We start from the raw sequence: 144,179 nt of genomic DNA, 5'->3' as shown, positions 1-144,179 counted from the left end.
AGGGACGAAAGATACTAAATGGACAGTCAAACTCATAAATCTAAAATAAACTGACAAAGTGAGACTCACAAGAACTTAATTCCATGGATTCTGCACTTTAACTTTGTACTTGTTTTGTCCTTCTAACTATTTGATCTGAGGGTATCAAATTATAAGTCTGGTACCTTCGATAACTATTATTGCATTTGTTTGGTCCAGCACATAACTTTTGTACTCTTGACAAAAGAGGGACGAAAGATACCAAAGGGACAGTCAAACTCATAAATCTAAAACAAACTGACAACGTCATGGCAACGTCATGGCTAAAAATGAAAAAGACAAACAGAAAAAACAATAGTACACATGACACATTATAGAAAACTAAAGAATAAACAACACGAAGCCCACCAAAAACTAGGGGTGATCTCAGGTGCTCCGGAAGGTAAGCAGATCATGCTCCACATGCGGCACCCGTCGTGTTGCTTATGTGATTACAAATCCGGTAAATAGTCTAATTCGGTAGGTCAAATTCATGAAAGGGAAGGGAATTGTAGTTACGACGTAAGGAACATATCCGATATCATTTGTGAAACGGTTATTCCATAACGGTCAACCAACTCGTGATGGCGTCCGTAAAATTTACGAAGGGATGATTTCAACTTCACCATTTGGAACTCTTGGTTTAATAGCTGACAAACTGATGCATCTTCACAAAACGGTGTTTCGCTTGTCTTGTGTCGTTTACTTTTGACTTCTATGTCTAAATATTTATTTTCATGACTATATAAAAAAAGACGATGTGGTATGACTGCCAATGAGACAAATATCCACAAAAGACCAAAATTAACAACTAACATTAACAACTATAGGTCACCGTACGGCCTTCAACAATGATCAAAGCCCATACCGCATAGTCAGCTGTGACAGGCCCTGATAAGACAATGTAAAACAATTCAAAGGAGAAAACTAACGGCCTTATTCATGTTAAACAATTAACGAAAAACAAATGTGTAACACATAAACAAACGACAACCACATAAACAAACGACAACACACAATATTTGTCTTGTTTGTCAATCCAAAATTTAAATGAGTTAACGTCTTGTTCCAGGGGATATTCAAAGCCCCTTATAATATATATATCCTAGCAAATACAAAGTCTAAATAAAACTCACAACCCATTTGTTTATCTCTGTTTTTGATATAGAAAAGTATCGTATCGTAAATTCGTTATTAGGCAATTAGTGTCTTAGAATTGTACAATGCGATCAACCAATCCTTGTTTTGATGAACATTATATTTTTGTTTTCTTAAATGATCAGGACTGTTTCATTTACAAAACCTGAGATCATCATAACATTAGATGAATAAAAACAATTGGAATATCAATGAATGTATAAACATGCAACTAAATGAATTAATACAATATGATTGATTGCAGAAACATATACAGAATTGTTCTTCACATGACTTTTATTACTTTACAAAATTAAAGCGTAGTTCAAAAATAGTATTTTCACTTTGGACTTTGTACATGTATAATTAAACTTTATCCGACTCCGAAATATGAACACCTACAGAATGATTTATATCGTACAGATACAAATTCGTACTCTCGCGGGTTCTGTAAACTGTTCACCAAAACCTCTGTAAACCCAAACTCCTGCGTACATTTACCACGATTGTATTTACCACATGGTGATAAATTCCTAAAATATGAAAGCATATCTTATATAAACTCTCAAAAGTTGACACATAGTAAAACTAAAATTTAGTAAATTTTTTAAAATTAGAATTGAGTTATGTACACAAAAATATCTTTAGGTATATACTAGTACTTAATTTATTCCAAAACTTTCGAAAATGTCGAATTTTACAAGAAATAGGTTTGCAAAAAGTAGTAAATTCGACAGAACGGTTTCGTTAAGCTTCTTTAACCTGTCTCGAGACAAAGACGAAGAGAAATCCATTTCTCAAGATTAAATAAACATTCTAACTATAATATGTTATCATATACTTACATACATTCACCTTCAACCCGAAACTGTTCATTTGTTATCAAACCTCCACCAAACATTGAACTTATCACAGGGGTTCTTGTTACCCCATTATGTGTGAAAGGTTCGTTATCAGCAACGATTTTTATATTTCTGAAACGAAAACAGAAAAGGGAAACTTAAGTACTATATTTATATATATCGGCAGCGATTTTTTTATTTCTAAAACGAAAGTTGAAAAAGGTATTATTTAACAGGTTTTTTTTTCGATTTCAAAGCAACGATATAATGAGTGATATCTGACAGGTTTTGACTTACGTTTCACAACAACGAATATTAGGTCGACCTTTAGATGATTCATTCGAGCCTGCTCCTAACTCATCGAATCCAGTCGTATCAGTGATTTGATCATTAGATTTTTCGCAGTCCATCTTATGTTCCGTTGGATTGCTGAATAAGCCTTTATAATTTCTGTTAAGTAGCCTTTCTTGTCTGTCAATATCACATTTATCACTATAGCAATCACAATAGAGACACGATTCGACAGTTCCTACAGGATAGGTGCGTGGTCGTATATAGCAATCACAATAGAGACACGATTCGACAGTTCCTACAGGACAGGTGCGTGGTCGTATATAGCAATCACAATAGAGACACGATTCGACAGTTCCTACAGGACAGGTGCGTGGTCGTATATAGCAATCACAATAGAGACACGATTCGACAGTTCCTACAGGACAGGTGCGTGGTCGTATATAGCAATCACAATAGAGACACGATTCGACAGTTCCGACAGGACAGGTGCGTGGTCGTATATTCTGTGGTATATAGTCTCCACTTATATGTCCATCAAAACCATAAAATTGTCCAGTGTGTCCATGAACAGATTCAAATGTCATAATAAAAAATAAATTAATGGCATTGACAATCATTTGCATTCTCCTTTTTATTTATGAAAGTAGATAAATTTGCACATTCAAAATTTTACATTATTTTTTGTAAATATGGTACAGTCCTAATGTATACAAAAATCATAGACTCTTGTTATGCGGGAAGATCATTCTATAAAATATTAACTAAGTGTACTTTAATGACTAAAGGTCCCAGCTGTCCGGGGATTTTATATCCGAAATATTAATATCATTATCTATACATCTTTAAATGAATTATTTGTGTTTACCAATATGCATTTAGAGATGTTTGGTATGCTATCTTAATCTCTGTTGATAAATAATAAGAAATCTTCTTAGAAAGTATTGTATAGCTATAACGTTCATTTATAGATCATCTTACCCAAACTTAATCGTGAAATGATTGATTCGTGTCACCAGCAGCATTGTCGCATCTGGTATGGTAAGTTCCAATCAATTTCGAATTAGACATTATACAAGTTTATATTATTCCGTTGACGCTATAATTCTCCGACTTTTCTAAATAAAATACATATACTTGTACAGTATTTGGGCAAAGATATGGTATCGTATTTGTAGTCTAATGTTTGTTATATTTTCCCGAAGAATATGTATTCGTTCAACATATGAAAGCTAATTGAATGACTAAGGATGTAATGTTGTATACACTTGGTAATAATACATGAAAAGTTTAACTATATGAACGGATATTTTGTGTGTGGACGAATGCTGGTTAAATTTTCTACATGTTATATTTAACTGGTATAATAATTTAACCAAACAAAAAGGATCTTATGTAATGCTGTTCTAGTTGCCCTAAAACTCTGGCAGCAAACTGACAGCATATAAACTTGTTATACAGGTTTTTATATATGAGTCACACTTTTCAGCGTCTAATTTGTTATTTGATTTTGCCATGTGATTATGGACTTTCCGTATTGATTTTCCTCTGAGTTCAGTATTTTTGTGATTTTACTTTCTACACATTATATTATTATATTAAAATAAATTCAGTAACTTATCATGTTTCATACAAAACAGGCTTTCCGTGATTATATTTCTGTTATTAGTTGAAGATTAGCATATATTCTAGTAAAGGTTTTTGACCTACATATTTCCATACATATCTTGTACTTTACCGGGATATTTCTTAGATGAAATAAACACAGAAAATGCTAAAAAGGACGGAAATACGTAATATAATAATGGTTTATATTTTACTGGAGCAAGCATCCTGTCAAACACTAGGTTTTGGAGAAAACAAACTTCACCAGGAATTACATAAAAGTACACGCGTTCGTGTACGTTCGTGTCGTTCGGTGTCGTCTGCCAAATGTCAATATTGTGATTGCTATGGTGACTATTGCTCAGCTAACAAAGTAGAAAGAACGATAGAACATTTCTACGGGGGAATATTTGTGAACAAGAATGAATTTCGAAAAATGTTAAACTTAGGATCAAGCCATGAAAAGGTTGGCAGAATAAAGACATTTAAGACTGCTGCTTCTTCCAGGAGTTGTAAACACAAATTTAGAGATGACGGCTGTTGTGAAACGTGAGTTTTTGTGCCCTTTATTAATTTTTGGTTTCGTCTTTTTTACACAAAAAAAATCAATGTGTTCAGCCATTAATGTTTATATTTCATCACTGTAACGATTTCTGTCCATCTGATGTTATGTGCGAGGCTTGTCGAGAATTTTAAATATTTAAATTTAACTGTTGTGAATATGAAATATCGTAGTACACGAGTTATAATTATTATGGTGGAATATGTTTCTCTTATGATTTTTATTCTTCCTTTTCAAAGATCTGCAGAAAGTTGTGTTCTTTATCCGTATCTTGATCGCGCATGGTCGCCTTTTTCATGACTTCACAATAGGAAATTTAGAAGAATTCAGAAAATATTTAACGTCGTAATTAAAATTCGACACATCATTTGATGAGAGCAGATATTTCACTTGTGAGTACAAATATTTTTTGCACTCCGCTCGAGAATTGCGAAAATAGCACAAACACTTTTTCAGACTTAATTTGGTAAAAAAAAAATGCGGCCTCATTTAAAAGCACTTTTATCATTTTTAATGCAAATTTGTACATGTGGTATATAATATATTCAGATATATTTCCTTTTTAGATAATATGCATTGAACATTCTAAATATCATATCCACATCATAATTACCATTTACATTCGTGGTACATTTATCAAATATCATCTTCACATAGGAATCCCAATATCCTAAATCTCATCAGATTCAAATGTTGTTGGTACAAACCCAGTTAAAGTATTTTATAACTCAACATATGAACTCAAACAATGAGAATGAATACCATTTGGAACATACCGAACATAATTTATTTATAAACGGAATTAAGAGAAAAACACACGAGCAGGGCCGATAAAATTAAAAAAAAATATACACATGAAAAACTCTATACATTGATTTTACTCATTCAAACTCCAATCCAACATACTGATACCACAAATTAAAGACCGTGTACTATTTTCTCATGCAAAGTTATATTGGAACCTATATTTTGTAGAGTTATTACACATATTGAGCCTTTGCAAATTGAGTTATATGGTGTAATAAGGACAGTTGTAAGAGCTGATGGTAACACACATCTTATATCAAATCAAACTATTGAAACTGGCAAATGTCGCAGGTAAGAATAGGAATACTCGTGGTGGTCTTCTATTCTAAATAACAAAAATGACAGTAGATTTATAAAACATATTCAAAAATCAATTAAAAACAAATAGAGGTTACATCTGAAACTACATTGATATTAATGTTTATCGATTAACAATTATAAATAGTATATTTACAAGTACATAGATAATGCAAAATCCCAAAAAAAGTGGTATGTAAACATCCGTTGAGGCTACATCAAGACGCATTCTTATTTACCATAGCCAGAGGGAACTTTCTGTGTGTGATATATGAGTACATAGATGCTACTAGTGAAATTATCCCAATATAGTTTAAGGAGAAGCCTATACGCTTTTCAATTTTTACCATAACTTGTTTAAGGGTCAATAGAATTTTCTTTTTTGAATGGCAAAATTCAAAATTGTATTTCTTTTAACAAAGCTGCAATATTAGTGTTGCGTTGTACGCATCCTAAAACTGTAAGACAATACTTAGTTACCGTACTGGTAGCAGGGTTTCCGTTGGCGGATTCTCCTCCTTCTTTTAATGACAATCCAGAAAAGAAAACTGATGTCATGAGGGAAAATGTGCAAAAGCAAGAAAGGTCTCTTATTTAAAACTTTATCATTTAACTTTTATAAAGATAATTGATTTAAGTGGGTACTTTATTAAAAAGTCGTTTCTGTGACACACTTGTTTCAAGCATATAGTTTAACTTATTTACGATTGTCTAGAAAAGAAAACTGTCGTTATGAAGAAATCTATTCAAAAGGTTGGCATGAGAGTAACCCTTCAATGTAATGACTACACCTTCCACAAAGTTTCAGTTTCAAGTGATAAAATATGTTGTTTCGTTGTATAAACCACTTCTTATTTAGGGGAAAGGGGGGGGGGAGGGGTTGCTGAAAAAAGGAAATTTTTTAAAAGAAAAATATATTTGTGTTACTTGGCGAAAAAAATAATATAGTGGCGAAAAATATATTGTTTTGGCGACAAGGTGGCGAAAAAATAATTGACCCAGGGGAAACCCTGACTGGTAGTATTGATAATGAAATAACGATCCATCGACGTCCTAATGACGTAGATAGTGGCAAATACATGTCGCCGTACGGTCTCAACCAATGAGGGCATCTTATAACACATAGATATATCAAAATATAAGAGTTCAGACAAAGGCAAATGTAAAACAATCTAGAAATGAAAAAAACAAAACTAGATATTTTAATTCGCAAAATTGTTTTTCTTTTTCGGTCAATACATGAACATTATTATTTTCCAAATAGATGTTCAGGAGGTGTTTGTCGATGTGGAACAAACAACGAAAGCAGGTGTATGGAAGAAAAGTTTATTACTCATATTCTTGTCTTTGCAGAAAATAACAATTTTGAATACGAGTTTATTTTTTATGAATATAGTAGATTCTGCAGGTGCATTCATACATGAATAGCCTGTACAGAACAATTAGCATAGGTGTTGTGTTTTAGTTTCATTGTGAACATATGTATTGATACCATATTTTGTAGAACTATCTTATATTGTTACTTTATTGTCAATAAATCCTTGTTTTAATTTGAAATGTACAAACTGTAATATAGTTAACATGCCATTAAAATGTGCATTGAGTTTAGTACTTTTAATTATATTCAATTGTTTAGTTACTTGTAACAAGATAATAAACCCCCACTAGAACTTTTTTGCACAATATACTGTGTATGTACGTAATAAATGAGAGCATTTATATTGTCTCAACCATGATAAGGATTTCGGATTGATCATATTGGCACTAGACAAAAATATAAAAAAACTTTGAATGTGGTTTTTTTTATCCGAACCTCAGTCATGGCAATTTGACTTGAACTTTTGGTCCTACTCGGTTCACATGTTGCAAAGTTTGTTATTAGTTGAGAGAACAGAAGTTTACATTTTTTTAAATCTCACAAATCGATGATATTATATAAGACTCTTGTATTAGGCAGAGTATGCAAATCCTGTTCTGTGTGCACCACCCGCCATGTATATCATGTTCACACGCAGTCAAATATATGAACGGATAATAGTATTTATTCAGCAGTTGTACTACCGTTTGTCCATCTCATTTCTTAACTTTGGCTCATGGTGTAATTATCTAATCGAAACCTTACATAGGCTACATGCGTTACTAAATCAGTTTTAGAGGCCCACTCAAGTCAGTCATGATTAACATGCAGGTATATTATCAGTTAAATATCTCATTGCCTTTATTGTTTATTGATTGAATGTTTTGAAAAGTTTACATGTCAGAGTATTACCATTTTAATTTCAGCAATTACATTTTTACAACACTTAACATATAGGCTTTTTTGGATGAGTTGAATCTTCCAATTGGTATTTTATCGTGTGTTTTTCTATGTTATGATGTTATACTATTGTTTCAGAAAAGAAAGAAGGGTTGGTAACATTAATATGCTTAATCCCGCTGCAAGTGTTTGCACCTGTCCTAAGTCAGTAATCTGATGAACAGAAGTTGTTATTTGTTTATGTTATTTATACATGTTTCTCGTTTCTCGTTTTTTATATAGATTAGAACGTTGGTTTTCCCGCTTGAATGGTTTTACACTAGCAAATTTGGGACCCTTTATCGCTTGATGTTTGGTGTAATCCAAGGCTCCGTGTTGCAGGCCGTATATTGAACTATAATGGTTTACTTTTGTAAATTGTTATTGGGATTGAGAGTTTTCTCATTGGCACTCATACCACCACATCTTCCTAAAATTTTTTTTAACATTATGGCTTCGTTCACAATACAATAGATTATTGTCTTGGAATATATTACTGCCACGCAATTTATTTGGCACTGCACATACAATCATAGTCATTGACTGACTGTATTGAATAGTTGGCATGGGATTGCCTTACTATTTTCGACTTATATCACCTTGATAGGTTTTGTATCTCATTTGTCTCTCTTTTGCTCTCACTATGTTATTAAGGGTTTAACTTGAAAGACACTTTATGAACATTGATAGTTTTGTCAACTAAACTTCAGGAAAATGCTTTTATGATACCAAGGTTTATTTGCCAGATTATCAAGAAAAACCATGGCTAAAACTGAAAGAGATACATTGTGTCTTGTGTACTATTATTTGACTGTTTGTCTTGTTTCATTTTTAGCAATGGCGTTGTCAGTTTGTTTCCAATCTGTGAGTTTGACTGTCCATCTGGTATCTTTTGTCCGTCCCCCCTTTTTTAAACATACCTCAGATTATGCATTTAGAACACAAAACAACCATTAATCTAAAAATGCATTTGGTTTACACTCAAACTTAACATTCAATCTGGACTAAGAGAAATGGCCTAAAAAATTGAAGAACACAGAAATTAATACAATTTAGACACTCATGAATATATTTACACCTAATGGCTTAATGCGTCCCGAAAAAATTGACGACATGAAAAAATGGCGCATAAAATAGTGACTTTGATATTAAGTTGATTCATAGTTACAATGTCACCTGTTTTCGAGTACATTGTCGCAGATTCTTAAAAAGTGAAGAGGCCTTTTAAAGTATCATTCATATCCGCGCGCGTATGGATTTTAACTAATTGATGTCTAATCTACGACTACGTCTGAACGGTATTTAGATGTTAGCGTAGATGCATTGTTTTGCTCTCTGTTAGTTCAGGAACTCTTGTTACACCTGTGTGATCTATAATGCTTGTAAGATGCAAACAGTGTACCCTTACCAAAGTGCCCTTGTTTTCCAGTGACAGAAAATAGTGTATTTGTTTTCAACCTGAAAAAGCATGCAATTGTTATAGTAGATATCCAATCAATGACTTTACGAAAGTATATACGTTTTATAGGTTGCACTTTGAAAATACCACTGTTGCATAAACCATATCTCTTTTGGGGAGATATATAATATTCATAGATATTTTGTTTTGTTTACGTACTGGTTACAGGATATGATCCCTATGTTTCACCTCATAGACATTACCGGAGAATGTTACCAGTAAATGCACATGATAGCCGTTGGAATTGAATTTCAAGTAAGGCATGAAGTGAATAGAGGGCCAGTGCAGAATTGTAGTATAATTTTTAACAAAACTAAACAAAATACTGCACAGCACTATGTTTTGACCTTTGAATAAAAATTAGTACAGATCAACTTTCCATTCTAGAATATATAATTTCAAATGAAACTTCAAAGTAAGAGTGGCTGTTTTAGTCTTAAAGGGAGTTCTTATGTGAAATTGCATTGTCCATATTAACAGAAATGCAACCCGAAAACAAAAACAAAAAAAATACAAAAAGGAAAAGATATATATTTGAAACGTGAGGTTAAATTCGTATGTTAGTGCATAATTATGAAATGCCTTGAAAAGATTATTCCACCACAGCATCAATATACAAATATATCTTCGATTTTACTAACTAGGTTAAGCTTGAAGTAACATCTGTGTTTAACATAAAGCAAAGCCGGTAACAAGTGATGGAATTTATTTATTTCACATAACCAAATGTTAACAACTGTTTGAAGCCTGTACTGCCAAATAGTTATCAAAGGTACCAGGGTTATAATTTATTAAGCTTGACGACGCACGTTTCGTCTACATAAGACTCATCAGTGACGATCAGAAAAGTAATATAATATCAAAGTTGAAAAGCATTAATGACCCAAAATTCCAAAAACTTGTGCCAAATACGGCTGAGGTAATCTATTCCTGGGATAAGAAAGTCCTTAGTTCTGGTTTCCAAAATATTCAAAGATTTGTAACAGAAATTTAGAAAAACGACCACATAATTTATATTTATATCAACACCGAGGAGTGACTACTGGGCTGGTGATACCCTCTAGAACGAAACGTCCACCAGTATTGGCATCCACCCAGAGGAGTACATAGTTATCAAAGGTAGCAGGATTATAATTTAATACGCCAGACGCGAGTGTCGTCTACACAAGACTTATCAGTGACGCTCAGATAAAAAAAAAGTTATAAAGCCAAACAAGTATAGGAAATTTATAAAAAAGAATACTTATAATTGATATTCATGTCCAGACAGAAGTGCTGACTACTGGGATGGTGATACCCTCGGGGACGAAAAGTCCACCAACAGTGGCTCCAAAATGTAACGCTTAACCTTAGAAAATATACATTTTAATTAACTACTTGTAGATATTAGTTCTTTCTTTGTGGCGAGTGCGTTACGATATTTCTGTACACAAGAAAATTAATCTGCGATTTTCATCATTTAAACACTAGGAGGTGGTTGCTGATGATACATAACACAAAGGTAAACTAAGGCTATTCTACCGCCGGAATAGATTACCTCAGCAGTTTTCAGCAAAGTTTACAGGAATTTATGGTTCTCAATGCTCTTCAACTTCGTGCATTATTGGCCCGACGGGTTTATCATTATATGTTTTCTATATGATATTTTGTAATGAATGAGCAGCACGAACCCCATAAAATCGGTTATCGAAAATCAATTAATTTCAAACGATTATTTTTATCAGGGACTTTCAGTTTTAAACTGTCCAAGGAGTTTATCTTTTTGTTATTATACTATTATGCTCAATACGAGTAAGTAAAACTCAATGTATATGTATCTGCAGCGAACGATATGCAAAACATAATTGGGAATTATAAACAGAACAATTATGTTAAGTAAACAGTCAAATTAACAGCTTACACTAAAATGTAAGATTAATGGACAAACTCTACCACCGTAAAAGTAACTTAATTTAGACGTGTTGGCAGTTCCTGCTCCAGTTCAGAAAACAAGCTTTTTAATCCATAAGTGTTGAAAACATCATATGAATGTGACTGTAAATTACATCATTAGACGTTGTCTGTTGTCCTATCTTTGTGTGAGTGGAAAAAGTAAAATCACAAAAATACTGAACTTAGAGGAAAAATAATAACATTGATTCAAAATCTTTGTAAGTCTAAGTTAAAGAAAACATATCATTCGTTTCGGGTGTAGTTAATTAATGTTGGACATAGTTCAAATATTCAAATACTGTAGAAAATTTTGCAATAATTATAACTCGTATTCAAATATCTTATAAATAGATCATAATATAGATTTTCCATTAATCGCCATCCTCAGTCTTGCATTCTTAAAAAATCACAATAGTACGTGAACGCATTATTTACTGAAATTACCTACATAACCTGTCGATCAGTTTTGTCTCATCGATGAATAATCATTAAGGTTTTTTTAACTAATAGCTGAATCCGGTATTTCAAATAACAATTTTGTAAATTGTATAATTTTTACGTTATGAATATGCTTTTGAAGAGAAAAATGTGTGAATATCCAAACTACAACTTTATATGAATAACCATTGTAATGAACTGATGACATGCATGTCCAATAAAATCTGTACAAATAGAATTAAATTTCTTAAGACTAGTTATGCATGTTTAATATAGAATAATACAAGCTTCCCAATGCCTGAGTTTTATTTCTTGTTTTATAACAATAGTTAATTAACATTATATTTTGTAATATTTTTCTTCAATGGTGTTTATATACTTTTGCGCTCTTTCGTTTATCATCTATTCAAAGTGTTAATGTGTTTAGGGTTGACATATCGCTCAGGCAACACAGCAGAGACATATTAGTGTATTCCACATGCGCATTTATTGCACTTAGTTCAATGAAACTCGTACAGTTAATGTTCTTATAAGTTAACCAAAACCATCCTAACATTTCATTTGGTAAAAACTCTATCCTGAACAAAGTTAAAAAAAGATAAAATTAAATGAGAAATTTTTACTTATAATAAAATATAACAAAATATTGGTAGCATGCAATTGACATGGAATATCTGACTGATCTCTGCGTCAAATATTGCATGTATACGTCCTTCTTTTCAGTTGATCACTTCGAAAATGACATACCTTAAATCGCTTTTGTCACTGGCCGAATTGTCTTAGAAGACCATCTACAGCTTTTTTTTATTGAATTTCTGATGATCCAAATAGTATGTGCTTTCAACAGTTCGAGCGTCAATCGTACCTTACTTTTACAAATGAATTTGACAAACCCTTTAGTATATTGCAATTTTGTAAGCAGATCATACTCCACATGTGTCTTAGACTTGTCGACTGTGGCATAATTTGAAATGTAAATATGAAATTCAATGGGAATCATATGAACATAAGGAATCTGATGTTTGGTCAGTGTTTGTCGTCTGTTTACGTGATTCATAAGTATTTCTCGCTTCTCGTCTTTTTTATATAGCTTAATTAAAAGTAAAATCACAAAAATATTGAACTCCGAAGAAATCTCAAAACGGAAAGTATCGTGGTTTTCCCGTTTAAATGGTTTTACACTTGTAATTTTTGGGCCCTTTATTGATTGCTATTCGGTATAAGCTAATGCTCCGTGTCGAAAGCCGCACCTTGACATGTAATGGTTTACTTTTATCAATTGTTTATACTTGGATGGAGGGTTGTCTCATTGGCACTCATACCACATCTTCCTATATCTATGGATAAATATATGCCAACTGTTTCTCAATGCGGTTTGATAACATTATTCTCAATTACAGATAAACTAAAGGTTAAATCGCAAAAATATGGAACTCAAAGAAAAATTCAAAACGAAAAGTCCCAAATCAAATGGCAAAATCAAAAACTAAAAAAACCCAAACGAATGGACAACAACTGTCATAATTCCGACTAGTCACGTCTTCAACATTTTCTTGATCTAAACAAACCAACGTGATTTTAATTTAGACCAAATTTTGCATTTCTGAAATGGAATAAAAACGCTTTTCAAGAATTCAAAATTTTTAATGGAAATAGAATAAACACCAATAATAATAATATTTAGATACAATATAATTACATATATGTAAATTGTATAAATATAATCAATCTTAATAAATCATTTACAGGCTCAGACTAAGCACAATTTGTATAGTGATAGAAGAGTTTCTGGAATATTCCTCAGAGTTTTTGTTCATACTAAGTCAATCTCGACAATCAAATACCGTAATTTTACGTTTATCAACGGTATAAAGTCTAATCAAAATCAAAGTGAATAACCCAAAACTCATTTTGTTAATTGTTTTAATAAACGTCTTAAATATCTTTCTATGTTAAGAATCTACAAGTAGAAACAAAGAATGACATCTGTATTCACAAACGAAAACAATGTCCATAAATTTGTTCCTTTTTAAGGAATAGGTTCAAATATTTTATGTAAGAACATATCGACTGAAAACACTGCTATTGTTTTGACTTAAGGGAGCTCGCGGGTCTAAATCATTTTTTTTCAATTTAATATAGGATTTCGCTATATATTTCTATAAATGAACTTTATCTTATACTTAGTAGAACCAGATGCTCCGCAGGGCGCAGCTTTATACGACCGCAGAGGTTGAACCCTGAACGGCTGGGACAAGTATGGACACATAAAACAATGATTCCAGTTGATTCAACTACTATTCTGGACAAAGAAAGATAACTCCAAAGAAAATTTCTTGCTATGTCACAATATTGTGCAATAAGATATTTCTTGCTATTGTGCAATACTGTGCAATTGAAAATACTTGCTATTGCTTGCACAATACTGTGCAATTGAAGATTTCTTGCTATTGAACAATACTGTGCAATTGAAAATTTCTTGCTATTGCACAATACTGTACAATTGAAGATTTCTTGCTATTGATGAATACAGTGCAATTAAAAATTTCTTGCTATTGCACAATACTTAATATAATAATTTTGAATCCTGATTTGGACCAACTTGAAAACTGGGCCTATAATCAACAATATAAGTACATGTTTAGATTCAGCATATCAAAGAAGCCCAAGAATTTAATTTTTGTTAAAATCAAACTTAATTTTGGACCCTTTGGACCTTAATGTGAACAATTTGAAAACGGGATAAAAAAAAAAAGAATCTACATACACAGTTAGATTTGGCATATCAAAGAACCCCAATTATTCATTTTTTGAAGAAATCATACAAAGTTTAGTTTTGGACCCTTTGGGCCCCTTATTCCCAAACTTTTGGTACCAAAACTCCAAAAATCAATCCCAACCTTCCTTTTCTATTTACTTATACTAAAGTTATGGTGCGAAAACCAAGAAAAATGCTTATTTGGGCCCCTTTTTTACCCCCTAATTCCTAATCTGTAGGGATCTCAACTCCCAAATTCAATCCCAACATTTCTTTTGTGTTCATTAACCTTGTTTTTAAATTTCATTGATTTCTATTCACTTATACTAAAGTTATTGTGCAAAACCCAAGAATAATGCTTATTTGGGCCCTTTTTTGCCCTTAATTCCTAAACAGTACGAACCAAAACTCCTAAAATCAATCTCAACCTGCCTTTTGTGGTCATAAACCTTGTGTCAAAGTTGCATAGATTTCTATTTACTTAAACTAAAGTTATAGTGCGAAAACCAAGAAAATGCTTATTAGTGCCCCTTTTTGACCCCTAATTACTAACCTGTTGGGACCTCAACTCCCAAAATCAATACCAACCTTCCTGATGTGTTTATGAACCTTGTATTTAAATTTCATTGATTTCTTTTCACTTATACTAAAGTTATTGTGCAAAACCCAAGAATAATGCTTATTTGGGCCCTTTTTTGCCCTTAATTCCTAAACAGTACGAACCAAAACTCCTAAAATCAATCTCAACCTGCCTTTTGTGGTCATAAACCTTGTGTCAAAGTTGCATAGATTTCTATTTACTTAAACTAAAGTTATAGTGCGAAAACCAAGAAAATGCTTATTAGTGCCCCTTTTTGACCCCTAATTACTAACCTGTTGGGACCTCAACTCCCAAAATCAATACCAACCTTCCTGATGTGTTTATGAACCTTGTATTTAAATTTCATTGATTTCTTTTCACTTATACTAAAGTTATTGTGCAGAAACCAAGAATAATGCTTATTTGGGCCCTTTTCTGACCCCTTATTCTGAAACAGTTAGAACAAAAACTCCCAAAATCAATCCCAACCTGCCTTTTGTGGTCATAAACCTTGTGTCAAAATTGCATAGTATTATATTTACTTAAACTAAAGTTATAGTGCGAAAACCAAGAAAATGCTTATTTGTGCCCCTGTGTGGCCCCTAATTACTAAACAGTTGGGACCTCAACTCCCAAAATCAATCCCAACCTTCCTTATGTGTTTATAAACCTTGTATTTAAATTTCACGGATTTCTATTCACTTATACTAAAGGTATTGTGCAAAACCCAAGAATAATGATTATGTGGGCCCTTTTCTGACCCCTTATTCCTAAAAAGTTCAAAACAAAAACTCCCAAAATCAATCCCAACCTGCCTTTTGTGGTCATAAACCTTGTGTCAAAAAAGCATAGTATTCTATTTACTTAAATTAAAGTTATAGTGCGAAAACCAAGAAAATGCTTATTTATGCCCCTTTATGGCCCCTTATTACTAAACTGTTGGGACCTCAACTCCCAAAATCAATCCCAACCTTCTTTATGTGTTTATAAACCTTGTATTTAAATTTCATAGATTTCTGTTTACTCAAACAAAATTTATAGTGCGAAAACCAAGAAAATGCTTATTTGGGCCCTTTTTGGGCCCTAATTCCTAAATTGTTGGGACCAAAACTCACAAAATCAATCCCAACCTTCCTTTTATGGTCATAAACCTTGTGTTTAAATTTCATAGATTTCTATTTACTGAAACTAAAGTTATAGTGTAAAAACCAAAAGTATTCGGACGACGACGACGACGCAGACGACGACGTCAACGTGATACCAATATACGACCGAAAAAATAAAACAAAATTGCGGTCATAAAAAAATTAAATAAAAAAATCGATCATCATTCATTTACGCTGCTTTCGAATGAAGCGTACATTTTTGTTCATGTCCTTTTTTTCTGTTCAACTAATAGGCGAAATAGCGGTAATATCGAAATAAAAATTCGTAAGGGTTCCGCGGAACCCAGTGTCTCGCCTACTTTTGCTGTTAATCACAGGCTCAACAAAAATGAGGAAAAAAATCAATAAAATTATTCCTGTTGATACTATCTTTTGATCGTAAAAAGCTTCTGTCCAGGTTTGGTAAAAATCCAAGATAGTTTATGAATCTAATAAATGTTTTATAAACTTTAATTGCAGACTGTATGTAATGTTAACTGGAAGAAAAACTAAGTCCATTTATAAGTAGAATACAGATACACAGGTACAAAGTTTTAACAAAATTTCCTTCTCGATACTAGCTTTTGATCATAAAAAAGCTTCTGTCCAAGTTTGGTACAAATCCAAAATGGTAGCGGAAAGTAGAAAGTTATTAAATTTTTTTTAAACTTTAACCACAGAGTGAATGTGTTGTTTCCTGGCAGAAAATCTAAGACCATTTAAAAGTAAAATACTGAAAAAATTGAAATTTATTTTTACAAAATTTATTTCTGGATACTATCTTATGATCATAAACAAGCATCTGTCCAAGTTTGGTAGAAATCAAGTACAGTTTAAAAAAGTTATTAAAATTTAAACCATAGAGTAAAATTGAGAATGGAAATGGGGAATGTGTCAAAGAGACAACAACCCGACCAAATAAAAAACAACAACAGAAGGTCACCAACAGGTCTTCAATGTAGCGAGAAATTCCCGCACCCGGAGGCGTTCTTCAGCTGGCCCCTTAACAAATATATACGAGTCCAGTGGTAATGAACGCCATACTAATTTCCAAATTGTACACAAGAAACTAAAATTAAAATAATACAAGACTAACAAAGGCCAGAGGCTCCTGACTTGGGACAGGCGCAAAAATGCGGCGGGGTTAAACATGTTTGTGATCCATAATCTAGTATATTATAAGAGCATAAACCTGAAGTACGGGGAGGCACTCTACTGTATAGTGAATGTAATGATTCCCAGCAGAAAACATAAGTCCATTTATAAGTAAAAAATTTTAAACTTTAACCACAGAGTGAATGTGTTGTTTCCTGGCAAAATATCTAAGTTCATTTATAAGTAAAATTCAGAAAAATGGAAATTTATTTTTACAAAATTTACTTCTGGATACTATCTTATGATCATAAACAAGCTTCTGTCCAAGTTTTGTACAAACTCAGGATAGTTTACGAAAGTTATTCAAATTTTAAAAACTTTAACCAAAGAGTGAATGTAATGTTTCCCGGCAGAAAAACTAAGGAAATAAGGAAAAATTAAATTTTATTTTTACAAAATTTACCTCTGGATACTATCTTATGATCATTAACAAGTTTCTGTCCAAGTTTGGTAGAAATCCAGTATAGTTTAAAAAAGTTATTACAATTTTTAAAACTTTAACCACAGAGTGAATATTTGTGGACGCCGCCGACGACACCGACGCCGACGGAATGTAGAATCGCTATGTCTCGCTTTTTCAACTAAAGCCGTAGGCTCGACTCAAAAGAACTAAATTACAGAAATCGCTTAAATTTTTCAATTATTTAATTATTTAATATGTACAGCATATTTGAAAACAACAATAAAAATTTGGGTCACCGATGAGTTAAAATAGATCTTTCAATTTTAATGCCAAACAAGAGTGCACACACTGAAATGTTTCGCCTTTTTTTACTAATCATTGATATTATGTTGATAGTCCTAAATATAAATATTTATTACAACTGTCACATAATTTCAATATTAACCAAGAAAACTAAACATTGATCAATGAACCATGACAATGAGGTCAAGGTCAAATGAACCATACCCAGCAGACATGTACAGCTAACAATAATTCCATATAAGAAATATAGTTGACATATTGCTTATAAATTAAGAAAAAGAGACCAAAACACAAATACTTAACACTGACGCAATGAACCGTGAAAATAAGGTCAAGGTCAAATAAATTCTGCATGACTGACATTTAGATCATAAAATATTTCCATACACCAAATATGGTTGACCTATTGCATGTAGTATTACAAAATTAAACCATAACTCAAAAACTTAATTTTGAACACTGAACCATGAAAATGAGGTCAAGGTCAGATGACACCTGTCAGCTAGACATGTACACCTTACAATCATTTCATACACCAAATATAGTAGACCTATTGCATATAGTATAAGAAAAACAGATCAAAACACAAAAACTTAAACTATAACCACTGAACCATTAAAATGAGGTCAAGGTCAAATGACGCCTACCAGTTGGGCATGTAGACCTTACATTCCTTCCATACATCAAATATACTAGACCTATTGCTTATAGTATCTGAGATATGGACTTGACCACCAAAACGTAACCTTGTTCACTGATCCATGAAATGAGGTCGAGGTCAAGTGAAAACTGTCTGACGGGTATGAGGACCTTGCAAGGTACGCACATACCAAATATAGTTATTCTATTACCTATAATAAGAGAGAATTTAACATTACAAAAAAATCGTATTTTTTTTTCAAGTAGTCACTGAACCATGATAATGAGGTCAAGGACATTGGATCACTATCCTTTGTCGAGCTTTCTGCAACAAAAGTTGCAGGCTCGACAAAAATGGGATGTTTACACCAAAGGGAGATTATTTGAAGCTTTTTCAATAATATCTACATTTTAAAAGTCACCTGGGGCCAACACGTATTAATTTTTTGAAATGAGTTTTGTACCATATGATAAAATAACAACTACTAAAGGTTATTAATAAAATTTGTAATGAAAAATAAATCTTTAATTTTTTACTGAAAATCTTATACCCGCGAGTCTCCTTAACGCGAATATTTTCTACTGATAGTGGATGGTCGAAAAAGGCTTAGGGTTCGAAAAAAAAAATGAAAAAAAATAATTCCGTCTTCAAATTATAATGGCTTGACTGTAAATTTAATAAACAATTCAAATTTTATTATTTGTGCTTAGATATTCGTATTAACAGTGTAGATACTTTTCTGTACGCTATCCGGAAGTCGCGATTTTCGAAGCGAGAACTTTTTGGATCACATTTTAAATTTGATGGATACACTGTTTCAAACGGAAAGATATACTGTTTAAAACGGAAAGTTGATCATCTATACATTGCTTAATGATTAAATCAGCTAAGATCGATATTCTCAGATGGTTTAGAATTAAATTAAGCACATTCATTATTCGTATCTTTGCCTTAATCAAGAGATTTTCAAGTGCATCACTAAGGAAAATCAGTCGGTGAACCTAAACAAATCTTTTACACCCTGTAAAAATTAACGTAAAAACCAGATTTAATTAACTAAATGAAGTATATTTCAAGTGGTGGTAAAAGTTTCAACCAGATCTTTGAAGCCAGAAATTTAAAAAATATACTTGTTTGAATTTCTCACGGTACGACCAGTCTCGCTTGTATATTTTGAAACACAAGTTGCCACGCAATAAACAAATGCAATCAGTACAATGACGTATATGGATTGACCCAGAAATCGCTTTTACTAAACTGATAAAATCCTTTTCATTTTAATTTCATTCGTTATTGATACAGCTAATGATTTCTGTAAACTTACCCAAATTATATCACATGAATTATCCCTCTACACAAAGCTTTCTTTATTCTTTTTTTGTAATTTTAAAAGAGACAAGCTTGATTTATGATATCATCAATTGGTCACTGGCGGACGGTGTAAATAGTCTTTAAAAATGTAATATCTAAACAGATAGATGCAACGATAGACTATTTTAAAGTCAACAAGCGAATCATGTATTGAGTTTTAGCCATTTGATTTTAAATAAGACTAACGGAACAAAATTACAATTATTTTGCCGTCTACAAAAATCATCAGAAATATATTTTTATTGTCTGATGAAAGAAATTACACGTTTTAGTTCCCTGGACAGTTCATAATATCACATAGACACGTATATACCTTCAAATTGCCGTTGGTTTTTTTTCTTTCAAAATCACGACTGGTCATACAGTCAAGAAATATGAAATCGCTTCTAGTATACAGTCAGTTTTAGACTGATCGTACAGTAATTTATTTTGGGATCCTCAGGGAAAACATATTTTTTTTATGGGAAATACGAATATTCTACTAAAATACGAATAGATTGAAACAGTATATATTTAACTGTGTACTGATGCAAATATTTGCAATAAAAGATTATTTGCTTGTAATACGAGAGCAAAATTGTCCATCGATTTAACTTTTTTCTATCAAGTTGGTGTGATGCATACGTATATTTCATATTCAAATGCATGATTTTTGTTCCAGTTACGCATATTCATGATTATATACATACCTTGAAGATGTTCAAAGCACTTTATAGATGTAGGAGTAAACAAATGATGAGAAAATTCACCGTAGGCAAAACCGTCCTGTAAGCCAGTTAAAAATCATCTCTTCGATAATCGCGACTTCCGGGTAGCGTACAGAATAGTATCTACACTGTGGTATTTATTACCAACATTTAAAGCGTCTTGCAATTTTTCTTAGGCCAATTACTAATTTGTTACGGAGCTGCTTACTCATTACAATGTAAACTATGAAGTTTAGAGAAAATCCGAAAATAAGACTTATTTCAGTATATGGTCTCACTAACGAGTAAATATTATAAAGGATCCTATAGTTAGATTTGTCAAAAAGATAAAGCATGTATGTGAAATCGGTAATAATAAGTGCCGACTCAGATAATAAAAAAATTATACAAATAGACATAACCGTAATTGCAGATATACGGTTTCTTTTCTGAACAACAGGGCTATCGATCCATGGTAAATTTCTTCTCAGACATGTCAATTGGCATATTATATAAATAGTACATATAGTCACTACCAAACAAGATACAAAGTAACAAGCGTTCATTAAACTGAAATGGTAATTGAATGTATCAGCAGAAAAAGTTGAACAGCATTTGCCGTTGAAATTCTCAATGCTGATAAGACTTTCTGAGAGTTTTGGTAAATGTATGCAAATGCTTATAAAAAAAGCTAAACCAGAAAATGTAACACTGGCTCGGCTATTCAAACATCGTTTGCTCCATATTGGCAAAAGCAGAGCTGCGGTTTTCTGGAGACATAAAAGTACAGTTACAAGAACTGAAGTAAAATGAAAGATATATTTTAACTCAAGTATAAGTTCATAAATAACACATTCTGGAAAGTCAAAAAACCGAATTGACGATCTTTCAGGGTGATTAATATGTCCTTCATAGAACATAGCAACAGTCATTAACAGTCAGGGTGATTAATATGTCCTTCATAGAACATAGCAACAGTCATTAACAGTCAGGGTGATTAATATGTCCTTCATAGAACATAGCAACAGTCATTAACAGTCAGGGTGATTAATATGTCCTTCATAGAACATAGCAACAGTCATTAACAGTCAGGGTGATTAATATGTCCTTCATAGAACATAGCAACAGTCATTAACAGTCAGGGTGATTAATATGTCCTTCATAGAACATAGCAACAGTCATTAACAGTCAGGGTGATTAATATGTCCTTCATAGAACATAGCAACAGTCATTAACAGTCAGGGTGATTAATATGTCCTTCATAGAACATAGCAACAGTCATTAACAGTCAGGGTGATTAATATGTCCTTCATAGAACATAGCAACAGTCATTAACAGTCAGGGTGATTAATATGTCCTTCATAGAACATAGCAACAGTCATTAACAGTCAGGGTGATTAATATGTCCTTCATAGAACATAGCAACAGTCATTAACAGTCAGGGTGATTAATATGTCCTTCATAGAACATAGCAACAGTCATTAACAGCACAGTAGTAGTATCAGAAACAGCCAAAACCGAAAGAAGAATTATGACAGGAGTTCGGTTCTCTTTTTGCAGATATATAAATAGAAAAACGCTATTTACTATTGTTATTTCAACTGCCATTGCAATTTTTATATATGATGTTTTAGAATATGGTAAATTAACATACACATCAAATAATGGAAAAGGGCACGGAAAGCGAACATCCAAACAATTATGTTCAAGAGTGAAGGCATTAATCTCATCAATACTGAACAAAGCTCTACCATCAAACAGTGTCACGTTCCGATAAGCGTAATGATAAAATAGTTCCCTACATGATCGGTGTATCAGTATGAACCAAAAGAGTGTCGAAAAATTTCGATGAGAATGTATAGAACCAGATATGACCCTTCCGCTACCATTTCTTATGTTGTTCAATGATACGTCAATGATTATTTGGTTAGTAAAGAAAGCATATTGCCAGCATTTTGAACTATTAGTAAGAAAATAATTAACGTGTACATTTGATAAAACGCTGTTTTTTGATTTGATGAATTTGCTAAAAAGTTCAGTGCAGTTGTTTATTCCATCAGCAAAGAAGATACCCACATCAGAAAAGTAGGGTACAATACCATTGACTAAACTGATATTGTATGTCAAGAAGGGGTTGCATAATAACCTTTGAATAACTGTTCTATTTCGGCAGTCTTGTAAAAGTTCTTGTAAGTCGCTCCCACTGACATATATATATGGTTCTGGCATAAGGTTGGTACAATTCTTGCTGAGAGTAACTGAAATATAGTTTGAGTCATCAAACCATATCCAAAACATACGACTGGACTTTTCAACATGGTGTACTCTACCCCTGGCAGAAGGTGAAACGCTATTGGTAATATTGATAATGTCACATGTTATCTGTCTTCCAATGTCTAAAACAAGAAAGTAATAAAAGACAAAATGTAGATAATATCTTTTTTAAAACGTATTGGTTATTTTGCGAATGTTGGTGCAAGTCAGCTTCTTTTTTTTTTGGACTGGAATCTTTAAAATTTGATAAGCATGCACGAAGAGAATGCAAAAATCATAATAAAAATAGGAATCATTAATTTCCTCTTGTTCTCGATTTATGACAGTTGTTCATCTTCATCTGTCCGATATTCCAGATAGCAGGCATTTTGTTGAATTTTTATTTTAGTATTTGTATCTGAAACTTTTGTTTGTTTTGTGATTTTTTCATTATCAAGCTGAATGTACAGTTTCCTATATATATGTAAGGCGAAGTATTATTTGTTTGTTTTTTTTTTATTTTCATTATAGCGGGAAATGAATTGAAGGAAAATGCTATCTTATATAAGTTCTTCTTACAAATGACCTGCATATAGTTCCCCTAAACTAAATAAAAGAAAGATTGTGAAAAAAGAGGAACAAAATAAGTTCCAATGACAGTTCTAATGATTGTTACAAGTAATACTCTCCTATCGTAATAATGGATTTGATAAACAAACGTCATAATATGTCAATTGCTGTAAACAAAGGTTTATTACTACACTTTAGAAAAAAATAAACTAACAATTAACAAAACACAAACACAAACAACAGTCTACAAAACACGAAAAATGACAAATACTAGTAACTAAAAACAACAGTTTACAACACACAACATAGAAAACTTTCAAAAGACACGAACTTCATAAAAAAAAACGTGGGATGGGTTGATCTCATGTGATCCAAAAGCATAAGCATGTCCTGTGTTATACTTTGATACTATTATACAAACGAATTCACGCATTATTTAACGCATCATGTAAATGTAACGGAATTTGATGAGACTGTTATTAAAGTGAGAGGGTTAGCGCTATAGAACCAGGTTTAATCCACCATTTTCTACATTTGAAAATGCCTGTACCAAGTCAGAAATATGACAGTTCTTGTCCATTCGTTTTTGATGCGTTTTGTTTTTTGATTTTGCCATGTGATTATGGACTTTCCAAATTGATTTTCCTCTGAGTTCAGTATTTTTGTGATTTTACTTTTCACATGTGAGTATGATTCAAACTGGCGGTGATATAAATCTGTAGTAGTCTAAAACAACAAATATATAGAGAGTTTTTACGTAAATAATATAAAAACGAGATATAGGAGGAAATGCGTTTGATCTGTGTTTTTTGAAAAATATTTCTTTACTCACATTCTTTTTAATCCACACTTCTCCGTGTGCTCATTACATTTCGTATCTAATATATATACCCTTCACGGTTCATGAGTAAGACATTTAAAAGTAAAAGTGAAATGTAACCTCCCGTTTAGATTATGGGAACCCATTACTGTATGGACTCCCAGCAACATCTATTCAAAGGTTACAACGAGTACAAAACACAGCAGCTAGGGTCATTACAAGGAAGAGGAAGTACGACCATATAACACCAATCCTCAAGTCTCTCCATTGGCTGCCTGTAACATACCGATGTCAGTATAAACTTCTTGTGTATGTGTTCAAGGCTTTGCACGAGGAGGCACCGGTCTACCTACAAGAACTCGTTCAAATATACAAACCAATGCGAGCACTAAGATCTGAAAATTCCATGATTTTAATACGCCGCGTGTAAGAACTAAAACATATGGGGACAGAAGATTCGACAAAGCAGCAGCCGTTCTGTGGAATGATTTACCATGTGATCTACGAAACATCCATTGTGTGAACGTTTTTAAGAAAAGTTTGAAAACTCATCTATTCAGACATGCTTTTAATAGTTCTTAAAATATTTCTACATCGTTGTAATTTTTTAATTTTTCAAGCTACTACTTTTTTTTCGAATTTTTAACTAAGTATACTTTTATTGGTTATTTTAGATTTTGTTTTAGCAAATATTTTGAAGTTTTACCTTAATTTTATTGGTACCAATTCAATATCTCCTTAATTTTATCATAGATATAGGAAGATGTGGTGTGAGTGCCAATGAGATAACTCTCCATCCAAATAACAATTTAAAAATTAAACCATTATAGGTTAAAGTACGGCCTTCAACACGGAGCCTTGGCACACATCGAACAACAAGCTATAAAGGGCCCAAAAATTACTAGTGTAAAACCATTCAAACGGGAAAACCAACATGCCCATTTTATATAAATTTTATTCTTTTATCAATGCTAATTTTTCATATCTTTTTGTTTTAATTGTTATTAAAAGTACCAGGATTATTTAAAAGTTTTAAACATGGGCTTTTTATATTTTATTGTTAATACTTATATATGTATATGGAAATATATTGTAAAGCGCTTAGGGTAATTTTAATATTATATAATGCGCTGTTATAAATACTGTATAATAATAAAATAATAATAAATGTATAGATATTAAACTATTTGGAACAACTCACAAAGGAGCAAACAATACAATATTATTGCGGCAAATTTATCATGATTCTAACCACATTTTAAAATACCAAATGACATAGTTTACACCAAATAGATATAACTGTTATAACATTTCATTCCGCAAAATTGCAATTAAATTAATGATCTTCTTTCATACTTAAAATCGAAATAAACACTAGTATTTTCAATTGTTTCGTTAGAAAGATTTTTGACTATGTCAAATATTTTAAAAGGATTAAGATAAGTTGTTACGATCTTAATTAATTTTGCCATTTTTGGTAATTGACAGTTAGGAACTATAGAACAACAAATAGGCATGCAAAATAAGGCATTTACTAATAACACATATTGACGATAGGTAGTTTGGTGAGGTACCTTTTCTGTAAATACTCACCTGTTTTCTTCTGAGGGTCTACACTTAAATCTGGCTCTGTTGTAAAAGCATTATCATACAAATGTTCTGTGGTCCAATCTAAATATACACCATAACCATATTTTGAGGTGCTGAATACCTTGGGATATACACTATGGTCATAATTGTAACTTGTGGTCCTCTCTAGTAACACACTATCGTCAAATATTGGTGTTGTGGTTTGTAATGGATAGACGCCATAACCAGGCATAAATCTTTTGGTTCGTTTATTATGTACACCAAAAGCAGTCGACTTGTTTATTGTGGTTCGCTCTAAAACATCAATGTTATATCTGTATAGTTTTATATAAAAACAAGAAACTTTAACCTCAGAAAACAAAAGAGTAACTCATCTACGGCAGACAATGAAAAATGTCTTCTGGAGGATTTACGCATTTATTAAGGTATCTTGGTATTATTTCTTTTAGAACACTGATCGCGAATTTAAAGAAATTTTGTTAAAAATAATATTTATGTCAATCTTGAATCAATAAACAGATATTTATCGAAATGTCAAAAATACAAATATTCCAAACTGCAATTAATGAAACGCTAACAATATGGAACTGAATCGATCTCAGAATAGTATCAGAAAATTTAGTTTAAAAAAAATTTGCCCCTTTTCCTTGCACAGAAAAATAACATTGTTATAAGGGTAAAATATCAGTTTAAAAACAATCATTTCTTTAGAAATTTTATCAGATAATCAGATGGAAGAATTTACGTTGTTTCATTTATATTAGCCGAGCATATAACTGTAACAAAATGTTTAACTATATTAAAGAAAAAAGTATTGATGGATCAATCTCTTATTTTACCAGTTGAAAATGTAATAACAATAAATGGTTGAACAATAATGTATAAAATAAGAAGCATTGAAACAATTTACCAGAATTTGATGTTAGAGTCCGCTCTGGATATACATCATCGTCATACGTGTTTGCCGCTGTTTGTCCTGAATATACCAAGTGGTCCGAATTGGATGATATATTCCGCTCTGAATATAAACTATCGTCAGGCGTGTTTGTTTCTGAATGTTCTGAAGATATCACGTGGTCAGAGTTTAATCTTGTAGTCCGCTCTGGATATAAACCATCGTCATACATATTTGCTTCTGTTTGTCCTGAAGGTACATTAATATTCTTATTAAGGGAATCTTCAAAACTGAAAATTGTACAAGCTGAATAGTGTTTCTGCTAAAAAGAGGGACGAAAGATACCAAAGGGACACTTACAATAAGTTTTTCAGACATTAATAAATCGGTAAGTATAGATAAGATAAACGCCAGTAGTTTACTGATAGATGAATTCAGTCTTTTAAGGTTTAAAGTTTTTTAAGGAACAGTTGGCAAAAATATAAAAAAAAAATAATATGCAATTGTTGATGTAATTTAACACCTTGCACCAATCTTAATTCAATTTTGTTTAAAGATACCAAATACAACAACGCTTATTTTAGTTTAACAAACTATTTGACTCCGGTTTAGCTGTTTTGAAATTAAATATTGAAAATAAGTTCACGGTTGGTCAATTTCTGCGTCATGTTCCAATTGAAAGAGCTTAATGGGAATACAAATTTAATTATTTCTGATAGATTTTTATGCCAAGCAAGAACTTGAAAACAGTTTCAGATTATACAAGTTGCATTATTTAGCTATGTACACCATTAAGGAGTTAGACAAATAATTTCAACAAACCCTGATGAATTGTTACCAAATATGGACAGAAAGGAGTTGGTTCAGTAAGACCCCTTTTCGGCCCCAAAATATAGCAGTTTTACAAAATTTGTGAAAATGTAATCTTTAAGCTATGTTTTGGAAAATAAAATGCTTCTGTGACATAAATATGTGCTGTTTTTGACAATACAATGCACAAATATCGCGTACTAGCATCATTAAGTCATGCTAAATTACGGAAATCTTCACAATTTTAGGATTTTAGTTAAATTTTAGACTGTTTCCGTCTAAAATGAAAGTGGCCGCATTCGTGTTCATCCATTATATTGAAATGAAAGTTGTATTTGATGATAATCCAAAACATATATAAAGGTTGAGGATGAACACGGATGCGGCCACTTTAACTTTTGACAAAAACCATCTGAAAAATGACATTATTTGGTATATTTGATAGATTTGTCATATTTAGGCTTGAATGCGAGCGTTTGTAATGACTAAATCAGTTAAAATCTTTCACATAAACTAATTGAATCTATTGAAATAGACACTTAATTGTTTAAAAAGTGTCCAAAAAATTTCGTTAGATGAACATGAAATTTGAGACCAAAATCGGCACTTACCGGACCTACTCCTTTGTTTACTGATTTTAGATGAAACATCTGAAGCAAAATACGTTGACTGTTTATAACTTACAAATATACTTATTAAATTAGTTAAACGTTACATTAATTTGTCAAACCTGCATGTGACGAAATCAGGACAAAAGTTTCTGCACGATCAAAATTGAGATACAGAGTTGATTTTCATGTTGCTATAGTTGATTTATACTTGGTATATTTTTTGAAAACCAATAATATCATTACAGTGATAGCAGCAGAAACAACATGTTTTGTAAAAGTGTCTACAAGGTGTTTTTTTTTTTTTTTTATCAAATCTAGATATTATGTTACAAAGGATCTTATATCAATTCTAGCCAAACAAATATCGCTGCTGTAGATAACGTGATCTTAACATCTTAACAAATTCGTAGAACGGCTTACATTAAGCATCTACCATTTTCCTTTTGGGGTTATGATACAAACAATGTTCCATTAACGTCCTTTTTTTCATTTACATTTTGTTAAATCAATATTGAACCCCCTACTTTCTAAAGGTATCAAACTACTTTTGCACTTCTCTTTTGAGACAAATGCATTGTGAAGTAGTTAATAGATGAAATAAGTGTATGCAATAATTGAATGATTTTTATAAATTACGTGTACTTGTGAATATTTCTTATATTCAGGTAATTATTCAGAAACAATCATCTGAGAATCAAAATTATAAAATAGACTGGTAATCAAAACAAACTGTTTATAGATATAAGAAGATATGGAATGAATGCTAATGAGAAAACTCACCCTGAAAGTCAGAATTTGTAAAAGGTTAACCATTATAGGTTCCATAGCTGTACAGTAGATATTGAAAAGAAGAACAATTTATACACGGGAATTATCTAAGTGATGTAAATGGGAAAACATTAATTTGAAAAACATCAAACAGATATAAATGATAACAAGACTAGAAATGCAAACAAGCTGTCTCTATATCTAAATCAAACATGATCTGCTGCATTATAGTAGATGATACATAATGAAACTTTCTATAAACAGGAAAATATTCAAAAGATATATAGAAATAAAGGCAACAGTTAATACCGCTGTTGAATAGGAATAGAAAAATATGTCAGTAATGCAACAGCTGTTTTCATATTCAAAAACCTTTCCCGCGGAATTGCAGTTGATAAAGAACAGTAAAACATATAAAAAAGGGAAAATATTCAAATAGCATTCACGAAAAAATAGTGCAACAAGCTGTATTTAGTCCGTAGCATTGCAGTCGATAATATACAATAACACGATCTAAATATGGAATATGGATATTCAAGCAGATATAGAAGCCAGTCGTCAAAAGGAACTTATCGCTACCTTGTGGAACAGATCTCTCAACGAAAGAAAACAATCTTTTTGGAACATGATGAGATGCAAATATATTTCTATGATCTACCAAGAATGGAGATCGAAGGAAAATCCTATATTACCGGAGAAATTTCTTATTCGCGAAATCGAAGGTGAATGCCAACAAGAGACGGAAATCCGTGCAAACCTAGCATTATCACGATTGGATGCAGAAATTTCACTTTTACAGACCAGAATGCAGAGATACGAGGAGAAATTTAATTATATTGACACTGCTATGATTACTGAAATATCAGAGAGAACTAGTGGACAAATAGAAGAAAAACTTCAAGGGTTATGGAAACAAGCGACAAAGCGAGAAGAAGAAAAATCCGCTACCATATGGCTGAAACAAGACGAATGGTTTCAAAATTATGAAGCCTCATATGGTGACAAATCCATCCTCAAACTAAAGCCAAAACATCAAACAAAGGACAAAGAACAAGGAAAAGCAGACAAAAGTCCTTTGATATATGATAAAAGAAACGCGTCGAAGAACCGCTCACAACCGAAAAAAACTGAAATTTACGCAACAGCAGTTACTGGTTACAGAGGAAAAGAACAAAATACAAAATCTGTAAAAAATTCGAAACAAACGAATGCAAAACGGAATACCTCTAAGCCGGTCGAATCCCTGCAAAATCGCGATAGATCACCAAGTTATCCTGAAAACGATATATGGGATAATGAAGAGTGGACACAAATTCGTGGACAAAGAAACAGGAAAACGAGAGGACGCGGACGAAACACAGATAATATTGAAACTGTAAGTGGTGGAGGCAACAGAGGACGTGGTCAACGAAGAGAAGACTCTAACAGGAGGACCGCATCTCCAGGCCGGGGCACATTCAATTCTTTTTTAGGAAGAGGCCGGAACAAACAACCGCCAAACCTAAATGCTCCAGCGAACTGAATAAAACTACAAATCGAATTGACTCGAAGGTGATTAACTTATCATCTACAAAACTTGACAATTCGCAAATAGACTTATTAATTAAAGGTTTTAAATTTACACCTACACCTACTCCAAACACAACTATCTTAAAATCGGATATTCAACAATTCTCAAGACGACTCCGCCTACGGGAATATTTCGGAAACGGCAAATTCGACGATGGATCTCTTGTAAGGAACAAATCTACTTTCACTCCTAACACAGGAAGAGACGAGTATTTAGATTCCTTCATAGACACTATCTCGAAACTTCCGATCAATTATCATAATACAAAACAGAATCTCTCAAGACGGGAGAAAAAAGCACTAGAAGAATTAAAGAATAATCCGTCAATTATTTTAAAAGAAGCCGATAAAGGAGGAGGAATAGTTATAATGGACAAAACTTTTTATAGGGAGAAAGTTTTAGAACAGCTAAATGACAACGAATATTACACCAAGCTTCGTAAAAACAATGATAAAAGTACAATCAGAAAAATTAAAAGATTGGTGAAAGAATACTCAGAATCACTCACGAATAATGAAATTGCTTATTTGTGTGACTTTACTCCGAAAGAAGCTAACTTCTATGGGTTACCAAAAATACACAAAAGTAATACAATCCAAACAGCTGTAAAACACCAGAATAAAAAGTACATTGAATCTCCCAACCCTAACTATCTTAAACTGAGACCAATAGTTGCTGGCCCTGAATCAACAACTCAAAGAATGAGTCACTTTTTGGATCTAATATTAAAAAAGTTATGTCCGCTAATACCAAGTTACGTCAGAGATGATATAGACTTTTTGAGGTATATACCTGAAACAGTTCCGAAAAATACACTCCTTACAACATTTGATGTTACCAGCTTGTATACAAATATACCGCACGATCTAGGAACAACGGCAATAAAATATTGGGTTGAAATAAACCGAGAAATTGTCGACGGCAGATTCGATACGGAATTCATTGTAAAAGCTTTGAAAATCATCCTTGAGGGAAATATTTTTTATTTCGATGGTGAATACTACAAACAAATTAAAGGAACTGCAATGGGAACAAAAGTTGCGCCTACCTATGCCAATTTAGTTATGGCTTACTTAGAAAAAATACTATACGAAAAAGTTGGCCAGATTTTTGGACAGGAATTCAAAACTTATGTTTATGAACAGTGGAAAAGATTTCTAGACGATTGTTTTATATTATGGAGTAAATCAACAGACGACTTAGAAAAATTCCATGAAATACTTAACTCATTGCATCCGTCAATAAAATTCACTATTGAAAGTAGTAACTTGGAACTCCCATTTCTAGACATTCTGATTAAACTCTCAAACAATAAAATCATTACGGATATTTATTACAAGAAGACAGATACACACCAGTACTTAAATTTTGAATCATGCCACCCATCACATACAAAAAGAAACATTCCATATTGTATGGCAAGACGAGTATGTTCAATTGTATTAGATAAAACTCTTCGCAAAAGAAGGTTAGAAGAACTGAAGATGTACCTCTTACAGCAGAAATATCCATTAAAACTTATAGATGACAGTATCGAGAGGACAAACAATATGTCTACAAATAAACTAAGGACACCGAAGGAACAGACAACTGATGATGATATCCTCCCGTTTGTGACTACTCATGATTCGTCATTACCAAATGCCTTCAAGTTTATAAAATCGAATTTTCCGATTTTACATCAAAGTGAAACAATGAAAAATTTGGTAACAGAAGAATCGATCATTTATAGTAGAAGACAACCGAAAAATTTGAAACGCCAACTTACTAAAGCGCGATTTGATATAGTTAAAAAGATATCATCCGTACAAATTTGTGGCGATTCACGCTGTGGAGTATGTTCCAGAGACAATTATATTTACTTAGAAATCGGCAGTACGAAATATTTCAAAAACGGTAAGAAATTTACAGTAAACGCAAATATGACTTGCAAATCAGAAAATGTAATCTATTGCATAACATGTGTCAACTGTAAAGAAAACTACATTGGTCAAACAGGAAATAGTGTGTGTGAACGGGTCAGGATCCATAAACAGCAAATACGGCAACCCGAATACAGACAAATTCCGTTGAGCGAACATTTAGACATTTGTGCGGGAGGAAAATTCAAATTTTTCCCGTTCTTTAAATGTACGGAACCAACAGAAGAATACCGTAAAGAACTAGAAAGAAAATTTATAAAAGTGTTTGACGCCAAGCTTAATGCTTAATAGTTACATGAACAATAACGTTGCGTCATACTACTAATATTTTACGAACAATGACGTTACGTCATAATACTAATGTGTTCCCCATAACGACGTTCATAACGACGTTCATAGTCTTGAAAAGTCCCAAGATGGATGAAAGCGCTAGACAATGCTGCTTTTAAAACTCTTTTTGTGTATTTAATTTTTAATATATATATGTATATATAAAAGATATAAATGGAAAAAAGATCAGTTACGCCAGATTAAACTATTGTAATGATTAAATACTCACGTGTCTTCTTCTTAGAATGTGCATCTTTCACCGGTTCTGATATTATTGTATTACCAAACTTATAAGTTTGGGTATTCTCTGAATATACCCTATAGTCAAACTTATATGTAGTGGTACCCTCTGGAGGCAAGCCATTTCCATACTTTGATGGTGTAGTGCGCTCTGGATTAACATAGTCATCATAAATGTTTTCAAAGTTCCCAAAACCCAAAGATCTATAGCTACATATTGCAATTATCACAAAAACAAAAACTGAACCCATCTTCTTCATGACTAATAATGTAATACATAACTGATATTTTAGAAGTTATGCTATATGGTAGATCTAACATTTATGTCAGTTCTGTCATAAATTGATTAGGATCTTATCAAATCACATCTTTTTTTTTTTATTAATGTCAACAAATATTGATACTATAACAAGCACCAAGTTAACATTTATAGTATGCAACTGTTTTCCGAAGCAAAATAAAATACATATTTTAGATTTTTGATATGCATGGTCTTTAAGGTAATGCATAGATCCATAAATCCAGGGCGCACTACACCATCAACGTATGGAAATGGCTTGCCTCATAAGACTCATCAGTGACGCTCATATCAAAACATTTATAAAGCCAAACAAGTACAATGTGTTTGATGTCATTTATCATAACGCATCTACCTTTAAACAATTTTAATTCATTCAATTAAACATATATGAAAATCTTGATTCCGGAATTTATTGGAATGACATTTATAGTCCTTTTTTAAAACTAAATTATAGTGCCAATATACCATCTGTTAGCCTGTTTTTGTTTTGTACTTGTTTGGCTTTATAAATGTTTTGATATGAGCGTCACTGATGAGTCTTATGTAGACGAAACGCGCGTCAGGCGTACTAAATTATAATCCTGGTACCTTTGATAACTGTTTATTACGAGTAGATACAATCATTTATCAGAATATTTTGATTTCCCTTCCATTAATGTTATCTAATTCAGGAAATTAATAATCAAAGAATTCCCATGCTAGGGTTCGTCTAAAACTTGCAGAGAGGTGTGAATCGTTTTGCTACATGTTGAATTTCTCACTGTGTTTTGAGATGAAGAATAGCAATATAAACGATGTTCCTTTGCAAATGGTTACCCCTTATACTTCCCTTTTCTATTAGACTACACATTTTTATTTGAAACTCAATATCATCTTTTCCCCTTATTTTTTATTGATACAATAGAAACAGGCGATTTTTGTTGATTTCCCTTCCATACAATTTATCTAATCCAAGAAATTAAGAACCAAACAATTCAGGCAAAAATCATCACCTGCATGCCTTTCCCTCACTGCCATAAAAGATGAATGGGCGATGCCTTATTAGGCCGTGCGATTTCACTCTTGAGAACTGATTTTTAGCATGTATCAATTTATAACAAAACTTTCATTATTTCCTTTGATAACTACCGCGACTAATTTCACTTTTAGTGTTATATGTAAATTTGAATTTTTTTAAACATTTTTTGTGAAAAAGAAAACTAAAGATATAAATGGCTTAGTGGTAAAAACTATTTAGCTCCCTTAAAAATTATTCAAGCTAGATAGCAATAGATCTAAAGAAAACTGGGTGTGATGTGAATGAAAATGTGCTATGATTTTAATGGAACATTACATTAAATTCAGATCCTCAATGCTTTTCAACTTTATACTTGTTTGGCTTCATAACCATTCTGATATGATCATCACTTATGAGTCTTATGTAGACGAGCGTCTTGTGTACTTAATTATAATCCTGGTTACTTTTGATAACCAATAAGTATTACAAAACAGAAATTTTAAACAGAATAAATAATCATCAAAACAAGTTTACTAATGAGTCAGAGTGCCTTTGAATTTTCACCCAATCTTGTGTTTTTGTGCAAACACAATATATGGTCATATAAAAAGCCCGGTCAGGGAGATTGATTGGTTTAGGAATCAAATTGTTGAAACAGCTTAAGGTGCAAAGGAACCTGAAAGGCCTGCAACATGGGTTGGAGCGTTTTTGCATTGCTGTATCATTACAATTTAATAGATAACAAATAAAATATATATTTTAGCTGCTTGAATATTTTTTAACACATAAATTGCTTTAATTTTATAGTGATATATGGTTTTGTTGAAGATTGAAGTCTAACAACTTCCTAGTGTCATATTTGTGTAAAATATTGCAGCCAGAAGATAATTCATTAGTGCAATATTGGTGTCGATATTGTACTAAGAGAAGATAACTACAACATTTCATATATTTTTAATATGACAAGTAATGTAACAATTGATTACAACAACAATAAATTATTGTTCAGATATTACAAATTCATACAACATACAAAGCTTCAGAAAAGGAAGAAATAGTATCAGTCAAGGTCAGTTTCTGTGTTGGTCATGTCGGACAGACATACATGGACATTTAAAGTCTTTTATTTCATTTTTTTATTCTTTTTTAAAGTCTGATGCATTTTCCTGAACATTGATTTTGTTCTTGTATAAAATGTAGAAATCATTCAGGAATACAAAAAAAAAAACATCATTTTTGGAATTCATTAATTTAAGTAAATTCAAATTTTGTGAATAAGTTAAGACAGACTATCAAATTCCAGACCAGTTAATCTTCTGGCTGGAGTCAAACTATCCCAGTTTGCAGGCCCTATTCTGTCGATGGGGATCTAAATAAAAATCCTTCACTTTTTTTTTCTTTTTTTTTAAATCAAAGCTACTTTATGACTGAGTGATGATTGAATTGATGCTGTTGAAACTAGCACATGATCATTAAAGACATATGAAAAAGTGTTCAAAATTGTCTACTTTATCATGTTTGTTTTCCTTTAAACTTTGTTTATTTATAAAAGTCAAATTTCATGCAAAGCTATTTAATAGAGTTTTCTTAAAACCATTTGCACAATCTATGCACATACATAATATAATATATTCAAAATCATTGATGACATATGTATCTCTCTAAATACTTTAAATGCAGTTGTATATCAAATTTATATAGAAGTTTATTTCATCCATTTGGGCATCATCTTCATATTTTAATAATAGTAGCATCAATGTCTTTATAAAGACAACAACAGTGTCATACTGATGATAAGGTGGTTGTCTCATAGAATATGCATCAGATCTCATTTTTAAGACGAACTTTAAAGTTAAGTTTATTATGAAGAAGACAAGTTTGTGAAATCTACTTTACCACAAAAAGTATACACCAAAATACATGTAACATTGTGACGTTAACTACAAATTGTAGATTGTGTTCAATTAATATTTTTTTTATTATTTTCAATTAACTTGACCTTTTAGGAATAAATATTTGAAAAATTCATATATTTTGTTTTCATTTTTAGATATGTATAAAACTGCAGGAGTTCAAATATATGGAGTCTTTGTGAATTTTACAATATCTTATGTTAAAGTTCTACATTTATCTTGTTTTAGAGAATATGTTAAAATAATGTGCATTGGTCCTGATATAATCTTTAAATTACAAAAAATGGAAAATGTATAATTTAATAGAAAAAAATTAACACAGAAAAACAACAATAATAATGTTGATAAAAATCTTTTAGTTATCAGGCAAATTGTCCTGCTGAAATGATAAAAATCTTCTAGTTATCAGGCAAATTGTCCTGCTGAAATGATAAAAATCTTCTAGTTATCAGGCAAATTGTCCTGCTGAAATGATAAAAATCTTTTAGTTATCAGGCAAATTGTCCTGCTGAAATGATAAAAATCTTCTAGTTATCAGGCAAATTGTCCTGCTGAAATGATAAAAATCTTCTAGTTATCAGGCAAATTGTCCTGGTGAAATGATACAAATCTCCAGTTGTACAGAGAGAACTCTGTAACAGATCACCAATTTACCAATATAATGCTTATGCAAAACATCTTTTGTAAATGAAATATATTCAAATTGTAAGGATTTTTTTTTATCATTTATTTAATTATAAATAGAACACTTTACAATAACTGCATGTTAGAAAAAAACATCTGAACAGGCTATTATTTGGACTTGGAATTATTTTTAATTATGGAATTTGCATAATTTCTTGTGTTTAAAATTTTTAATAAATTTCATGTTTATTTAGTATTATAATGTTTTGAGCGGTTAATAACACTTTCCGTACAATGTATTTTGGTAAGATAGTGTTGTGCGCAGCACAGTACATTCTATTGAAAATATACTATTTTCTTTGTAATAGAAAGTGTTGTGCGCAGCACAGAACATTTCAGTACAGAATGAACATGGAATTTATTAAAAATTTCAATAACAAGAAATCAAGCAAATTCCATAATTAAAAATAATTCCAAGTTCAAATAATAGCCTGTTCAGATGTTTTTTTCTAACATGCAGTTATTGTAAAGTGTTCTATTTATAATAAAACAATTTGGAGCACTGAAATCATTCAATAGCCCAACAATAATTTTTGTGCCTATTTCATCACTATAACATATAAAATGGTGCAGTTGAACTATTGAAAATTTACAATTTTACTTGTGTAATCATCTAATATAAATTGAAATTTCTAAATTTTTGTACATTAAAATAACAAACAAATTAGTTTGAAAAAGAAAATCATTTTATAAATTTTAGAATACCTCTAAATTGTATTATATAAATGTAAAACAATTAATTGATGATACAAAAATGATTAAATTTACATTATATTGAATATTATAACAAATATATATGTGTACTGGCCATAAATAAAAACACATACAACACAGATAGCAAAAGAAGATTTTCTTACAACATTTTCTATTTTTATGAAAAATTTGTTTCTCTTCACACATATATGTAGGGGACAGTATTTTCTGTCTATCTTCTTCGTAATTCTTAGTAAATATTCAAAACAAACACCTTTGAAATACTTCTAAAACAAAAACAATTCTTGGAACAATCTAAATACATGAATCTTATTAGAAATTCAAGTGGCCGGCAGTGGTGTTTGTTTTTGTGTATTTTTACATTTATTTTTCTAAATATATATTAGACATGAGGAATGCAGACATGACATGATTAGTCATACCATGTTTTCAAATGCTATATGTGTCATATATATTAAAAAGATACTTAAACTTTTGAGTTTCTACATGCTGCTTCAATCATGCAATACTTAAAAATATTGGAATTCTGACTAAAAAAAGTTTAAGAAAGTTGTAACACTGTAACAAAAGGCTGATAATCTTATGAATCACAGGTGAAATTTTACATTTGTGTCGTTTTTAGAAAAAAAAGCTATGAAATTTCAGAAATTTAAATTAGAAAAAGAAACTTTATGCATACTATATACGAAAAGTTTAAGGAGAAAATTCTTAAAAAATATTATTTTTTTAAATACTTTTCAAATTGACTTATGTACAAATAATGACATTTGACTGTATGTTTCATACAAATAAAATAGAAAAAAGACCCAAAAGTCTTCAAAATCAATGTGTGCTAATAATTTTAGAACTATTCTTTGTAACAACTTAAAACTTCCCTTTTCATTCAGGACAAAAATTTAAAAAAACATTGTACATTGTTACGAAATACTGAGAACAAGCGACAGTTCATTGAAACCAGGTCAAAGGTTAAGAAGCAGTTGCAAACAAACAAACATATAAACACATCACAAAACACTTTCCCTTCACAAATAGATGTCAAAAACATAAATTGTCCCTTATTTAGTCTTTTTTCAGAAACAGTAGGAATCTACATTCTTCATTTCTATTTTTAATATATTTCCAAAATATTCATAGAAAACACGCAAGTAAATGCTGAGTTCTTAATGATAGTATAAATAATTATGTGAATCCAATAACAAAACATCAACTGCACCGTACATCCATATTGTAATTGTAAAATAGTAAAACATTCCACATACATTTGTATAATGAAAAATAATTTTGGACAGATCAAAAGATTCATCTACTTTTCACATCAGTGTTTATTTTGTTCTGTAGAATTATACATTCTCACTTGTAACACAATATGATTAATATAATTTATATGTTTACATATTTATATACTGATCTAATTAGTTATACTTTCGTCTATTAAAATTATTCTAGAAAATTACAGTTTATTTTGTGTCATTCTATGCACAGGTTACCATGGTTACTGGTTATAATTAGGATTGAGTGTTAAAGGTGTATTATATTGAAATGAGTAAACAAAATTAAGAATTTAGTCAAAATTGATGTCTATGTTTAGGCTAACAAGTTTTCATAACAAACATATTTAATGGCACTGTACATTTTACACCAGTAAGAAACAGCCTGCAACATTGTGTTTCTAATGATGTTTGAAAAAAAACCCAAGTCATTTTAAATACTATTTCACCAAAAGGAGTCCAGATAGAATAAATTGTATGCACATATCTGTTAAAAAAAAGTAGGACTATTTCATCTACAGGGAATTAACTCTTGCAAGTCAATAAAATATTTCCACAAAATTGTTTCTTGAATGCATCTAATTACTGAGAGACACTAACATTTTGAACCAGTGTCTTCAAAAATTTTATCCACCTAATATCATGTGTGAGTGATATTTGTCAATCTTTATTAGATTTTACAATTAGTTAATTTGAAGAAGAAAAAAAATGAAGATAGTTATGTATTTGAAAACATCTTTTTTTAATTTCAACCCTTCCACTTTTGATCTCTATGTGGATGTTATATAATTTGTACGTACTAGTTGAGCACCCACATTTATATGTTTCATAAAAAGTAATAAAATGATTAAAGATCACTATTTTTAAGGACTTCTGTTAAAAGGTGAATAAAATGATTAAAGATCACTATTTTCTAGGACTCCTGTTCAATCTAAAGAAATCAATAGGTCATATGAACACGATACCTAATTGGCATTCAAAAGATCTTCATGTGACGTACCAAAAACCAGAAGTAGATGACAATATCCACATTGTAAAAGCTCTTAACTACAAGTCTTTTCTGAGAATATCTCCAGATACTACAGATGAGTCTGATTGGTCAGTACAGGACAGGTGACCTCAATTTAGAGGTAGCTATGTAAGCAACATCTTATATATCAAAATAAGAACAACATATAGACAGTTGATCATGAGGTAAAGCTATATAAACGATGTCAAATTTCATCACTTTCACTATCACTATCATCAAAGCCAGCCAGATCTAGATCCTTAATATCTCCTTGCCTTAGAGCATGCTCCACAATGCCCAGATGACAAAACACATACTGATCTGGCATCTGTATGGCAAAGGCTCGTTGTGAACGAATCCTTCTCACTGTCTCTTTAATATCTACTTTATGTGTGTCGTCTAATTGGCGTAGTGATATATCTATTGTCATAAATGTTCCTGAAAAAAACATCATGCTCAATTTAAAAAAAATCAAATGAAATATAACATTAATGTGGTACATAAATAAACATGATGTTTATGTGGTATTATTCAAATATTTTCCTTTCAGACTAAGTTAGAAAAAAATCAACCAGTAATCGTCAAGTCAAAAGAATTACTGTTAATATATAATTGTGAATGCATTTAAACGGAAACAATTTAAGTGCTGTAATTTGGAACATTATCAATTCAACATGTTTGGTGAAAATTATTCATAATTCCTAAAATCTTTAGTTTCTAGTGAAATGCCATGAACATTCCAGTATACAGGAAGTTGTTGACAATTTTAAGGGTTGAATTTGTATCTGTTTCACACAGAATAGTATGCTGAGATAAACCCTAATATCAAATTTTTGTATGCTTTCATTTGTAGTTTCTGAGAATAAAGTAACAAATTTAATTTAGATGTAAACCAGTAAATCACTGTGGTATATGTGAAGCTCACCTGTTCTTCCAATGCCAGCACTACAATGAACAACGATCGGTGGACCAAGAGCATGACCTTTCCAAGATGAGCCAAGGCGTTTAGTGGCATCAGCTTGGCAACTTCTAACTCGGAACAAAAAGTCAAGAAAAGCTGTTCCTGTTCTTGGAACTCCATAATCAGGCCAGCTGGTAAACTGTATATGTGTCAAATGTCGAGATTCTCCAGACTGAAAGAACAATTTACAGACATAAAACAGAGATTCTAAAAGCATGTCTAAATAATAGAAACTTTAAATTAAAATGTGTGATTTATAAAAAGATTTGGATCCAGTACAGAGAAAGCAAAGTAAAACATTCCTCTTCAAACATGAAAATTTTTGATGTGCATGTTTTTTTAAAGCCCACTTTAGATACAATTATGTTTTATTTTATTAAGGGAAATCTTTGATATCATCTGAATTAAAACAAACAAATAGAAGGTGAACAATACCATCTAAAACTAAAGATGTTTTGATAGTTGAGTGCTTCCAAACATACCAAATTCCAAGACATTTGTAAAAGTCAAAATATTTAGAAAATCTGAACTGCTGACATAAAGCTGAATTTCATTTGCAAAATTTAGCATCAAACTAAACCAAATCTAACATGACATATTCTTCTCATTCCAAACTCCGAAATTCTTGAATATATTTACATACTTTTGTATTGTGTAGGAAAAGTCCAGTAACTGTGTAATCATGGTGTTGTTCTATTCCGGTGTTGATGACTATAAATTCCTCTATCTGTTCCTCCGATTCCTCTTCCATTGGCCAGTACTGACCACACTTCATTCTTCCTCTTTCTACCACCCTGTAAATACACATATAAAATACATTAAATTGTAACTTTTTTTTTCAATCCCCTTTTTTTTTTAACAAGACATTAAGCCAAATATAAAAGAGAAGATGTGGTATGATTGACAATGAGACAACTTTCAACAAGAGACTAAATGACACAGAAATTAACAGCAATAGGTCACTGTACAGCCTTCAACAATGAGCAAATCCCATACCGCATAAATGTTCTTAAAATCCAACTCCTATATAATAAAAAAACTAAGTCCTTGAAATGAACATGTCAAATCTACAAAATAATAAGCACAATTTTGTTTATGTTTTAACATTGAGATACTGAATTTATAAAAGATTTAATAAAAAGTGTGAAAAAGAAGGCTGTCTGCAAACTTTCATTACATTAGTATATTTATTTACTAAGTTCATTAATAAAATACTAAACATGATAAAATATATATTAGCTCTATGATATAGTTGATTTAGACAGAATCATACAGTAGTGCATATACAAAATTATAAAAATTTTCAACTTTTAAGTGTTTAAAAAAAATCAAAAACAAATGGACAAGAACTGTCATTTTCCTTACTTTGTACAGGCATTTTCAAATGTAATTTTGAAATTGAATTGTTTTCTTTTGTTGGAAACGTTTTCAAATTGCCAAAAAACAGATGCATTCATAAAAACATTTTTTAAACAATACATTAGTTACAACAGAAATTATTTACTCTTAGTAAAGTACTTTTTGATTCATATTTTAAACAGTTTTGAAAAAAATATGATGAACATTATCAAGTTTATGAACATTGCTACTTTGGGTAACATGTGATCTACATGAAACATTATTGTTGTTTGATTGGTAAAATTAAAAAAAACATACCTTGTTGTCATGACAATAACCATCACATGGCAATGCCATATCATTCTCCAGAAATCTCCGAACGTCTTGGGTAAAGGTCCTTCAAAATAGGTTTATCATAATCAGTGCAATTGAAATAAAAAAAAATGTCACATGTTAATTTTCAAACATGTCTTGCACCTAAAATTGCATGTCAACTTCTATGTGTTTTGGTCTTTTAATTTGTTATATCAAGCTTGAAAAGGTGATCCATTTTAGCGGCATGTCCTATCACCAGAGGGTTCAAATAAAAACCTCAAATTTTTCTCAAAACTTTTCACTGTAATTGTTTTACGATTTCAGATTCAAACTACTATTTTATAAAATCACTGAATTTTCTTACTGGTAAAGGAAACCAAACCAATCATCTTCAAGATATATAAAATGACAAGCGTTAATCTTTCAAAGTATGAATTACTCATTGATGAACCAACCTTGTGTTGATATATATGCACTGTCCTGTTTGTAACCACCTACATAGTTAGCATTGATATAGTCTGAGGAAGGATCACCCTCAACAATGGCGGGCAGTTTGACTCGAGAATGGTCATAACATAATACATCAGAGTATCTGTTCTTTGGCAAGTTATATTTTGCTCTAAAATATAAAAAAGTAAACATGAAAAATATCTTTTAGCACTTCCACCATTGGAGGTATAAATAGTTACTCATAAATAAACTAGTGAAGGTTACATCAAACTGTTACTACAATATGAGTTACAATGTACCATTACAAAAATAACAAAATAACAACCCTTAATATTTTTAACTTTCATGAATGAACAACTTGCCACATTTTAACTCGTATACATTTAAAGAATATGTTAAGTATCATTCCAATTGCAAACATTTGTTTATGATAATTTTTTTGTATTTGTCACTTTTAATTTGTATTTTTTTTTAATTTATGGCAAGACAGATGAAATATATACTCAGTCCATAATTTGTCCATGTGCATGATGTATATAGTTGATAAATTTCTTAATTTTGGAAAGTTAAGGTTTAATATCAAACAATAAAATTTTCGTTGGTGAGTGAATGCATAACATCTAAACAAACTATTCAAATTTGTCTGTCAAAGCTAAAAATCTTATCTTAGTCAGTTAGGGGTACTAATAGACCACTTTCGAGTTCATCCGTCACCGGAAAAAACTCGTCAATTATACGCGCCTTTATCATCGTCATTTGTGCGTTTAGGGGCGTCGTCACTTCCTTCAATGTTGAGCGAGTGGTTGGAAAACTATAATTCTATATTGTACGAATAATTCGGCAAATTGAATTCTCAAAATTGACAATCAACACTGCTGTCATTAGGGAAATGTCAGTAAGTACCTACAGAGCAACCATTATTTCTGGTTTATCCTGCACAAAGACGATCACTTAGACGCTTGATGAACGTAAATAGTGCAGGGATACAGGCGAGCCCCTCTATCTGGTAAATGACGTCATAAAGGCGTGTATAATTGACGAGTTTTTGTTGGTGACGGATGAACTCGAAAGTGGTCTATTGTACCTATAAGTTATTTTTTTTTACTTCATTTTACAGACAATACCTACTTTGATATATTAAATGTTCCACTTGGTGGTTCCATTTTTATATGTGCATACTCAGTATACAGTCCTTTTCTTCTTGTTTTCTTTAAGTGTTTAACAAGTTGTTCAACAGTCATTCCTGTAACTTCATTCATATGATTTGTATCTTCAATAATATTTGTACTAGTTGACGAAGGTCGTTTTTTCGGTGGGATATCAGATTCATCTTCATTTATATTGTCATTGCAATTGCTGTTCTGCTGCTTGTTGTCGTCTGCATTATTGACATCTGAATCATGTCTGCGTTTTATACTGCCATTTGCACAAGTGTCATGTTTTTCCACTGTGACCTCTTTTTCTTGATCTATGATCATCTTTTCTTCCTTTTCCTTTTCCTCAGAACTATGTTTTTCACTAATTGTTTCCTTGGATTCTTCAGATTCAATATCACTAATAATCATGCAGTCTGAAATTTCACTAGATAAGCTTCTTTGTGACACAGATCCTTGTCTAGTATTCCTACATGGGAAGAAGTAAGTGTCAAGGTCAACGCTTTGCTTTGTTGATACTTTGTAACATATTTGCATCCAAGCAGAATGGCTGTTCATTATTGCTCCTCCCAGATGTTGAGGAAGGGACTCATTCGGTATATGCAAATGTAGTTGTTGAAGACTGATTGTATATACCTAAAATTATAACAATCATTCAAAGTTTAAATATATTCCAAATTGAAAGCAAAATTATGAAAGCAACTCAAACAATATAGGATGCCATATTATGACTAAAACAGAAGGTGTAAAATGAGGACAGGAAAGGAGTAAAGCGTCTGGTTGTTGGAAACATTCAGTTTCATCCATATTCATCTCAAATGACAAGGCAATATGTAATGAAAATGCTTGCTCCTGTAGTCATTCTTATTCCTACTTTACTAATTCTTTTTATAATTTCAAATCACTAAAAGAAGCATTTGTATATATATTTTGTTTGAAATGACCATTTTCATCATACATGTACATGTATTATCATCTGAAATGATCAACCATAACATTGTTAAGTCTTGTCTACAATTTGTCAGTTATTTGTCAGATAATTTACCTTTAGGTGCATAGTAATTTTTAGACAATTCAGTATCTATAATATAGTTTTACAAGTCATAAAATTGAGAAGGGAAATGGGGAATGTGTCACAGAGACAACACCCCAACCATAGAACAGACAACAGCAGAAGGTCAACAACAGGTCTTCAATTGACTTTATTAATGTGTTCTGAATATAAATTCTGAAATACTATTTTTATTATTATGCCCTCCGTACAATTATAGTTAAGATACAGTATGTTTTTTATTGTTCATTTCCGTTACTGGTAACCACAAATAGATTCATTTCGTTTCATTCAAAATAAAGATGGAGATCAGAATCATTCTTTAAAGACTGAACAAGGAATGTGTGTTGATAAAGTAATTCATTTTCAGACACTTTGCTAACATTCAATTAGAAAAAATATTTTAGTTTAGTATGACGTCCATTATAACTGAGCAAGTATGTGTATTTGTTTAGGGGCCACCTGAAGGACGCCTCCGGGTGAGGGGGTTTCTCACTACATACAATGTAAGAAAATATTTCTTTTTTCAATTGTAACAACTAAATCAGAGAAAATCTTTACATGTAACTAATCTCACTATGACTGAGATCATTTACTCTCCTTTACTCACCCTATCCCTGAGTTTTTCCCTAACAAAAAGCTGGAGTATTTTGAAAGGAGCTTTAAACCACAGAGGTGCTGTCACAATTAATACTTTCTTCAATCTTGCTGGGCATGCTCCCTGAAATATACAAATTAATATAAATTAATTATGATGATAAAAAATATCAGATCATAAAATTATCAGTTTCAAAGGAAAAGGTGTTTTTTTGGCTAATTTGGCATTGTTAGTTCACCAAAATATAGAATGATACAGTTTATCATGCATATATATTTGAATATCATTCTAAAAAAATCATGCATGAATTTGAAGACATTTTAATTTCAATTAATTATACTAAGAGTGGTTATTAATACATTAAAATGATACACAACAGGTTGGCCCTTTTTGACAAATATTTTACTCTGAGCGATAGTGAGGGGTAAAATATTAGCATACTGGGACAACCTGTGGTAAAATCACAATATATTCAAGCCCCCATGAATTATTTTGATTCTAATACATGTAATAGGGAAAATATGGCTATTGTTTTGGATCGAAGTGCTCTAGGTGGAGGCAAATATTTGCTGTTCCCATAAATAAGTGCACTATTAAAAAGGCGTAAAAGAACGGAGCAAACTGAATTAGTGACATGCTTAAAGTTTTTCCAATAACGTATTTAGATAGTTTTTGGTGAATTTTAATTATAATTTACTTATAATGCTTATATTTAAAAAAAAAATCTACTTATACCACATTTAGCATTGTTTATTTACGTTTCCTTGTTGTGATGATTTTTGTTTTGACAAGCGTGTATTTTTCCGTAAAACTAAAATGCTCATATTCTTACGTCATTGTTCTATGACGTCGGGCATCTCATTCATAAAAAAACATATGACATGGGAGTACGATTGGGACAGCCTGACAATATGTTCATATTTTACCACGGGTGTGTACTCAAATCGTTTGAAGGACGTCAAGTTAGAATAATAACTCAAAATACTTTAATTTAAAAAATACAACAAACACTACCTTCAAAAGACTGAGAATTTTTGTGCAGAGTTCGTAATCAAAGTTTGCATACTTTGAATCTGTCATGTCATATATAAATACTAGTCCATGTCTTTGTGTGTCTTTACTGAAAGATAAAGGATATAAATAAGATGTTATAATTATCCATTTGAAAATTTGAATTTCCAATATTTGAAATGAAAGGCTCATTTTGGTATTTTGTGGATAGTTGTCTCATTGGCAATCATACCACATTTTTTTTTTTATATTACACAGCAGTTTTCAATATCAATATGAAAATAATTGTACATAGATTTTTTTTCTAAATCTGATAGACTATACTTGGTACAGCACCTGCACTTGATGATACTGCATCAGCCTGATGGAATTTGTTTTGCTTATCGCACACTGTCACAGCTCATTCCTAGTTTTTCTCAAACTTCAACTTTCAGTGCTATAATTTTTGGGCTGTTTGCCTTTTTGAATATTATTTTTTTGATCATATGATTTTGTTATTAATCATTTGTTGTGGTTTTTTAATTGCTCCTTTGGTATTTTCTCCTCCCTTTTAACTGAGAAATATTTGAAGACATTTCTCTCACAAAGCATATTCATAACAGGTCTGTCTAAATATCCTACCTTTCCAAAGCAGCATCTAACTGATAAAGTAGACCTTTGAGAACAATCTGATGAGTGGAGTCTCTGGGCTGATGTAGTCTAGCTGTAAATAAGGCTACAGCAGCACCATGCTTGTCTCTCCCCGGCTGTAATAGATCACACATGCAACATTTAATTACTTTCTATAATGTTATATTCTACCCTGGCTGTAATAGATCACACATGTACTTTACATTTAACTACTTTCTATAATGTTATATGCTAACCTGGCTGTAATAGATCACACACTTTACATTTAATTACTTTCTATGCTGTAATAGATCACACACTTTACATTTAATTACTTTCTATAATGTTATATGCTACCCTGGCTGTAATAGATCACACACTTTACATTTAATTACTTTCTATGCTGTAATAGATCACACACTTTACATTTAATTACTTTCTATGCTGTAATAGATCACACACTTTACATTTAATTACTTTCTATAATGTGATATGCTACCCTGGCTGTAATAGATCACACACTTTACATTTAATTACTTTCTATGCTGTAATAGATCACACACTTTACATTTAATTACTTTCTATAATGTTATATATATTCTACCCAGGCTGTAATAGATCACACATGCACTTTACATTGAATTACTTTCTATTAAAATGTTATATGCTACAAGTTTGCAAGTTTAGAGATTTGTTTTTGGATGAAGATTTTCTTTCTAGTTCTATCATTTTATTAACTTTTGGGTACATGTATGTCTACTGTTGATAGATATAAGAAGATGTGGTATGACTTCCAATGAGACAACTCTCCATCCAGTCACAATTTGTAAGATAATGTGATGTCTTTTCTTGTTCAATCATTTTATTATTTTTTGTAGAAATGACAACATTGCAATACTAAATGTACACATACATTTCTGAATTTACAGTATCTCACTGATGTGTAAAACACATCTCCTTACATTCAGATTTTCAAACCACAAAATGTCATTGTGATTCATTGACAGTTGTTGTTGGATATTTCCCATAAATGTCATTGTGATTCATTGACAGTTGTTGTTGGATATTTCCCATAAATGTCATTGTGATTCATTGACAGTTGTTGTTGGATATTTCCCATAAATGTCATTGTGATTCATTGACAGTTGTTGTTGGATATTTCCCATAAATGTCATTGTGATTCATTGACAGTTGTTGTTGGATATTTCCCATAAATGTCATTGTGATTCATTGACAGTTGTTGTTGGATATTTCCCATAAATGTCATTGTGATTCATTGACAGTTGTTGTTGGATATTTCCCATAAATGTCATTGTGATTCATTGACAGTTGTTGTTGGATATTTCCCATAAATGTCATTGTGATTCATTGACAGTTGTTGTTGGATATTTCCCATAAATGTCATTGTGATTCATTGACAGTTGTTGTTGGATATTTCCCATAAATGTCATTGTGATTCATTGACAGTTGTTGTTGGATATTTCCCATAAATGTCATTGTGATTCATTGACAGTTGTTGTTGGATATTTCCCATAAATGTCTATGTGTCATCTGTGACAAAGGATGCATATCAAGGAGCTTACTCAACCTGATGTTGATAGAAATTACTAAACATATATCTATACATAAAATGGCGAATGGAAATGGGGAATATGTTAAAGAGACAACAACCCAACCAAAAAGCAGATAAAAGCTGAAGGCCACCAAGGGGTCCTCAACACAGCAAGAAAATATATATTTATACATGTATACAAAAGAAATAAATGTTTAAATCATTCTCCTTGAATAATTTTTTTTTTCCAATTCTTTCTTTTTATCCAATTTATTAACTATCTGATATCATGGATATGTTCTAACTGCAGAGAATTGCAAAAATGAATTGCAATAACCAGGATGTTTTTGGTTCTTAAACGTTTTACAATGTTTTAGATTTCCTTCCTTTCAAGAAGATTTTGACAATTTATGTTAGGGATTTGGTAATATTAATTTGACAGTGATCTTGTTGACTTGAGCTTTAGTTGCACTGAACTGTACTGTAAATTTGAAAGTATTTGGGGAAGTTTTTATTATAGCAATGGTATAGGTTACGCCAAAAGAACAAGTGAAACTGCAAGCTACTGCTCACTGATGATACCCCCCCCCCCAGCAAGGGGATATTTCTTTGCTATCAGGTGTATAATGATAAAAGTGTTTGGTAAACAGGAAGTTGCTGAGTGATGAATATGAAAACACATTACACAGTATAGCTGATATATATAAACCCTAAAACCAAATTTCATAAATCCATATATTGAAGTTCCTGAGAAAAATGTGTTGAAAAATATTAATGGGACAGGGGCCCTGATGGACCGACTGACGGACAGACAGAGGTAAAACAATATACCCCTCTTTTTCAAATAGCAAAATGTTATAAATATATTGTGTTTGGAAAAAAAAAATTGCCTCTTTATCTGTACATACTCTAATAGAAATTTTTGTTTTAATTCTAAAATAAAGTAAAGAATGTCCTAGACCCTTTTGATTTTTTAGTGTAGTTTTTTATTGCTGGTGAAAATTTATAATTTTAATTCAAGCATAGAATAATATACTGTCATATGAACTGTTTAAAATCACAAAAAAAGTAAATTGAATATTGTCTATCAATAATTTTACATAATTTCTTTATTTTGAAGATTCACATTTTGTCCTAAAAAAAAAAGGTAAGAAAATAACTTAAGTCTTTTTGGTAGATTGCAATATTCTTAATCATACAAAACAATGATTTTAAACAAATAAACACTATTGCACAAATACAGTGAACATCATTAATAAAATGTAATAACAAAACTTGTTCGGCAGGAAGGAAAAGTACAAAGTTTAATAATATTATTTTTTTAATTTATTTGCCAAGTTTTGTAAAGTTTACACCTACAAGTCTGTACTTTATATACTGTTTCAACTAGGTTTTGTATCTTTATTCAAACCGTATTTGGTTTAAAATGTATTTTGACTTTATCTATCATGTTTATATATTGACCAATCACACAGTGCATCAAGGGAAATAACTCAACTTAAAAAACTAAAATTCTCCATACCAATATTGTTAACTTTTCTGTAGCCACTTCTTTCAGTAGTAACTCATCATTACTGTCTATATGTAATAATTCTTCTTTCTTTCGTGTTATCTGAAAAAAAATCCAAGATTATTATATAATTAGATACAAGATTATTCTTAAAAAGTTATAATAGTGTGAAATAAAATGTTTCATTCCACTGTTTATTTAGACACAAGGTGCATACAATACAAAATGCAATATAAACATGTACTGTCATGACTGTTATCATGGTTATGGTAAAAAAAAAAAAAACAAGTGAAACTGCGAGCTACTGCTTACTGATGATACCCCAGCCGCAAGTGGATAATATAAATAGTGTAAAAATATGCAAGTGTTCGGTAAACAGGAAGTTGTCGAGTGATGAATCTGAAAACGCATCACACGGTATAGCTGACTTATATAAATCCTGAAACCAAATTTCAGAAATCCTTGTATTGAAGTTCCTGAGAAAAGTGTGACGAAAATTTTCAACTTGGCTATCATGTGTAAAATCATACAACTGTTCGGTAAACAGGAAGTTGTCAAGTGATCAATCTGAAAATGCATCACATGGTATAGCCGACTTAGATAAACCCTGAAACCAAATTTTAGAAATCCTTGTATTGTAGTTCCTGTGAAAAATGCGACGAAAAAATAAATAGTGTAAAAATATGCAAGTGTTCGGTAAACAGGAAGTTGTCGAGTGATGAATCTGAAAACGCATCACATAGTATAGCTGACTTATATAAATCCTGAAACCAAATTTCAGAAATCCTTGTATTGTAGTTCCTGAGAAAATTATGACGAAAATTTTCAACTTGGCTATCATGTGTAAAATCATACAAGTGTTCAGTAAACAGGAAGTTTTCAAGTGATCAATCTGAAAACGCATCACACAGTATAGCTGACTTAGATAAACCCTGAAACCAAATTTCAGAAATCCTTGTATTGTAGTTCCTGAGAAAAATGCGACGAAAAATATTCATGGGACTGACTGACTGACGGACGGACGGACTGACGGACAGACAGAGGTAAAACAGGATTACCCCCTTTTTTTAAAGCAGGGGTTTAAAGCGGGGGTATAATAACAAATCGTTGCTGATTTGAAGAAAAACTTATTCATTGTCCCAATAGTCAGAAATTTTTCAAGGATAAAGAATAAACATACTTTTAACCATTTCAGATATGGATAAATTGTTTGTTCTACTAAAACTTAAACTAATAAAAGAGTATAGTCTATAGATCGTCATTTTGATCAATAACATTATTTTGTATGTAATTTCCTTAAAATTGAGTATCAGATAAAAACATTTGAAGTTTATCTAACTGTTTATTCTATTTGTACAATCACAGTTACATGTAGCATGTAATCATGTGTAATTTGTAAGGTCATCAAGGAGAAAGGTTTTATTTCCTAACAAATCATTTATCATTAAATAATCTTATCAGTTTACATGCAATTTCTCAATATGAAACTTCAATTCATGGAATTTCCAATTACCTTTAAACCTATTCAATTTACCAAAATATTATTTTTAAAATCATAAAAAATTTAAACAATCCCAAACGTACTTCATGGTTTATATACAGATCTATGGCTCTTTTCTTGTCGAACTTCCTTGCCATAAGAAACTTGACCGCAGTGTTCCATGTTAGTGGTTCTGCTTTCTCACGTTCACGGATCTTATTTACATATTCCAGAAAACCTTTTACTTCCTGTAAAAAGAGAGAGGAAAAGTTAATGATATTATCACACATTGTTTCCTGTGAATTACTGATACCTGAAAGTAATAATTTGTTATTTAATATCAAAGGTGCTTCCCATGTCTCATATGTCATTCATAAAATTATTTTTACTATCCTTTAATTGTGATTTGATATGGCTTGTATGGAAATTAATTTGAACTTCCCATTTCCTTTTCTCATATTACTGGAAAAAATAACATAATATTAATGTAAGGGTAAGTCATGTATCTTGGTGTACATGATTGCAGATGTAACTAAGGCTTTTTCTCAAAACAGAAATTATATAACTTACAGCAATTTTGCAAAATGGATATTTTTATGTACATATGAAAACAAGAATGGGTCCATAGTACAAGGATGCCCCACTCCCACTATCATTTTCTATGTTATGTGGATCATGAAATTGGGTTAACTCTTATTTGGCATTAAAATTAGAAAGATCATATCATAGGGAACATGTAAACTAAGTTTCAAGTTGATTGGACTTCAACTTCATCCAAAACTACCTTGACCAAAAACTTTAACCTGAAACTTGCACTATCATTTTCTTTGTTCAGTGGACAATGAAATTGGGGTAAAAACTCTAATTTGGCAATAATAATCAGGTCCATTGATTTCAATAAGTTTTAGTTCAATAAGGTAATAACTGTCAATCTGCATAGGGGGAATACATGATTTTTCAAACTTGTCTTATAATGGGAAACAAATTAAAACAGTTTACATATATGTAACCAAAATGAAGGAGTAGAACTTCACAGGGTGCCAGTGAAATAAATGAAATCATTGTACGTGTGTTGTAGGTGGATTTAGTTCATATAAGTTTTAAATTGTTGTTGCTGACATAAATATATCTCCCAGCAATATACGTACTTGGTGAGTTATTGATATACAATGTAAGTGATCAATGTAAATAAATTATTCAATTTTTGATGTATTATACAACAGAGAAATCAATAGAGTTATCTTCCCTTATCTTGTAAGTCTTAAATTCTCAATAGTAAATTAGATATTAAAAACATAAATAACAGTATATATATGTTTTAGAAACATTAAGTTAAAAACACAAACATACAAAAATCAAAAGGTCACCAAATTGTCTTCAATGATTATTAGTCAATTATAAGTGTATCATTGTATAAAGACAAATGTCCTTACAAGAAGTAAATCTTTAAAGTACCTGATGTCTAGACCACTTTAGAATCTTATTTGCTAACACAAACACTATCAAGTCGTTTTTTATTCAGTGTTCAGTCATGATTGCAGCTATTAAACATTTTAAGACATATTTTAAAGATGATGCAGTTTTTCATTAATAGACTCACGATCATCGATCATCATAATCATGCTAATTGATTTATGGTTTCAGGAAAATTTAAATTAAAAATCTTTAAAATTGGAAAAAAGTGTAATCAATATTTTAGATATTGTATGTGTATATATATAAAACTAGAGCTAGTAGAGGCTCTCAAGACCCTGTATCGCTCACCTGACTCTACTTGGGTTTTTGAAATCATATAAAAAAGATAAAATTTGGCTACAAAGTTTATAATACAAAACTTGGTCAGCACTTCATAAGCAAATGATAAGGAACATCCATGCTATGTTGGGTTTCATTCTATTCAGTGGTTCTCTAAAAGAAGTCATTTGTATGCATTTCCCATAGGGTACTATGTTAAACTAAGTCCCCCGCTGGTGGCCATCTTGGATGATGGATTGGCTACAAAGTAACAACACATGGTTAGTATCTTGTAAGAAACATTTATGCTATGTTTGATTTCATTCCATTCAGTGGTTCTCTAAGAGAAAAAATTTGAATGTATTTCCCATAGGGTCCTATGTTAAACTAAGTCCCCTGCTGGCGGCCCTCTTAGATGATCGATCAGCTACAAAGTAACAACACTTGGTCAGCACCTCATAAGGAACATTTATGCCATGTTTGGTTTAATTCCATTCGGTGGTTCTCTATATATATAACTAAAAGAAGTCATTTGTATGCATTTCCAATAGGGTACTACATTTGTATGTTAAACTAAGTCCCCCCTGGCAGCCATCTTGGATGATGGATTGGCTACAAAGTAGTAACACTTGGTCAGCACCTCATAAGGAACATTCTTGCTGTTTTTTGTTTCATTCCATTCAGTGGTTGTCTAGAAGAAGTTCAAAATGTAAAATTTTAACGACAACGACAACAGATGGCGACGGACGCTAAGTGATGCGAAAAGCTCACTTGGACTTTTGGGCCAGGTGAGCTAAAAAACATGCAAAGAATACAAGATAGGACCATCTCTGAAAGCTAAAGTCATGGAAAAAGTACAAAGTTCACACTTCTTCCTTGAAACTACAATTGAAAATTGTACCTGTAGTTACTGATTACATGTAGTACTGGCTTATTCTGACACATTGCAATATATTAAAGAATAATAATGACATATTTTGTACATATTTCTACTGATTGATAAAAATGTGGTGGTGAAAATAGTTTCTGGAAGAGAAAAACTCCCTTAACTGTTTTGCCATTGGTTTATAATTTTGAGAATAGTCATGATAGTAAAAAGATGAAAAATAAAAATTTACTAGCATGTGATCTGCAATACCTATTCAAGCTACAAATTATTTTTTCAAACGTAGACAATTTATTTATAATCCCTGAGCCTATCAGCTGACTGAATGAATTTAAGAACAATTGACTGTAAAACTTATATATACACATGAGAATACTAACATAACTTTGTTAATATAAAATATGACATATATATATTTACCTCTCGAGGTTTTATGTTTAAAATGCGTCCAGAACTATTCATGTTGAACGTATTTTGTATGTATAGAGTTTAAATAGATTTTCACACAACTGTTATCAGGAAATAAAATGTAGAAAAATTATAGATTTCCAGGAATCGTAATCGTTGAGTCTTATCTCAGAACTAAATTATCCATTTCAAGTGAAATCCAATTTAAAATGACAACACCTTTGTTGAAAAACTTATATATAATAATTTACTAAATTGAGGACTAGCCTAGCGGATATTAAAGTAAAACCCTATATTTTAACAGACATGAAATGTACAGGAAACTGACAATCAAGTTTTCATTGATAAATAGAAGTGTACCGGTATATTGTTGCTAATCTGATCTTTATTTTATTCCCAGGATGTAAGTGACATGCACACTGTTATTGTACATCTTATTAATTTTTTACACTATTATTTGCTAAGAGTATTTAGCAATCAATACAATACAACATTATAACGATACCTAACATATACCAAGAATGCACTCAACTAGAAAATCAATTCATTGCTACAGAGATTAGCATGACTTTCCAAGAAATTAAACCTCAAATATTGTTATATTTAATCTATTTCTATCCTTCACCTTTAAAGGTTACCAAAACAATAACCGTTTGTCAAGTCTCACAATAGTTATGATAAAGAGTTATTTTTTTACTATAAATTCATAAATTAATTTCCTGTATTTTGAATATTAATTTCATAACATGTGTCATTTTTCAAAAGTATTAATGGTATTAAAGCAGGATGATTTAATTTTTATTTTTTTATTCACACTCACAGATTTCTTAATTTATAGATGTATTACTCAAACTATATATGTATCTCTAACTTAAAAGAAATTTCATCTTTTCAATTAATTTAACCTTCCCCTTGTTTCCCTCCAAAAATTTTATGGTTGAACTACAAAATTTAAACCCATGTTCATTTGTTGGGCCCTCTGAATTACAAAATGTACATGGTCACCAATTATGACAGAATAGATAAAGGAAAATGCAGTGAGTGCCAATGAGACAACTCTCCATCAAAGTCACAATTTGAACAAGAGGCTTTCAAGAGCCTGAATCAATTCATTCACCTGTTTTTCGGAGATTTTTAAATGTTAGCAAACTTGATGAACAAATTGTGTAAAATTGTCTTTCAACTTTCAAGGGAAATAACTCCTTTTAAATGGGGTCAACTTATAATTTGGGTCATATAAGACTCTTTTGTAGATGTTACTTTGTTGAACATTATTGCTGTTTTCAGTTTATATCTACATGTATCTATAATAATTTTCAAGATAATAACAAAAAAAACTACAAAATTTCCTTAAAACTACCATTTAGTGGCAGCAACTCAACAATGGGTTGTTTGATTTGTCTGAAAATTTCAGGGCTGATAGATCTTGACCAATTTAAAAGGACAACGTACAAAATTATATTATTCATTTTGCAGGTGATTTAAGGTGGTACCCAACACTTTAACTAAAATTGATTTGGCTTGTTTAATTTTCATAAAATTTTGTCAAAGTTTTTACTTTGACCCTTTAACAAAAAAATTACACTGGTTATATAGCAGTTTGACAAACACCTATTTGAATTATTGAGAAGCTTAATATTCTTTTTACAACACAAGGTAATTAAAACGTTTAGTTGACTTTACAGAGTTATCTCCCTGTAGTGTTAGGTACCACCTTAAAAAAAATGTTATTTTTGAAGTGCCTGCACCAATGTGACCCAGGAATTATTTTATTCCAATGTCATGAGAACTGATTTTGCTGTCTAAATCGTCATAATTTTGTTCAGGTCATATTGTGCAAGCAATAACTAGTAAATTTTAAGAAACAATGGCCAAAAATCGTAATTTTTCCGTCTTTTGTCGTTTTTATGCCTTTCTAACCCCTAACCATTTTTCTAACGTCACCCATTTTCTGAAATTTTTAGTTTTGAAGTTCATCCAAACAAACTTCAAACATAAGAAAATGATAAGGAGATTTTTTAACATGATAGCTTTTCAAAGCAAAATTTAAAAAAATGAGAAAAAAGGGGGGCCAAAAACGGGCCTTATTGTACCTTATCCTTTAACACCATGTCTGATTTGCTCTAAAATCTTTAGCTTCTGAGATATAAGCCAAAAACTGCATTTGACCCCTATGTTCTATTTTCAGCTATGACCACCATGTTTGTTGATGGATCAAAACCTCAGATACAGTCTATAAACTGGACACCCTAAGGAACATTTAGTTCAAGTTTTATGGTATTTAGCCCAGTACGTAGTTTCAGAGGAAAAGATGTCTGAAATAGTTTATGACGACCTATGACGACTGAGGTCAAGTGCGGTGGCGGATCCAGTTGGGGGGGTTCTGGGGGTGCGCACCCCTCCTTTATTTTTGCCGATCAATGCATTTGTATCAGGACATATGTTTTGCACACCCCCCCCCCCCTTCCCCCTTGCCCTGGGTTAGCACCCCCCCTTTCGAAAATTCCTGCATCCGCCCCTGAAGTGATGGCATAATTATAAGCTCACTTGGGCCCTGATACCCCGGCGAGCTAAAAAGGAAACCATTATAGGTCGAAGTATAATCTTCAACAACTTATTTTGAAAACAATTGATTAAAACTAATTATGCTCACATTGTAATTCATCAATCAACCTTATATCATGTATATTTGCCACTTTTTATCAACGAAATAAATAACAAAATATTTTGCAACCAAATTAAATGTTGATCACCTAGATCTACATGTACATGTGAATGTGCATCTTTCACAATGAATACTTTCCAACATTGTAGAGTAGAACAGAATTGAAGAAGAAATATCTTGGATTCTGTTGAACTTGAATTGCTGATCATTTTCCTTTTTCTGTCTGAGTACTGTGAGTTCACTATCTTCATAAGCTTCAAACATCCCCAGGCCAAACCAGAGGGCACTTAAATGCTCAATTTATAGGGGGTGCCGTTTGGGTACTGATACCCACCCTTTTAAGATAATTCATATTTTAAAAATGTATACTATATATTGTGTCAGTTAAAATGTAATTTGTTCCCCTAGGCGTATTGTTTAGGTTTCATGTGGTGTGTAATGTAATTCCAAAGTGTCAAAAGAGAAAAACACAACAGAGAGTACCAAAAAAGAAGTTAGTGAAGAATTTATGGGAACATTATTGACCTTATCATATATTTCCTGGTGTCCTATTCCAGTGGCCTATCACCTTGTAAATGAATCATATTTGTAGATCTTGCCTGTGATCATTTTTTCTACATACTGTGTCCACCGGTATTTACCTGGCAGAGTTGTCAAGGAAATAGACACAAGACAAAAGAAATAGATGGTTCAAGGTCAATAGACACAGATTTAAACTTGATACCAAATGATTTTATCGTACCACAAATGAAATATCACGTTGTGATTGTTTAAACACCGTCACGTGGTGACCCCCTATGAGACCGTATGAGGTTAGTTAGTTTCATATGGGGTTCATGACGCGTTAATGGCGACGTCATCTATTAATGTTATTGTGTTTCATTGTTTATTTTTCAACAAAACGCCACAGAAAAAGTCCAGCGTCCGATAAACTTGTTATACGGTTAACTACTGACCCCATACGGATTCATAGAGGGTGAATAAAATTCATAGGGGACTCAGCCTCCGGCCTCATCCACTATGGATCCGTATGGGGTCAGTAGCAAACCATATAACTTATAATTGTGGCCAACAGTAGTTAAATTTGGCAGAGAAGTTTCAGAGGATAATATACATGATCAATTTGTAAAAATTAAAACATGATGGGCACCAAGTGATGAGAAAATCTCATTTGGCCCTTTGGTCAGGTGAGCTAAAAATTTATATTTTTATATATTACAGGTAGGTATTGATTAGTTTACTGATTACTTGGGTTTAGAGTTCCATGGCAATTGTTCATGCATATTCATAACGAGAACATATTAACAATTAATACAGCTTTAAAATGAAGAAAAGTTCATACAGATTTGGTGTTTCAACATTTCAACAAATACTGAAAATTCTTGAAATCAAAATTTTGAAAAAAACAATTTCTCTAATTTTCATGCTTTTTTCACAATTTCCTGACTGGTGTGAGAACAATATTTCTAATATCTCGTGAAAAATTTGTCTGAGCAAATGATTGGCCGAAAAAATTTTCTTCTGAATTTTCCTATTGTGACATCATGAAAAAAGGCAACCATGCCTGATGACGTCACATAAAAAGAATACAACTTTCTTCAAATCTTCGAAAAAGAAGGATAAAAATCACTCGTGTATTAGGATATTTCTCCACTCTCGACAGTAAATTTTTTACTGTTTAAAAAGCTCTGCAAAGCCTTACGCTTTAAATATTGAAATTTAACTGTCTGGAGTGGAGAAATATTGTAACACATGTACACTTGTTGCAGTTGTAGAATCTATATATATCTAAGAATATACACACAATGTTATGTACATGTATATTGTTAGATATTGTATTTTCAAATAATGTCATAAGTTGTACATGTATATATATTTATTAGTTTTGAGGAACCCAATATAAATCTATCTGTACAAACATAATTGACTGCTGTCATGGCTGTGGGTACATACATTTTTACAAATAATTGGTACTTTGAATATTATATTTTTAATAGTTAACTTGATTAAATATGTTGTGAGAGAACCTCTGGAAATCAAGTATGTTAAATCAAAATCAAAGTGCAAATGTTGACCAACGACATTTGCCTTATACCATGGTAAACTCATGATACTATATCATGTATATATCATTGTATGTGTGTAACATTTACAAATGTAAGCTTAAGTCACTAAGTGTCCCCCTTGTGAAGTCACAAGATAAAGTCCTTAAAATTTACAAAATATGGTCACAAAATAATTTTATTACAAAATGTCATTTCAAAACATTTATCAGTTTATCTTGTTTATGTTAAACACTTTTATCAAGTATACCATTGTATACACAGCTACTTTAGTAAAAGTAATCATGACGTACAGTTCTAAAGATGCATATCAGACAAATGTACATCTGTATAAAAACTGTACATCTGTAAAACTTTTCTTTCTCTCAGTCTCGTTAAGTCAGGAACATCAAATTGTTTCCCGTAAATTTGTTGTTTTTGATGATTCTTTCTTTCTGTTTCTTTTTTTAACAGATTCTTTATTTCAAAAATTTGACTATTAAAAAACAAGATGCTCTCAAAAGCCTGAAATGCTCACCTGTTATTTTTTTTGCTGAAATCTTTCATCAATGATTATTTTTGCTTTTTACCCATACATGAATGCCATTTTTTCGATTTTAGCCATAGACTGATAGTGTCTATGTTTCTGGAGGGTACAAGGAAATGAAATACAAAATTTATACTACATGTACATTCATTTGAGAAGATTTTTAGTTTAAAAACATAAAATAAAGGGCAATAACTCCTTAATTTCTTGTAGATCACACTTTTCTGAACATTTTTGCTGTTAATATTGAAAAAGAAGATCATGAAGATCTTGGGCCTAAAATAAAATATTGTTAGTTTCACCAATCCTGCAAAAAGGGTGCTACTCATAAAATTTTATTGTCAAAACTAAGTCGAAAATTATATTTTATTCATTTCAGATTTTCAGGCTTGCAGCATCGTCCAATACTTTGATACTATTCAGGCATTTTGGAAAAAATAAAATTATTTCCCTACCTACCTTGCTTGGCAGGGTCGGAATTGGGGAAACAAACAATATATTAATTTAGATTATTTAGGCCTTGTATGATTGCCATTGAGACAACTCTCCACAATACCATCAATACACATGATACATGTATGTTAGAATTTATCAAAACAAGTAATTAATAAGGACATCGTCTGCTTTCACTACCTCATGTTAGTTAATAATTTCTGCGTGAATTGGTCTCTTGAGAATAGTTGTCTCATTGGCAATCATACCATAAATGTCTTCTTTTTTGGTGTAGTTGTGTAATGGTGGTCACTTTGTTTTAATAGGGCTCTTCACGGTTAGATCGGCCATATTGGATAGGGGGCAGATTTTCATACATGTAATAGAGGTAAAAATGGTGTGAAAAATACGGGAAAACATCATTAAAACAGAGCTGTTGCTTGGAAACACACATAGGATTTCCCACACTTTCATACTATTTCCACCTCCTTCCAAAAAATCTGCCCCCTATCCAATATGGCCGAACTAACCGTGAAGAGCCCTATTGTCTATATTCTATTTATCTGGGGAAACTGATTAATGTTAGCATTACTTATAGTTCTGTAACCTTTTCTACCGAGACTGGCCATGTATAAATTATTCTTGTCGGGACTTCCTGCTTCTAGCACATGCCTGACTTCCAGCCCAGCCGGCTCTTTGTCCCTAGGACATGTAGGAACTAATTACTATAAGTATGACGTTACTAACCACGTTCGGGGCTGTCTACACTTAGAATTTGAAATGAGCAGACGCTCATACTTAGCTTGTGAATATGAAACCTTTAGTTTTAGAAGTAGACTAGGCTAACCTTAAAAATATGTTTGTTTGCAGTTTTCCGACTGTACCTTCAGACTGAAGGGTCGGTAGGTAGGAAAAATATTTTATTTTATCAGCCAAAATACAGTTTAAACAAGCATGCAGTTACACTAAACCAAGTTTCTTGTGAAGAAAAAAAAACCATTTTAAAACAACAAACACTGGACATGCTGAAAACCAACATCAAATGAACAGGCATTTTCAGATAATTTTTTTTTTAACCAAAACTGAAACTTTAACATAGTGTCATTATCCAATTTATGACATAAAATATGGTATAATTATTAAATACTGGAACACTTATAAACAAGGAATGTCATTATGACTAGATCTGTTTTAAAGAAATATATTCAGACATGTATGCTTCTTGACTAGAATGTTTTCATGAGAAGAGTATTTTCATCAGAAAAAATGTATATATTAAAGATTTATAAGACAATTATTAAAGAGTGTATTTTTAATAAAAAAAAAATAACCATTGAAACTTCCTCAATTGAAAAAAAAGTATTAAGACATCCAACTGTTTTCATATTTCTAACAATATTTAATTATATGTGATAAGGTTATATTTTTGCCAGGCTTTAATGAAAACCAAAGAAATCTAAAGTTTGGGGTGAAATCCATAGCACCCCATTAAAAGTAAATGGTCTGTACTGAAATGTTTTAAATGCATAAAAAAAAATTGGCAGCATAGCTCCTAAGGACATGTTTAAATTGAAATCACACAGGCCACACAGTTTGGGTATATTTAATATTGTAAGAAAGAGAATAATTGCAATGAGTGGGGCAGCCCCCCTTATCCTAAAGGAGCATACTCATTGCAATCGAAGATAGATTTAATATAGAGAGAGTATATTTATTTTTCAAGCTAACCATTCATTTTCTCTACATCTTTGTGTAGTTAGGGTTGCTTCTTATTGATTTGGCATGATCTATATCCATTAACATTTCAAATGAGCCCTTCCTCTGTACAGGCGTGTTTACAGATATCCATGAAGATTTAAGTCACAGAGGAGTGGTTTCATCTTTGTCGTCTTCACAACGATTTGTAGAAAATATGCCATACTTCAAGCTGCTGTCAAATTATTTAACCACTGAAATTGGTTCCATCTGGGAACAGTATATTTATGTTCCTGGTTCCATAAAGTCAGGCTCCACAGATTCTGAACCCGATTTGTTTGAGACAGAATGGTTATCGAATATCGTGTCAGTTATGATTATCCGCTGCATCATCGTCAATGATATCTTCACACATCATTACATGTGCCTGAATCTGTATAAACAGTTTACTAATAAACTTTTTTGTTTGTTATTTGTCTTAAAACTGACACGAGACGACAGCGTAAAGTACTCCTCGGTGACTTCATGGATACCTGTAAACAATTTCCATGTGCTTTATCATTAAATGGTCACATGAACGCTTGACGGGAAGCTAAGAAAAACCGAACTTGAAATGTGTAATTGACCCAGACTTTAAATCATTTCCGGAAAGGACCCAAAGTTCCGGATCGCGTCAATAGAGGTATTAAAAAAAATTTCTTCAAATTTAAAGCAATAAAATCTTCACAGTCGGGAGGATTTTCAAGGGTCGGTCGGTAAACTGCAAACAAACAATATTTTAATTTAAGCCCTAGCCGCCATCAATATATTTTATTATTTTTGTATGTTACTTATGTTTAACAATAACGTACATTTGTATGTCTTTCAAAATAAATATCTTGTGATAAGCTTGGTTTGTCCAATATCCCAGAACTTGGACTGGAGCTGTGCCGGCGGGGATTAATTTCCCTGGTACCTCCAGGGAAGCCGGATTGGTTCAGGCCAGATGAACGAAAAGCCAATGGGACCCCCCCCCTTTTTTTATTCATTGCTGTATTATTATTTTCATTTTTTTTATACTTTATACTCGCTTGTATATTCTTTGGTCACCTTACAAAATTACTCTTTTTCTTGCGCCCACCGGAAGCGTTGAGTATTGGTCAAGTTTGACAGATCAACGTAGAATGTAGATGTAGAACTTGAATAGACAACAGGAAAACGTAGACAGTGGAAACTCCACTCGCTTTACAGTTGTAGAGATCATTCATGGAGATGGAATGATCTTAAACTGGAATCCTATGTTTGAACAGACTTGAGACTACAATTTGGCACAATATAGAATCTTATAAAAGTGGTACAGTCTTCATTTTCATATTTAATTGCACGGGAGTGGAGGAAATATTTGTAGGGATAGGCACTGTGGTTTTCTGTCATATTTATTCATTTTTAATGAGGTAAATTTTGTTTCACGTTCACTTCCATAATGGGTCCCATAAACATAGCTTTTGGGTAACAGTTGAAACTCTTAGGTTTAATTTACTTTTTTGCTATATAAATGTTTAAAAGTTTGTTTTTATTTACCTTTTCTTCTTCAGTAGAAAGGCTCGCACTTGCCATTTCATTGAAGCGGAAGTAAAATTCTGATTAAATTTCAATTTATGACAGTCGTAAAAAGTAGAATAATAGTTTTCTAAGAACAAATAAGTTTTCCAAACACTATACTTCGTTTAGAAATAGCAAGATTAAAATGAATTGCTCCAAATTATTGAAATGTTTTTTTTTAGATCTGTCTTTGTCGTAAAATCTCAAAATTCTCATTCGTGACGTCATTCCATCGCCATATTGCAGAAACAAAACACAAAGAACAACACAAAGAAATTTAACATAAATTTCATTTCCTGGTCTTCATTTTAGCTCATCCTGATATTTAACTGACAGTAGACATGGCAGTGAGTCCCATTGGAGGGGCTGTAAAAGCTCTCCAGTTGGAGCTGAAGAAAATTCAAGAGGAGCCAGTAGAGGGTTTTCGAGTAAATCTAATCAATGATGAAAATCTATTTGAATGGGAAGTTGCTATCTTCGGACCTCCTGGTACATTATATGAAGGTGGTTATTTCAAGGTAATTTACCATGGATATGCACAGTCTTTAAATAATGGAATTTATTTACGCATGATCAATCCACAAGAGTCTTAGCCTTAGGACTCGAGTCATAACAGTCATGACAGTAAAATAAACAAATACCAAACATAATGATATGAGACAGATGCTTACATGCTTCATGTTCCTCATGAGTTCATGATAGGTGTGAATGTTACAATTGGATTTGCCAGTTTGGATGTCCTGTCATCATGCTTTTTGATATTTTTTTTACGAATCCGGGTCTGTTCGCGCCCATTCCTATTCGCACCCACTCATGTTCGCCCCCTTTCACTTTCACACCCTAAATGTTCGCACTCAAAGTCCGTTTGCGTCCAATTTTAATTAACTTTGTAATCAAGTTTTGGCAAGTATAATTGTTTTTGTTGTCTCAAATTAAAGTGAAACAGCATTTTTTATCGAGTTGAATAAATCTTGATTATGGTTTGGATAGTGTATTGTTAAAAAAATATTCCTTTCTAAATAAAGTGGAATTCTGTCAACGTTTTATTTTGTGTTGAATAACTCATGTTTTGGTTAGTGTATTGCTATACTTTGTTTCATTGACTTGTTTCAAAATGGAGTGAGATTCTGACTACGTATTTTTTTTTGTGTGTTAAATAAATTTTATCATGTTTGATCATGTTTTGGTTATAATAGTGTATTGCTATATTTTATTGTTTCATTGTTTCAGATCAAAGGGACCAAGCTGTTAAAAACAATTATCTTTTGTGTTTTTCATTTAAAATCTTCAATCTTTTACTCATACCAACCTGTTGAAGGCCGTACTTTAACCTATAATGGTTTAATTTTTAAATTGTTATTTGGATGGAGAGTTGTCTCATTGGCACTCACACCACATCTTCCTATATCTATAAATACATTCAGTATTTACACCAAAGGCGAAAGCAATTAAAAACAACAATCATGACAATCATGATTTTCTAATTGCTCATCTGGGATTTGAATTAAAATTGTGCGCGTAGAGTGTGAACATCCGGGGTGCGAAAGTATATTTGGCGCGAACAGACCTGATACCTTTTTTTAACCCCACAACACTAGTACTGGAGCAGTTAAGTAAAAGAGGAAATCCTGGATCTTCCATCACTGTATTGGATACCTAAACTACACAGTATGACATGTGTCATAACAAACAACAGTATTTTGCTAGATCTTCATGATCAGGCCATAATAAATAATAGGTTTGTTTGCCCAAACGCTACCTACCCAGAAAAAAGCTGCCTACTCAAATTCTTTTATTGTCCTGATTTGAAGAAGTTTTTTTTTAATCAAATAGGCATGAAGACTAATAAACATCTGATACTTCAATTTCTTTTTTTTTTAAAAAAGAAAGGAAATGCCTACCTACCTACCTACCCACTGTCTCAACCTTTGGGTAGGGTTTGGGCAAACCAAAATATTTTTAAGTGTGGCCTCAGTACTCCAAGAAACCTGTTTCTAAATTATCAACATCAATTTTATCCATGGATTTAAGGATTTTTTTTTTGGGGGGGGGGGAATTCATGATTATTCATTTTTAGCATGTTTAGAAGGGGATAATTGATCAATTCATTACTAGAACTTAATATTTTGGTCCAATCAAACTCAAAGCCAGGTTTCAAAGTTATTGTGAAACTGCTTATTCTGGAGGTGGCATGAACATGATGAATCAGATGTGGATACTAAAAAAATCTAAAGATTTTTTTAGAGAACATACTATCATGATCATGACCTGAGACTCTTTCATCTTGCATTTAATGTTAAGCAATGGTTAAGTATTATAACATTTGACTTTTCTACACTTTACACAAATATCCCCATTCCAAACTAAAAGACAAATTGAAAAAAGTTGGTATTGCTTTGTTTCATAAAAAAAGAATGGTCAACTCTTTCAGGACCACATTCCCTAGTCAAGTCTTGAGCATGAAGAATGTACATGTAGAAGTCTTTAATTACTTTTATGCTTTTTTTTTCAGGCATTGCCGCACATACATGTACATGTACATTTATGAAATTTCCTAATGATTATCCATACAACATGTACAATGTTTTATGTTTTTTCCCAGGCACATATGAAGTTTCCTAATGATTATTCATACAACATGTACAATGTTAAATGTTTTATTTTCAAGGCACATATGAAGTTTCCTAATGATTATTCATACAATGTTAAATGTTTTATTTTCAAGGCACATGTGAAGTTTCTTATGATTATCCATACAATGTTAAATGTTTTATTTTCAAGGCACATATGAAGTTTCTTATGATTATTCATACAATGTTAAATGTTTTATTTTCAAGGCACATATGAAGTTTCCTAATGATTATTTAGACAATGTTAAATGTTTTATTTTCAAGGCACATATGAAGTTTCCTAATGATTATCCATACAATCCACCAAGTGTAAAGTTCATTTCCAAGATGTGGCATCCAAATGTTTATGAGGTAAATACTATCCTTCAAGTTTTGTAGGAGTTCATTTGTGAATTATATGTTTAATATTTCCAATACACATGTATACATATAAATGATCATGATCAGCTGTTTGTGTGTTAAATTTTAAATGAGCTTGAGCAATCTTCCAAGATACTTTCAAAGAAGTAAAACTAAATTTAATTTATGATCATCATCTTACACTTCATAAAAAACAAAACCCCTCAATATTATGAAAATTTTGTGGACTTGCATCTGGCATCTTTATGACTTTTCTCATTTCCCCTGTCTTTTATATAGCATCATTCATTGGAGATGACTTGATAACCATGATAACTATTAATATGATAAAACTTGCTGATTTGTTGATAGATATTTAACTTATGTTAAAGGTTGTGAAGCTTCAGGCCTGATTTAGAAATGAGAATAGTATCTAAAATTATATATTTCTAAAGATATTCTAATTTTATTTTTTATTCATTAAAAGATGATATGTTTGTAGAATGGCGATGTTTGTATATCAATCCTACACCCTCCAATTGACGACCCACAAAGTGGTGAATTACCTTCAGAAAGATGGAACCCTACACAAAATGTCAGGTATAGTGTTCTTCAGGACTTATATAGTTGTAACATTAATTAGGAACAAGGTTCATGTGTAAACAAAAAAAAATGATATGCTAATTACTTGATTAACTCTTGCCTTTGATATCATACATGTCATAACTAGCATGACTAGTTTCTTTTTACTATGTACATATTATCTAACCATGAGAAGATTTTTTAAGGAAATTTTCATGCTTTGTTTATTCATTTTCGATGAATTATCATGTAAATTTTGTTAATTTTCTACAGACATTAAATGATATGCATTGTACATGTTGTATCAAAGTTCCAACTTTCATAATAAAAATATATATGGATTTAGCCTACGTGTATTTATCAAGCTTCATACACATATTTTTAACTTATCAATCACATGTTTACAGCTGACATCATTGCCAGTCAGAGAACATTGAGAAGATATGAAAGCATGCGTTCTATTTCTATGGAATACAATATTTGATGCAAAGTTAATACTGATTTTTGAACAACTACACATGTATATGTACACAATTAGTTATAGATACTACCACACTACATACACTTGTATATCATGTATATATGTCGTGTACATGTTATTATTTTGTACAGGTTATTACTTGTACAAAATTTTCATACAAGTAATTACTTGTATGATGCCATCATACAGGTTATTACTTGTATGAATATAATTGTACAAGTAATAACCTGTACAAATTTTGTGGAGAAAAAGATAATAACTTGTACAAACCATTATTTTACCTTGGCCTATTTGAAGTTCACAACAAATTGTTTCCCTTTTAACACATGTTTTTGTATTTTTTTGCTTTCTTTAAGTGGTGGCCAAGGTCATGTTCACTGCAGCTGTCGGAGTGGCTGTAAAACAGGCAAATGTAAATGCAAAAAAATGAACTTATTGTGTAATTCAAGATGCCATGCTTCCTTGTCTTGTGCAAACAAAAAGGTTTTTTAATCCATTAGGCTGACTTATATTTCCAATGTGTGATATTATGTAAGCAATTTTTTGTCAAAATGTATGTTTGAAAAAAAATGAATGGAGGGTACCAATTTATTTTAGCTTTTAATGACCATGTTACTTTGTACTAGAAGTCCGTATTTACGTGGCATCTAGCTGTTTAGCTAAATTTGCATAAGGTGTCACGTTAGCTTATAGTTACTACTTTGCATCCTTTGTTCATCTTCAAACTTCTTATATTTCCAAAAAAATACTGATAAACACTTGAAAATAAGAAAAGAAAAACAAACACAATATAAATTTCAAAAAAATACGAAAGATAGTGAGTTGTACAAGTTATTATCTTTTTCTCCACAAAATTTGTACAGGTTATTACTTGTACAATTATATTCATACAAGTAATAACCTGTATGATGGCATCATACAAGTAATTACTTGTATGAAAATTTTATATAAGTAATAACCTGTACAAAATAATAAAATGTACACGACATATACACAATTACATGTAGTTATAGATACTGTCTCTTCATCAAGTGTGAAACTGTATTACTCAACATAAGACAGTTAATTCAATAATTGTGAGTAACAACAAATATTGTATAGAATAGAATAGAATATTTTTATTTACCAAATTAGGGCCCCAGGAGGGCATATGATACAGACAATATTATTATAAACAATAACATATGTATATGTAGCGTTACTGCATTGGTCATCAGATTAATATTAACTTTGTCTTACATTGTACATTTCAATATTATAATATATTTTGACAGAACAATCCTACTTAGTATTATATCACTTCTCAACGAGCCAAATACATTCTCTCCAGCAAATGTGGATGCTTCTGTCATGTTCAGAAAATTCAAGGATTCCAAAGGAAGAGATAAAGAGTATGAGAATATAATCAGGTAAACAATGGTAAACAAATGATGTGGGTTTTACTGTTTCATTTTACATGTATACATGTGTAACATTAAACTTATAACAGTGGGAATAAAATCTAATTAGATATCTAGGATTGTTACAAGGTTTACTAACAATGGAAGATGAGAAATGTCTGATAAAAAATGTAAGCAATAGTTTCTTTCATTTGATCCACAAAACTGGTACTTTATTGTTATTCCAATATTTAAGTCCTTGGTAGTCATATGGCAGTATATAATATTGTGCTAGCCTGTTGGTGTATTTTAAATTTTTAATCGAAAATGAGGGTTGAAATTAAACAATATTCTTAGAAAAGTTCGTGAAAAATTGTCATTTTAGACAAGAATTTTTTTTTTATGATGTTCTACACAGAAAATTCAATTTTATATTCACAACCTGGTCCAAAATAATACTTGTAAGATAGAGTTTCTTTTTAAGAAAAAACTTAAAGATAAGCATGATTAGAAGATGTGGTATAAATGTCAATAAAACAATTATGTTCTTAAACCCTTATAATTAATGCAAGAATGAAATTAGATACAGGTTATAGCAAGGGGTTAAGTAATGACATTGAGTAGATAGGAAATGTATAAATTGTAAAATTTCTAACATTTATACATGTTATAGGAAACCTTGAAAAGTATTTAAAATGCAATGCATAATACAAAAAAAAGGAGATGTGGTATGATTGCCAATGATCATGATGATGATAAACATATAGGCTTGTCATGATTTGAATAAATTTTTCAATTATTTCCCTGAATTCAGTAATTTTGGGACATACAATAATGTAAAAGGCTTTTGATGAATTCAGATATAATAAGTCAGTCGCATAGTCTAGTGTAGGAATGTAAAAGCTTCTGATTTTACAAAAAATGTTTTAGACAGAAACTAATTTTGTTATAAGCAGAGTAACTTGAGGAAATAAAGCCCTGTACTTTGGAATAAGAATATTTTATTTCCAATTAAATGGCCCTATAACATGTATAAAGAGCTTTCGTTACATTACATACAAATATGTAAGATTAGACATAAATTTGGAGACATAAGAAAACAACACCGGTTTCTTATATGTCTGAATACATGTATATTATAGATTTAGATTAGTACACCATATTTCCATATAAATTGTCCTAAAATAACCAGAAAAGTACTGAATTTGGTGTAGCTAACTATGAATTGAGTAAAACACTGAAAATAACCATTTTGTAGGAACTTATTTGAAATAAGCTATTATTATGATCAAGATCAAATTCTGTGCTTTAGGTTGGAACAAAGAAGATCCTATGTAACTTTCATTCATTTGTCTAAATGAATGTCATATTGTTGTTTCATTAATACTAAACAAAGATGTTGTTCTTATTCAGGAAACAAGTTCAAGATACAAAAAAGGATGCTGAAAGAGACGGGGTCACAGTTCCAACAACCCTACAGGAATATTGTGTTAGTATAAAACCTAAACCTCACGATGATGTAGACTTTTATGACGATGATGATTACGTTGGTGATGATGATGACGAGGACGATGATGAGGATGATGATTATTACGCAGAAGATGATGATGATTCTGGTAACGGAGGAGAATCTTGATATATTGATCATATTTGGAATTTGAATTTTGAGTGGATTAAATAATTGGATCATCCTTTTAAAAAGGAAGAATCGAGACAAAGCACCCTGTATTAATATTCAGGTTGGAGGAAGGCTTTTTCTTGGATTGCAGAAATTATTTACTTTGCTTTTAAAATACCATGAATACTACTAAAGTATTCACTATATATTCCTATATAAAAACAAGATGATACTGTTTTACTCATTTAAAATATGTTGAGTATAATACTGTAAACATTAATAATACTTATTTTGGCAGGAAGTTTAATATTGACATTTGAAAGAAGCTTCAAATAAAGCAACATAATAAAATTAATGATTTTCTGTACAACTTGTAGAACTGTATTTTAACGTTGGTCATTTAAATAGAACATAATTTAGTCATTTATTTATAGTAAAGTCCCATTTAATTTTGTTTCTGTGATAGAATTATTATCAAAGTCAAAGAAAAATATTACTTACATGACTTAGTTGACACGGAACATTTTGTGATTTAAGAAAGATTTTTTAATTTTTTTTCATTTACCAAAATGTAAAATAGAAATGTATCTGTCAATATGGTAAATCTAATAGTAATTACCAATATGAGGATGTCCATTATCTCAACTTCTGTAATCTTTTTTTTTTGCTTAGGGTTTTTCTGCTCCAGTTGAGCATTAGTTTTTAACTAGTACAGGTAATTGAGAGTCTTTATTAAATGAATAGACAGGGGAAGCTGTGATAGAGTCAAACACCACAAATAACTGCAAACTTTTCACTCATATTCCATATCCTACATACATATTACTCAGAAATCATTGAACAATAAATATCTATATTGACTTCTTCAAGTTTTTAAGAAATAATTGAACAATTTGAATATAATGTTGACATTTTAAGGTGCTTTTTATCGCTATATCGGATGAATATCAGGCTATTATCAGCATACATGTGTGGTCCAGTTAACATATTTTGTTGATCAAAATCATGTTTTTCAAAACTGACAGTGCAAGACAAATTTTTTTAATTTTTTTTTTTGAAATGAATGCTCTACCATGTCATAGGTACCTTGATCAGTTGTTGATATGACTGTACTTTTTGTTCAAGATATAAATGTAAAAACCGAAATATAAGTAAATGAGCTTTGATCAGCTCTGTATGTGTATTTTGAATGACAAATGAAATAAATGTACTAAAGGGATATTGTCTACTCTGATAGTTTTTATGTTTTCAAATTAACCTGCTTTATTTCATGTAGTGTATAAAAGAATTGATATGTTATTTACAGACCAGATAATAACTGTTTGTTCAATTGAAAATAGATCTGATCATCCATTTAAAAACAGATTTGTACATCTGTTATGCTTATATCGTGTTATAAAAATATGATAACTGGATTATAATTGAGTAGACAATATCCCTTAAGAATATATATATGTATACTTTAGTCTTCATAGACATGTTTTGACATTCCTTAAACAAGTTACATGTTACTTAACACAAAGATTTCCAGTTGTTAATTTTTGAAAAGCATACAAAATCTTATAAACACTGTACTTATATAGTATATATGTTAAATAAATATTGCATTTCCCATGAACAAATTTTACACTTAACAAAACATTAAATTTTTAAAGATATAGAAACGATTTCATTTTTCATTCATACCTCATAAACTTCTTACAAGATAAATTAAGGCATTGATTAATTTTCATAAATTCATATTTTTTTGTTAAATATTAGTTTGAAAAGTTATTGAAATCAGGGTGAATGATTCATAGCTCATGTCTGCAGTTCTGTTTGTAAAATAAGGACCCATTTATATAGTATAAAAGCTTCTTTAAGTAATATACTATCTTTAAAAATACTGTTGAAAGTTCATAAACTATTTTTAAGAGTTCATTCACTTTTTTACAGTTATGAATTCTCAATGGTATTTTTAAATGGTGTGTATATCAGAATGTTAAACCTTGTAAACAAATTTGGAAATAAACGTATGACTGACACCTTTAAGAAAAATCATTATTACGAATGAAAGTTTCTATCAGATGTTAGCCTAGCACATATTATATAATCAGGTTGAGATGAGATGGAACAGTTTTATATTTTTCTTGTGCACCATCTTATGGTGAAATATTGTTAATTTCATTTTGTATTATATTTGTTTCTGGTGATCTATTACTGTATTAGATGTAACATGTAAAGGTGTGTGTACATAGGTGTGTATTAATGAAATTTGGATGTTATAAATGAGTTGGATGTGTGCATGTATAAAAGTGTATGTGGTTTAATTAATTTATAGCTTATTTACAAGTAGTTACTATATTTAATTGTCACTGGTGTTATTTGTTGAATTTTTTATTTGTTTGTTTATTTAATATTTTAATGTAAACCACCAATTTAAGTTCACTTTCCAGACTTAGTACATGCAATAACACTTTTGGTGTAGTATAAGGAATGTGATACAGAAACAGGGAAGTCATTTACATTATGAGACAATTACATTTTCATTTATTTTTTTCAACTTGATACTTTTAGAGTAACATGAGTATTAAAGTTAGATCTTGAAAATGTCATGTAAAATTTATATTGTAGTCAGAAGGCAGTTGTGAGGAGATATATGTGATTCTTTCAATGTAAAAACAAAGTCTAAAAAAATAGCAAATTATAGCTGCAAACTTGAATGAATTAAAAGTGAAAAGAGGAAAAAAAATCTAAACATGCTTATGAGCATTTAAAACTTTCTGTATATGCTGTAAGAAATTATAAAAAAAAAGATGATTTTTTTTGAAAATTTAATCTCAACTACAATGACTACACTGTTTCTGGAAAACTTGGTATAAGACCAAACACGTATCACATTCCTCTAAAATTAGTGCATTTGAAGATATTCAAAATTGATATTTTTGGGGAACATTTAATCAAAACGTATTACCCTTCATATTTCTACCATTATTATTCTTAAACTAATAAAAACAAATTCAGTTATGAAATTTAAGACTAAAACAACATTGTAATTAAGTACGCTTGCTACAGATTTAATAATTTTGCAATCCTATGCTGTATAGTTTGGGATTGGTATAAAATATATATCACTCATATTAACGTTCCACTTTGAATCGAAGCTTAAGATTTTTTGCTTATCTGAATGCATTAATTGATACTTTGTGTCTGTATCCTTTCTTTCTGTTGAAAGTTTTTATATATATATTGATTTGGGATGAATGATGATGATAATGCAAAGTTGAAGTGTTTAAAAATGTCAAGTACATGTTAAAAATGGAAGTAATAAATTGTGAAATTTTTAAAAATTTTGTTTTATTTTATTTGTATCTTCATCAGTTATAATAGTCTATGAAGCCAACATTCTTATTTCTATCACTTGGTCTCATCAATTTGACAGCAAATTTCTTCAAAGATCATGTACTGTGGTAAACTATGAAACCACTGGTATAATTTGAAAAAAAATGTTGGTCTGAAATCTGATTCATTCCTTAGAACTTTCAATATCTGTTTTAAAGCAACATTCAAGCAGTGCCTGCATGTATATATATATATATCTATATATCTCGTAGTTGATTTCCATTCACTAAAGCTATATATCATCATTTATACACACCATCACAAGTTATGGAATATTTGTATCAGATGACGATGGATATGTCCCAATTGTAGGAACCAACATCCTCTTCTAGCTTTTGACATCACAGAATGACACTTGTCAACATGACAAGTGCAATTATTGGATAAGAATCCTTCAACCCTACTAAGATATCACCCCAGGTCATAAAACTTTCCTCCTTGGTCAGATTTCAAATATGTAATTGAAACCCTTAACTCCAGTATTATGATTGGTTGAATTCTGAGTCTTCAGTATGATAATTGAACTTCAAATATTTAAGATCTCGGGTGTAATTTGTGTTGCGCAGTTTTCGTTGGAGTGATTTGTGGACATGTTTATAGTTGTCATCTTTTTTTGTTATGGTGTTTTCAGTTTCTCTTTTTAACTTGTGACTTTTTGAAATATTCGACCTCTTTCTAAGGTTGGCTACTGTATTATTGTATCTGTGTTTTGGTGTTTATTTGTCATCTAGGGATGAAGCAAAATTCAGTCAAAATTATGGTAATCCTGTTGTTAATGAGGTAATGCAGCAGTATTGCATTCTTTGGTAGTGTTTGTCAATCTAATATAAAGGTTAAAGGAGTTTATGCTATGGATCTTCAGATATGACAAGTTTAAAATTAGATCTGGTCAACCTTTGGTTACAAGGTATTGAAATCAAATATTTATTAGGATCCCTTACAACAATGTATGAGATGCCAGAAACCAAATGATGTAGAAGTTAAACACAATAGATCCCCGTAGACTTTAACAATGAGCAAAGCCCATACCATAGACAGAACTGTCAGATAAAAAAAGGCCACCAAAAAAACAAATGTAAAATGATTGAAACACAAAAACTAACAACCTGATTAATGTACAAATCAGTATTATGTATATGGCAGGGTTTAATTTAATGTGCCCACTAAACATGGGAGGGTGGTAGTACAGCACAACATATGATAGTATATTTAATAATAAGTGCACTGTTCATGACATAATATGGGAATCAGTCTACTCCAGCATCATTCTATTGTACTTCTGAAATATCTGGCCAATTGAATCAGGAATTGTCTCATAAGCTTTGATTTTATTGTTCATTATAAAGTGACCTTTAGAGGAAGGTCATATGGTTTTCCAGACATATTTTGAGCTGGAGTGTAGATTATTTCATTACCTAAATTCGACCATGTGATTCAAGCAGAACTGATGAAATATCCTTTAATACAAGATTGCAGGGATTTTTTGCCCAAGGCTAACATGAATGAAAATATACAAAACAAGAATGTACCCATAGTACAAATATGCCCCACTAGCACTTTCATTTTCTATGTTCTATCAGAGGACCCTAAAATTGGGGTCAAAAATCTAATTTGCATTAAAATAAGAAAGACGAAAGAACAAACAGATGGACACAGAACAGAAAACATAATGCCAAATTTAAATGCATAAATAGTGAGGAAAGCATACCTTATGACTTTTCATATTCTGTAATAATTAATAACTTGGGTATATAAAGACAGGATAAATTGTAATTTTTTTTATTTTAGAGATTTGTTTTTTGTAGTAAAGTATGTGAGTATTGATCTTTTGTGCTGCTTTGCTGGTGAAGGTGTTTTTGATTGAACACCTATTTTGTACTGTTCCATAATATCTTTCTGAACGTCAGGTGGAAATGACAGAAAATCATTAGCATCTATTCCAGCAGTCATAAGTTTCTTTTTTAATTCATCATCTCCTGAATCACACAAGTTACTTATATTTTCTGTAACTGTACTGTTTTTTGAATTACAGGATTGGTTGTTTTTTGAACTTTCAAATATTTCTTTCTGTATATCAGGAGGAAGCTGACTTAACACGTCTTGATCTACACTCTCCATAAAGTTTGAATCCCCACTAAAAGAAGTACTTGGCTCTATTGTGAAATCTTCACTCTCGCCTTTCACTTTCTTTAAAGAGTTGTCTGAAAAACTACTTTCACATTTCCTTTTTCTCTCATGTCCAGTTTGAATTTCAAGTTCACTTGTTTTATTTTCTACAGTTTTGTCTTTGTCCGGAGCTGCTTTAAAGAAACTCAAAATTCCTTTTTTAGCTTTGTTTATATTCTCAGAATTAGTTAACCCATTTTCTACTGTTTGCTTCTCAGTTTTGTTTTTACTTAATATTTCCGACTTAGAAGGTGAAAGAAAATTCTGTATTGAATTTTTGGGTTTGTCTGCCAAATTACAGAAAGCAATATTCATCAATGTAAGGTGAAATGGAGTGTTTGTGTCAACCAGTTTCATAAACAATGCGAGCACTAGCTTCTCTAACTCAGGCAAAATCAAATCTGTCTTTCCTGTGGATAGAAATAATGCATATTAAATTATGACAGATATATACAAGAAGATGTGGTATGAGTGCCAATGAGACAACTCTCTATCCATGTCACAATTTATAAAAGTAAACCATTATATGTCAAAGTACAGTCTTCAACACGAAACCTTGGCTCACAGGAATTCCTATTAGCCTTAAGATTATAGGAGTGGATAAGTTGAATTGTCTCATCAGTTTATTTGTTCCTATCTGAGCAATGTGTCTTATCAAGACATATATTTGAGAAAAGGCTTTAGTTACCATGTTTACCTTTCTCAATATAAGCTACCTGTGATAAATGAACTATGTAAGTAATGTCACAGGATCCCGTAAATCTGACTTTGATACTATAACTTAATTGTAATGATAAATTTGAATAAAGCATGACATTTACATGATCAGATAACCCTAGTGAAGTTCTTGTACAGTAAGGACAGAAGAATATTTTGTCACTAACCATAATAATTTTAAAGTTAACACATTTAAAGATTTGTTTAGAGTAAACTCATTTTGGTTTTGTTTTCCTCTCAAACATGTATGTTGCTAATATTAAACCTCATTTCTAAAGGCATTTCTAAACTACACCATTAAAAAGATCATCAAATTTCCAGGGAACTCTGTGTCTTAGCTGCAACTGGTGTGTGAATGTTATGTTGACCCCTAAGAACTGTCTATTTTAATATTGATCAGTAAAATACAAGTACCCTGTATGTCTAAACTTTTGGAATTTCAATAGTATAAGCAAATGATGAAATCAAGAAGGCTATATTTAAACATATTAACTATACATTTACATTGTCCATGAGCAATGACTGAAGGTGCAGGGCCAAATAGCATCTATTTAAAGAGAAATACCACTGCTTATATATAACTGCATACCAAATACCATTGACTTATCATAAATGGTTCTTTTCAAACTATCATAAACACAAAATTTTACTTATAAAACAATGAATTATGACTGAGGGGGCATGGGCAAAAATATATAATCTCCATGAAAATGAGATGTGCCAATGCTCAGATATATGCATACCAAATATCATTGACCTACCACTAATGGTTTCTCTTAAACTGACCAAATCACATGTTAACTAAGCAAACATTTCTAAGTAAAAAATAAATGACTAAGGGGACAGGGCCAAAAAAATATCCACGGAAATGAGATGTGCCAATGCTATTACGACTGCCTACCAAATACCATTCACCTATATGTACATGTAGCAGTCTACCACCATTTGCTCTCTTAAACAGAGCTAATCACAAACGTATACATGTCAACTTTGTTGAAACAAGACAACAACAAACAATAATGTGTACATAGTTCACAGATGCCCAATCCGCACTATCATTTTCTATGTTTAATGGACCATCAAAATGGGATAATATCTCTAATTTGGCATTAAAATTAGCAAGATCATATCATAGGGAACATTTTTACTAAGTTTGAAGTCAACTTCATCAAAAACTACCTCAACCAAAAACTTAAACAAAAACTTTAATCTGAAACATGACAGACAGATGAACAGACGCACAGACAAGAAAACATAAAGCCCATAAATGGGGCATAAAAAAATCTTTATTTTAGTTCCTCCCTACCTTGAATAATTTTTGTGGCTACATGATGAGGTACAGGACATTGACGACTTTCTCTGTTGGTCCATTGTTTATCAGTAGTCAGTTTACGTATAGTCAGTCTAACAGTCTGTACAATTCTACCATCCACTTTTAGCCTAAGATAAAACACATGAAATATCTAAATGTTTGAAGATCAACTAAATATATTCTTCATTAGAATGATTAATTACCAATTGAGTATCTATTTTTGTTATTTAACTATTCCATTAGAAAAAAAGTACTGATGGCAACTAGAGTATTTTTTTTTATTATTAAATTCATCAAGACTGCACATGTACAGGTTGTCCTGCTAAGTATACCAGCTTCTAATTCAAAGTATAGGAAAGCAGAAAGCTGGTGTCTGACAGATTAGTCAGAGTAGTATTTGAGAAATGTGTGACTAAAGTTCATTCTGTAGTGAAAAATTCAATAAATAATAAATCTATGTTTTCTCATACATGTATTACATTTGCAAAGTATTTGATTCCAACTGCACATGTTATTTTGTAAGTAAGTGTATTCTTTTACAGACAAAAACAATACCTCTGTAATAAGCTTTGTATTAGTTGTGAAGCTTTGGATCTTACATCTGGTACCGTTCTACAATTCTTAAAGGAATCTTCATCACTGATGGTCTAAAAATATATAACTAACCATCTTAATCTGATTCAAAACAAACCCTGTGTAACTATATAATTAGCTTACAAGATTCTGCCTACATGTCCCTTTACATTAAGTCAGTTCTGTGATTCTTATATATATATTCCAAAAAAATGATTAAAATAATTAAGCTGTTTTACATGAATGTTACAGTAACAGACTGTAAATAAATGAGTAATGTGTACATAATGTTATTAAGGGACATAACACAAGAACAGTAAAAGTGACCCCACATAATTTCAAACTTAATCTGAGTTTTGTGGTAAATAAGCATTGTGTTTATGTTTCATAATATTTTGTTGAGGCACACTAAAGTTGGAGTACATGACTTGTACATGCATATATATATATATCTACTTTCATGATCATTTTAATCCTTCTGTGGTGTCTAAGTCCAAATATCTTTTTAATGTTTTTATGGACTTTTTTGTGAACCACAGTACTTTGCAGAATGATATAGATACAAGAGTTAAAGAGTATATATCATTATCTATGTGAAAGAACAGTAAAATAACCTGTGGTCTACCATACGGTACAATAGGGCTGTCATCGATACCATAACTCAACTGTTTGTTTGTAAGAGCCTGAGATTCTCCTATCTCTGGTATTAAGTCTGCCACTGGTATCTCTTGAAGATTTAATACACTAACAATACCAAGTCTGGCTAATTTCTTTGATGTTGTTGATCCTATACCTGGAACGTATACAAAATATCCATATGACAGTTTTATTTAGAATTTTTTTTGTAAGGCATTTTGCATGAGGAGTCAGCTTTTAAGACAACCATTGGACTTATTCAGAAATCTAATTCTTTCTTTATTGTTTACATAGTACATATCTCCCTTTCTTTAAAATATGACATTAAAATGTATGTTTAGCTTAAACCCAACTACATTTCTATCTGTTCTACTGCATTGTATTTGATTCCCTAGCATGTCAACAAGAAATTCAACAAATGGAAGTGTTTAACGACCTTGACTGGCTATACAGCCAATATACAAGAAATTCAATTTCCTATAGTCCCATTAATGATTTATTCAAATCATTTTAGTAAAACTTTGTTTAGACATATAGATGTAAAATCAACAAGGATTACAAACTCCAACTAAAAACTTCCATATAATAGCATCATGCAATCATCATATAACCTTAATTTATGAAACTACTTTTTTTGATTGAGTTAAATCTGCCAATTGATATTTTATCCTTTGTTTTTCTATGTTGTGATGTTATGCTATTGCTTCAGAAAAAGGGAGAAGGTTTGGTACCATTAAAACGTTTAATCCCGCTGCAAATGTTTGCACCTGTCCTGAGTCAGGAATCTGATGTACAGTAGTTGTCGTTTGTTTATGTAATTTATACATGTTTCTAGTTTCTCGTTTTTTTTATTATAAATTAGACTGTTCAGTGTTGGTTTTCCCGTTTGAACGGTTTATCACTAGTAATTTTGGTGCCCTTTATAGCTTGTTGTTCCGTGTGAGTTAAGATTCCGTGTTGAAGGCCATACATTGACCTATAATGGTTTACTTCTTTAAATTGTTATTTGGATGGAGAGTTGTCTCATTGGCACTCACACCGCATTTTTCTATATCTATTAAAGACTTATAGGATGCCTTTAAAAAACATCCATTCTTACCAGGAATTTTACTTGCTTTCTTCATTGAAGACATAAAAGTTTGTGTCTGATGTGGAAAGAGTGTTGTCTGCTGGTTAGGTTTGTGTTGTTCTCCTACAAGTTTTGACAATAGTTTGTTGTAGGATATTCCAGCACAACATGTAACTCCTAACTCATCATACAAGGCACTACGGATATCATTAGCAATCTCTGAACCAACAATCAATCTTTCTTGACAACCACAGTCACACTGCACAGTATCTATAGTCGTGTCTATAAATGAAGCATAGAATTTATATTGATCAACTGTCTACAGATAATTTACAAATATAAACCAAACAAACAAACCAACTAACAAACAAACAAATATACCACAACAGACATTACCTCATATCATTACAAGTATATTCTTTTTCTATGATTTAACAAAAAATGTCTTCCCCATCTTGTAAAATAATTATTGGGACAGAGACAAAAACAGAAGCTACCTAATTTTATTTTATCAAGGGACACAACTCTTTCTCAGTTGAGGAAGAAAAGTAAAAAATGATGAGTGGACAGAAATTATAAATATATAATTAATATTGGTTATTGTTATATTCAAAAATGTATCACTTCTGTAAAGAGATTATTATGTACATACCTTTCTCTTCTTTTAAACAATATGTATGACCTTTCACCTCTCTTCCTTGACACCTAGAATTAATTCTTTGTTTAACTATTTCAGATACGTCAAGGTAATTTTCATCAAATCCAAGTCTTTCAACATTTGGTGTGTATTTCTGCAAAAATTCTGAAAAAAATGGATAAATTCAAAAATCTGCTAAAAGATTTAACATTTAACTCATCAGTCATGTCAACTTAAATGACATTGCACTATATAATAATTTTCTTATACATTGAAAGGATTTGATTTTTTTTTATTGTCCATGAACATGTTACAGTGGATTCATTTATTCTTATTGTCCATGAACATGTTACAGTGGATTCATTTATTCTTATTGTCCATGAACATGTTACAGTGGATTCATTTATTCTTATTGTCCATGAACATGTTACAGTGGATTCATTTATTCTTATTGTCCATGAACATGTTACAGTGGATTCATTTATTCTTATTGTCCATGAACATGTTACAGTGGATTCATTTATTCTTGTGAGTATCAATTTTTGTGGATTGACAAAAACTTGCAACTTCTTGGATATTTGATTTCGTGGTTTTGCCAATCTCTGTGTACAAAGCTTGAAGATAATTTGTAATTAATTGCATGATTGTTTGAATTTGTGGTTCACCTGTACCCACGAAACCCATTAATATTGTTATCTAATGAATAAAACTGAATCCAAATTAACCTTACCTGATATCTTATATGACATTTCTCTATAATGTGTAAGATCTTCTCCATTCACTAACACCAGCTGTGGACATTTCTCCTTTGCATCTTTTAAAGTCATTAATTTAGTAACACCATATTCCCTGGCTTTGTAGTTACAGGTAACAACTATGTACTTCTGCTGAATACCTGTAAAAAACAAAACATTAGACTTGATGAGTACGTTATGACAAAACAAAATAGATGTCTCAAAAAGTGTTCTCTAACTTATAGAGATTTCCTTCAGCTACCAAGGCATGTCATAAATCATATATGTGACATTAAAACTTTTAAATTTCTAATGATGTGTATCATATCTACATGAAACAGTAAATTCCATTGATGATCCATGAAAACATAATCTTTAGCTGGAATATCCAATCAAAGAGCATGATTGCAGATACGATTGCCATTGTTTCATTGATACATGTTATAAGTATTATTCTCAAAAATAATTCAACTGCACATGTAAAATGTAGTTTACGTAATCTAAATAGTTATTCAACTTTAAAAATAGCCAATCCTGGATACTAGTGGATGGACAATGCAATTATTGTCTTTTATTTTGTACTATCAATTCCAAATTTACTTTCCATGTGTTGGCAGCAGTCACTGAGAGTGAGAGAACGTATCTCACTTCATACCTTATCACCTATTTTCTACTTGAATTCTAGGAGGAACCCCATTTCTATCTCTTTAAATATTTAATTTCCTTTGGGTCAGTTGGCATGACTCCTTTCTGTACACATTCCTGTTTAAATTGCAATCACTTTTAACATAATATGATATCGACAGAACAAGTTAATTTTTCTCGATGTATCGTCATATTTTTATTCTGAATTGAGGGAAGTATAATTAAGGGCAACAACTGGAAGTGATAATATGGAAGACTCCATTTCGGCTGAAGGGGTGTTCTAGTTACACCTTTACTTTGTGGACTGCATTTATTCTAATTCAAATGATGCATATGATTTTAAATTATGCAACAACAATAACCCTTAATATCAAACAGACATAGCAAGGATCTCATGAGTTTCAAATTAGTCAATGGAGTGGGGAATCCAGAGCAACCATTCAATCTGATACCCCTTGAAGTCAAGAAAAATACATGCATGACGAGCAGCATGTGCATACTTATCTTAAAAACTCTAGACTTGTGATTTGTAGTAAAGACGTATACTAAATGTTAATCAAAAGACCTAGATGGTTCTCCATTACTCTATGGAAGTACAATATCAAATATCAGTTTCATAACGGTAACATATAAGAAAAACTCCCACTTCAATTCTTCTCTGACAGAAATAGATTTATCAGAAATTAGAGAACTCGAGATCGCTTTTCCCTCTGACCTTTTTTCTAAATTAAAAAAAACACCTAAAGTAAAGTAAATACTGCTTAATTCTAATTTTACGTGTTGTTTAAAACATGCATAAAAGTCATCATGGGAAATATCGAAATAAGAAGATAATGGGAACATCATAGGATTGTTGCATGAATTCAATCCTTTTGTTTGTTTTTACCTTTTAAAGCAAACCAATCTTAAGAATCTAAGATGTTCTTTAATGTTTAGAATAAAACGGTTGACGTGAGGGCATGGCCCTGAGTCAATGGTATAAGTCCAAAGATTGCTTGAAAGCAATTATATCTCAAAAAACACTTGAAGGTAAATTTGAGTTTGATAAATACATTGTTCTATATACCTGAATACAGACCATATGATACTTGTTCAACCAATAAATCTCCTAGGTGAAGGATATGCAAATGTGTTTTTTTAAAGAATGGTGTAGACATGTTAGATCTGTTTAATATCCTATCCATAAGGAAATAGTTGAGAGTACCTATATTCACTTTTAAGATCTGTCCAATTTTCATGATTTTAGGATAAATTTACAGTAAAGAATAAAATTTATTTCTCTTACCCAGTGGTTTGTCTCTAAGTTTAGGATTTCTAATCATTTCAACCTGAGCATAGAAACAGTCAATATCTATGTGTATGATAGTTCTTGTGTGCTTCAACTTAGAAATGTATACGTCACTTTCTGAAAAATAAATAAAAATTGTAACAATTTAATAGTTGCACCATTAAATCATATATCTAATGATATAAATCATTGACTCACTAGTTTGTTTAAATTGAGTGCTCATTATTTTACAACAAAAAGGTAACTTTATTCTATAGACACAAAAAGCTTAGAAAATTGCATTTAACAAACAACAATTTAAAGAATAGTATCTAATCTTTTAATTCCCTTCATCTTGTCCATGTATAATAAGAAGATGTGGATTAATTGACAACTGTCCACTATTATTAAGTTTAAATGAAGTGGATTTGCTTATTATTAATAGAAAATTATTTTGAGTTTTAGTGATTTAAGTATTTATACAAACCTGTCAAGACTGCATTACATGTACTACTTCTCTTCTTCTTACTTTGTATTGGTTCAGAATGTTTACTATGCACATCATCATGTTCAAAGAAAGGATTTGTCCAATCGGTATCATCTTCATGTGTGTCTATTCCAGTATCATCTTCATGTACGTCTATTCCAGTATAATCCTCTTCATACATTATTGCACTTTATATGTATTAAAGCATTAAAGTTTGGTTACTCTAGTGTATTGTTATAAGGTTGACAAGTACCCTAGCTGACTAGTTATTAACTGATCATTTCAATATATGAGTATTGATCATGTTGATCAAAATAAGTCTTTTTCTACCTGAAAAAAAAGTATATATATTTTTTAAACAAGATAAACACTGCACTTTAGCAACTGCGATAATAAAATGCTAATGATAGCAAGTATGTGTTTTGTGATATTTCTAATGTATATAAATTTTCAGAGCCCTTTAGTGAATATTTTTTTGATATCAAGCACACCTGAATCCACTCAGAGAACTAATGATTATGATGATACAACTAAGAAATTGGCAACTCCATTTAATCATGTTAATGACGTTACATGTATAATGTATTAAAATAGACATTGAGCATGTTTAGCATGTTAAAGGTGGCTAAACATGCTAAACAATGGAAACATGATGTATCATTTTCTTATTCTTTTCTTAAGGTGGTACCTAACACTACGGGGAGATAACCCTGTAAAATCAGCTAAACGTTTTAATTACGTTGTGTTGTAAAGGGATTATTAAGCTTCACAATGATCAAAATTGGTGTTTGTTAAACTGCTATATAACCAGTGTAATTTTTCTGACAAAACGGTTGGTTCAAAAATGAATACTTTGTCAAAATTTGATGAAAATTGAACGAGTCAAATTAATTTTAGCGAAAGTGTTAGGTACCACCTTAATTTTAATAGATGGAACTGTCATTTAGGATATAACACTGTTGTACTATAAGCTCTGACTGCATCAATTGGTGATTTGATGGTTGCAATTTTTTAAATGGTGAGTACCGTGACATGTTAGCAAAACTAGTAAACAAAATAATATTATATCAATTCTAATGAAACTGTTGGAAAACCATATCAAATCATTCATTTAAAATTTAGTATATATGCTGTCTGTGCTTGCCCATATGTTTTCATAGCATCAAGTGCAGGGCTTTCAAAAAATATTTCAGCCAGCCGGACATTTTATATCTGATCCCAATTATAATCCCTTAAGACTTAGTCACAAAAGTTAATTATGGTAATCAGATAGCCATCCCAATGATTGACATTAGATTAAAAAAAAAATTTAACTTTACTTTGATATGAATTTGATGTTAGTACATCAATGTGATGAGAAATGCTCACTTTCGGCCAGGTGAGCTAAACATTGTTTTGCCCCCAAGAACCTTTCATATTCAGTTGAAATTACACCAAAGAAACATCTCTGATTTGTGATATATAAGAATACTTCAGTGTTAGCTGCGGAACCATAGATTATGGTCCACAAATAGTCAAAAAATAACATAATGACCTATGAGCTACGGTTCCGCAGCTACAGTGTATGTTGATAATGGACCTTCCGGGCTTCCCATGCCTGTCCTGGATTTTCTATAGAGTAAACGTTATCTAAATTGCATCACCTTCATGTTTTCCCTAATATCTGATAGACATGCAGAAGTGATGGGAGTATAAAAATAAAGGATAGACTGTAGAAATGTTGAATGTTTTTGCTTCTTATTTCAGCAGGGAATGTATAAGTAAGGGGAAAGAAACCAATTTTTCAATTTTTTAACCGACTTTGTTTCGCTGGATCTTTACTCAAGAATACCATTTCAGGTACATAAATAGAAGAAAAATATAGATAGATATATAATTATAGGAAATAAAATTGATCAGGAGTTGTCTCCCATAGACCTAGTACTATAAAGAATTATGTTATTTCTCCAGGTCACAGTGGCACCCATAACAACTATGTTTTGTTAATAACTTGGTTTATATCAGGTTAATTAGTGTAAATGTGTATTCATGTGTTGTTTTTGTTTTTTGTTGTCTAAATGTACTTTAATCATTCTAATCATTTTCTGTGCTTTATTTTGTAATTCATTCATTTGATTGTATAGCTCAAATTTTGGGCACCATGATTGGTTAATAAAAATTATCTTATCTTATCTTATCTTATCTTAAGTACCACCATAGAACCTAAACAAAAATTCGCCACAATATGAATGCAAGAAGATGTGCCAGTGGTATGTTTGTCATAATGAGAAAACTGTCATTGTACGGATCAGGATACGGCATACAACAATGAGCAAAACCCCATCAGACTTAACAGTGATATATATATATATATAACAGCCCAACATAACACCAGTTTTAAAATAGCAGTAAATTTGTCTACCCGGCATTTTTAAAGAAAAGAAAAAGAAACTAAAATTTGATCTTTTTCTTTATTTTCTTTTGTAAATGTTACATACATGTACTAATACACGTATTTGTAATCATGGTAATAAATGAGGTTCTGTGTAGGTGTGCTATTTCGTATAAGGATACTGATAATCTTAATTGTTGGGATAATATTGACAACAAATAATAATTTTTCCCTTTCATCATATAACAAATGTTCCGGTTTCCTGTTTTCGGAGATTTATGTGAAACTATATATCATGTACTTATGTTTGGTCATTTAATTTTGAGAGTTTTCATGGACTGTCATCATGTAATCTTTAAAATATCTGGTTATATTTGACAAATTTTCCGGTTTCATATAATTTCGGAGAATTTATGATAAAATTTCAGTTTTTGTCTCTTAATATTTATTATTTATTTAGAAATTTTGCCAGTTTCCTTAAACAATTATGTGTGATGTATAAAATAGAGTTCTATTTAAGCTAAGGTTGATGCTCAATCAATAACATAAATATTTTATATCTCTCAGTTTTCATGATTTGATTGTTTTTATTAAAAAAAACAAAAAAGATGTCCTCAGTACTCGGTTGCTCCATCTGCACTATCATTTTCTATTTTCTGTGGACCGTTTATTAGAAACATGTATACCAAGTTTCAAGTTTATTGGACTTCAACTTCATCAAAAACTACCTCGACCAAAACTTTTAACCTGAATCGCGCGGACGGACGAACAAACAGACGGACGCACATATCAGAAAACATAATGCCCATAAATGGGGCATAAAAACCACTTTTTATTTTAGCCTAAACTCATTGTTTTCCCCAACACTATTAACAATCTAGAGTTTTAGTATCTCAGAACCATAACAGGATCTGCGTGCCCTACAGGAGTATATGAGATCAGCTTTGTTCTTTCTGAGGTTTGTATATTGCTCAGTCTATTTTTCTATGTTGTGTTTTGTGTATGTATGTTTGTTTGTTTTCTTCTTTTTATCACATGGCGTTGTCAACTATTTTTCGACTTGTGAGTTTGAAAATCTTTTCTACATAAGAAAATGCCTGTACCAAGTCAGGAATATGACAGTTGTTATCCATTCGTTTGATGCGTTTGTACTTTTGATTTTTCCATTTGATTGAAGACTTTCCTTTTTCAATTTTCCTCGGAGTTAATGATATCATGGACACAACACGCCCTCAAGTCTTTATTGATGTTTTCAACTATTTTCTGGATAGATTGGTGAGATAGTAAGTTTCGAGCTATAACATGCAAATAACATTAAAAGCTCGTTGGCACTTTGGCTGAATTGCATGATATACTGAATATATAAAAGGTTGGATATAGAGGAGTAAGAGTGTTGATTATAATCAGGACGAACGAAAAATGTATTTTGGATTTAACTTTTATATGGACCTTTGATCTATAACTTTTAAAATGTGGAGTGAAATAAATCAAGTATTGCATGGGAACTTGTATGAACACATGAATATGATTAAAACTATAAAATAGATAATATACCGATAAATAGTATTTCTTTGAAATAAATGATTTTTATTAATAGCTTTCTATCTCTCGCAAAAAGGATATCCTGCGTTTGATCGTTTATTGAACAGGAAGATCTGTTCTTAGTAACTTTCCTTGAATTACTGCTTTTAAATTTAACTATATACGCTCAGAAGATATCACAGATGAAACAGACAGAAGACGAATATACAAGAGGTCAATAAATACCGGTAAGATTCATTTAATGATATCAGATATAACAGAAAGAACAGACAGAAAAAGAATATACAAGGGGTCAATAAATACCGGTAAGATTCATTGAATATATCAGATGCAACAGACAGAACAGACAGACAGACAATATACAAGGAGTCAATAAATACCGGTAAGATTCATTTAATTATATCAGATATACAACAGAAAGAACAGACAGAAGGAGAATATACAAGGGGTCGATAAATACCGGTAAGATTATGACGTTGCGCACGATATTGGTGTCAATTTGGAAATATAGATAAGAAGGCAGGTTATTCAAAATCAAGCTCTTATCATATACAATAAATAGCAATGTTATGCATATCATTCGAAAGGAAATAAACCATGGAAATCAATAACATAGATGATTTTGTGCTTCGGATATTTTTTAATGAAAAACTGTGCTCATTTCGATGCCTATAACGTCATTTTAAGGGTGTCCCGCTGTTACAATTTTGTTTTATGTGCGTCTTTGAAATCCCAGTGCGGATTCATTAGTAAGTAGAATGGTTTAAAATTTTACAAATGTAGTGTTTACATTATATGTTATATGAAGTAATAGACGTTTTTAACTGTAAGAGAAGGAAGATTGTCAGAACAGTTTAAATAAAAAAGAGAAAAAATGTCCCAATTAGCTGCTCAACCCGGAAAAAAACTTTCTGTCTTCATTTTCATAAGATATAACGGACGAAAATGGATTTTAATTATATCAGAAAAATTATACATGTCCCGAAGAAGCTTCATTTACCGGTTTTTCCCGTGTCCAATAAAATGTCCCGATCGACAAAATAACACAAGGAATAATTCAGAGGCTTTTTATCAAACGAAATTCTACTATATCTCAAATTTTAAACACCTGTTAACTGATGTTAATGGAAAATACATTTAATTTCCTTTAAAATGATATGATATGTACTTTTGTTTGATTTGAGGTAGAAAATCCGAAACGATCTAAGATGTCCAATGAAATGTCCCCGTAACCGTGATTTGACGTTCGCGTTCTGATAACGTTAAATTGTATACGGACTTTCTTGCATATTTGGCATAACATAATTTCATGAAATGATCTGATCTATATAAAATAAAGTTCTCGTTTAATATGAATAAAAATACAGATCTGCATTAATTCATGCATATAAGATGTCGAAATATTTAACTCGGATATTTTATAAAGAAAAGGACCCGGAGGTATAACAAAGAGATAACTGACTTATGATCACACTGCCACTTTACAAAAGCAAGATACATTGAAAAAGACAATGCGATCAAAAGTGAGATCGTCTTAATTATCCTCCTATGCAGTTTCTAGCGTTGCTATTAAAAGATTCGTAGCTATACACATGAATGAAAATTCTCACAAAAATTTTACGGGAAAAAGTACACCTTAGTCGTGAACATTTCAGTAAAACGAATTGAAATATATCAGATATTTATAACAGATAGAACAGACAGAAAGAGAATATACATGGGGTCAATAAATAACGGTAAGATTCATTGAAATATATCAGATCCTCATTATTAGTTTTAGCTACAACCCGGTAGGTATAGTGTCCGACTAGGATCGTGGTTTTTCGAGTGATTTGATCGGTTTTTTTTTCGAGTGTGACCACTTTTTTTCGAGTGAATATGATCAAAAATGTAAACAAACAGACTTTTTTCTAACAAGACGTGATATATAGAAGCTTGAGTTTAATATACAAGGTTATACATGATATGTTAGCATTTGAGATATAAAGATAATATCATTCTGACTTTGCTTTTCGTAAAAAAAAATAAAAATTTAGGCTTATAATGCTTTTATTTAAAAAAAAAACACCGAATAAAGCCATTTTCTTACACATACCAATGTAAATGTCAACGGAAATACATACTAGGAATCTATATATCATTAGACAGACAGACACTTTACAAAAAAACTATTATTATTGCAAATGAAAACGACATTTTGATTCTAACGTGAGAATACATTTATATTATTGTTAAGGAAGTATTTTGCTTCTCTATGATCAAAATAAGTGTTTGTCAAACTGCATATGGCCATTAAAATTTTCTAAGAAAGTGTGTGGTTCAAGTTTTTAGAAATTTTTATTTTTTTGTCAAAGGGTCAAAGTTAACAATTAGAATTATTTTTTATGAAAATTAAACAAGCCAAATTCATTTAAGTCAAGGTGTTTGGTACCACCTATAATTTCAGAGGCGGATTTAGTGGAGGGGGCTTTGATAGGCAACATTTGGAGGTTATAAAGTGAATCACGTCACTGAAACGTGACGGAAGCGGGCCCCCTCTGAGGCAGTCAGTGGGCCCCCACTTATGAGAATTCCTGCAATACGCCCTCAATATTTTGTTGGTGTTTTAAAAGCATTTCCCGTATACATTTATTGAACAATAATCCATCGATTTAAAATAACAATATTTACAGCAGAGGCGTATTTAGGGCGGGGGGCCAGGGGACCCGCCCCCCTTTTTTGGAAAAAAAATGGTTGCTTATATAGGGAATCACTGAAGCGTGACTGGATCAGGCCCCCTTTAGGTCAGTCAGTGGGCCCCACTTCTAAAAATTTCTGGATCCGCCACTGTACAGGGATAATATCCAACAATAAAGTATCGTCTCAAAGATATGTCTTGCAATTTATGTTTTTATGATAGTATGATTCAAACAATTTATTGATATAGCAATTCTTTAACAACTGTACATGCAAGCTAGGCAAACCATACAAAGGCATTGAGCAATCATGACGGAAGCGACTGAAAAATTCCAGGAATGTCACCAAAACGAAACTTCAAAATATCTTATTTAAAAAAAATGAAGGTCATTATAATTTAATGTAGTTAAAAAGAAAAGGTATAACACATGGTAAACAAAGTCATATATTACCACCTCAGTGAGATTACCTCGAATGCAAAATGGCGTATAGGCTCGAACCCCATACGAATGAAACCCATGACTTGAACATTTTTATTTGCTGCTTCTTCGCTTAGTAAACTGCATAAGAATAAGAGAAAAGATGATTCGGATGGTGATAAAATGTAGATCAGATAGGGTGGTATGTCTCATGAGGACTATTTCCTTGTGTCTATTTAACAAGTAAAAAAATTTCAGGAACACGCGCTCACTATTTGAACACTCAACTCCGGTTTCTAGTTTTCGTAGATTTATAGATTTATGTGATGTTTTATATCATGTACAGTACTTATGTCTGGACATGTAATTCTGTGAGTTTCCACAGACAGTCCATTGTTATCATTATAATAGAGGTACATTTGAAAAATGTCCAGTTTCCTATAATTTCTGAGAATTTCTGATAAGATATCACTTTTTGTCTCTTAATACTTTGCGTTATCTAAATTTTAACAAGTTTCCTTATACAACCATGTGTGGATTTAGTAGAGGGGGCTTTGATAGGCAACATTTGGACGGTTATAAAGTGAATCACTAAAGTGTGACTGGAGCGGTCCCCCTCTGAGGCAGTCAGTGAGCCATACTTATGAGAATTCCTGCAACACGCCCTCAATATTTTGTTGGTGTTATAAAAGCATTTATATACATGATCAATTGCGCTTTGTAAGTCGACTTGATGTAGTTTGGGATGAGTACTTCTCGAAAAGTTTGAAAGCCTCAACCAGATGTAAAAGAGGCAAAGGTGTGATCAGAAGTGTCCTACCAGATGCAAGAGTTCCAGGAAACTGGAAGGCATTTCTTAGGGTTAAAGACAATAAAATGGAGCTGTTATTATGTTTAGTTGAACAATAAGTAGCTTCAGCAAGAGGATATGATGACCAGAAACAGGTGATAACTGCGAAAGGGATTTATGTTCTATGCAGACTACCAACAGATTTAAGTAAATAATCACCGTGCATACACGAAGAACGAAGAAGCAGATGCACGGATGATGATGCATGTGTATGATGCTGTAGAAGATGGATTAAAACTAGTTATATTGCGGACTGTTGATACGGATGTCGTAGTTATTGCAATTTCTATTGTCCATGAAATTGAGGTGATTGAGTTTTGGATTGCTTTTTGAGTTGGCAAAAATTTCAGATATTTAGCTGTTCATGACATTGCCAATAGTCTTGAACCTTTAAGTTCACGGGGACCTTTGTTCTTTCAGTTCTTAACAGGTTGTGATCAATTATCGTCATTTGCCTACAAAGGAAAGAAAACTGCATGGGATACATAGAGCTCTTTTGAAGAGATTCCATCTGTGTTTGAAACATTAAGTAGAACATCATCACTTTATAGTCTGGGGTACTAAATTATAATCCTAGTACCTTTGATAACTACTACTAATGTTATTTTCAATTTCAAGCTACTGATATAGCAATATGTCATACTGATGTATGATAAAACTAGTGAATGTACAAAGTTGAACGACGCACGGAAAGATATTTTCACTAGGAAAGGAAGGGCAATAGATAACATTCCTCCATCAGAATCTGCTCTACTAGAACATACAAACCGAGCTGTTTACAAGGCAAACCTTTGTTTGGGGGAAATGTCTAGAACCTTCTCCCCAAACAGATCCACCAAGTGAATGGGGTGGCAGAAAGATAAAACACAGATATGGATTCCTTTTTGTTCATCATTGCAACAACTTCAGCCTGTTGTAATGAGCTGATAAAGTGTGGCTGTAAAATTGAAGATGGATGTCGTGGACGATGCAAATGCGTGAAGGTCGGGCTGTTATATGTACAACACTTTGTAAAAGTGTTTGGGAATGTGACAGATAATATGGCCAATCTCTTAGATATATAATTTGACAACTGAAGAAGTATAATTACTTTCGTTTAGAATAGTACAATTTGATAGAAAAATAAATAGTAGAAGTTTTTACCAAAGTTTTGGTTTTGTGCATTTCTGTTGTTTTGGCGGCTAGTTTTAATATGTCTACCATTTTGAAAATTATTGAATAGTTCGAAGAAGGAATAGCACTTATCTGAAAAGATTCTTATGTTGCATTTACTCTAAAAATATTTAGTCTCAAATTTCCTTGCTTTGTTTTCTTAAATTTGTGATATTTAAAGCATCTGTCCGCCATCTTGAAAATTTCCTCCAATTTGGATATTCAGAGTGGGTCCATAGATTTAATTGACCACCATATACATGCTAACCTTTGTGCAAAGTTTCATGCTTTTATCATCATACCCACAATTTGTTTTGAAAATATACACGAATCAGCTGGACTATTATGACAGCTTTAAACATAAATCACGATCTCTAATTCTGAATACTACCATTGCATATACGCGCGTTTGTTATCCGACACATCATCCGGGACACTTTCCTCGCCACATGACACTTCATTGATATCGTAGATTTTTGTATATTAAGGATGCTAAATAGATGTAAAAAGACTGCATACAATAAATCTGTAGCGCATATCATAATTAGTTTTATTTAATTTTTAGAGATTATAACTTGACTGGTAAAAATGGCGGATAATCGCCTCTGGGATGAATTGGAATTGTTGCGGAAAAAGAAAAAAGATGAGCTGCATAGCCGGCAAAAATTGCTAGATGACAAAATGAAGAACAAGAGCGAAAACTCTTACCGTGATCCAGAACCACCTAAACTCGTCCTCTCTATCATTGGTGATTCGAAAAGCTTTGTACCTAAACCATGGATAACCTCAGTTTTTCAATATGGACTCATAGAAACCGCAAAAGGCGCAAAAGGTAAGACATTGTTTGTCTTTCGGATTAAAAAGGACAAGTTGTATAAGTTGTGACAAAATAACTCTCTTCCATCAATCGTCAAAATCAAAATCAAAGGAGCAGCGTAGTCATTGTTTTTCATCTGAAAGCATTTTTCTACAAAGCATTAGACTCAGTTCAAAACTTATACGTCGTTCCAAGTTTGATAGGACTATTTTTAAAAACTGTTTTTTTCATAACTTTTTAACTGAAACAAAGTTTACATTTTTGTTCTTCCCTCGCCGGGATTTGAACGCATACTATTTGGATAACGTGAAAACACCTACTGGACTGTGTCCATTGCTTTAAATCATCTAGGTAACATAAAAATATAGCTTTCGGTAGTCGATGTATTACCTGTCATAGCCGACTTTTTCTAGGATTGTAACACAGTGCATGATGATTGGTGGCAAGTAGATGGTGTAACGTTTAGATCAACTATGTTTGTCTGGCGTAAAGGATGCCGATACTATTAGTAAATATGCCCCAATATTAACTTTTTATTTTGTTATAGAAGTCAATGTTAAAACTTAATGACAGACATTCACCATCTGATAACACGTAATTATACAGGACGTGTATTAAATATATATATAATTCGTCTCAAATTTAGCAAAACAATGTCAGATCTTCAAACTTGCGTTCAACTTAGTGTTATCAAAATAATGCGCAAAAAGGGATAAATTACTATTTATTTGTAAAGAACTCCGCTGGGATTCCGGAAACTTACATTTACAAACAAACGAAAACTATAATTATGATCTTATCACAAGAAACAACATTCACCGCACTCACCATGTCAACCAACGTTGAAAATCATAATAAATATGATGTCTTTCTGCTTAAGGCAACAGTAATTTATTGATGTTCAACGTTATTGGGGTACTAGTAAAGGACGAAATCGTTTCTAAAATCTAATTTTACAGCTCTCTATATATATTTGTGTGTGACATTCGGTGGTAAAGAGAGAGAGAGAAGGTATGCTAATGAAATATGATACATGTATAGGATACAGATGATTATACTATTTACAAACTAACATCATTCCGGAGCACCCCAGCCTGTGATCTGGTATGATACGTACTGAAGACAATAACAACTAAAACCAAGGAGTAAACAAAGACTAAAAAAAACAAAGGACATTTACATCAACAGTTATAAATTATAAACATGAAACAACACGAACTCCACTTAAAACCGGGAGTGAAATCAGGTGCTCCGGAAGGGTAAGCATTTCCTGCACCGTATACGGCACCGTCGTGTTATTTCTATGTTGAGTTCGGTAATGTTGGAAGGTAATCATGACAGAGGAAGAATATCAGATATGATTTTTGACATACTGAACTACGTTTCCAACAACCATATACGAATCAATTAGGGTCTTCAATTTTTCTCTAACTTTATTAAGGGGATAAACATTTAAGAGTTCCGAGGTGTCTGTCGAAAATGAAAACAAAGTTTCAGTATTGTTGAAAAGAATATAAGAGTTTTGAAGTATATGGGGAAAGCAAAATGATTAGATCTTTCTAAGTATATGTTGATAGAAATATGACAGCTTTCTTAGCATTTGTTGAAAAGATATATATAAAAAAATGTGATTGTTGAAAAAAAATGTAATGAGTTTCCGTAGTATCTGTTTCAATGAATAATAAAAATACTAGAGTTTATATTGTGCATTTGAAAATAATATGAAAGTTTTAAAGCCTGCCGTTTTAAATTTGAAAATTTAACTGTCTCGAGTAGATAAATATTGTATCACACTTGATGCCGTGGTAGACTCTAAGTATATCAATAAAGGAAAATTAAATTTACATTTTGGTTTCATATAAATATTTTGTAGACAGTTTGATTCTCTACAAGGGTTCATCGGAAACAGTTAGCTGTATCGTGAGGGAAGCAGTTGAGGATTTTAATAGGCTGCAATCAGACGGTGATGATGTCTTTATTAGTCTAGTGGGAATTCTACCGGAAGAAAGCATGTGTGAAACCAGCGTCGATCTTTATGAGGAACAAATACATCTTCACGACGAAAGTCATCATGAGGAACAAACCCATCTTCCCGAAGAAAATCTTGATGAGGAAAAAATCTTTCTTCACGACGAAATTAAAGATACAAAAGAAAAACATTACGGATGGGTACGATTATGTGGCATTCATTGTGTAGCTATCATGCATTTTCTGTTAATGTGGTGACGTTCATATTTCATATATATGTTCGGCCTTTTTATCATTTTTTTTAATTCGAGCGGTACTGACGAAACTAGCGGATAAAAAAATCAATCAATCTACGATGGGTTTACTTACAACCAATATTAATTTTTTTTTGCCGCGTTTGCCATGTAATATGTTTAGGGCAGTCGTAGATTTGTTTTCATTCAACTATGAGTTGGGCATTGATATTTGATTACTTTAACAAGAGCGAAATCGAAGCGTTAATATGAATATAAATGCCCAGCCTATGCGAAATGAAACAAATCTACCACACCATCAATTTTCCCCCGATTATGATAGGAAAAATACGATATTGTTTTTATCATGAATCTATACACATAATATTATTTTGGCAGTCGCTATTTGTCCAGCTAGCCCCCTGGACATTACGTTATCCATATTTTGAGTGAGAGATGAGAGATTTATCTATAATCGCTCACCACCCCGCCCCCCCCCCCCCCCCCAAAAAAAAAAAAAAAAAAAAGAAGTAAAAACACTGTTTTTTATTTTATTTATGTGAGGGGATCGGGGTGACACGGTGTGCTTCCTTTCCAAAATTCCTCTTTTCTTTTTTCTTGTGATCCAATCTTTGTTGTTCCGTGCAGTGTATGTATTACCCTACTTTTTATAATCCTATTTCCAACATCCCAACTTCAAGTTTGTAGCCTCAATCCGCAGCTTGTAAAGACCTTTCTAAATCGAAAATTTTGTGAAACAAGTTTTCCGATCAACTATCTTGTATTTCCCATTTTCCTTGTGATTTCAGTTTTTTGAGTCCCTTTTATAAGATTATATCATTCTTGAAAGTTCATAATATCATGTTCCATTGTCAAATTCTGCAAACTGCAAAATCTATCACAAATATTGATATCAGTGATCAGATTACACGGTGCTACTGAAGATAGTATTACACACACTTTCGAACGCACATTATATGACATGCGTATAACAATGGCCGGAAAATAGCCACTTCGTATTATTTTGTCTGTTCCGTTTTATCCCATGATTTATTGATTGATTATTGGTGTTTTAACGCCACTCTTAAGCTCCACTAGTGGACTATTTCGTGCCAGACAGTTTTTATTGATGGAGAAAGCCGAGATGGTCGTTTGCTCGTGACCAAGAGATTGGAAGCTTACAATCTTAAACGAAAGCAAACACTCAGAAATAGATTATTCATAACAGTTTAGGGTCAGCGTTACCTATGTGCTTTGCAGCCTTTCAGAACTAATTGCAAAAGAATAAAACAAATATAAACAGATCTATAATTATCATATCGGAGTTTCATCATTTCGTGTATACTTGTATTGGCTTTACCTACCACGAAACACAATACAGTAACACGTCTTGGTTACAACTAATTTGGCCTAATATTCTTATATTTTTTGCAAGAACTACTGGCAAAAGAAAAACAGCGACTGTCTCCTCGGAGAAATATATAATGTATGGTTGGGGAATAAGAGGTCATATGCTGACTTTCATGCATCTATGCTGAAAGGATTATCCAAAAACAAAATATTTTTCATGACCTTCGAAGGCACGCCTTGTAAGTTTATATTTAATACAAACTCATACCATTGAATATAATATTGTTAAATCTCGTATTTGCAATTAATAGTTTATAATGTCAGAATTTATTGATAAGTACATATCCAACTATTATCTTTAAATACATGTGTGCAGATAAGATATTAAAGAGTGTTTTAATAAATGAATGAATCGTTATTGCAAACACATAAACATGATATGACAAAATGAACAACATATATTACATAATATAAAACACGAATAGACTGCAGAGATCAATAATGGCAATAGAAGTATACCGCTTTTAGAAATTCATATATCGATTAAGAAAAAAAAAAACAAATCCGGGTTACAAACAAAAACTGAGGGAAACACATCAAATGTAATAGGAGAACTACAACACATCAGAAACACACCACTAAATTGTAACACACACAGAAACGAACTATAATATAACAATAACAATTTTCCTGACTTGATTGGGGACATTTCTTAGAAAAAAAATGGTCTGTTGAACCTGGTTTTGTGACTAGCCAAACCTCCCGCTTTTATTGCAATGTTAAATGTAACATTAAAATGACAACATTACATGATAGCACTACAATATATATAAATGGGAAAACATATCGGACAGACAAAAACACGCATGATAGCTATCAAAAGGTACCAGGTTTATGATCTAATAAGCCAGACGAGCGTTTCGTCTAAACAAGACTAATCAGTGACGCCCAGATCAAAATGATTCGAAAGCCAAAACAAGTTCAAAGTTAAAGAGCATTGAGGACCAAATATTTCCTCCAAAATGTGCCTGATACGGCTTAGGTTATCTGCCTTGAATAAGAACATCCTTATTATTTTGAATAATTTATACTTTTGCAAACAGTAAATTTTATAAAACTACTGGCTATATAATAGATATACATGATAGCACGGAAGTGGTGACTAAATACAGAATAAATACGAATATATAAAACAATCTAAACCAGCCGTACTTTGACCTATAATGGTTCACTCTTATAAATTATTACTTGGATGAAGAGTTGTCACCTTGTTACTCACACCACATCTTCCTATATGTAAACCTTCTCATTTTTTTAGTATCTAAATCAATCCTTAACATCATGAAACTCATTTGTTTCTTTAGTTCTATTGATGTATAATAAAGTTAACACATCATCTGAATTTTGTTGAGTGCTCCTAACAGCTTCATACTTATATCTAAAGCTGCATAAAATATTCTATAGATTATTTGGCGTAACGCATATCATAGACTACAATACAATGACAAAATTAATGATTTAGTTTACGCACAGTTCTTCAGCGAAATATTTCAATATTCAATTATTATAACGAACACAATTTTACTTTATGTTGTTATACCGAAAAACGCTTTTCATATTAATAGTGGAATGGAACGTTCCAGTTCTAACAATAGTGGCAGAAGGTGACTTAGATACAATAGAAGCTGTTAACCAAGTTTTGAAGCAAGACTTGCCAATTCTGATTATAAAAGGATCGGGCAAAGCAGCGGACTTTATTGCAGAATTCATTGAGAAGTAAGATATCATATCTTGAAAATTCAATACCCTCCCCAAAAATGAAATAACAATAGATTTATAAATAAATGATCATATTTGCTCTGTAGGTAATTTACAGTACCATACTCAACATTTTACCACCTCCATTCTAATATTACACTTCATTTTTATATAAATCAGAAGATGAGGTATGAGTGTTGATTAGACATCTCTTAATCCAAGTTACAATCAAATCAAGGGTACTAATTTTGTTGCACCAGATGCGCATTTCGACAAAATATGTCTCTTCAGTGATGCTCGTGGCCAAAATATTTGAAATCCAAAGCTTATATAAAAGATGAAGAGCTATAATCCTAAAGGTACAAAAAGTATAGTCAAATTCGTGAAAGGAATCAGAGCTTTGCATGAGGGAGATACATTCCTTAATTTATAATAATTTCTAATATTTTGTAACAGCAAATTTAAATAACACAAAAAATCCGTATGTTCATGCCATTACCGAAGTACTGGCTACTGGGCTGGTGATAACCTCGGGGACTAATAGTCCACCAGCAGAGGCATCGACCCAGTGGTAGTAATCAAATCAACGGTACCAATTTTGTTGCACCAGATGCGCATTTCGACAATACATGTCTCTTCAATGATGCTCGTGGCCAAAATATTTGAAATCCAAAGCTTATATAAAAGATGAAGAGCTATAATCCTAAAGGTCCAAAAAGTATAGTCAAATTCGTGAAAGAAATCAGAGCTTTGCATGATGGAGATACATTCCTTAATTTATAATAAGTTCTAATATTTTGTAACAGCAAATTTAAATAACACAAAAAATCCGTATGTTCATGCCAGTACCGAAGTACTGGCTACAATATTATCAAGTATAGGTCAAAGAACGGCCTTTAACACGGAACTTTGTCTCAAACTGTCTGAAGGGCGATTGTGGTTTATATCATATATTCGCATTATCTAGTGAAAATAAGTTTGGAATTTTTAAATATCGCCATCATACTACATTTATTGTATTCACAAGTAATGGCTGTATATCTCATACAATTGGTTTTTTTTTATAAAAAGTTTGGTTTTATGAAAACACATACAATGATACACTCCAAACATTTATAGTGAAAATAAGAAATTGTTTGAAATAATATTTGAATTATACGGATAACTTAGTCAAACATCGCACCTATATTTATAAATAGATAATAGAATTTATTTATTTTCAGGGACACCATTAATATATCTGAATATATCAAGGCTAACACACCACTGTTATTTGGTATTTCTTCCCATGACCTTATGCAAAGAGAGTTTGACAAGAGACGTTTTGCATCAGCTACCGAACAACGAAATGATCTTGAGTCAATTATGAAAGCAATCAAAGAAAACAATTGCTTGGTAAGTTCCTAAACAGATATGGATATTGATGTTAAGGATTTTTGCTACTCTGTTTAAAAATATCAAGTTGATAAAAAGAATTTCAAAGTTGACAGTTCTAATCATATGAAAAAACAATTTTAAGAGTCCGTGTGCTTGTTTTCTAGATATAGGCCATCATTGAAAATTTTGCGGGATATGACAATCTCGTTATTTTTCATACATTAAATGGTCTATGGTCGGATTGTTATCTCTTTGACACATTCTCCATATTTCCATTCTCAATTTTATTAACCTTTGACAACCTTCTTCAAGAATTACTAATATCTGGCAAAAATAAAAAAAAGGCCGAAAATCCTTTAAAAACATTTTCACTAATTAATGATGATAAACACTGGCTTGAGCTTCATAATCAAAAGTAAGACAATACTATATATGCAAGGCGTCATATTAAGACAATATATAGGACGTGTTATGATCTTATATATACTTAGCTATCAAACGTTATGGTTCGAGTGATTCTGATATAGCAATTTGAAGAAAAGCGAACCAGACGCACGAACTAAACCAAAGGTCATTTACTATAAACAAAAACGTTATACAAATAGCTTCGAATATAGTGTGAGATCAATAATGGTTTTCCATGGGCGTCGTCTGCATTACACTCAAAATTTATGATATCGAATTCTTTTGTACCAATAATGAATAGAATTTTGAGAAACCGTAGAAATAATTTATTTTTTGTTGATAAAAACTATGTTTTTAATTTTCGAATAAGCTTTATGAATTCTACATTTGACAGACGAGTATCCCTCATTATGGTCAGTAATCATCAGAATAGTGTCTGACAAGTTATTAATATCTATTATATTTGCAATATAAAAATCTAGTTCATTACAGATAACAGTACTTGATATAAACAAAGAAACACAACCGAAAGAGTTTACAGATGCTGTTACAAGAGCGATCATTAGCGGATGGTCCCGAAATAAATCGGAAGAAGACGACCAGATGTATGGCAACTTTAGTAACCAAACTAAACGAGGTCTTGGTAATATCTTGTTAAAATACAGATACTGTCATACTACAATGATATAAAGTTACAAAATAGTACTGAATATTAAAAAAAGATTTCCAATACTACATAATTTTGGTACAGAAATAGTACCTTTACAAAAGTATATGTGTATAAGATTTTCAGTATCTCAATTTTGTGTTTCATCTAGCAAATATTTTTGGTACGATCTCAAGCGTATTCTATCAATTTATTGTCTGTAAATTTGCGCGACCACTTTCCGATATATAAATATGACATGCATATAGATTGTCGCGAGAAGTCAAACATCGATCCTTGCTGAAATGAATACACCAGCAAAGTGGATCAGAAAGGTCTAAAAGCAAATAAAGTATCCAGAAAAATAGATTGGTATACAGTAACAAATAATGTACGCAATGGACAATCTGTACATCCCTACCATCTTATACCATTGCTTATATACAATATGCATATGATTATTTATCGAACAGTTAGATTATGGACTTTAAAAGGAATGCACAGTATCAACCACACACTAAATGAAAGGAACATTATGGTAATAAAATATAAAGTTTGGATATTTAAAAGTGAAATATGTATTTGGAACATTAGAAGAATAAAAAGATACTAAAATATTATTCAGAATGTAATTTATCCTAAGTAATCTTATTGTTAGCATGTTTGAAATGTTTAGGGACAGCTATAAAAATCTCTTTTAAATTAAATATTGATTAAAGTTTTCTAAAATGAATATTTTCCAGTAAAAAGTTATTACCAGTCTCCTTACAATGATCAACAACCAGCAGCAGTATCTACAAATGTAATTGGCGGGACAATGCGTGCTAATGATCACAAATTTATGGCTTCCTATAAGGAAATACTGACGCCATCTTCTTTACCACTATATTATTACATTGCATATCAGTTTATACAAGAAATGAAAGGAGCGAAAACAGTTAAAATAGAGGTATTTTTAAGTTTGCAATCATTGTAATTCATGTACATGCACTATCTATAATTAGTATTTGATATATGATTTTGCTGTCACACAAGTTGTAGGTTTTTCTAGCAATACCACAAGTTTAAACCGTTCCATGTCAGGAGTATAACAGTTTATAATGTCATAGAAGCTCAGAGGCATACAATTCTATAAGAAAAAACAGTATATGTTATGTCATACGAGTGATATTGTAAGCAACACGAAAACGTTCCTATAGACTATAATTTTCCATCAGACAACGAACTGAGCATTAAAAGCGAATAAAATGAGAAAAAAACCATCATTTCTAGCAAATATATATGTTTGCTTTCCTAATTTGTCAATTATCCAAACAGATCTGCTTTTTTCGTACTAACAAGACATTATTCCAATGATAACCTAATTTCGTGTTGAGGTTGACGAATCGGACTATAAAAAGTTTAATGCTATTCAAATGAGTAAGAATCAATAAAAATGACCACGCCCTATATATTATTATAAATGTTAAGGGATAATTTGATAGAAAGGAAATGGCAGATAATTTACAATTATTTCATGCTATTACAACCTAACATTTCTACAAACGTTTCACTCGAAGTTTGAAGCTGCATGGTTCCAAATAGTATACGCAACAAAAATAATTATAATAAAAATTCGGCTTTTTTCAAATATCTGGTTTGAACTATACTCATAAACATACATTCACTCAGTATATAAATTAAATGTTGCACAATAAATGTAGTGTTAAGTTAAGAACATAGTTGAAAATGACTTTAATGTTTAACAAAATGATACGCGTAACAGCTTAAGCTGAATTCATCAGACCCATAAGCATAAAAAAATATGTACATGTATTAGTAATATTGTCATTTTCACTTCCTTTATGTATAATTAGAGAGGTTGATTGCATAAATATGTCCAAATATGTTTTATTTATAACTAAATGTCAAAAATGTTTTTCGAAACAATAAAAGGAGACAGATGATACCACGGGTACATTTTATACTCATGACAAGGTACAACGAACCCAAACACCAAGTATAGTCGAAGGTAAACTTCCAGATGGTAATCAGATCATGCTTCACACATAGAACTCCCCGTGTTACTTTTATATATACATATCAGCTGTTAAGTTACATTCTGTCAAAAAAGACGAAATTCTGTTTACAAAAATAAAAAAAGCATATCTGTGGTGATCTGAGCCGCTTACTAATAACGACCAATCACACGTGATGGCATACACAGATCTCTTGAGGGATGATTTAATTTTATCCACTTGGAACGTTTATTGATCATGGAAATCCCTAGAGAAAACACAAGCTCTTGAATATCATATCAACTTTGGGTAACTTACTCCATATTCAAAATCTGCGGAAATGTATTCGATCATATTCTCTTGGCAAGTAAATTCATGAATACAGAACTGCCAATAGTTTTGACATGAAATTGATTGAATTTGGTAGTTTATAATGAACAGATATTTCAGTTTCAATTATTTACATTTGCCAGAAATCATATTCTTGCTGAATGTATTATTGAAAAATATTATAGGAATAAAAAAAAAATATATTTCGTTCTTTATTTTATTAGAATTTTAATATCCTTTTGAAAGAAGCCATTGTAGCTGACAGAGATGAATATGTGTCGGTTTTATTAAGAGAAGAGGGTGTAGAGTTTAGTAATAAATACTTTCCAGCTATTTATATGGTATGTTTTGTTTTGCAATTACGTTTAGAAGTGTACATATTATACCTTGACCAGTTAATGTAAAAAAAAAATAGAATCCGCCCGCTTGCCCACATAACATTTTTCAAAAACTAAAGTAAATGATCACTCAACGCCAAAAAATGCAAAACTTTAACTAACGATAGTTGTACATGAACGAAAGTTTGTTAAATGTAGAAGAGAGACGTATACAGATATTCTACAACTACGAACAAACAACATCAAGGCAAAACAAAACAAACCTAACAAAACTGCATGTCAAATTGCAGTCCAAAAAGGCGTTAGTGAAATAAATTAAAGACGGGTCAATAAAAGCCACTAAAAGAGCCGGTGTGGACTCAGGGGATTAGCATATATGGACGGTGTTCAAAAATAAATCAGTAGATAGAAAGTAAACAAACAAAAGCCAGAACAATTTAAATGTTTTGATAAAACTTTTCAATCTGCAAAGATAGTCAATACAAAAGTGCGTTAACTCAGCCAATCTGCACTATAAAATGTCTTTAAATTTCAGGAAACTCTTCAATCTGAACATAAAGCAAAGACGGCTCTTCAAAATGTCTTTAAGGTAGTATATAATTTTAAGGATATTGTACTAGTATTGCAAATACAAGTATTATTTCCATCCTGCACAATTTCACATGATTAAGCGCATGTTTCCTTGATTGTGACATGATACTTTTTTCTCCTTGTTGAAGGCCATTTAGTTGCCTCTGATACCTTTCAAACTCTTAAATTGAACTTTGGTGGATACTTGTCTCATTGGCTGGCAATCATACCGCATCTCCTTAATTGTAGATAAATAAAATAATGTACAATAATAATTGAGCTGTCTGTTTTAGTGAAATAGTATTAAACGGTATACATAAAAAAAAACACGTCCTAATTTCATTTTCTATGGCGTGCTTTTCTGGACTGACCTTCACGTGGAATGCTAAGGCCTAAACATTTAGAAACAAGCCAAATAAGACAAACAGATACGTAGGAAACTATATACCCCCCCCCCCCCCAAAAAAAAAGCAGGAGAGAGTTTGAACCTTAATTTCATAATAAATGCTTAATTCACCGAGGAAGGGTTTACAAATGTATGTTTAAAACACGTCAGTCCAGACTCACAGTCTGCATTTTTTACATTTACTACACATTTTTTGTAAGCGTTTTAGAAGAATATATCGTATGTGTGTTTAAATTAATTTTTTAGTCAGTTGTGTTGTATGTTTGTGGTGTTAGATTATACAGCTTTGGCTGCTGGATTTCAAATATTGTCACATACATAAAAAAAAAAGAAGATGTGGTATGATTGCCAATGAGACAACTATCCACAAAAGACCAACAACACAGACATTAACACCTATAGCTCACCGTACGTTACAACTCATTCAGACAAAATTAAAATTATATGCATACTTAACTTAAACATTTGGGTTATTAGACAAATGTATCATAGATATAGGAAGATGTGGTGTGAGTGCCAATGAGACAACTCTCCATCCAAATAACAATTTAAAAATTAAACCATTATAGGTTAAAGTACGGCCTTCAACACGGAGCCTTGGCTCACACCGAACAACAAGCTATAAAGGGCCCCAAAATTACTAGTGTAAAACCATTCAAACGGGAAAACCAACGGTCTAATCTATATAAACAAAACGAGAAACGAGAAACGAGAAACACGTATATATTACATAAACAAACGACAACTACTGTACATCAGATTCCATGAATGTTTAATTGTCAAAGGAAATAGTCGCTCATTAGTTTACCAGGGAAAAACGCACAAAAGTAAGTCTAATGGAAACCAATATTTCATTGTACACCTCACGTATGTCTGATATATCAGTAGAGTTTAATTTATATGAGTCAGTCGGACGTCATCTTCTAGGTATTTGGTCAATGCATGATTGAATAGAATGAAACTCGATATATCATTCTAGAATACATATTTCAAAATATATATAAATTTTGTTTTAAGTTGGGTACCTCGCCAGTTATTCAGAAATTTAAGGAGCTATGCTTTCCTTCAAAAGAGAAAAGGGAACAGAAACGTAATGCAAATGAACTCTCAACCATTGAAGTGTGTATAATCGCAGGTCGACAAATTTGTCAGGCCTTGCTTGGATATCATAGAGGTAAGTCATCAATGAAAATGTTTGTAAAACGACATTTTGAATAATCTATTCATAAAATATATATCAAAAGTGATTTGGACGCACATGATTTAATACAGCGTCATTTTCATATTAAAGCATTTGGCAATTACCACAGTCGTAAACTGTTAATTACAAAGCATTTCATCACTCAGTGGTAGGTGCGTCCGTGCTGAAATGACTTTTTACCGATTTGTCAGGTTTCATTTCATAAGACTGGAACCTGCACTGTTACTTCTTACTCCTTACTTCTAGGGCAACACAACATAGCATTGCACAGCCGCATACTCCCCTCCATTTACTACAGCGTTTGTTTCGGCAGGTGTTAACTTTTCGTAGACAATACTAATAATGAAGAATATTTCCTTATGTCATGCAAAAACTGCAGATATACTTAAGAAATAATTCCTGAGAGGTTTAATATATCGTGATTTTACCACTGATTGGCCCTTTATGGCAAATAGTTTACCCTGAGCGATAGCGAGAGGTAAATTACCGACATAAAGGATAACCCGTTGTAAAATCACGATATATTCAAGCTCCCATGATTTTTTCAATTTTAATAGGACAAATACGGCAATTCCTTTCGATTTCCCATAAATAAACGCACTATTAAATTGGCGTTCAAAAAGGGAGCAAACTGAATAAGTGACATGATTTAAACTGTTTACAATAACGTATTAAGATAGTTTTGGATGAATATAAATGTTTATTTACTTATATGTCTTAAAAAAACTTTGGTTATACCACATTTTAGCATCTTTTGTTTACGTTTCCTTGTTGTGATGATTTTCGGTTTCACAGGCGTGTATTTTCCCGTAAATGCTACTATTCTAACGTCATCGTTCTATGACGTCGATTACCTCATTCATAAAAAAAAGTATATGACGTTGGAGTACGATCGGAACAGCCCAATCAATATATTCATATTTTACCACGGGTGTGTACTCAAAGCGTTTGAAGGACGTCATGTTAGAATGGAACATATATACCCGTAAGTACATGACCTAGATTGAAAAATATTTTACATTTGTGTTAACTAGATGCCTCTAGGAAAAAGAAAAAAAGGTCCGCATATCAAGATCTTCTGATTTGGGCAATTTTTGTAAACAGACCAAAACTAGCTACCATATTCTGGATGAAATGCGAACAACCACTATGCAAGTATTTTAATATTAGTGATAAATCTTTTAACTTGAACTAGTACCTTAGTGATATTAGATTGATAAAATATCCAAGTTCATATGGTATGTATTAAATAGCATACAGAGATTTTAAAGAAACAGAACGGTAATTACCGTTACCAGATAGTTTTTCTGCAAGAGTAGTCTGGTCTTGACCTGACTACAAGTGCAGAAAACTATTAGTCTGGTTGTAACCGACCTGTTTCTATTGTTACTTTTGTTTTTATCTGACTTGTTCGACGTTTCAAGAAAGTAATAATACTTTTAGCAAGACTAAACATTTGAGACACTTAGATAGTCATAAAGCAGTAAATGTAAGTTATAGTATAATCACATTTTTTTTTCATTTCCCTTCAACCGAGATTTTTTTTTCAAGAAAAAAAAAATCGGGAATCTAATAATTTGATAAAAAAATATCCATTTCAAGTAAAAGATAAATGTTATAACTTCGTAAAAAAATTATATATTAAAGAAATATTTTAGTGGTAAGTAAGATAACGTTTGATTTTTATGAATGAAACGGAAAGCGGGGAGGGGGAGGGGGAGGGCTAATTAATTTTAAGATAAACATGTTGTGATCTTTATTTTTGGTAAAAAATGCTGGATGTGCCATTTCATCCCCTTATTCCAGAGTAACAGCTAACAAAATAAATAAGATAAAACCAACAAAACACAGAGAAATCCATATATCAACATATAGTTTGAGTAGAGTTTCAAAGATGATTTTTAAATGGGTGTTTTTTCCTTGAGGTCGGTATTTTTGTTATGATTCTTTTTTTAGTGTGCGCATTATTTGCCAGCAGTCTATACAAAAGGATGGCAGCAAAAGCTAGTGACCAGGCAACCAAGTCTGACATGATTGTACAGTCTAGGTATTTATCAAAGCATTTTAGATATAAACAAAAATAAATTTCACATTTTTTTATTATAATATTCATTATACTTTACTTAGATGCATGATTTTTTTTATTTGTTGTTATTTGCTTTGAACTAGCTTTTAGTGACTGCAAGTATTATCAGTTCTGTAGTTTGTGGTTTTGTGATGTACAAGATTCACTCGACGTCCACTCTGTGTTTTTGACAGATGTATCTCTATTTGCATCCATTTGATGATTTAAGCCTGTTTCAACTGATTTGTAATACTTGTTCTTATGTTGTACTGTAAAATTACTGTCCCCGGTAAAGTGGAGGTTGGCGCCTTCAAACATTTTTAACCCGGACCACATTTTTTCAAATGGTTTTACTTACTTTGGTCATATACCAGATAGATGTATTCTATCACAAAGTGATATAACTTTGAATAAGTTCCTCAACTTTCTCAACTCTTAAATGTAGGTATAAAGTTCTTCGATGTGGAGATTTGATAAAATAGTTGAAAACGGTATCAATCAGAGGAAGATGTTTTCAAAATATTATGTATGTCTTGAAAAAATATACATCATAGTTGAGAAAATTCAGATTATGGTGGTAGGGACAAAATGGTAACAAAAGTACGCAAATAGAAAGTGTGCAAATGTTTCATACAAAGCTTTAGAACTTTACTTGGAACTTCGACAGGAATGCTAACTTAAAAAACGTAGAGCTGCTACAGTAAAGGTATTGTCGTGAAGTCTATAATAAGCAAATAGTTCAATTAAGCTAAGACAGATTAATTTGATACAGACATGCATCGAAAAGCAGGGCAATTATGTAACAGTAGATGTCACCCAAACTTGCCATGCAAAAATAAATAAATTCACAGTGGTCTAAATATCCGTTAATATGACTTTTAGTCATTATCATTATACACTAGTTCTAGCTAATAGTGTTTATTAAACAAATATATTTCAAAATCGTTAGTGATCATTAGTCTATTTTTATATTAAGAAAAACACATTTATAATAGCAAGTTAAGGTGGTACCTAACACTACAGGGAGATAACTCTGTAAAATCAGCTAAACGTTTTAATGACGTGTGTTGTTAAGGGAATATTAAGCTTCTCACTGATCAAAATTGGTGTTTGTCAAACTGCTATATAACCAGTGTAATTTTTCTGACAAAACGGTTGGTTCAAATTTTTTTAAATATTTATATTTTTGTTAAAGGGTCAAAGTAAATGCATTGTCAAAATATTATGAAAATTAAACGAGCCAAATTAATTTTAGTGAAAGTGTTGGGTACCACCTTAATATACTCAATTGTTTTCAGGGATTTTACAAAATCACTGATTAAAAATGACACGCTTTTTTGTTACTATTTTTATAGGATCTTTGCGGAAAGAGCGTTCGATTTACAATCGAGATTGTATGACGATGATGCTGAGCTTGCAATGGATTTAGTTATAACAAAACAAATGGTTTGGGACATCACTATAAGCCCAATGCAGTGTGCCTATGACCATGATATGCTGGACGTTCTTGCTCAAACATGCCCACAACGACGTTTAAATAAAATATGGTATAGCGGAATAAGTTCTAGTCTTGGAGGATTTTGGACGGTAAAAATGCTTGATTTTCCTTAAAATTCAAAAAATTAAGTACGTCTAAACCAGTGACAACTCTACAACAGATGGAAACACTGGTTCAGACGTACTTATAAATATTTAATATTTCTGCAACTGTATCTTGCATGAATTTGTAGGACCCTTTAATTACAATAGATAATTCAGCTGATCTGTAAATGTCTCTTCAGTGATATTAGGGATCGAAACGGTATTTGGAAAGCCATACAAAATGTACCCTCATTTTTAGATAGACTCTTGAATTTTAAGAGTCAGTATAGGATACAATGATCAAACCTATGATTGCGTTGGATAAAAACCGCTGGATAAAAACTGCAAATTTTATAAGTGTGCATGTAAAACAAATTTTGTTGAAGAAGGGTCTAAATACAGCACAAACAACATTTTCCAAAAGACCAAAAAAGTGAAAAAGTATATTTAAACAAAATGCATTTGACTAACAGGTCGATTAACATATGTTCTTTAACCCTGCTGACTGCCAATGGCGATTGCCTAATAAAATTAATCAAAAGATGTAACAAAATGGATCTTAATATAAATTTAATACTAAACAGAAAACAATTAACTTGTGACCACGATGATATGCCACAAACATAAGGTGTCAATATTTGTTTTTGTACACAAGATCCAGGTTTCGACAATAAATTTCTCTTCAATGATGTTAGGGATCGAAACGGTATTTGGAAGGCCATATAAGTTGTACCATATTAACAAGTCTAAATTGAAAACTACGTTCAAACCTATGATTGCGTTAGATAAAAAAAATTTAAACGTGTGCATGTTAAACAAATTTCGTTGTAAAAGGGTCTAAAAACTGCACAAACAACATTTTCAGAAAAAAGTGAAAAGGTATATTTAAACAAAACGTATTTGACTAACAGGTCGAACAGCTGATGTTCTTTATCTCTGCTGACTGCCATTGGCGAATGCCAAATAAAATTGATCACAAGATGTGACAATGGATTTCAATATAAATCTAATACTAAACAGGTAACAATAAACTTGCGGCCAAGATGTTATGCCACAAACATGAGGCGTCACATTTTATTTGTACACCAGATACGGATTTCGACAATAAAAGAGGGACGAAAGACACCAAAGGGACAGTCAAACTCGTAAATCTAAAACAAACTGACAACGCCGTGGCTAAAAATGAAAAAGACACATGACACAACATAGAAAACTAAAGAATAAACAACACGAACCCCACCAAAAACTAGGGATGATCTCAGGTGCTCCGGAAGGGTAAGCAGATCCTGCTCCACATGTGGCACCCGTCGTGTTGCTTATGTGATTACAAATCCGGTAAATAGTCTAATTCGGTAGGTCAAACTCATGAAAGGGAAGGGGATTGTAGTTACGACGTCAGGAACATATCCGATATCATTTGTGAAACGGTTATTCCATAACGGTCAACCAACTCGTGATGGCGTCCGTAAAATTTACGAAGGGATGATTTCAACTTCACCATTTAGAACTCTTGGTTTAATAGCTTCCTAGTGAGCAGTAACCCTCTATCAAGAAAATCATTATAGGAAATGCAAGCACGGGAATATCGTATCAATTGGGAGATATATACCCCGTATGCAGGTGCTGCTGGAATGTTGCTACTTAGAAACGGAAAGTTCACAATTGGAAAGCTGAAATCATCTCTTTTGTCGTAAAGTTTTGTCTTCAACCGACCCTCATTGTCAATTTCTAGATGTAAGTCAAGATATGAAGCCGACTTAACTGTATCTGTAGTATCCTTTATCTCCAATTCGATGGGATAGATGCGATCCACATAGTCACCAAATTTTGAATTGTTTAGTGAAAGAACGTCATCTATATAGCGGAAAGTAGAGTTAAAGGATATTGCTAACTTCGTATCTTTCTTCCTAAGAAGTTCCTGCATGAAGTCAGCCTTATAATAATAAAGAAACAATTCAGCAAGTAGAGGGGCACAGTTTGTTCCCATTGGGATGCCGACAGTCTGTTGAAAAACACGTCCTCCGAACGTAACAAATATGTTGTCAATCAAGAAATCAAGCATCTTGATAATATCGGTTTCAGAGAATTTTTTGTTTGATCAGAATGGTTCTTTACAAAGTATGATTTATCCCTCCCTAAGACAAAATACTTGTATCTACGTTGGCCATTCTTTTTTATGAAGCAAAGTAATACCAACTCTTTTAATTTGTCTTTTAGTTTGGAATGTGGAATACTTGTGTAAAGAGTAGAAAAGTCAAATGTTTTAATACTGTTACAAGATGAAAGAGAGTTAGATTGTATGTACTCTAAAAGATCTTTGGAATTTTTAAGTATCCACATCTAAATGTCTCTTCAGTGATGCTAGGGATTGAAACCGTATTTAGAAAGCCATATCATTTATCTTCAATTGAATTTTAAGAGTCAATATAGGATAAATGGATTACATAAACCGGAGTGAAAACATGATACAAATCCAAACGGAAAAATATAAACAAGTCTAAATTGAAAACTACGTTCAAACCTATGATTGCGTTGGATAAGAACCGCAATTTTTATACGTGTGCATTTAAAACAAATTTCGTTGTAGGAGGGTCTAAATACTGCACAAACAAAATTTCCTAAATGACCAAATTAAAAAGTATGTTTAAACAAAACGCATTTGACTAACAGGTCGAACAACTGATGTTCTTTATATTTGCTGACTGCCATTGGCGATTGCCAACAAAAAAAATATATATACTCTATATGACTCATATTCAAGTTCTTTCCCCATGAAATCTTTGTTATTGTCATGCATTGTATACATCTAGCAATTCCAAAGTTTGTATTTATAAGGATGCAGTCTTTAAGAACAACATCATTTTTTGACAACAAAATTGCAAGAAACTATACCACATTTATTGTTGTGGAAGCTTTAAAATCACATAAAAATTATATCAATAAGACAATATGATGTTCATTTGGTTTAATTGTGAACGAGTTGGAATGATAGTTAAAATAAAAAAGTTTGAGAAGATGTATGGGGTAGTAGTATTTAAGCACTTTAAGTGGGACGCGAATTACAAAATCGTGTAAAAAAAAGATTCACTAAAATAATTGCTGACCGTTTTATGCAAAATTAAAGATTTCGAATATCAAATGAAGCTAACAACACTGAAAACTCGGTAGTTTTTTTAAAAGTTTGTAGTCCATGTAGGTTTTTGGGTATGTACCTTGTTTAACATGCTTACATATGATCTACCCCAACAAAGGAATCTAAATGTTTATATCTCTGACATAGATATTGCTTGATATTGTCATGTAATTGATTATTTGGAAATGATTTATTGAACCGGAATATGCATGAGGTATCATTTGGAGGTTTACGGTAGCGATTTCGACTAATCATAATTGATTGTTAATTTTGCGGGGGAGGGGGATGAAACGTGATTAAAGAAGACTGATTGTATATATTACAATCGGAACATACATATTGGAATCGTTGACTAAGTCATATTGAAGCACTATATATCCGCAACACATGGTGCTTTTCTCGTGTGTTTTGCATTAAGATTAGACTATTTTCACCAGATCTTCTTATTAATGTTTGTAAGTTTCCACGTTAATGAGGTAAATCCGGATGAAACATCTAATATTCTTTCTGTTTGAGTAGCGTTGGTGTATTTTATATTACTTTTTTGTTTTTTTATTTATCATAATAGTTGTCAGCAATACCACAGTAAGAAACTGAAAACATAATATTTCTTCAAGGATTTCCTTTCACCATTTTATAAATAATTCTGTAATTGAAGAGATGATGACGTTTTGAAATCTTAATTTATCATTTTTTTGTCCATGCAGAAAGGCTTGTGTTGTGTAGGTTGCTGTTGCGGAAGAAAATGTTCACCGGCTAAAGGACTTTCAAAGTTTATCGGTGCTCCTCTCACAAGGTTTTTGGTGCATTACGTAAGTATTCACATCTATGTAAACTCAAGGTAAACTGAAACAATTTAAACTAACATAGATATAGGGAGATGTGGTATGAGTGCTAATGAGACAACTCTCCATCCAAATAACAATCCATAAAAGTAAACCATTATAGGGCAAGGTACGGCCTTCAACACGGAGCCTTAGCACACACTGACCAGCATATTTGAATTGAAGCAGGAGAACACAATCGGTGTGGTATTACAAATCTCTTTACAGGACGCTTAAAACGTAGTGCTTTAGCTAAATGCTACCTGATGTTATTAAGCGGTGAATTGCATGAAAAACATTAGCTTTGAATGTCAATACTCGTTTTCAAACATTATCAACAAAAAATAATTTCACAAAACGGGAAAAGGCAGCTTACGAATTGACACTTCAGTCTGATAAAACAATATATATTTTTTTATATGTTATTGACTTTGAACTTAATATTAGTAACTGCGAGTATTTTGCGTCTTTTTTCTTTAATTCGTTGTTGATTTATTTCGTGTCGATCTAGTGAGTCCACCCATTCCTACTGAGTTATACATTTTGCTCTTATGTCGTGCTGTTCATAATATCTGAACGTTTGTAACTGACGAATTATTTTAGGTTGTGATAATCGTTGATGCCATACCATGATTGACCTACATAGCATAAATCCACGTTATTGAATATTTGTCTCTTTGAATTCATACAACATATCTTTATTATATACATCAAATGTTCTCGTTGTCTTGAATTATTTTGAATTACACATGTTTGGTTAAATAAATAAAGAAGTCTTTTTGCATTGAGAGTGATAAAATGTATAGATGCCACTGCTGGTGGACGTTTCGTCCCCGAGGGTATCACCAGCCCAGTTGTCAGCACTTCGGTGTTGACAAGACTATCAATTATGTGGTCATGTTTATAAATTTCCTGTTACAAAACTTTGAATTTTTCGAAAAACTAGGGATTTTCTTATCCCAGGAATAGATTACCTTAGCCGTATTTCGCACAACTTTTTTGAATTTTGGGTCCTTAATGCTCTTCAACTTTTTACTTGTTTGGCTTTACAACTATTTTGATCTGAGTGTCACTGATAAGTCTTATGTAGACGAAACGTGCGTGTTGCGTATTAAATTATAATCATGGTTTCCTTTGGTAACTATATAGAATAAGCATATACTGACTATTTTGAGTTGAAATATTGCCACAATCAAAGGAATAGGTTAAGCGCTCGGAAACATTTTTAGAAGAGACACTCGCTAAAGATGCCTGTCCCAAATAAAGAGCCTTTGATTTAGGGGAAATGGTTTGTTACTGTCGGTTTGTTGTTTTATGATAAATCTCGGCGTTGGTTTGAACTTTGATTTTTATCGAAAAACTAAGGAAATTCTTATCCGGGGCATAGATTATCTTAGCCGTATTTGGTACAATGCTTTGGAATTTTGAATCATCAACGCTCTTCAACTGTGTATTTTTCTGTCTTTATTATTCATTTGATATGAGCGTCACTGGTGAGTCCCATGTAGACGAAACGCGCGTCTGGCGTATTAAATTATAATCCCGGTACCTCGAATTGATTTTTTATTTTCTCATGTATATGAAACATATCTAATATATTATATATATCATTTTTCTTCATAAAACTTGTTTTGCTATTCCATTTCTAATACAACGATTACAAATTGAGAGAACATCGTAAAATGTGAACCGTCTGTAATGTGTTCCATATTTTTGTTTAATTTCCGCTTATTAGTTTCTTAAACTAGTTATGAAAAGGGCGGTGACTTATATTTTCCTACACACATTCAATCACACCAAATTTTCTATCATTTAGACTGATTAATGTTTGACTCTTTATTCCTACTATATATTTTCTTTCACTATAATGATTAACTTTGTTTAAATACTTTCAGGTACTCTTTTTAGCAGCTTTGATTTCCTTCAGTTTTTTCTTGATGCAAATGAATGTATACAAAGATATAGGATCAATTGGTGGTTTCGAGTTAGTTTTTTATGTACATCTAATCGGAGACATGCTGGAGGACTATCGAAATCTGGTATGCTATTTTAAAGTAAAACAATACATAATTTGTTAAGAGCAGAGACAAAAAAAAATATTGACGCAAGATCTGGGATGCAAAGTCCCGAATCTTTAGCTTTTCCCGTCTGGTCATCTGTATGTCCGTCTGTTTATAAAACAATTTTTCTGAACACTTTTAATTTAATGATATGTGTAAAACGCCGACATAATCAATTAAAGTCTATGAACTCATCGTGTTTATCTATATTTTATTGGAGACAACCCAAACAGTAAAGGCGTATATAGGAACTGTTTTATAAACACAACATCTCCAAAAGTATGATCAACTGTACACATATAATAGGAAGAAAAAAATAAAACAAACACTTTGCAAATTGTTTGCGTGACAGACTGCATTTACGTTCGTCAGGAACACGCAAAGCCGAATATCTAAACTCAACTGATTCATTAGAAACAAAACAGAACAAGTGCTATATGACAAAAAATATCACAAAAGGATCGCCAAGTCATTAAAAGGTCAACTTTAGATATGAGAATAAGTAAAAAGTGCGATCAAACTTCTGTAAAATTGATTTTGTTAAAATATTTAAAGACATACATGCAGTAGAGTATGAACGAAATTATATAAAAAAATACATATATACGAAACTATAAGTTTTTCTATATTTTTGATTGGTATAGATACTTGCTGTAACGAAAACTTTATATATATCGGTAAAAAATAATTCCTTGTAATTCTGGTATCAACAAAAAACTACCTATATGAAAAATGAGAGTAACTTTGAGTTTGTATTGAAAGTGCTTAAACTTTAAAACAAAATAAAAAATCTTAAAATGAAATTCTTTGAAAACAAACACAAGACGCCCGTTCCCTTTATATTTGAAATCATCAAACGTGTCAAAATTATATCATTGCGCATGCCATATTTTAATTTATGGTATGAAACCAACAATATATCAACACGGGGAAATCTATAATTTTAAAATGAGCGATCTCACAGTCAAGTCACCATTTTCTACAAAAGAAAATGTCTGTACGAAGTCAGGAATATGACAGTTGTTGTCGATTCGTTTGATGTGTTTGAGGTTTTGAGTTTGCTATTTGGTAAAAGTCTTTCCGTTATGAATTTGCGTCGGCGCTCGGTATTTTTGTTATTTCATTTTTTACTCACAGGTTTTACAAGCACAATTTGATAAACAAGAGCACAAAATATCGAATGTGATACTCTCTGTCTACTAAATATTGTTACACCAATAATAACAATTATTATCTTTATCAAAGACAGTGGAATTGTAAACCAAATTGTGATTTTGTCTGAAAATCTGTCAATACAAAGCCCTCAAGTTACCTCATTTGACCTTTTGGTTCAGTGACTTCATTGTGAAGTTTATTGATTTTATAATTTAATTTGTAGAGACAACATGTATATCTACGGCGCTGCTGAAGTTTACAAGTTCCATCTTTTCATTACATACAGTATAACATAAAAGCAAAACTGTTTTTTTTCTCATTGTACAATTTAATAGCTATAGAAGTATGGTAGATTGTTAAGCCAAACGCAGTTATCATATGTAGATTTTCGCTTATCGCGTTTTGAATTGTTCGAAGCAGAGTTTGTTTACCACATGTCACAATTAGTCCAAACCGTAATTAATGTTTTTGTAATTACCTTGATTTCTAAGCTCTTTAATTTCGTATTTGATCCGCATTTTTAAATGTTTTAATTTGAGAGCCACGCAAGAGTCTTATGAAGACAAAAAAAACGTTTGTTGTAATTAAAAATAACCCTGTTATTTTGGTTAAAGTGTATGAATAAAAGATGTGTTGGGAACACGCTATTCAAACCGTTCAGAACCAAAACATATAAAAGTAAATATACAGTATTCTGCGGTAGATATTGTTCTATAGTATGTCTCGCTCTCTTAAAGTGATATTAGCAACGATAAAGAAACAAATTTGAGTGTTGCAAACAAATTAATAAAGTAGACAATTTCGATCATCTACCTTGAAAACGGAATTATCCTTAAAACACACACACACACTCTTTAGAATAAAACTTATAACATTTAATGTCACAGTACCGTGATTTCGACAAAAAAAATAAACATGTGAAAGAGTACAACGTTTTTTAAGCTCTACCAAGCCTTTGAATCTCGATCACTGGTACATTTTTTATAACATGACAAAAACCAGTACTGATAAGTACATCTAATTTTACTACTCTTAAAGAAGTAGTGATATAGATTGTTTTTGTTATGTTTAAAAGTTTAACATGGGTTGATTATCTTATGATATAGGTATCAATCAGCTGTAGGAAATGACTGCGGAAGAAAAACACATCCGACTTTCATCGTCACTTTCAATTCGGGAGAAATAATAGCAAAAATTTTAAAGATAATTTTCAGTGTCATCATAGTTTTTAATTTTGAATTAAACCACCACATTTTATAATAAAAAAAACCCATTCTCTTCAACATTCTAACTACATTTCGTCTTCGAGGATATCACAAGCTCAGTAGAGGCTGCAGAAGAAAAACAAGCATGAAAACGACAACATAAATTAAATGAATATAATGATATTTTTCAACTTGTAAGGTTTAAACACCTAGATATAAGATGTATTACCGTTATAGCTAACGTTGTATGTATGTATTTTCAGATCTCGTACATGTGTAAATCAACATCTACAAAAGAGAAACCATTACGTCATTCAAAAATGTTTATATTTAAGAAATACATATGTAATTTCTGGAACTTCATGGATGTTATATCTTATACGATGGCTATCTCTGCAGCATGCCTTCGTTTCTTCATTTTAACAGCAGATTGGCAAAAGTTTTGCAGACGTTTTTTCAGTCTGTGTCTACCTATTATAGGCATAAGATTTTTTCGAGTCTTATTGATGTCTAGGAAAATTGGACCAAAAATTATCATGATCAAAGAAATGGTATGTTACTATAAAGTCACCATTGCATACATACATATATACAGATTATGACGTTCATGTACGTAGAATCCTCCAAAAATACAGCCATCGTATCAAACTTAGGTCTGAGTGATTTTGATATAAACTCGCTTATTAATCAAATCTTGCATCGCTATGATTATTTGTCAGAAGCGCTTTCCTGTGAAATCTTCATCAGGAAAGCCCAAACGTTGACATCTCAAAAAAGGGAATGCCTAGATACATAGTAACGTAAGGAGCTATATTATATGAAAAGGAACATTAAATGAAGATTCAAATTGATTTAAGGTCATATTTCTAAATGCATTTGGGGCCTTTTCATTTTCTTATAATTACTGATATATCAAAGTTTTATATTACTTTGAACTTGTTTTTTTTTGTTGTGTGTACAATTGTAGGTGTACAGTTTGTTTTTTAATCCAAAATTTATTTCAAGTCCAATCTGTAGATCTTTTTAAAATTATGTTATTCATCTGTAAATTAAGCTTCATAGAATATTGGATATCGTAGGTAGAAATGATAACAACAATTAGTAACAGAGTTTGTAACTGTTGGTGAAGAATTAAACGTCTGATAAAATCTTAAAACAAGTCCGTTTGGCAATTCACAGCATTTTAAAGTATGAAATATACCGTAAAATGTTGGGGATCTTGGCTGAACACTTCATAAGGATTTTATTACAACAAATAAGAGTATTTAGAGGAATTTTGTCTTTTTCCAAACATAGGAAACCATTTGTTTTCTATATTTCTTTAATTAAGAAGTCTCTTTTTTTTTTCTTTGCTCAAATCTTCTGACAGTTTTCTCATCAAATATTTCAAACTTTCCAGTTAGTTTGGACAGATCGATATGTTGCATCTTTTATTGTGGACTCGTTTTAGTAATACAAGTTGAATCAATACATCATGTGTTTTGGATCAAGCTTTTAACGTTAGAATTATTCACAAATTTGCAATAATGATATCTTGTACTAAGAAAAAAATAAAAATAAAACTTGATAAATTTGATGCGTCCAAAGCAGTTTTGCGAATACATCTTTATCAAAAATCCTGAAAGCCAAATATTTTTTTAACAAATCAATGAGAATCATAATTTTTATGTTGTTGATCAATCATTGAGTCTCGCAAATTCCGCGAAAATTCAGTTATTACAAGGCAAATGTCACTCCACTATTCATCTGCGATTTGAAGCAATACTATTATCTTTTGTTTCTGTATATGGTTTGTTTAAACCTTTGTTCACTTTTAGTCGGCATGTAATGTTTATGACCTCGCTGTATGAAATCTTCTATGAAGCACAATTAACGATATTATTTTATGACGGCATAGTTTCTGATTTGTAGACCAATATACTTTGAGCGTGTTTTCTGTGGCTAGAGGTTGGTAAATTTAAAACGTATTCATCTGATCAGGCGCTTTGACTTAAACGTATCTTGGGAAACACCAAAATTATATATCGGACTATCCTTTAATATTCTTGAATATATATGTAGGAGCAACGCTTACGAAGAACGTGGCAATATGTGCGTAACACATATAAATGTCCAAGTTTATGTTTCGCGCATCAGACACAACCAAATCGAGTGCACCTTTGATTCGAACTGAATGTAGACGCTTGAGTCAATTAACTTAAGATTTCTCAATGGTACGTTTCTATCTATAAGGTAATGATAGATTAGGAAATGAATCAAACTCACGCTCTTTACTGGAAAACGCTAAAATCCAAAGCATAGACATGCAATGCCCGTATAATGCATAAATGGCCAGTGAAACGGGACATCGCAAACGGTAGGCGCAGTAAGTGCTTTATTTGACCCCCAATATCAAGTCCATAATGTCAATCGAAATGTACTGAGAAAGTAAAATAGAACAAGGCTGTGTTGTTTTTGGTAAACTTACTGTCTTTAGGATTAATTATCTTAACCATAACCTGATTTGCTTTGTTTTGATTCATGTCTTTTAAAGACTTTGGACGAATTTGAACTAATATCTTTGCTTTTATGACGTTAATTTGATGTCTCATCCCGTTTTTACGTGCATAAACGGAGATAATGGAGCAATGACCAGTAGGCAGGCGCTTATGATATCTTACAAACGGACAGATATATACTTTTTTGCCGTCTATTTCCGATGTGAAATTTTTCAATCTAATTTTCTTTTATTGTTAATTTTATTTTTAATGACAATGATTGAATTTATTTGTGACTTCCATAAAGTTTATTTGTGTATGTGTTATTTACATCATGATTCATTTTCAGTTAAAGGATCTCTTCCGATTCATCGGAATTCTATTTTTATGCATGATTGGTGTTGGAGTACTGTATCATGCAAACATGTACCCAGAGCATGACTTTATAGGAGGTCCTGCAGTTGGATATCAGCGCTGGGGAATATGGAAAATCATTAATATTCCATACTGGCAAATATATGGTGAAACTATGCTTGACAGTTTTAAAGGTAATTCTTCAACTTATAACTATTTTCGATTGTAAGATGATATGTTTTCTACAACTGTTCTACATTAAAGAAGAAATGAAACAAGAAAACAGCACATCATACTGATGATTTGAGTAAACATTGCTTCGAACTTATTTGTGATTTCTCGTAAAATGTTGCACGTTGTACGGATTTAAAGATACCACCACTCAATAGTTGTAAATCTGTGCATGGAACCAACGTAATAGGTCATGTCAAAATGTATAGACCTAATTTGTCAATATTATATAATTTTGAAACCTTAAATTTATTAAACCCGACATTAACACGAATCTAAACAGTCCGGATTCTACTTCGTCAGAATTATCTTCCCATTACGCCAGTTCATTTTCACAATCGTAGAAATTGAAGACGTTGTAGGGATGACGCGCTACCAATTTTGCTCTGGGAAGCCTATATATTTATCCACATTGCACCATCACGATCCTTATATGTCAGTTGTATTTTAAAAGACAAACGTATCAATTAGCTAATGAGCATCAGTTAATGAAATTGAATGCAATGATTCAACTTAAAACTATTGTCTGATCGGTTGTCAGGTGTAATTTTTAAAAATTCATAAACATTTAAAAAAAATCTAATTAAAAATTTCGTGGAAGGGCAGACTAGATTTTTTTTTAGTGTATAAAGACTATAAACCCTAGTTTTTACACAAAAATTTTCAATGATATGCATTTTTATTATTCAACTTGAAAGACTGTCGTCAAGTACTTTCAGTAAAAAAATAGCTACTAGTACTCGAACACACTTTCTCTGTTTTTGTGACTCATTAGATGGGTATTTCACTTGACCCAAATATTTCATCTTTTAGTACTGTATTTTTTTGTGTGTTATAAAGTCAATCTTTAGCTTTGATATATAGAAATGATAGAATCTTAAGCGAGTCGATGTATGAAATATTCTTACTTTGTACGATATCAAGAAAAATATTGAACTCAAACACGCCCTTACATTAAAAGTTGCACTCGATTTTCTCTTTTCGATACAATTGTTGCACATTGTTTGGGATTTTTTCTTAAGTCACATAACGGAAGCGCAGACACGAAAATTTTTGAACTAATAGATTGATATGTTTTCCGTCCGTTGTAAACATTTTTTCAAATCGGAGGTTATGCATTTGATTCATCCAACTTGAAAGATACCCATGTCGTCGACTTGAAATCTAATTGTTCTTCTTAACTATGTACTAGATAAATTGAAAACTTATGCAAATGGTGTTTTTAAAATAAGACACCTCGTAATTGGGAAGAAAATCGTAATTTTGTTTAGTTCTATTAACTTTGAAAATTTTTGTCACTATAGTAAACAATACAGAACACATTTATCGCCTTCTCTAACAAAAAGCTTCGATTCTTTTGTTCCATTGGAACCGGGTTTCCGACTGTAAACATGGTCCGTCGAAAAAAAAAATTATATATAATTTATTATAACGATACGTTTCGTTGTAGAATTTATTTTTAACAGGCACGTTTCGAAATAGGTAATACATGATATTTCGAAAGCAGAACGAATACCTTATTGCACTTATTTTATTACTAATGTTAAAAGGAAAATAAATACTGTTTTTAGTTATTATCATAATATGTTATGATTTGAATCTAATTAAAATCAAATCTCCGCACTAGCTCCCTTTTTATGCTTGAGAAGATTTGGTATGATTGCGTCATCATATAAATTTATTAAAATAGTAAAGCTATAATTAATTACTGTACTATACCCTCTATTAACAATATTTAACATCATTCACTCATCTATTCATTCGTTGACGGACAGTCAGAAACAAAACTAATCTCAAGAAAGATTTCAAACGAAAATAAATGTTTTTTACGAACAAATTAATTAATGAATCGTATATTAATGTATATCATAAATAAGAGAGCAAATAACTTTGACAATTTTAACTAGTCGACTTAAAGCATATTTTCCAAATAGTTTAAGGTTATCATGTTTTATTTTTTTATTTTTTTTAGAAAATGTAACAACACCATGTACCATGAATCGGACTGAATGGGAGAATAATCCGGATATAGAACGATGCAATGAGTATGACTGGGTACTTATTGTGATCGCTGCAATTTATATGTTGATTTCAAATCTTCTCCTTGTCAACCTTTTGATAGCTGTGTTCAGGTTTGTTATTTTTTGTATCACGAAAATTACAACAGTTCAAATCATGAAAGGTAAAGAATTAAGAGCAAAAAAGTTATCTCAAAACAAAAAAAATGTTGACACATTTAAACGATCATGTTTAAACCTTTAATAAATGAACAATTTTGAACTTATTCCGTCTCTAATGTAGAATCAGATTTAAAATATGTAAATTTTCACTCATCGTTTTGATAATTGTAATTATAAGTTAAGGTAGAGCTTTGCTATTTCATTTAAAGAACTTTAAAGCAATTGCAAACCATTCTACATCTTAGCTGTGTGTGAACAGACATCTGAGGTATTTATTAATTTTGGAACTTAAATCGAGGTAAATATAATATGATATGAAGCATCTGGTTGGTTTAAGGTATACAATCAGTCTTGATTTCATGGTAACGAAAGTTTTCCGTGCAATCTATTTTTCACCTAATCAATTCAATTATGTAATAAAAAGATATATCTTAAAGTGCTATTTTTAGTAAATAAACTCATCATAGATACCAGGACTAAATTAAGTATATACGCCAGACGCGTGTTTCGTCTTCAAAAAGACTACAAAAGTACAAAGTTGAAGAGCATTGAGGACCAAAACTCCTAAAAGTTTTTTAAATAATCAGGATGTCCACGAAAACGAAATGTTAAGTAAATGTCTATAATTTTAACCCAATTTATCTCGGAAAGTAGGACATGATGGTACATTTTAATTACATATTTAATTATACTTGTTAAAAATTAGCTTGTATGCAAATATTCGTCAACAATACACCGCGTAATCAAAACTGTATCGTATGCCCTTGAGAAATGTCTGGTATATCTAATGGCTGTAGTCACTATAAATCAATTTATCAATCACATAACAGCAAGATACATCATACGGCGCCTACTTACTTACATTTGTGCAAACCATATGAAAGTTAACAGGATTTTAAATATGGAGTGCACTTACTTATAAAGACGATACTTTATATTGTCAGGAGCAACTTATGTATCAAAATTGAGGTATGTTCAGTCTGATACTTTGTGTACCTTCATTGATGTGTGATACTGTTGGCTATCAGGATTTCATGCTAAGATGGATAAGATGTGTTACAGAAAATGCCATAAATACTTTGCCATGTTTTAATTAGGCCCTTGAGAAATTTCTGGTATATCTAATGGCTGATACTTTGTGTCCCTTCATTGATGTGTGATACTGTTGGGTATCAGGATTTCATATTAAGATAGATATTTTTCACTACTTATCTACAGCTATCGATTTGAACGGGTCCAGGAAATCTCAGAGAAATTGTGGCGATACTTGAGATATGAAGTCATCATGGATTACCGCACGAGAATACCTGCTCCTCTCAACCTTGTGATCAGACCATTTTACATAATATACTGGAGCTGTAAGAAACTTGTTAAGAAAAAACAATCGGACGAGAAGGATGCATTTCGTGAGTATGATTTGGGTGTTACTTCTTGTCTCCTATGATGATAGAAGCTCCAAAATTGAACGAGAAAGTTTACCTATCGAAACATATAAATAGATATCAAAGGTACCAGGATTATAATTCAGTACGCCAGACGCGCGTTTCGTCTACATAAGACTGATCAGTGACGCTCATATCAAAATATTAATAAAGCCAAACAATATCAAAGTTGAAGAGCATTGCGCATACAGCTAAGGTAATCTATGTCTGGAATAAGAAAATCCTTTGTTTTTAGAAAAATTCAATGTTTTGTAAACAGGAAAAGTTGCACTATTCTTACATCTTATCAAACAAATGCATGTAGAATGATCACGGGGGCACAATAAATTTGCCCATAAATAATCTTAGGCAAAGTTAAAATTAGTTGGATTTGGCTAATATATTAAGGTACCTTTTGGTCACACAACTCTTAAACGTTTTTAGGTAATATATTCTTGACTTTAAAACATTCGATCTTAAGCGTAGATATAACCAGAAAAGCGCATTCAGACACATATAATTTATAATGTGCAGTTTTTATTTTCATGAAGCCAAAAATCCACGTATGTATTGACTTCATACATGAACTTCTTAGGAAGAAAGATAAGAAGTAAGCGATATCCTTTAACTTTACGTTCCACTATATAGATTATGATAAAACAAATGGTGACTATGTTGAACGAAAATAACCCATCGAACTCGAGATAAAGGATACTAAAGTTGCAGTGAAGTCTGCCTCATATCTTACTTACACCTATACATTGACAGTGAGGTTCGGTTGAAAACGAAACTTTACGACAAAAGAGATGATTTAAGCTCACCAATTGTGAACTTTTCATTTTTATGTAGCCTCATTTTAGCATCGCCTGCATACGGAGTATATAGCTCCCAATTGGTACGATATTTCCCGGCTTGTGTTTCCTATCATGATTTCTTTGATAAAGTATTGCTGCTTTCAAGGAAGCTATTAAACCAAAAGTTCCGAATGGTGAAGTCGAAATTTTACGGACGCCATCACGAGTTGGTTGACCGTTATGGAATAACCGTTTCTCAGATGATATCGGATATGTTCCTTATGTCAATACAATACCCTTCCTTTTCATGCATGTGACCTTACGAATAAGATTATTTACCGGAATTACAATAACATAAGCAAAAACGACGGGTGCCACATGTGGAGCAGGTTCTACTTACCCTTCCGAAGCACCTGGGATCACCCCAATTTTTTGTAAGATTCGCATTACTTCGTCTTTAGTATTCTATGTTCTATCTTCTGTACTATAATTTGTCTGTTCGTCTTTTTATTTTTAGCCATGGCGTTGTCAGTTTATTTTCAAATTAGGAATTTGATTATCCCTCTGATATCTTCTGTCCTTCTTTTGCATTTAATTTTATACTATTGTAAACGTCAATCAATTGCTTTATATGACTTATGAAGATCTGTGAAAGTAAATGTGATGATGATGAATTGAAACTGTTATTATTTTTTTCAAAACTTTCCTATATGTTGCCAGCATACAGATTCTACTGAACTGTTCTTTATACATATAAAATACATATATATGAACCTGCTGAAAATTGGGTAAATGAATTCTGCTCCATACACTCTTATATTAAATTATCTTATTGAAACATACATTTGTTATTAGGTCTTTCCACTTTTCCGTGGAAAGACCTATTGGTTTTCTTCTGAATATTATTATTATTTTTTTTCTTCCGCCTAATTTTCTTTCCTTCGCAGTGTTTTTGTTTCGCAAGATGTCGTTTAGACATTTGGTATATGATATCGAACAGTTATTACGCTTTTGTGACTCACTTTGTGTAACCAAAATCTTTTCAATGTAAGAGTTATCTCTCCGAACACTGTTTTTCTTGTTATCGCTTAATATTGACAACCGTATAAAAAAACGACAATTGCTCGTTATATCCTCAGGATGATTTGATCAATTTGACCGAAGCTATCCATACACTCCATATGAGAGTTATTTCCCCTTTTTTGTTTGATATAAGTGAAATGTATTTCTAACTGGAAAACCATAAGTGATAGAGGCCTAGGGTCTTTTGATTTGAGGTCCTTGGTTCAAAAAAATGAAAAGAGGTCAAGGTCATGTTAAAAATTTAGATTTTGGCTTGTTATGTCTAGTTTTCAGAGATCTAATAAGATATCGACAAAATATTTTCACACAATTGTTAGTCGCGACATGTAGTTACACATACATTTTAGTCGAAAGGGTACATAAACATTTGATGCAAGTTTTCCCCCTTTTATATCTTATATCAGTCGTATGGTAATATAACTCATTAACAATATAAAGTAAAGACCTAGAGTCTTTTGATTTGAGTTCCTTGGTTTATGACCTTGAAATTGATCTCAAGGTCATATGTTAATTTAACGTTGTAGATTTTGACCTTTGTTTTTACCTCATATGTATTCATGTTAAAGCTATTAGACCTTTTGCATTAGGTTTTCAAGCAATATGACGTTCATAAAGCTATCCGGAAGTGACCTTTTGTAAACCGGAAGTAGCTAATTTTTGTAATAAAATATTCTAAAAGTATGTAAAACCAAACATTTTTGGAATCAGCGTCAAGAAAACTATAAGACAGTACAAGAAATAACATATTTTGAACCGGAAGTAGAAAATTATCTCCCTTAATTATATCTTTTTGTATAGAAACGTTATATTTTTTAGAATCAGCATACAATAAATTGTCATTTGACGCTGAAATTAATACTTAAAAACCAAATTTTAATATTTTCATATCAAAATAGATCCTTACTGGTGGAAAGACCTTCAATTGTTCTCTGAACAATTGGTTTATAATTTCTATTTAGATTTTTTATAGATCTTAGATAATTGTTATATTTGTTATTTTAGGTAAACGATCGTTGGATAAGATCAACGCACTTCAATCTATGAACGCAATTAAATGCGTTTACAATATTTGAGATATCAAGCAGAAGAATAACAATTTCTTTTATTACATTGAAAAAGTCAGCGGGATCTTTAACGCATGAAAGAAGTATAGACAATACAGAAAAATTTAGATGAAATCAGTGATGAGAATGTGTTTGTACATATTATGTACATAGCTTTTTACAATCTTGGTTTTTTTTAAAGATGACTGAGAATTTTATTCATTTCACTTTAAAAGTTTTATATTTGATTTAAATTGTATTTTGATAATATAAAACCATTTATAAACGTACCCATATCTTTCAGAAATGGAGAGGTATGTTCTCATGTATCAAGTCTCGATTGTTAGTGACAATCCGTAATTACAATTGTACAACTGTACAATTAAAAAACGCATATAAATAGTTATCAAAAGTACCAGGATTATAATTTTATACGCCAGACGCGCGTTTCGTCTACAAAAGACTCATCAGTGACGCTCAGATCAAAAAAGTTAAAAAGCCAAACAAATACAAAGTTGAAGAGCATTGAGGAGCCAAAATTCCAAAAAGTTGTGCCAAATACGGCTAAGGTAATCTACTCCTGGGGTAAAAAATCCTTAGTATTTCGAAAAATTTAAAGATTGGAAATATTTAAAACCGATTCCATTGAGTGAGTAGATAAAGGTAGTATATTTAGTTAGCGTGCTTGCTAGGTGAACCACAACGACTTTATTAGGTTAGGTTAACTACCCTCTTTTAAGAGTAGATCTATTTATCTGTCTGTAGGACTAGGATAATTCGACAGGAGGGTAGTATACATTATCTAATGATGGCGTCACGGTTCAGTTAGCAAACAAACTAACAAAAGATGCTACCTTTGTTTACACACTCAATGGAATCTGCTGTAATATTTTTAAAAATTCGAAGTTTTGTTAACAAATATTTATAACTATGCCCATATGCATGATAATTCCTATCAACAATTTGTTGAATACGGGGCTGGGAATACCTGCAGGCCTGAAACCACCACCTGCAGTGAAATCGACCGTATATAATGTACAGTCGAGGTTTCGAGAAAAGAAAATGATTTGCAGAAGATATGAGTAACCAATTTGCCAATTGGTTGTTATCTTTAATTTGCCATATTTATATTTAATTAACAAATATCGTATAGAAAAAAACATTTTTACTCATTGATGTTTTTATTCATTTAATAATTGCTTTAGTTGTTGTTGACTATATATGTGTGTTAATATGGTTCTTATTCATCTTTTAGTTTTGCATATTTGGTTTAATCGTTCACAATGAAATCCCTAAAAGTGTTTCAGACGCATTCATATTATAAACTATGATGTTCATTTTTTTAAGGTATAAATATATTGCTTATTATCATTCACCAGAGTGAAAAATTATGGCACCATGATGGCTAAGATGACCTTGTCGAATGCATCATAAGAATTCATGGAAGGTTAATATACAAACATTATTTTTTGTTTTCACATGTTGTGTATATATTTTTTTTGATTATGTTTCTTGCCATTAAAATTGCTGCTTATATTTTTTCTTCATGATCATTAATGGTGTTTGAAAGGAATAGTAAAAATAAATTTTAACTAAGTACACCGTATTGGGGAAGCAGAACAATATTATGACAGACATATATTTCTGTTGTTTTGATTTTTCGGCCTTTTGATATTCCGTCGGATTCAGTTACTAAAGACAATAATGAAAATAATTTACAAAGTTATGCTTTTCAAAGATTTTTCAATAATTCTATATAGTCCCTAGTTACCAAAATAAATGAAACAAGACAATGCATTTTCCTTGTAATGGGAAATAAGATATCTGGTTCCAACCTATACAACAAATCATCTGATACGTATGAAATCTACAACGTGTTCCTTTTCACGGATCGGAACGATTTGAACACTAGGTAACGGAACAAGTGGGTTTGGAGTTGGGAAAGGTTACAAGGAAGCAAGTTACTAAACCTTTAAAAGTCGGATTGACAAAAACTGAGATAATTACATAAGAACTGCCCCCGTTTCTGGAATACATTTTAGATCCTCGACGATGAATGCTTTTCTTTTATATTATGTCCAGATTGTGTACAATATGTATTTTTAAGGATGTTGTTTTGGTTTAGAGAAAATACTGTTTATAAATTTTAATTATTGAAAAACTTACGTAGTGCTTTAATGTATTTTAGTTTTTCTCTTGTTATTGTCTAATCTTTATGAAGTTTTTTTTAATATTTTATTTGCTTCAAATAAACGTAGTCAACGCCATACAGTTTATCCTTATTCATCATTGTGTCATTCCGTCATTCTACCATTCCGTCATTCTGCCATTCCGTCATTCCACAACAAACAGTTGTTGGAACAATTTTTAAAACGCTTTCACATTGAGCTGATTTTTTAATATGTGAGTCTACTATGAAGAGTTTTAGATCGAGTTTATCTTCGGTTCCTTTTGGCTGATTTTGCCAAAATTGCGGCTTTAGGACTTACTTAATTTCGTTAAAATAACAATTACATACAGACCTTTTTCTTAACGCCTTTACTCATTGAGCTGAATTTTGATATAAAGGTTTTCTATGATGAGTTACAGATCGTGATTACGTTCTGTCCTGCCCCTCAAATGTTAGTAGAATTTCCGGGCTTTGGACTTTGCAAACGTCATGACAATTTAACAGTTATAAGTATTTTAAATATTAAGCTGATTTGTTTAGTCTCGTTTGTCGTAGATTCTTGAACTTGACCGCTTATATCAAATTTCAGGTGACAAGTATAAAAATGATGCAGAGGAAGCTGTATCTGTTGTTCCATTAATTTCTTGTTCTGGAGGATATATTTATAGAACCCAATCAGAAAAGTTTGGATTGTTAAAGGACAGAACATCATCAATATATCTGAATGTGATGTTAAATGATCTTATTTCATCGTCTTGTTTTTGACAAATTCAAATTCAAATTCAAATATGATTTATTGCTAATCAAAGCACCCACAAGGAGCAGAACAATCAACATTAATTACATACAAATGCTTACAAGTGATACAATATGATAAAGACACAATGTTATAAAAAAAAATTTATTAAGGGGGCTCCTGGGTATAAACCAATTTGTATTTCTAATATAGGATTTCGCTATATCTTTTTATAAATAAACTTTACTTAAAAGAAAAATGAAATAAAAAAATGGGGTCACCGTTCATCTAAGCTCACAATCTGCCTCCGGAAGAAGGATACATTTTTGTTAATGTCCTTTTTTTCTGTTCAACTAATAGGCGAAATTGAGGTAATTTAATCGCTTAAATTTTACAATTATTTAGTTTATGTACATCTTATTTGAAAACAATAATAAAAAATATAGGTCACCGATGAGTTATAAACATTTTGAAAGTCATCTGGGTCAAACCGAATCGATTTTTTGGGTTGATTTTTGTACCAAATCATAAAGTAATGACTAATAGTGTAATAAACAAAATTTGTAATGAAAAAATAAAGGTTTAATTTTTGGCTGGAATTTTTGTACCCACGAGCCACCTTAAGACAAGTAGAAGAATGCAACAACAAGGTGCTAAATAATATAACTAGGTTAAAAAAAAGGGGGGTCACTGTGCATTTCTATACCTATATATCATTTAAGGAAACTCTCCTATATGAGGATAAATTTTGCAATAATTCTCCGAGTTTCTGGAGTATGAAAATATCTCGAGAGGACATTAGACAAATAAATTGTGATTTAATATCTAAACCACTAAAATTTTTAAACCGTTGTTTTATTTCATTTAAAAAGCTGAAACGAATATTTCAAAGTTTGTGGCAATGAAGAAGAAAATGAATTGCATCCTAAACCCTCAGTACCACACAATTTACAGATACGTTCTGACACTGTCAGATTTTTTTACCTTCCACTCTCAATATCTAAATCGTGAGCACTGATATGGAATTTCGTTAAGTAATGTCTATATCTGAAATTTTCCTGCAAAAGGTAATTTTCTAAGCAAAATCTGCTTTCAAATGTCTATAAGTTCTAAGCTTGTTACCATATAGTTATTGCCTCTGAAACATTATTAGGCTCAGTTTGCCATATTAAATCATATTTGACAAGTGTCTGAAAGAACTCCGATTCGTTTGAAAATAAGAAGAGGTCGGTAAGGAGATGCGCATAGTTTACATCTAAGTTCAACAAATATGTTGTAAATAAAAACTTCAGCAAACTGATCACTTGTTCCTCTGTGTAGCATGTTTTACTTTTTTCTCTTCACTATTATCAAAATATACCGTTTTTTATCCCAAAGTTATACATTTGTAGTGTATGCTACCATATTTATGTTTGAAAAGCATTGTAGATTATTTCTTTTAGACGATTTTAAATTTCATAAGAGGAATGGTGTTATACAATCAAAAGTTTTGATAGAACTTATTTCAGAAAAAGATCGAGATTTTGATTTTCAAGAAATACTTTAGATATTTTAAAAAAACATATGGTCATTACTACTACGCGAGTAAACAGTTTCACAGTACTTCTGAAGATCCTCTTTCACTGCGGACATACTTTTTGTCACTCTAATGGTTAATTCTATTGTCGATGATAAAGATGGGCCGGTAATGTACTGGTGTTTGTATTGAACTTTGTGAAGCTTAGGTATTCAATACAAACAAGGTAAGTCCTTCGATTTGCTGTTCAATGAAATGTTAATTGAAGTCATGAAGGACTTATGAATCGATTTTTTCAGTAACTGCTGGTACTCAGGCCGAAATATAGGATCTATTTGTTATTTTTGTTTGTTCTTAGTACCGATCTGATAAGCAAATATACAAAAAGAAGATGTGGTATGATTGCCAATGAGACAACTGTCAACAAGAAACCAAAATGACACAGACAGTTAACAACTATGGGTCATCATATGGCCTTCAACAAGGAGCAAAGCCCATACCGCATAGTCAGCTTTAAAAGGCCCTGATAAGACAATGTAAAACAATTCAAACGAGAAAATTAACGGCCTTATTTATATAAAAAAAAATGAACGAAAAAATGTAACTCATTAACAAACGACAACCACTGAATTGCAGGCTCATGACTTGGGACAGACACATACATACATAATTTTGCGGGGTTAAACATGTTAGCGGCATCCCAACTATTCCTTTAACCTGGGACAGTGGTATAACAGTACAACATAAGAACGAACAGCCTTTTTAAACACATATTTAGCACATAACATAAAGAGGTCCTACAGTTCTTATTACCTATACGCCACAGAAATAATATTCATCATTACACGATATAATTTGCCCGACTGTTTCAACGAGAAAGGTTGAAATATTTTAGCTTTCGAGTTTTTGGCAATTTCAGTTAGAATTCATCCGGCATCTGATTTGGTAGATTTCCTTCTGACATCGTTGTCAATATAGCGGAATTTTCTGCGACTGTCATACACGTAAAATGTTTAGCTAGCTATAAGAAAAAGGTCGATTCCACCATTTTCTACATAAGACAAAGACTGTACCAAGTCATGAATATGACAGTTGTTGTCCATTAGTTTGATGTGCATGAGCTTTTGATTTTTTCATATGACTAGGGATTTTCTGTTTTAAATTGTCCTCGGAGTTCAGTATTTTTGTGATTTTACTTTTTTCTTTGTCAATTATTCCATTTTGTTGTTCTCCACTGGCGTTCGACTCGTTTAACAATTCAGATCACAGTTTCCTGCTTGTAGAATGTTGCTGTTCAGAAATATATGAGATTGATCTTGATGTTTAGAACACTTCATTGGCTGATAAAAAAAAATCGAAACCAACTTAAATGGAATCAGCCTCTGACGATATTTTCATCTGTTTCAAAGTTTAATCCTCTTATCTTCTCTTTACAAGAAACTGATATTTAATGTATTAAATTACAATTATTCTCGAATCCCTTTATCATTTTTCTACTATAAGACCACTACACAATTAACACGTTTTTCAAACTTCTCTGTACAAAGGCGGAGGTAACGAGAAATACTCTTATTTTTATACCCCTCTTAGAGTAATACTTGAGCAATCTTTACCTGCAATTTGGTGAAAGGAAAGTTCGTTTTAAATGTATTTTACAAACTACTATTTTCTGAAGGATAAATAGTCCAAACAATTATTATGACTATGACGGTATTGATAATTCATTCTAAAAAAAGGCTGTGACGACGTCATAAATATTTTGACTTGCACAATACTTTATCCATGAAAATGGAAATTAACGCGACCATACGGAAAACATATGAGAAATGTACCAAAAAGCAGAATTTAAAACACAAACAATAAGACATAACATCATATCCAACGGAAACTACAATAGAGAATCATAAGTACACACATAAACGTTGAATGCACAAATATCGAGACATGTCGGGAAAAGGTAACGTTCGGTTCTTAGAAGACAGCTGAAATAGATATTAAACCACAATCTAAGACATAAGTTATTTGAGACACAGACATATCGTATAAACTAAACCATTCGTGATGGAATCCATACAATTTACGGAGTGCATTTTTAATCTTTCCTTCTCATTACTCTGTTGGAGCAGTTTCTGCATAAGGAGCACACTCCAGTATAGTATCAACGTATAGCGTATCAATTGAGATTTGTTAACACCATACGACGGAGCAGAGAGTACTAGGTTATTGCTGAGAAACAGGAGATTGATAATTTGAAAGTTGATATTAATCCGTATGTCATATATTTTAGTGTGAGGTTGTCTATCTGTGTCATAATGGAGGAAAAAACAAGGCGCGAAGCAGTCCTCATAGTACCAGTAGTGTCCTTAATTTCAATTTTACTGGGATATATGAGATGCAAGTACAGATTGAAATATGGGTAATTCAGTGACGGGACATCATCATACAATAAGTATCTATTTGTATACCGACTGTCTGTTGAAATATCAATCCTCTAAATTCAACAAATATATTGTCAATTACCATATTGGTTTGTTTTAGTTTGAAAATATCTTTTTATTAACATCATACATAGCTGAGTATTAAAATGACCTTTGATATTGAACACTTACTATATGATACTTCGATTACTTTGCAAACTATTGTTTAGTATTGCTTTGAAGTGTATCTTTAATAATTATTTCTATATGAACAATAGGATATCCTGTGTACAAGTGTATGACTATTTTTTCCTTGTTTCTTTGAACTGTCTGGGAAATACTTACTTTAAATTAAACTATATAATATACAGTTACCATATTAAAGATGTAACAAGGATCTTCGGTAAGAAATTGTCGAAAAAGAATATCAAAGGGGTCGAACTTATCAGGTAAGATTAATTTCAGCATTGCATTCAAAACCACGTGTTACATAATTATTATATGTATTACATTCAAAATAGCACATTGAATTCCATTAAAATTTCTGAGATACTCACATTTACTTTTTTTCTACAAGATAGGTTCAAAGTAATAAAATGACTAAAGTTAAGACCATATAAATAACTTCATTGTAACATTAATAAGATGTGGTAGGATTTTTAATAAGACACTATCCGTTAAAGTTTAAATGACGTTAAAGATAATATATATATTTTAGGGTTTTTGTGTGTCGTACAACACAACGAAGGATGCCAGAATTATTTCAATAAAAACCGATTGGTGATAAAAAGCAAGACAAACATACAATTAATCATAATCTGACTTGTATACCGTAATTTTTTTAATTCTTTTTTGCAATATATAAGACAATTGTATCCCATTTTATCGATCGTTAATGTATAACTATTCAAGTCATCTCAATTAAAACGTGAATTAAAATTCATCAATTTAGATATCACTGTTCATTAAACAAATATACTGGTATTGGAGGAACTTATAAACAACACACATATTTTCATCGTATATATAATAGAAGTCGTTAGTAAGACATTTATTGTATTGACTATATAAAGGGGGTGCTATTTTTTTCTATAGTTTCATAACATTTCTACCAAGAAAAAGCAGATTATTTGTGATAATTGTTTTTTTCCTTATGCCTAGCAATACAGTTTGTCTAAAAACAATAAGATTCAGAATAAAATATAACAGCCCACTCTCCGGAAAACTTCATTCAATTAAGTTGCTACTTCCCTATAGATGAGGAAATCATTGTTGATTTGATAGTGTAATTAATTGTAAAAACATAAAAATCAAAAACTGTCAAAAAGACCGCACAACATCGGAATTAACTTGTTGATCAATCTTACATATGAATGTGATAAAAGTTTGCATATGTTTAAAGTGTTATGGAAAAAAGAGGTGTAGCTGCCTAAAACATTAAAGAAGTGTAAGGATGCAAAAATTAAAACGCAAATTGGCAACAACGAACAATTTATATAAACCATCAAATGTTTTACAGAAGGAAAATGAGTGACATTCAAAAGGAAAGAAACAAAGGAAATGATCACAAATGCGTCCACACTCAGATAAAAAAAATCAGCAAATTCTTTATCATATGATTGACTTTGTATATATATATAGCAATAAGAAGATGTGGTATGATTACAACTGAGATAACTATCGATCACAGTTCAAATGAAGTGAATGTTAGCAATGATAGACAACCGATCGATACAATAAAACAATCATGTACCTAAGACTAAATCATGTTTTGTTGATGTTAAAGCAAATGTTACCTTTGGTTAGTCTTATCATTAAATAATGAACTATTCCCACGCTTCTAAACAAATATATATGAGGTTACGTAAAACAATGAGTTTTGAACAAATAAGTTCATTAATCAATGAGTTGGGTCTCCGATAACGGCTGCATTATAATTATTTTCACAAATTTTTGATGTATGGACGTAAACTAATTGAATGTTGCTTCTCAATAACTCTTTGATATAATAAAACAAAATTAAATTTATTTTTATATCTAAATGAGGCATATTAGATATGTCACAATCCTATTTTCATGTTCTTCTACATACATGTTAACTTAAAGAAAATGTCATGAATGATCCGATAATAATAAACACATTAGATTTGTATAGTTCATATATTGTACTGTTACACCACTGTATGTGAATAGATTTTTATATTTTAGCTGCCACTTATATATAAACAAGAAGATGTGATATTCTTGCCACAAAGAGACCAAAATGACACAGAAATTCACAACTATAGGTCACCGTACGGCCTTCAACAATGAGCAAAGGCCATACCGTATATTCAGCTTAAAGGCCCTAACATGATAATGTAATACAAAACTATGTTTTTATTAAGAATATACATTTATGATTTCTTTACTTTAAATTTAAAAGCTTATTACTTTGAGCTGTACCGATAGAAATGGAGACTGAATCCCTGTGGGAGAATTTGAAAAATTTACTGAAAAAGAAAACAAATGAGCTGGAAAACAAGCAAACGAGACGGTACCGGAAACCAGAAATACCAAAACTCGTCCTGTCTATCATCGGTGATTCGAAAAGCTTTGTACCAAAACCATGGATAACGCTAGTATTTAAAAAGGGACTAATAGAAACCGCAAAGGGTGCAAAATGTATAAGCAGCTTGTTGGATTTAATAAGTTATTCTTTATAAAACAACTCTCTTTTCCCACTTGTCGAAACCATAAGCTACGAACAGTGCATTCATTATTCTTCATCTCTATTCTGCAGCAAGGCGTTAGATGCAATTAAAAGCTCACACCTCACGGAAAATGTAGTAGGACTTATTTTCAAAACAGTTAATTTCTTATTTTAACATTCTACCGTTCGTTTAAAGTGGCTCTTTGTCGGTCTACATATAAAATGCTTGGTTACAGGAATTCCAAAATAAAGAATGATCTAAAAACGCCTTTAACGTCCATGATAATACTCATAGCAGTCGCCTAGGACTAGACGCAAACTAAAACTATCATCATTATTTCAAAATTTACAACATCAATAATCATATATATACATGTATCTTGAAAAAAGTATCTCACTATCCTGATTTTTATGTACTGGAGGTACCACAGCGACCAATTTTGTGTCAAGATTTGCTCAATCGATGACTTATCAATGAATGGTTAAGGCTACTTCCAAATACATTCAACATAAGTATCTTTAAATTAAAAGACTGTTTTTTGTATGAACAATGGTGTCACAAGGTACTGAACACTATCATTTTCCAAATGAGATGATTGAGCTAATGGACTTTACTACTTGTGCATGTGAGCACCCATAGTTAAACATTGTAGTATTAGTACCAAAGACCTCCTCTTGTTTTATAAAAAATAAAAGCATATTTTTCTTATTCTATGTTTTCTTTTTCAATAACAGGCTCAGATAATGTATATACTTTTAGAGCCATAAACATTACTATGATATTTTCATTTGTAATGAAAATCATCTTGTATTTAAAGTGTCTGTAAATTTGATATTCAACTCTCATAAAATCAATGTAAAAGATGCAAAGCAAGGGAAAAAATCAAATCTGAGGACTTCCCATAAACTTTGAAGGGAGCACGACTTATAGAAAGACGTGATACGTCAACAATGGTAATTGTCCTCTGATTTCTAAGTCAACATTATATGATAAAGGTTTAGATAATAACTGAAGAGTGCAACTTTGGGATTTTAAGGGACACTATTTGTTTTCTTCTTATGTTCTGTTGAAATAATACTACTAGTGAAAGATTATATAATCTGAACATTTTGTTGCGGTTTTGTCTATACTGGTAAGATTATACTTATTTGTTAATCGTATTAAACTTTTAAAACTTTTTATTTAGAATTTACCTGATGAATTACTTACTTCAAAATGTGTGTATTGACAACTAAATTCGTATTACCGCAACTGCCACTTTTATTCATTATTAACAATTGGTATTATGAAGTTGTCCCTAACTTTTATCAACATATCATGTTTGTTGATAATATCAATTTGAAGGTTGTGTAGTATCTATTATGTAAAGTATCTGTTGAAATATTTTAAAATTGACCATCAGTAACTGTATATTTAGAGCTATTCATATAATTTTTGAATGCAAAATATTGATCTTTATTGCAAACTGTTATCCAATTACCATGAGTATTGCTTCCAAATGTTATAAACGGACATCTAAAAGAATATGAATAACGATTGAAAAAAATGGTTTTTAAATAGATCACTCATTTCACAGATTATATTTTATAAAGGTCAATTTCTGAAATGAAAGTATATAAAATTATAATATTAAAATGATAATATTATTTACATTTTGGTTACAAATAAATATTTTGTAGATTGTTTGATTCTCTATAAGGGTTCATCGGAAAAGGTTAGCTCTATCGTGAGAGAGGCAGTTGAATATTTCAATAGATTGCAATTAGATGGTGATGATGTGTTCATTAGTTTAGTAGGAATTCTCCCGGAAGAAAAAAAATGCAAATCCAGTATCCATCTTCATGAAGAAGACACAAAACCTTACGGATGGGTAGGTTTATCTTATTCACACTGCAGTAATTATTTTCAAAAAAATATTGAAAACAAGACGTTTCATAATTGCTTGTATCCGACGTGCTTTTCCGGATATAGCTTCATCAGGAACGCTCAAACTCAAACATTAAAAAATCCGAAGGTGTAAAAGTACCGAAACCGTTGAAGAGCTGTCTGTCAAAAATACCTAAAAACAAATAGCCAAATCCATCGAAAGTCAACTTTGCCTGAGGGAATTGAAACCTAAGTTTCCGAACGAACAGTTTTAGTAAAGTTAGTTAAATCATGTAAGTTAAATCATGTTAGTACCAAAGTACCGACTACTGAGCTGAAGATTCCCTCGGAGACTGATACTCCACCCGCAGTGTGGTAACATCAAAAGTTATCTACAAATTTAAAATAACGAATTTATCTCCAGTCTGCGTCTGAATTAGGGAAATACGGACACAAAATGTAACATGAAAACAAAGTTTGTATATGGTTAAAAAACTTTTATAGACATTACGTAATTTGACATATTTTTACGGAGTGTATGATTACGACCTATAGTAGAACAATACAGATAGCCAAATAAAAGAAGTTTGTAATCAAGCGCCAAATTTTCCCACACACTTGTTTTGAGTTTAGGCCAAAATCTTAAAATATGCATTATATTAATTCTTGAATCATATCATGAACAATAGATATGGTATCATGATTTGGTGCAAACAGTTGTAGGTTTATAAAATTTAGTAAATAAACCAATAATGATGAAATAAAGAAAAGTAATGATGATAATACAAATTATACTTCCCATACGTAAATTTTTCGTCTGCCGTCTATATCTTAAAGTTTTCTAGATTTATGTAACACTCCCGTCAAATAGAAAGAAAAAAAAACAGATCTTTTTATTACTTTGGAGCAGTTATCCCTATTTTCTGTTTTTTATGTGTTAGGTCGTAGCAAATAATTTCTGTATAAATCAATTACAATTTACGTAAGTGTTATATCCTTGCAAAAAAACATAAATTTTCTTGAAACGAGAACACGGAGCACTAAAGGGAATACAATTGGAGAGTACTGTTATTCGAAAAAAATGTCTTATTTTGATTCCAGTTTAAAAAAATAATTTCCAGTGTTGCATTTTCAACTTAAAATTTTATATTTCATATGAATTATCGTGAATTAACCAACTGCTAGTTTGCACACAAACATGATTAGAAGCCTGAGTGTTGTAGACTAAAGCAAAGAAATCAGTAAGTCATAAAAAGAACAGACAGAACAACCAAGCGTCAACTTAACAAATTTGTTATACAACCTTGGATTCAGAACAATTTAAAAAAGCCGAACAACAAAAATGGTTAAGATTTTGTTTAACATGACAGATCAAAAGCAAACCCTTTCACATACATGTGTGATTATTATATTGAAGGTCAAAATTCTATTATTTCGTGTTAATCGTCTCATCCTACCGTAAATCATGATATAAAAGAACTTTTGAAAATTTGATTCTGACCAAAATTGACACAATATTTTAAATATTCATTTATTCTCAGGACTATTGGAAGAAAAAGAACAGCGACTGTCTACTTGGAGAAATATATAATATATGGTTGGAAAAGAGGTCATATGCAGAGTTTCATGCTTCCCTACTGAAAGACATAATCACAAACAAAATATCGTTCATGGTCCTCGAAGACAAAGCATGTAAGTTTCATTTGATACAGATGCATACCGATGATGCATATTGTTATTTTGCATGGCGATTAATTCTTTATAGTACCACTATTTACAAAATAGCACTAACTAAACTACTATAATTTGAATAAGATCTGCGAACAATATAAAGCAGAGTTTATAGCAACATGTATCAAAATCTTCATGCGTAAAAGTGAAAAAACAATCGATGAATTTCATGTCTGAGTATAAGAAAAGAACACGTTTTACAGAACATAAATAAAAGCAACAGTAGTATACCGCTGTTCGAAACTCATAATTCCATGGACAAAAAACAAAATCGGGGTAACTAACTAAAACCGAGGGAAACGCATCAAATACAGTCGTGGGACAAAAGTGAGTTCCGAAAATGGCGGATGCATCATTACGGAGTACAATGGAGTGACAGAATGAAGCTGTTATAAACATGTTAAAAATAAAGTAAACTTACCTTTTGTGACTAATACTTTGTTATAAATCCCTTAGCTCTTAAAACAGTCCTAAATCGCTTTGGTAGAGTATTGTACAAGCTTTGAATGTAATGAAGAGGCAGAGATGTCCAGATTTCTTGTACAACAGTTTTCAAGTCACCCGCATTGGAAATATCATTTATTCTTTGCTGGACACGTATTTTTATCACTTTCCACACGTTTTCAATAATGTTCATATCTGGACTTTGAGGCGGCCACGGGAATGTAGGAATATCATTCTCTGTCTTCCACTGGTTTGACCGTCTAGACACATGACATGGCGCATTGTCTTCCTGGTAGATAAAGGGGTCCACAGAGAAATTTCTAGCTATCACAGGCCACAAGTTTTCATCCAAAATATGTATATATCCCCCACTCCATGATATGAAATACATCCCCAAAACATGACAGAAAATCTCATTTTGTAAGTTGGTCCGTGGTACAGCCCATTACATTCGGGCCGTAATCGTTCATCAAGTGTCCACCAAACATAAACTTTGTTGTTGTTTCCAATCTCTATTTTTGTCTCATCACTAAAAATCACTTTTTTCCAGTTTTCTCGTACTTTCCAATGAAGTTTTTCACGACAAAATCGTTTCCTTTTCTCGCGATTTACTGGCGAGATCGTTGTTTTCTTTGTTACTGGGTGCCTCTTGAAGCCATTAAACTTTAACTGCCTCCTGACTGTCCTAGAACATACCGGGATAAATGCCTGACCATTAAATGCCTCAATTATTTCAACTTCAGTTTTTCGCCGGTCCGTACGCAACAGTCTTTGAAGCTTCCGATCATCCCTGACATCGATCTTTTTCCTTCGTCCGCTTCTCTCGTTGTTTTCTTCTGATCCACGGCCACGAAACCTCTTTAAAAATTTGTTTATGGTTCTGCAATTCTTTTCGAACAATTTGCTTATTTTATGTCCAGAATAGCCTTGTTCTGACATTCCTACGATCATTTTGTTCTCCTCTGGTGTCATCTCTTTCCCGTGCGGTGCCATCTTGAAAGCAGATAAACTATTTGTTTATTTACGTCAGTGCAACATAAATGACGTAAACAACCAAATATTTGACACCAGGGGTCACTGTCAGTACCAACTTTTAGTGTATAAAGAGGAATAACTCTAGGAAAAGTATCGATAAAAACTCAGTTGCAAATTTGTTAACTACGCATCGGCCATTTTGGGAACTCACTTTTGTCCCACGACTGTATAAGAGGAGAACAACGACACAACGCTAAACTGTAACACACACAGAAATGGACCGAGCATCAGACAAAATCCTACGAGAATAACAAATACAACATCAAAACCAAATACATGAATTTGGGATAGACAAGTACCGTGAGACGTCTTATCGCAATTTGAATTTACACTAAAAAATAAGAGAAAACAAACAACACTACGTTAAATAAAGGCAACAATAGTATACCGCTGTTCAAAACTCATAAATCCATGGACAAAAACAAAATCGGGGTATCAAAATAAAAACCAAGGGAAACGCATTAAATATAAGAGGAGAACAACGACATAACACCGAAACGTTACACACACAGAAACGGACCAAGCATCAGACAAAACACCACGAGAATAACAAATATAACATGAAAACCAAATACATGAATTTGGGATAGACAAGTTTTATGCCACGTCTTATCTCAAAAATAAGAGAAAACACAATCGACTCAACGTTAAAATGCAACACACACATAAACGAACAATAATATAACAATGGCCATCTTCCTGACTTGGTACAGGACACGTTTAAAGGGGAATAAAAGTGGTGGGTTGAACCTGGTTTTGTGGCATGCCAAACCTCGCACTTTAATGGCAAAGTTAAATATAACATTGAGATGACAACATAATATTACAGGACTACAATACAAATAAATAGGAGAACATATTAGACAAAGAAAAACATGATTAATAGATAACAAAAAG

General features: G+C 31.6%; 6 protein-coding genes across 7 annotated transcripts; 3 read left to right on the top strand and 3 right to left on the bottom strand.

The window, feature by feature from the left end:
* Positions 1-1,211: 1,211 nt before the first annotated feature.
* Positions 1,212-2,483, bottom strand: LOC134713683 (uncharacterized). The gene is made up of 3 exons (XM_063574971.1): positions 2,295-2,483; positions 2,001-2,129; positions 1,212-1,688 (listed from the first exon to the last, which is right to left on the bottom strand). The coding sequence occupies exons 1-3, from the start codon at positions 2,405-2,407 to the stop codon at positions 1,529-1,531; spliced, it is 402 nt and encodes a 133-aa protein (XP_063431041.1). The 5' UTR covers positions 2,408-2,483; the 3' UTR covers positions 1,212-1,528.
* A 1,609-nt stretch (positions 2,484-4,092) lies between these two features.
* LOC134714386 (uncharacterized) lies at positions 4,093-6,983 on the top strand. Its single transcript, XM_063575628.1, has 3 exons — positions 4,093-4,442; positions 5,431-5,553; positions 6,824-6,983. The coding sequence occupies exons 1-3, from the start codon at positions 4,093-4,095 to the stop codon at positions 6,981-6,983; spliced, it is 633 nt and encodes a 210-aa protein (XP_063431698.1).
* A 32,737-nt stretch (positions 6,984-39,720) lies between these two features.
* LOC134714493 (tyrosine-protein phosphatase non-receptor type 9-like) lies at positions 39,721-64,097 on the bottom strand. 2 transcript variants are annotated; one of them, XM_063575781.1, is made up of 12 exons: positions 63,989-64,097; positions 52,124-52,267; positions 50,552-50,641; positions 47,490-47,614; positions 46,872-46,977; positions 45,870-45,980; positions 44,183-44,844; positions 43,060-43,223; positions 42,608-42,686; positions 41,595-41,745; positions 40,916-41,123; positions 39,721-40,428 (listed from the first exon to the last, which is right to left on the bottom strand). In XM_063575781.1, the coding sequence occupies exons 1-12, from the start codon at positions 64,022-64,024 to the stop codon at positions 40,196-40,198; spliced, it is 2,109 nt and encodes a 702-aa protein (XP_063431851.1). In that variant the 5' UTR covers positions 64,025-64,097; the 3' UTR covers positions 39,721-40,195. The 2 variants fall into 2 exon arrangements, with proteins under 2 accessions (XP_063431851.1, XP_063431850.1); XM_063575780.1 differs by lacking the exon at positions 63,989-64,097 and adding an exon at positions 55,060-55,329.
* Positions 64,098-64,216: 119 nt separating this feature from the next.
* LOC134714494 (ubiquitin-conjugating enzyme E2 R2-like) lies at positions 64,217-74,367 on the top strand. Its single transcript, XM_063575782.1, has 5 exons — positions 64,217-64,527; positions 66,904-66,990; positions 67,481-67,578; positions 69,316-69,450; positions 70,834-74,367. The coding sequence occupies exons 1-5, from the start codon at positions 64,351-64,353 to the stop codon at positions 71,054-71,056; spliced, it is 720 nt and encodes a 239-aa protein (XP_063431852.1). The 5' UTR covers positions 64,217-64,350; the 3' UTR covers positions 71,057-74,367.
* Positions 74,368-76,188: 1,821 nt separating this feature from the next.
* LOC134714492 (DNA polymerase iota-like) lies at positions 76,189-86,488 on the bottom strand. Its single transcript, XM_063575779.1, has 10 exons — positions 86,306-86,488; positions 84,663-84,992; positions 84,194-84,313; positions 82,260-82,424; positions 81,545-81,694; positions 80,923-81,174; positions 79,802-79,980; positions 79,170-79,261; positions 78,609-78,742; positions 76,189-76,995 (listed from the first exon to the last, which is right to left on the bottom strand). The coding sequence occupies exons 2-10, from the start codon at positions 84,841-84,843 to the stop codon at positions 76,199-76,201; spliced, it is 2,070 nt and encodes a 689-aa protein (XP_063431849.1). The 5' UTR covers positions 84,844-84,992; positions 86,306-86,488; the 3' UTR covers positions 76,189-76,198.
* A 7,754-nt stretch (positions 86,489-94,242) lies between these two features.
* LOC134714385 (transient receptor potential cation channel subfamily M member 2-like) lies at positions 94,243-128,770 on the top strand. Its single transcript, XM_063575626.1, has 20 exons — positions 94,243-94,504; positions 96,363-96,658; positions 98,120-98,279; positions 99,666-99,816; positions 101,022-101,193; positions 102,073-102,223; positions 102,970-103,175; positions 104,778-104,894; positions 105,427-105,480; positions 106,885-107,041; positions 108,103-108,219; positions 109,025-109,115; positions 110,489-110,720; positions 114,555-114,659; positions 116,567-116,710; positions 119,355-119,642; positions 121,918-122,116; positions 124,126-124,285; positions 125,552-125,739; positions 128,634-128,770. The coding sequence occupies exons 1-20, from the start codon at positions 94,261-94,263 to the stop codon at positions 128,702-128,704; spliced, it is 3,303 nt and encodes a 1,100-aa protein (XP_063431696.1). The 5' UTR covers positions 94,243-94,260; the 3' UTR covers positions 128,705-128,770.
* Positions 128,771-144,179: the final 15,409 nt, after the last annotated feature.

The sequence above is a fragment of the Mytilus trossulus genome, chromosome 4 (genome assembly GCF_036588685.1).
Source record: "Mytilus trossulus isolate FHL-02 chromosome 4, PNRI_Mtr1.1.1.hap1, whole genome shotgun sequence".
NCBI classification, from domain to species: Eukaryota; Metazoa; Mollusca; class Bivalvia; order Mytilida; family Mytilidae; genus Mytilus; species Mytilus trossulus.
This window is presented reverse-complemented; position numbering and strand designations above follow the sequence as displayed.

What these genes read in the sequence shown, in the direction of transcription:
- LOC134714385 (XM_063575626.1), top strand. Translation starts at nt 94,261, where the DNA reads ATGGCGGATAATCGCCTCTGGGATGAATTGGAATTGTTGCGGAAAAAG. An exon ending in TATGCTTGACAGTTTTAAAG is followed by an intron (nt 122,117 to 124,125) that starts GTAATTCTTCAA and finishes TATTTTTTTTAG; the next exon opens with AAAATGTAACAACACCATGT. An exon ending in GGACGAGAAGGATGCATTTC is followed by an intron (nt 125,740 to 128,633) that starts GTGAGTATGATT and finishes TTGTTATTTTAG; the next exon opens with GTAAACGATCGTTGGATAAG.
- LOC134714386 (XM_063575628.1), top strand. Translation starts at nt 4,093, where the DNA reads ATGGTTTATATTTTACTGGAGCAAGCATCCTGTCAAACACTAGGTTTT. An exon ending in GATGACGGCTGTTGTGAAAC is followed by an intron (nt 4,443 to 5,430) that starts GTGAGTTTTTGT and finishes TATATTTTGTAG; the next exon opens with AGTTATTACACATATTGAGC. An exon ending in GAAACTGGCAAATGTCGCAG is followed by an intron (nt 5,554 to 6,823) that starts GTAAGAATAGGA and finishes TTTTCCAAATAG; the next exon opens with ATGTTCAGGAGGTGTTTGTC.
- LOC134714493 (XM_063575780.1), bottom strand. Translation starts at nt 55,101, where the DNA reads ATGAATAGTTCTGGACGCATTTTAAACATAAAACCTCGAGAG. An exon ending in GGGAAAAACTCAGGGATAGG is followed by an intron (nt 44,845 to 45,869) that starts GTGAGTAAAGGA and finishes TTATAATTTTAG; the next exon opens with GTATATACAATCAGTCTTCA. An exon ending in TTTTCCTACACAATACAAAA is followed by an intron (nt 41,124 to 41,594) that starts GTATGTAAATAT and finishes TTGTTCTTTCAG; the next exon opens with TCTGGAGAATCTCGACATTT.
- LOC134714494 (XM_063575782.1), top strand. Translation starts at nt 64,351, where the DNA reads ATGGCAGTGAGTCCCATTGGAGGGGCTGTAAAAGCTCTCCAGTTGGAG. An exon ending in ATGAAGGTGGTTATTTCAAG is followed by an intron (nt 64,528 to 66,903) that starts GTAATTTACCAT and finishes TTTATTTTCAAG; the next exon opens with GCACATATGAAGTTTCCTAA. An exon ending in AACCCTACACAAAATGTCAG is followed by an intron (nt 67,579 to 69,315) that starts GTATAGTGTTCT and finishes ATATTTTGACAG; the next exon opens with AACAATCCTACTTAGTATTA.
- LOC134714492 (XM_063575779.1), bottom strand. Translation starts at nt 84,843, where the DNA reads ATGTATGAAGAGGATTATACTGGAATAGACGTACATGAAGATGATACT. An exon ending in ACTTAGAGACAAACCACTGG is followed by an intron (nt 82,425 to 84,193) that starts GTAAGAGAAATA and finishes TGTTTTTTACAG; the next exon opens with GTATTCAGCAGAAGTACATA. An exon ending in ATACAAAGCTTATTACAGAG is followed by an intron (nt 78,743 to 79,169) that starts GTATTGTTTTTG and finishes GTTTTATCTTAG; the next exon opens with GCTAAAAGTGGATGGTAGAA.
- LOC134713683 (XM_063574971.1), bottom strand. Translation starts at nt 2,407, where the DNA reads ATGGACTGCGAAAAATCTAATGATCAAATCACTGATACGACTGGATTC. An exon ending in AATATTCGTTGTTGTGAAAC is followed by an intron (nt 2,130 to 2,294) that starts GTAAGTCAAAAC and finishes TTTTCGTTTCAG; the next exon opens with AAATATAAAAATCGTTGCTG. An exon ending in CGGGTTGAAGGTGAATGTAT is followed by an intron (nt 1,689 to 2,000) that starts GTAAGTATATGA and finishes TTCATATTTTAG; the next exon opens with GAATTTATCACCATGTGGTA.